The sequence below is a fragment of the Struthio camelus genome, chromosome 9, assembly GCF_040807025.1.
Source record: "Struthio camelus isolate bStrCam1 chromosome 9, bStrCam1.hap1, whole genome shotgun sequence".
NCBI lineage: Eukaryota > Metazoa > Chordata > Aves > Struthioniformes > Struthionidae > Struthio > Struthio camelus.
This window is the reverse complement of record NC_090950.1, coordinates 27,877,536-28,020,203: the sequence shown is the minus strand read 5'-3', so window position 1 is coordinate 28,020,203 and position 142,668 is coordinate 27,877,536. Positions and strand designations below refer to the sequence as shown.

The 142,668-nt window shown below is 40.8% G+C and overlaps 6 protein-coding genes and 1 long non-coding RNA gene across 21 annotated transcripts in view; 5 read left to right on the top strand and 2 right to left on the bottom strand.

The window, feature by feature from the left end:
- The window catches only part of LOC138068184 (uncharacterized), a 3,669-nt gene extending 675 nt beyond the window's left edge, over positions 1–2,994 (top strand). The window contains exon 3 of the long non-coding RNA XR_011142853.1: positions 2,604–2,994. This is a non-coding gene — a long non-coding RNA (uncharacterized lncRNA). The remainder of the gene's footprint in view (positions 1–2,603) is intronic.
- A 5,446-nt stretch (positions 2,995–8,440) lies between these two features.
- Positions 8,441–17,477, top strand: GPR160 (G protein-coupled receptor 160). Of its 5 annotated transcripts, XR_011142852.1 has the most exons (5): positions 8,965–9,195; positions 9,556–9,662; positions 11,488–11,572; positions 12,346–14,828; positions 14,936–17,477. XR_011142852.1 is itself a non-coding variant. In XM_068954502.1 (3 exons), the coding sequence occupies exon 3, from the start codon at positions 11,542–11,544 to the stop codon at positions 12,559–12,561; it is 1,020 nt and encodes a 339-aa protein (XP_068810603.1). In that variant the 5' UTR covers positions 8,441–8,470; positions 9,556–9,662; positions 11,488–11,541; the 3' UTR covers positions 12,562–13,127. The 5 variants fall into 5 exon arrangements, 3 of the variants coding, with proteins under 3 accessions (XP_068810603.1, XP_068810601.1, XP_068810602.1); XR_011142851.1 differs by lacking the exon at positions 14,936–17,477 and having other exon boundaries at positions 8,962–9,195; positions 12,346–13,127; XM_068954502.1 differs by lacking the exons at positions 8,965–9,195; positions 14,936–17,477 and adding an exon at positions 8,441–8,470 and having other exon boundaries at positions 11,488–13,127.
- Positions 17,478–22,010: 4,533 nt separating this feature from the next.
- PHC3 (polyhomeotic homolog 3) lies at positions 22,011–57,231 on the bottom strand. Of its 9 annotated transcripts, XR_011142848.1 has the most exons (16): positions 57,149–57,231; positions 53,688–53,835; positions 52,841–52,999; positions 51,353–51,430; positions 49,617–49,775; positions 47,172–47,270; positions 42,402–42,642; positions 40,097–40,977; positions 37,372–37,522; positions 35,537–35,790; positions 34,504–34,660; positions 28,877–28,991; positions 27,339–27,489; positions 27,016–27,247; positions 26,754–26,854; positions 22,487–22,617 (listed from the first exon to the last, which is right to left on the bottom strand). XR_011142848.1 is itself a non-coding variant. In XM_068954475.1 (15 exons), the coding sequence occupies exons 2-15, from the start codon at positions 53,811–53,813 to the stop codon at positions 22,463–22,465; spliced, it is 2,958 nt and encodes a 985-aa protein (XP_068810576.1). In that variant the 5' UTR covers positions 53,814–53,835; positions 57,149–57,231; the 3' UTR covers positions 22,011–22,462. The 9 variants fall into 9 exon arrangements, 6 of the variants coding, with proteins under 6 accessions (XP_068810576.1, XP_068810577.1, XP_068810578.1 ...); XR_011142850.1 differs by lacking the exon at positions 26,754–26,854 and having other exon boundaries at positions 22,011–22,617; positions 27,016–27,270; positions 49,617–49,742; XR_011142849.1 differs by lacking the exon at positions 52,841–52,999 and having other exon boundaries at positions 22,011–22,617; positions 49,617–49,742.
- Positions 57,232–58,004: 773 nt separating this feature from the next.
- Positions 58,005–92,274, top strand: PRKCI (protein kinase C iota). Of its 2 annotated transcripts, XM_068954474.1 has the most exons (19): positions 58,005–58,126; positions 59,928–60,022; positions 69,283–69,404; positions 73,708–73,797; positions 75,238–75,288; positions 76,552–76,637; positions 77,780–77,920; positions 78,794–78,848; positions 79,474–79,532; positions 79,973–80,149; positions 81,132–81,229; positions 82,307–82,393; positions 83,022–83,157; positions 84,794–84,881; positions 86,069–86,194; positions 86,297–86,376; positions 88,061–88,150; positions 88,444–88,559; positions 89,667–92,274. In XM_068954474.1, the coding sequence occupies exons 3-19, from the start codon at positions 69,290–69,292 to the stop codon at positions 89,752–89,754; spliced, it is 1,683 nt and encodes a 560-aa protein (XP_068810575.1). In that variant the 5' UTR covers positions 58,005–58,126; positions 59,928–60,022; positions 69,283–69,289; the 3' UTR covers positions 89,755–92,274. The 2 variants fall into 2 exon arrangements, with proteins under 2 accessions (XP_068810575.1, XP_068810574.1); XM_068954473.1 differs by lacking the exons at positions 58,005–58,126; positions 59,928–60,022 and adding an exon at positions 60,212–60,618.
- A 6,509-nt stretch (positions 92,275–98,783) lies between these two features.
- SKIL (SKI like proto-oncogene) lies at positions 98,784–118,710 on the top strand. 2 transcript variants are annotated; one of them, XM_068954246.1, is made up of 7 exons: positions 98,784–98,963; positions 99,765–101,724; positions 106,403–106,500; positions 107,649–107,884; positions 108,112–108,353; positions 109,438–109,662; positions 113,564–118,710. In XM_068954246.1, the coding sequence occupies exons 2-7, from the start codon at positions 100,618–100,620 to the stop codon at positions 113,723–113,725; spliced, it is 2,070 nt and encodes a 689-aa protein (XP_068810347.1). In that variant the 5' UTR covers positions 98,784–98,963; positions 99,765–100,617; the 3' UTR covers positions 113,726–118,710. The 2 variants fall into 2 exon arrangements, with proteins under 2 accessions (XP_068810347.1, XP_068810348.1); XM_068954247.1 differs by lacking the exon at positions 98,784–98,963 and adding an exon at positions 99,220–99,272.
- A 3,613-nt stretch (positions 118,711–122,323) lies between these two features.
- Positions 122,324–133,831, top strand: CLDN11 (claudin 11). Its single transcript, XM_068954055.1, has 3 exons — positions 122,324–123,152; positions 125,862–126,026; positions 132,681–133,831. Exons 1-3 carry the CDS (start codon positions 122,927–122,929, stop codon positions 132,911–132,913), a joined length of 624 nt encoding a protein of 207 aa, XP_068810156.1. The 5' UTR covers positions 122,324–122,926; the 3' UTR covers positions 132,914–133,831.
- Positions 133,832–141,181: 7,350 nt separating this feature from the next.
- The window catches only part of SLC7A14 (solute carrier family 7 member 14), a 23,604-nt gene continuing 22,117 nt past the window's right edge, over positions 141,182–142,668 (bottom strand). The window contains exon 7 of the mRNA XM_009673795.2: positions 141,182–142,440. Within this exon, the coding sequence (XP_009672090.2) occupies positions 142,118–142,440 (323 nt within the window). The 3' untranslated portion in view covers positions 141,182–142,117. The remainder of the gene's footprint in view (positions 142,441–142,668) is intronic.

The window sequence follows — 142,668 nt, the reverse complement described above, 5'->3', positions numbered from 1 at the left end:
TTGTGGGAAGGGAAGGTTGTATAAATTGCTGCTTGGCTGACATTTCACCTAAGTACTTCCTATTTGATACCTTTTAAAAGCGGACTTAGAAATGCTTGAATCACACATGTTTGAACAAAAGTCCCTATTATACTATTTTTATCAGAAAGTTTTTATCATCAACCACTTTCCAGTATACAAAGCGTCTATGGTTACAGTGCAACTTTTTAGCAGTTTTAATATAACATCTACTATTTAGCATCAAGAATTATTAATATCATGAATTATTGTTAGGGTTACCTTTACTTTTAAATTAGGCATTCTGCTGCTAGTAACTGCAGTTTATTCTGTGTAAGACTCCGTGCCTACTTGCCCGCACGGCTATTTGATAGATCTGTTTGTTAGCTTACAGAAGAGAAAAAGATATCAAGTCTGTTATGAACCTTTACAGTGGTGATATACTGCTATTCCAAACAAGATAGATTGATTCCTAACTCACTCCAGATAGTTCCTCAAGCCACCTAGATATTTTGTCTAATAAGAAGGGTTGGCTGACTTGACTCTTAACCTCTCCGTTACAATCCCTCTCTATGAAATGTGAATAATATTTTAGACCTCTATCTGCTTTGCCAGTGTGCTGTAAGGGCATATAAGCTGGTGTTAATAAATGACCTACCTATAAGACCCAGAATACTGACTCCTAACTAACGTTTAGGAGTTACATGTGGTTAACTGTTGATCTTATTACCTATCCTGATCAAGTAATTCAAAAGGAGTTAGAGGACAGTGGTATGAAATGGTCCAAGGCTCTGTTGTACATTAAGACTGCACTGTAGCTTTCTTATTTAGAGCATAAGGAGAAGGACAAAACAACCCTACCAGTGTAAACGAACTCAGACCTAGCAGCTGCTGAATGTTTTCAATAGACTTCCTGGTATTGGCTGGTACAATTTCATTAGAGCTTCTTATTTTATTTAATAAAACATTGGATGATTTTATTTGTAATACAGCAACAGGTGCAGGAAAACAAAAGGCACATTTCCTGATTGTGTCCACAAAGAGTCCATTACTTTGCTGGCAGACACAGTAGGCATTCGTTTTGCCATGCGTGGGAGGGGGTGGGGTGGGGGTGAAAATAATGACCCCTCAGAAAAATAACTGTTTTATAATAAAAGACTTTTGAGAGAAGATTTTACAGTTAATAATAGCAGTATGCAAATAGATTCAATGTGAGTTCAAGTAAGAGGGAGGTAACAGTACTTAGTAGATACTGATCATGCGTTAGATACAGATCAAGGTATTCTGGACGTGTAACCATCATTAACCTTCACCATGTAAAACAGAGATATTGAATACAAAAAAGCCTAACCTTGTGATCTTGAAAGTACTTAGCTGCCTAAGTCCAGTAAAAGACATAGGTGCTTACAAGATATTGTTGCAGTTTACCTGAACCAGTTAGTAAATGAAATACAAAGAGAGTCTTATGAAACAACTTCACCTCCCAAGAAAACAGCCTTAACAGTGATTGCACATTTTCTTTTCCTGGTACATGAATCTAGAACCAATAGCTAAGAAAGGTTTTTCGTTGGGAATCAGATGTGTTTTTACATTCTGAAAATTGAGGGTAAAACTGCTTAGGTTTTCCCCTTTTTTATCTTCATTTTAAAAGAAAGTGCCACCATGGAATTTGTTTAAAATTACAGTCTACTAGTGGGCAATAACATACTAAAATCTTACAGAAGGCTGCTTACAAACAACAAAACAGAGCTAGTAACACACTTGTATATCACACCTTGCACTCCCTGTTGGCTTCAGTTTTAACATTTTCAGTTTCTCATGACTGTGATCAACATGACCTGCAAACCATGAACTGGGTTTTATAAATTACTGGTTTAGGTAACACAGTGGCCAGAGCCTTGTACTTCATCTCTTCCTTCTAATTCCCTGAAAAATTCTTTGGGTCAAAGGCAAGCAGAAAAAGACTGCAGCGTCCTCATAAGCACTGGGAAAGGTTACATGACATCCTGTATTGTAGAAACATGCTGCAATTACACAATCAAGGAAATACTACTTCTGAAAAAATGCATCAAGGCTGGTATCAACAATCTAAAATGACTATGGAAGTGTTTAAGGTTTCTTCTCAAGAAGAACTTCCCAAGAACAAACCTGTTACTTTTAAAACAAATACCTCAAATGATTAAAATAGAGATCCCAAGGCCGTTAAAATTGATCCTCTGTAGAAACTAAATTCACATCTGTGTTTCGACACAGTTCAGTTCCAGCCCATGAATTTAATCTTCGGGGAGATCTGTTACAGGCTGAATCACAACAATGTTATTTGTAGATAAATTAAAAGCAAAATCAAACAACCTCTCAACCACATCAGGTACCATAAGCCTATGTGGGACAAGACGTCTTCTGACTGAGACGCGAAAGCACCATATTTTTAAATGCAAGTTTCTCACTAGAACCTTCTTTGTTCGGCCAACGTAGGAAGTGGAACATTAACTGTTTCGCCTGAAAAAGGAAGAAAGGTAGGGTATGTAAACTTACCTCTTTGATCTGTTTTGCCCAATGACAGGTTTTCTTCTTTTTTTATTTTATTTTTTTAATTCAATATGCAGGAAGACAGGAACATGACATGTTCACATCAGAAGAAATTTGAATAGGGGCAACCTCTGAGTAAGAGTAATGATACAGAAAGCATCATGCATGCTGATAAAATCAAGAAAGAAGATTTCCTCTCATCTCTTTGAATGACAAGCAAAGCAGTTTGTTACTTTAGATCTACCTTCCCCACTGACTTCTTCTGAGATACAAAAAAAAAGGTGAGGAAAAAGGAACATACGCTGTCTGTGCTTTTAAAAGATTCCTGTAAAGTAACAGAAAGCATCTTGCAAATGGGACACTAGTCAAGTATTTTCCTCTTTAAAAAATAAGCTATCCCTTGACATGTATTCCTGAAATATTTTATTAAAGTTTTTTTAACAGAAACAATACTGGCCTCCTGAGATAGGTCAGCCTTTCAGGAACAGCAACAACACAACCGCTTGCTCATCAGGCCACTGTAAAATTCAAATTGCTAATCCTGTGCTGACAAGGCATAAAATCTAGTACAGCATTAAGTGTTTTCTGCTAGGCAACACGCAGCTAAAGGCATATCCAGGAAAAAGAAAAGAATACAGGAAACGCTACACTGGATTGGCACTCATCTCCACTTACAAATAAATTCCACAGACAACACTCTGCACTTAACAGGGGTCTTGCGCCCACTCTGTTCACCACAGTTATGTCTGTTCACTATTTGATAGATGTGTTAGCTTACTCATACAGAACAGAGAGAGAGAGAGATCAAGTATATGTTAAGGACCTTCAGAGAAAGAGGACCTCGCTGCTCAGGATACTGAGTTTTATAATAATTCTTCCAGGACTTCACTCCACACAGTCCAGCTTTTCCCATACGTGACAGCAAAAGGAGTAAGCATTCATTTGATCTCCCTATATCTTGCTCCCACATGGCTTGAGGTGTCCAAGATGTCAATATGAGAGGTCCTGAACTACACAAAGGCGAGGTATAAATATATTCCTTCTGCTCACTTGAATGAAGGGGCTGATGGCAACTAGCCTCTGAAACACAACCAAATCCCACACAGGGAGAACCAGGGAAAAGTAAAGATTCAGAGCTGACTATTAGGAAGCGCACCTTGAACTCCTTCATATTATAGTATAGAAGTTGTACTCATTATCTACACCTACTCCACGTCTCAAGGGAACCTCCTCACTCTAACTCAGGCAGTGCTGAGGATAAAATGGAAGCCACATGCAGAGATTCTCCTATTCCCCGTTAGTTTTTCTAATTTCAGAAGCCTCAACGAAGTGGGTGGCTGCGGTATGGAGCTCCATCACAGAAGGGATTAGAGAGCCCAGAAAAAGAGCGCTATGTTCCGAGAAGGACACTAAATTCATTCAGTCACATTGCCTCAGCTTCTTTCAGAAACTGATCAAGTTAGATTTAAAACCAGAAGCTTTTTCTTTCTTGTTCCTTTCCCCGTTGTCATTGAAAGGCTATCCTAAAATCCTACACTCAGATAAGATTCACAGCAGAACCCAAACTATGAGCAACCAGCAGCAGGAAGCACCTATGGAAATTTCTTGCAACTAACACAGCATCTAGAACCACAACATGATCATCTGAAAAATGCACAAACAGCTTTTGCAGAAGGTTTGCTATATCATTTCAAGGACCCTCCTCCTGGAGGAGGCAGCTTCACTTCTTGTTTTCACACACAGCTTCTGTGTACACTTCTGAAATCTTTCCAGCTGCATATAAGTGCAGCCTCCTTAACCAAGCAGGATGGACTCAACCCATTATTTACAGAGCAACTACAGTATGTGCCAAGTACCTGTAAGCTTTGCTGTGAAGTTGCAAACTGAACAGATGTTAAAGAGCATGACCTTATGCAATAAGTGCAATCAGCTCCTAAAACAATAGAAGCTGCCAGTGCTAAGCAATACCTCTGATCTTGAGGATATCTCATCTTACATTATCTTTTGTTGGAAAAACAGGGAGATAAGATGTTGTACTTAGGAGAATGATCACTTGAGAGTAATCAGGGGGCAATAAGCAAGCTTTCAAACAAATACCACAGTGGGTCCTGCAAGAGGGAACAGGAAACAAAGCAGTAGTCCTGACATTACCTCAGGGATTTGGGGCTCTATAAGATTGTCCCAGAGTACAGAGCGTGCGAAAGCGTTTTCAATCCCTTCTTCCTCTATTTGAAATGACACAAGAGAATTTGAGTGCAAGAGTCTACGTAACCTGGGCAGCATCGTGCTCATGTTGGCCTCGCTGAGGAGCCTGCTCAGAAGCCCACAGGGACCCCTTGAGCATGGAGCTGATGCACTGTGCTGGGGTACTCTGGAGATCATCGTTCCAGTGAGATTTTTATCAGCTGAAGAAATGTTTAAGCAGTCCCTTGCCCTTCCTGGTTGCTCATTTCGACCGTCTAGGTATCTCCCCACATATGCCAGTATAGTGGTTTCTGCAGTCAGTCATGATCAGAAACACATACAATATCAGAAAGATATCATCCAAACATTTTAATAGCTAACACCAGGACAACCACTGTGTCTGATATACTTTGGATTACAACTAAGACGAAGAAAACTAACTAGTATTAGGAGCAGTATCCTTCAGATAGCTGTGAATGGGTCCACAATGTGGACTGGGGGCTTGGGCGGTAAAATACTTAACCCAGGTGTAAACATTTGCTTATTATATTGCAATAAGAGTCCAACCAAATCCTATTTATAGAAGTAAATATTGCCAATGAGTATGCTGCTTGAGAACACTTTAATCTTACTTTTTTTCAGATTGTAATATTGATCATCTTGTTTTTCCACAAAAAAAACTTCTGATGACCTTTTTCTGAAGCTATTTAATCCTTGAGTTGAAATGGAAAAAAAAAAAAAAAAAGGGAAGCTCTAGCTGCATCTGAATTTACTTCAAGAGAGTACCAGAGAGTTAATTGATTTCATAAAAGGGGTTACTAGCCATTCAATACAACACAGAGATCAAACATCCGATTTTGAATTTAGCATGCAAGAAAGACCAAAAAAAGTTTCCTTCCCAATGGGAACAATATGGCTGCCCTATGCTCACAGACTGAAGTTTAGACACAATAAAAGGTGTGGGTTAAATTGAGTGAAGTACATCAAACCCAAAAAGCTCACCAAACCTTAGCTCTCCTAAGGGTGATTAGGTTCCAGAAATTAGCTGTTCTTTGCCTAAATTTCCCAAGTGACCCAATCTACAGGAAGCATCTAAGAGTTGTCATTTATTCCTGCTAAATTTTGAGAAAGGCAGGATGTTAGACACAATCTTTTCCAAAATCATATGCTGACTTACTCTAGCATCTTCTGCTAGAGTAATATTAAACTAGTTTGGATTAGCATGCTAGGATGCCCAAATTCTCTGTGGGGGCAGAGGAGTGGCAACACTCGCTCTACAAACCGTTCTGAGCGAAAGGCAAGTGCTGCAACAGCTTTCTCATAGGTTTCCAAGCCTCTCATTAGATTTAGCCATGAATTCCCAAAAACAAAGGAAAAAATAACGATATCATAGTGATACAGATATATTACATACATATAGCCAACAGGAAACCACAGCCAACAGGAAACCACAGACAATTAACTTGAGAACCACAGACCGGGACCCTCAGCAACTCGTGCCAGCAGTAGGGTGCGTTCTTATCCTACACACGTCAGTAAATGAGAATTAAAACAACAAATGGAAAACGAAGTTCGTAGTTTAATCTGGAAGAGGAGAAAAACTCCTCTGTTATTGCGGAATTTTTAATTCTATTAAGTAGATGGATACAGGCTGTCCAAGCTAAAAAGCCAATGCATTTAAAAGGCTTAAAATTATACTTCCGGGAATATCTACTTCAATTCATCATTATTTTAAAACAAATTACATGTATTTTCTAACCTTCTTCCTAAACTTTTCTTAATTGCTAAGGATCACATTTCAGAACACAGTTCAGTTGACATGCAGCGCAGGATTCTGTACAAAGATTAAGATACCTATATTTAGATGCCTCCATGCCCATTCCAGCTAAAGAAGACCTACACCATACAGCCAGTGGGACATGCAGATTCATCTGAGCCCAAAGCAGATACCTCTATTGTGCAGAAAAAAAATAGCTCTTTAGGCTTTAGTATGTTCTCCATTTTAGGTTTCACTAGATCTCCATTGACTATGAAGGTAGCCCAGCGCGAATTCACACGGAGACATCTACATTTAGATTTCTCAGGCTACGAGAGGAGTCCTGTCCATAGCCACCCATTTAAACTGCAGGACTTGAATGAGTGTCTGAGTCTCAGTTCGGAATAGAAATTACTTTAACATGAGATATGATACTGAAAACAAAAATGAACCAATTGTTTGATCCAAACACATAACTTTCAGAAAACAAGAATCTAAAGTGGTAATCTGAACCAGAAAGATCTAAAGAGAAATTAAACAGGAAAGGAGAGGAACAACAATTACGTGAATTTCTTGGCAAAATTTGCTCTACAGGGTACTGGAAAAACCAGTAAGTCTCTCTTTTTTATGCTTCATGTTCCCAAGAGAACTGTGACTGAGTCTTTCCAATTGAGACCTTACCAGTAACTCATAAAATTATTGCAGGTTAAAATGATTGGGATTTTGGGCCTCAGGTTTTGTGATTTATCTTTCTTTAATATTGCTGATACCAAAACTTTACCCTTTGGAGCAGGAGTATTGTTCAAACAGATTGCCTGTGAAGTGGGAGAACATATACAATTTAGGAAACAGCACTGAAAACTGCATCATGCAGAAAGCACTGCAGTAGAAAAGGATGAGTAAGGTTTGAGGGTAATAAATGGGAATTTAAAGTTTAATGTAGAAAATGTGGGTCTCACTCTTTACCTGATTGTCTAGTGTCCCTCTCAGTGTCTGTACAGTAAAGAATAGGTTAGCACAGCAACCTAAATGCAAAATGAATTGAATATATTTCTGAAAAAAGAAGGAAAGAGAGAGGCTAAATAAGGTGCTCCCTTTCTGCTATGTGAAGATCCAAGATCGGCTTCCACAGGAAAAAACTGAAAGTTATTTGGAAGGAATCAAGTTATACTGAGTATCTATCAAAATGTCCGATCTACTCAGAGGGTATCAGGGTGGCTTAAAATTCTGAAGCCAAATTGCGACGATGACACATTTTCCCCCTCCCCCATTCATATATGGATCTCAAAGGAAGAGAGAGTTGAGAGAGAGCCATTTGTAAAAAATCATTTTGCCAAGATGTTCACAGTAAAATATTCCTTAGCATTTACAGTTCAGTCCTTTAACTCTTGTCATTACCTGTATGGAGCTGCCAGTTCAACATGAAGTTCCCTGTGGAAGAGAATAAATACACACTATTGAGGGGTAACATTTATGTTGTATTTCAAAACCAAAGCTGTTCTATAAAACCATTAAGTTATGTTAAAAAAAAAAAAAAAAAGAACTGCGTTGCAAATACCACCATTGACTGAATTCTCCAACGTTTACTTTTATTTCATGGTTTAACCAATGACTGAAGCGGGGCTATGCTGGGGAAAAGTCGATTTGTCGAGTACACGGAGGCATACCGCATGCAGCGTGAGGAGGGTAAGGCAAACGCGGGAGCCCGCAGAGGGGCAACACGATGCCATCCACGAACCCCCACGCGCAGACAGGGCACGGCGGGCTGGGCCAGCAGAGCCACTGCAAGGCAGCGCACATAGCAAACGCCCGTCTTTCTAGCAAACGCAAAGATTTCTTCAAGCGGTGAGACCAGCAAAGGCACAGTAATTTGTTTTTCCAGAGCTGGGCACCGGTAGCGACGCCGTCAGCAGGGAGGAGGGCAGCGGCTCCCCCGCCTCATGGCGCTGAAGGTCTCGGGGGGGGGGGGGGGAACGACACGGGTGCACGCTGGCTCGGCGACGGGTGAGTAAACACCTATCGGGCGAACACAGGGCTTCATAAATTAAGTATTTTGGGGAGTCCCTTCCAGGCGGCACAGCCGCTGTCATCGCCCGAGCGAACACAACGCCTGACAGGGCACCTGCGCTGCCAAGGGGCCCGCGCGCGGCACGAGCCGGCGCTCAGCGCCCGAGGCGTCTCCGCACGCAGCGACCCGCTGCGCGCCACCACCGCGACGGCGCTTCGCGGGGGTTTTCCGCTGCTGTTGTTCGTTTAGATTTCACGCTTCCAGCGTTTAAAACATAAAACGTTTACCCGCGAAGTGCGCAACTAGCTCAGCAGCAACGCCGCCGCGTGAAGCCGCTGAACCGCCTCCCCCGCGGCCGTTACTGCCTCCGTTTAAACCCGCCGAGGTGGGGGGGGAGGGGCGGCGGCCGTTAGTGCGAGGCGCGGCCGAGGGAGGCGAGGCGCCGCCACCGCCTCGTCAGAGCGGCCGGACCGGCTCTGCGCGAGGCTGAGGCTCGGCCCGGCCCCGCCCCGGGCTGCCTGCTCGTCCGCCCGCCCGGAGGGCGACTGCTCGCCCAGGGCGGCCCGCTCTGCCCGGGCCATGGGAAGGGGCGGAGATGGCCGCCGGCTGAGGTGTCCGCGGCGGCGAGCTGCTGCGCGGAGCGCCCGCCCTGTCCCCTCCCCTCGCCTCCTCTCCCCGCGCACCGCGCCCGAGGAGGCGAGCGGCGGCGCGGCCGCAGCAGGTGGGTCCGGGCTTCCCCTTAGCCGGTGTCGGTGTCGGCGGCGGGGGGGGGGGGGGGGCGGCTCTGAGGGCCCGGAGACCGCCCGCGGGGGCGGCCACGGCCACGCGTGGAGCCGCCGCGCCGCACCTGCGCGGGAGCTGCCGCTCGCCGGCGTCGAGGAGAAGCGCAGCCAGCGCTTTCCGCCCAGCCCGGGCGCGGGCCTAGTCTAGTTGTGCGGTTCCGCTTTTCTTTTTTCCTTTTTCTTATCACCCCCCCCCCCCCCCCCGGCGGCGCTGGACGCAGGGAGTTTCCCCCGAAAACTGCGGGAAAGCAACGCGTTTTCTTACTCTCTGGCCGTCTAAACCGAGTTTTACCTTACAGTGAACGTCTTGGGCCCTTCTGAAAGGGGGGACTTGGAGTTGCTGAGGCCCCTTGAGTGCCAGCACGATGGTTTGAAGCGGTGGCAACGCGCACGCCCGGGAAAACAGGTGAGAGTCGGTGCTGTGTCTAGAGAAGGAGTAACCTCCCGGGCTAATGGCGTTAACGCCTGCGCTGCCTCTCCACAGCAGATGAAAGATTAACCTGTGCACAGATTATCTTGCATTACGATATTATGAATGGATTAAAACTGGCACTCGTATAGTGGGACGTGTACTGCCTGACTGCAGGTTTCCTCCAGTCTGAAGTGCAGCATCCAGTATAGGAAGACCAGATCCACGTGGCAGGTGAAAGATGGCTATTTTAAGTTGTACTGTGAGATGTGTTCAGAGTTTTCGAGGACGAAACGTACTCGTGCAGGTGACTACTGAAACTGCAAATCCAGGTGGGCTTGTAACAGTTCAGCGGTAGGTAGTGGGCGCACACCACATTACAGAAAATGCTGCCAAGTATTCTTAACTATTCTGTTCTCCTTCCTACTTTTCAGAAGACACCTATCTCAAAAATGTTCATTAACTCAGACAAGCTGGTAATAAAAAGTCAAATTAAAGACAAATGAGTCATATTTAACAGATCCTAAGAAGCTGCTACTTCTTATAGCTGCCTTAAGTTTTTTTCACTGCTGCTGTTGAGAATACTGACGCTATTTCTCACTTTTCAGTTCTTCAGATGTTAACTCTCAGAGGTCTAGTTACGTCGTTGGTTTTTAAGAGTTTCCTTTGTTTTTTAAGGGTTTCCTGCTCTCTTACTGAGACTGTTAAAAGCTAAATTAAAAAAAAAAAACTACCTAGAAAAGGCCTCAAGCGATTCTCTGCAGTAGGCTTGAGCACACAGATGATAGATGCCATTTCAGACTAAGATTGCTGCTAGGTCTTAAATTTTTCTCAAACCCACTTTTTTTCCCAAGTAAAAGACAGAAGTAGTAAATACCTCATTCGCAGAAAAGGGTAGCAGTAGGAACATGAAAATGTAGGCAAAATAGCAGTTACCAGTTTTGTAGACCTGTGCAGAGTTAAAAATGAAAGTGGAAAAATGTTTAATGCTTTGCATTCATCCATGCCTCTAAACAGAGGCAGTATAATAGATGCTAGTGTCGCCATCCTATTTCTTTAGGAAAAAGCATGGATAGCTTTTCCTAGTACATCATGCTGACATACACAAACCTATCTTATGTTCACTTTGCTTAGGAATTAACTCTTTATAATAACTCTTTTCCATGTGTTACTATAAAGTCCAAAGGGAAGAACAGCTATTCTGAGGTGTCTTCTTTTGTAATATTTAAATTACTAAAAGGAGAACAAAAAACTTAGTCAACTAATGAAGCTTGTTTACTCTGAACTCTCTGAGTGGCAGGATTTTAGCAACTGAAAAGGGTGAGTTGGGATGATGTTTTTTTTTTCTGCTTTTGGGTTATTTCTGCAGTTTCAATTCCAAGATTCTATGACCTTAATAAAATCTAAGGCGTACTGTGTCCGTCTTGTACAATTTCTGTCTGCTCTCCGGTTACGCGTTTCCTCAAAATACATAGGAACAACTTATTTGAAACGTCCTCCGCTCTGCCCAACTTGACTGAAAGATCCCTGTGCTCCCTAAAGGAAAGGGACGCGGTCAGCGTTTCCTAAACCTTGTTTCCTTAGGAAAGTAGCTAGAATAATTTAAGTTTGGTTGACTTTTAAACGCTCAAGATGATGTAATTTCAAGAACGTGAACAAAATTTAGTAACTTCTTGTCAATTTAATGGTGTTTTAGTGAAGCTTTTCACTCTTAATTTAAGAGCCTGGAAAATTCAGATGTAAAGATAGTTGCCGCGATGAAGAATAACTTATAACTGATAGAAGTACCCCAGAAATAAACTCTTTAAATTTTCTTTTTCAGATATGAAGCACTGTGCCCTGTAGTCTTTATTTTGCTGGTTCTCACCACTGGAGGATGGCTGCCGTACCCTGTGAAAATTGTTCTGGTTGGTACCACTATACACAAGTCAACCAACCTCTTGAAATCAGCTGCATGTTGCTCCTTATTATGCTTGGAAAAGTGTTCCTTGATCTCTTCATATTGCAGGTTAAACAGAAAAATGTGAAAGTTAGTTTTATGGGATACTTTTGTGTTTCACTAGCGCTTCTTGATTTCACACTGCTGATGAGCATAGCTTTCATTTTGTATTTTGAGGACTTTGCACTTTGGGGTGTAAGATTTACCGAATACCACATCTGTCTGTTCACTCAGGTAATTTCTCTTACGTATGGTATTTTGCATTACCCAGTGTATCTTGTGGCTGTTCTGGATTATTATGTGACTATAGCCCGAACCTCTCTCTTTCCTAAAAGAGGTCAAAGATTATTTTATGTATTTGTTGTGGTTTTTATATGGATTTCAGGGTTTTCTTGTATTCTGAAAGTTCCTGCTATCTCTGAAGAACTAGAACGTCAGAAACGCTTTTCTCCTTATCAGTGTCCTTTCTATGTCAGTGTGCAGAGCTACTCAGTCTCATTTGCCATGCTGCTTCTCATAGGCATGGCTCTTGTGGCTTGCTGGAAGGAAGTTTTAATGATGCTACTGTCTGTCAGGATAGTTTCCTTTGCCAGTCAGCCTGTTCTGATGTTCTCATATGCATCTGAAAACAACGGCACTTGCTGTAGGCGGCAGCTTCTGACCAGACTTCTCATCTGTTTTCTTGGCACTTGGGCACCTTTTGTTCTTCTTCAAATTATCATTTTGTCTCTTGGTGCTCAGATTCCAGCCTACATGGAGATGAATGTCCCCTGGCTATACTTCATCAACAGCTTCCTTATTGCAGTAGCATACTGGTTTCGATGTCATGATGTTGAATTGACAGAGGAGATATGGTCTACAGATCCATTTGTCAGCTGGAAATTCTGCTTTACGCCATTTAACAATGAAAATACAGAGCCAGCTGAAAAGCCAGGCACAGTAATTGTAATCTGTTAACGAGCTGCTGACTGAAAAGACTGCAAATAAGTGCTGTACAACAGAAGTGTGTTTAGTGCTCTGACATTCCATGTCCTTCTGGATAGTACAAAGAAACGCTCCTGAGCTACAATCTCTGGAAAGAAGTCTAACATTCACCAATATTGTAATGAATATCCCACCATAATGCAGGACACTGCACATTTCCTCACTAGTTCTTGCACTGGAGGTGCTTGCTGCACACTACAGAATTAAAGTCTGGATTTAAGACCCTGCTCTTAAAAAACAAGTTTTCAGCTGAATTTTGTTTCTTACTGGTCTCTGACGCTTGCTTTAAACAGAGTAATCTCAGGTTTTATAGTATACAATGCAATAAAGTTTTCTAGACTGGAGACCTTATCAGTTATGTTTACGTGTTACCTACTGTCAAAGGCTCAAGCAAGTTCTGTGGCTTGCACTTTCTTGTTAAAGTGTGACTTTTCTCAGTTTCATTTAAATTAAGTTTTCTTGTCTGTTTTAAGGGGGATACCTTGTTTTAGTTAAGGTAAAGCTACAACTCCTGCAAAAATAAATGCAAACTTTGTTTACGTATTATCAAAAATATTTTAAGATGTGAAGGTGTTGAGACTAAAGGAAAGATGATGTTTCATTATATCTTTGCTACTGCTACTCTATATAATATATATGTGTGGGTATTAAAGATTAAGCACATTACTGCCAAATTGAAACTCTTACTGTTCTCAGACAGTAGTAATGCTAACACTGGAAAAAAATACAGATGTGCATGTGTTTAATGCATGAACAGTGCAACTGAATTCCCTATCCTAGGCAGATGTAAGTGAGCTTAGAAGGCTAATACCAAAGATTAAAGAGGAGGTTAAACTAGACTTATTTTAGGACCGAAAGTACTTCAGACAAACGTAACCCCCTTAATTTCAAAAGGAGCCTAATTCAATAGGGGAAAAATATTTAGATTTTCAAGTTCTTGCAGTTTTATAAAGCCATTGATTTAATTTATGGAAGACAAATAAATGATACACAACCAAAATAGACAAATGGAAGTAGCATTTATTTCTGAAGCACTGAACTCACAATACAATGTCATATTGAAATATAAACTATTAGGTAAGTGATGCTGGAGGTTGGTTAATCATTCACTCGGACCCACAGGGAACAATGGTATCACACAAGAATACTCAGTAAGAAAAATATGCAGATAACAAAAGGTGCAATTACAAGCAAGTTTAAGCAGCATAGTATAAGGTGCTTCGTTTCAGCATTTGTAGCATCAGTTCATCCATTAACAGACAGTTAGTTTAAAGAAATCTCACTTCTACAGATCATAACAAATGAGAATCTAAAATTCATTCACATGCTAGTTGGTAATAGCAAAGTGCTTTTTTTAAAAAAAATGATTCACAAAGTGAAGATATTTTACATAGTTCACTGTGTGCTCTTCAGCTGTAAAATTTAAGTTATTTTGGGTTACCATTTACATTATTACATGTCAATTATAGACACAGATCTAATTGCAGAATTTAATGCTACGTATGCTAAAATCTCTTATAAAATATTCCAGTATATCACTCCATGATAAGAATACACAATCACATATTTATATCTTATATATTAATTTTTTATTTCTGCAAAATATCAAATTCCAATTATCATTCTGATTTATTACTTCACCCCACATAGTGCTTCTTTCATCCACAGTGTGTCATAAATTTCTTTGAGGTTTCAGTAACAATGTTTTGGCGATGTAACCAAAAGGAGATGAGCCTTTTTAAAGCAGTAGAAAAGGGTGCGGGGAAAACCTACTAAAAAGGCAATCAAAATGACAGTAAATTATCAATAACTGAATTTTAAAACTAGTGCAATAAGAGGAGGCAATATTTAACAACATAGTTTGAAATGTTTGGCACCACAAATTATTTCATCCTGTATGCTGAATAATGTATTTTGAGAAACAATTCTACATCCATGTAAAAAGTAGGAAAACATGTACAATGTTGACCTTGAAAAACAACCATGAAGCTGTCAACCCCTGCTCTCAGTTTCTGATTGCTGCGGTTTAGTGCTTGAGATGCTATAGAGTAAGCCCCATCTAAACATGCTTCTGGACACAGCATTTCTTCAGGTTTTATATAAACTGGATACCCACTGAAATGAGACTGACAAAATATTTACAAAACCTAATTCCATTTAAAAACCAGCAAACATCTCAAATATATTAATGCACCAGGCATTGGAGAAGATCCTGAAGTAATTAACCCCTAAAGAGGCAGGTGAAAATACCTCATTTCAAATTTACTTAACAACAGATGAAGGTGAAGTTATTCTCAAGAATATAGATTTCAGATGTTTGTTTCATGTGGTTAGTCTCATCTTTCAGATTCATTGATGTATACAGAATGGAATTTTAAGAAGTTGAGTAAGACTGCCGATATATTTACTAATGTGATTCAGATTCTTAAACCATAATTAAGTTTACACATTCCCATTTATCCTGAGGTGGCAGAATTCCCCTAGTTGCTGCAGTCCTTCTAAAGCCATTTTAAATTTTGAGATCATATTTTTTTATGTGGAAGCCACAACATGCAAGCAAAGCAAGTATTAAGTATACTGTTGTTCCATCACATCGCTGTATTATATCACATCCTTTCTCCCATACTCTTTGGGAAAAGATGTCAAAAATCAACTGTTGGGCTGCTGTTACACCCACCGAGTAGATAATAGTGGCACTGTGGGTCTTCATTTAGCATCCAACTGTGGAGTCTTAGCCTGGGGACTATTTTAAAATATATAAGTACTAAGTTTCTTTTTAAGTCCATTTTTATCCTTGACCTTTTATCTAGGGAGGTACCTGATCCAGTCGTGAAGTGTGATCTGTATCCATTTATCCTCCTAGCGGACAAAGTCTTTTCCTCTCTTTGTACGTTATTTTCTTTTATCTGGTGGTTCTGGGAAAGTCGTAACACTGACTTTTAGTCTGGCGATACAACCATACACGATTACTTTGTAGAACAGGATTACAGTTTCACTGCTGGACTTAAAAGAGGAGAGAAACTATGTTATGAAGGTGGTAATATCTGAAATCATTAAGAACTAGAGACAACCACTGCTCCATCATCTCCTCTATACATTGCTGCTTGTGCTGTGCAATTAACAGCCTTAAGCCTTTCAAATATTTTACAGTCTTTTAGCCACTGTTACCAGGAACATCAAATAATCCCATGAGAATTAAAGTGTTAACCCTTAATGATAAACTTCTGTACTCTTCTCATATCAGAATACCCTAAAAAAATCAAGTCGATTTTAATGAGCTTTCAACTATATGCTATACGCTTTCAAGCTATATGCTTTCAACTCTAAATGAAAGTGTTTGGCACTCATTAATAAAACCCTTCACTCTCCTTATACTACCCTTCATCTTTCCTGATCTGTATCAGTTCACTAAGGTTGTATCACAAAGAATACTTAAAAGGGAAGACGCTCTCTAGAACCTTTCATTATTCTTTCAAACATCTACTTTACAAAAAGCTGGCAGAGAACGTCAGCATCCTGGCTGCCAACACACTGACCAAGTAGCAGAGGCCAACACAAGTCTTCACCTGGGTTGAGCCGATTTCACCCATAAAACAGATATGCCTCATGAGTCAGTTACGTTTGTGCTTCTAGCCTAATCCCGTTGTCAGTAAGGATACCCTGATGTAGTACGCGTGAAGAATGCTATAATCCTTTCAACAACCCTATGTAACAATACAGTGCTTTTTCTGCACAATTAAAATACTCCTTAAATGTTATGCATTGCACTTGATCCTTATTCTCTGAATGTATAGTTGTGCTCAAATTACAGTTCCTTCCAGATGGAAAAATCTCTTCGGATCATCTTCTTTTAGATCCTCACAGTACAATCACTCTGGGTAATTTAGCGGGAAGCTACATATGTGCTGGAAGTTTGTTTAAGATTTTTAACTTGAAACCTGTTCATAACACTGATTGCCAGCATTGTGCTTTGGAAAAGCTGGATCAGCAGCTACAGAAGTTAGGCTAGAAGCTTACTACACATCTTCAGTTATAAGCATATTTTATAGTCTCCTCTTTGAATTTTGTTTTTTTCCTTCCACTTAGCCATATGAGATCAGGAAATCATACGTACAACTTCCAAGTGAATGAGGACATGTGTAAAAGTTACCATGTAGGTTACACACTTGCAGACAGCTTAGGATAAGGGCCTTGAATAAACGTGAAATTTCTAACCGTGAGACTCAGGACACAAGCATTATACAAATTGCTCTAGCCAACACAGGAGACACTCACAGTGCAAAAAGCACATTTAGAAATCTATATGGAGAAGAAAATGACACATTGTAGAGCTCCGCCTAAATTATCAAGATGGTAAAAATGAACCAGCCTGACTTACATGGATTAGGGTACATCTTCACTACACAGTTACCGTAGGTGACTGGCATGTCAATACTTCAATCTAATTAACTGAGCATGGTTGTAAGTATTCCCACAGCGAAGGTTTCTCCACACCGCATGCGTCCTAACTGCTTTTGTAACCAATAAACGTACCAGACTCCTACTGCAGGATACAGACCATCCATCCAGTTGTTAGACTATGTTAGGGACAGCTTTCCGATAAAGACATGGACATAGCATCTAGACAACAGGCACTTATTTGTATCATCATTTCTTTTTAATAGTACTATTTTCAAAGCAATCCAGTGGATATAGCTATATAGGACCTTTGGAGTCTAACTGAATTCCCATGAATAAAGCCAAATTCATTTAAAATGAACTTAATTTAAGCTTAGCTTAAATAAATTAAGCATTAAATGATTCCACACTTCTTTTGCATACTCTGTCTTCACAATATTTCTTGTCCGACACTACAGCTCATTGTTCAAAAGTGACTTAAAAATTAATTCACTGTGACCAATTAATAACACCTTACACTGAAATTACGCATTTATAGCTCCGTTTGCTCCATGCATCCCTATTCCATTCAGCATTCAACAGAAGCAGAATATTTAAAACAAAATATGTTAAACTGTTAGTTTCTTTCCATCTCTAATAGAGTACTTTTGGTGTAAAGTTAAGTATCCTAACAAGACTCTGTCACGGAGTTATCTGCAGCCTAGATCAGTGAGAAAAAGCCTGGCCAGTGGGTGACAACTATCCTTCAAAATACATGCTAACAGCAAATCTCTAAGTAATACTGGTAGGATAAACCTGCAAGCTTTTGCATGCATGCCTCATTTAAAGTATAAACAGCCCCAGCACAGCCAGGAGAACTACTCATGTTTTAAATTATGTAAGTGTCTAATTAGTTGCAAGACTATGACTCACAGCACAAGCCGTCAGTGAATTCTTTGATTGCCTAGAGTTATTCAATTGGTCAATGTACAGAAAATTTCTTAGGCTACTGAGCTGTAAGTTTCTGTATCAATACTGTGGTACTCAAATGACAGCAAGTGTCTGAAATAGGCAGCAGTTTTAACCAGTATGTCAGGCAGTGACACTCTGTACCTAACAGTCTCATTAACTTCAGTTCAAACCATAGTTAAGGAAGAGTTTTATAGCTGAACATTTTCTTATAGCTAACATGAAGATGAAAAAGAAGTGATCCAAAAGCTATTATAAACCTGCTCAAATACTTATTGCAATCCTATTTCTTTTCTCTCACTGCCTTATCTGCATTTAGGATGGACTGATCTGTTCTATCCAAAAGACAAGACTCCCACTGGTTTGTTCATTTGTCCAAAAAAGCAGTCACAGAGAAAAACTGTTCTTATAGGAAAGAAATGGGGAAATGCACGCTTGCAGGATATAAGCCTTCTATTTGAGATAGCTTATTAACACAAACTTAACAAAGGTTTCACCCTCCATCAAGAAATACAGTTCTAAAAAAAATGAATGGATCGGTGGAGAAAGACTGGATGCACAATATAGTCTGTTTAAAAGTCCTTCAAACACTCTGGTGACCCAAGGCAACTGACAAGGTGGTTATTATTTTACTCTATATATAAGCAAGGTGATCTAAAGTCTTATGAAAGTGAGGCAATAGGGGATGGCTGGGAGAAGTTGGCAGTCCATTGTCAAGGCTCCTTTTCAAACAAGCAGCAGCCCAGAGCTCCCAGAGAGCTCTAGTCAACTGAGGTGGCCTCGTTCCCTCGCAGGACTATTCCGTTTATTCCTGCTCCGAAGCAGAGTTGCTGAGTGATATGAGCCAGACGAAGTAGGGGAATTTGCATACATATTTTAAGCATTCAGGGGCATTTCTTTAAAACACAGAACAGAAAAACTGGGAAGCTGAGACAGGTATAGTAGTTATAACTGTACTGGAAGAAATCCTGACAGTCACATTCAGCCCAGTGCCCTGGGTGAGGGAGTCGCCCTGAGCTAACGCCGAATTTACTTTAGTAAGATAAGATGGAGATCAGTGAAGGTAGAGGGATTTTTTTTCTTTTTTCTTTTTTTTAAAAAAAAAAAAAGAGAAAGGGAAAGAAAAAGCCACCCAACATGTATCCTTTTTGAGCTAAGATCCCATGGTGTCCTGCGTTCCTTCCTGGAGGAGCTGAAAACTGTGACATGTAGCACAAAGCAGCAGCATTCTGAAGACAGAATTAAAAACCCTGGGAAATGCAGCTAATGAAAGGAATTTGCAATAGACCCATCTAGTGGGAGTGTTAACAAATACAATTAAAATCAGCAATACTTCCTCTTTTGGGGGACAATCTAGTTTAATTTGTGGGGAAAGCCATGGAAAATTCCTGTATAAGCCTGGGAAAATCTCACTGATTTGAACAGAAACAGAAGTGATTTGTACACAAAATGGTTCTCGAGGAATTTTACTCCAAGTATTGTATTGCTTTTTGAGTAAATTCAAAAGATCCTGAATTAGACCTTATTTGCATTTGAAAGTTTTCCAGCCTACTTCTATGTACATGTGTGGTATTTTTTAAATTGACTTTATTGACACAGTTATACTAGCAAAAACACTGGTACGTGTGCATTTCTATCTATCTAGATTAGTACAGCTGTGCCCGAGTTCCTACTTCACACCAAAATAGCTGAGGCAGAAGAACTTTCAATACGCGTAAGGCCCACATTCTTAGTTGCTATACGCATGAACATTTAAAGCATAACTCGCTATTTGTGGCTCTCCAAAAACCACAGAAAATGTAGTGTACCGGAAGGAACCAGAACAGACATGTGCATTAATCAAGCCTACTCTGAGCTCCTGGCATCTATCAGTAATTAGTCTGACTTTCATATATAAACACTAGCTGTAGAAGTGCTCCTGAAAGCTGTCTAATATACCAAGATTAAAACAGTCATGAAATTATCATGCATGTAACACCGCTGTGATTAACTGCAGGTCTGGATAAGACTCACAACATAAGTCCACATTTTCAAACATGCCTTAAGCCATTATCAATTCACATTTACATATACCTACTTTTTACATTGTCAAAGTCAAAGAACAATATGATCAGAAAACAGATTAAAAATTAGCCAGTGATATTTTTGTATAAAAATAATAAAACTTTAAGACAAAAGCCAAAGGATAAATATCCAAGATATCTTTAGTCTTCTATTAGCTCATCAAAACAGAATGTATCCTCTAGAACATGTTACATATATGCTACACAGTGTATCTTACAGAAATGCTACAAATGAGAACATACTGTCTCCATTATTTGAATATCTTTCAAATGAACCCTGCCAAACAGTGAACCTTCAATTAAGTCTGTTTGACAACACTAACTGAATGAAGATAGAAAAAAAAAAATTAGAAAGTGCTCCTCAACTTCCCTCCAAAATAAAGCCAGACATCAACTGATTCTTCTCAAGCCTTTGGTGCCATTTGGTTTAGGGCTCTCATCATATATTATCAAGTAACAGCAATGGGTAGTCCTAACTTGCAGCTTCAGTGGTTGATAACGATATTAGTAACACCCTCTATTAATAAGCTCAAGCAATTGCAATTAAAAGCGGTGATTCTATTGTTGATCTCTGGAAGATATCGGTAGGAAGTCTGTTAATAGAAACAAATTGATAGTCTATTAAAGGAAAATGAAGCACAGATTCTTCTGCAATCTCAGCTTACTCTTTAAGGACATCACTTATCAATCTACCTGTGACAAACCTTCCTTTCAGCCAGTGTATGTGCATTGATCTAGGCCAGCAGTTCTCAAACTTTAGATAGACTCTTCTTTTCAGGAATAATTTAGGGATCCCCCTGCATACCTCCATATACAACCATCTCTTATGCACTCATTTGCATAAAACACTTTTATTTGCAGACTCACATACACGTATTTAAATTAAATATACATAGCAACTCACATACACACATCGACACACATACACTTCTTTCCCTATAGGAGAGCTTGGGAATTCAGGGCTGTACCTATAGGGAGCAGAGCTGCAAAAGGAAGGGAACAGAAGGTAAAGAATATATTCACACACATCCGTACACAGGTGATGGAGAAGCAAAGGCTGGGAAGGTGCTGCTGCCTCAGAGCCCAAGACACTTCTGAGGGTGTCAGTAACTTGGGGGACAAGTACTTTTTCTGCACAAAATGAGAGAGAGGGAAGACAAACAGAGACACTGTCTACCTCTACCCCAAAGAAGAAAGTGAAGAAGTACCCGGCTCTGCACTGTTCAAGTGAAAAGCTCCTGCCAGAGGCACAGAAGCAAGGCTCCTGGAGATTTCTTGCAGGGTTACCTGGCTGTGGCACTCCTCTACCCACATAAGCTCCAGGCTCCCTCCCTCCCTCCCTCCACAGTACTAGCTTCTCTTTTGCTGAGCTTTGATGTGACCTCACTGAGCTCCTCATCAGTCTCCTTCCTCTGACTACTGCAACCCCAGCTCACATTAGCCAGCGGACAAGAGGTGCACTACAGTGAAAGATGGTTTGGAAAAGAAAACGGCATGAAAAAGGAGGTCTGGAAGAGAAAAACACTGAGCCATGCTAACGCTCAGTGCTTTCACTGTCTCTCCAGTTCTTCGAGCATACTTTTCTCAACATGAGCTAGTCCTGGCTGCAGTTTTCAGCCCCTCACACCTGGGAACCTGAACCCCAAGTGTTCTCTCACCTTCTCAGGACCCACTCTGAACCCCCATTTGAGAACTGCTGGTCTAGTTTAACTAGCAGCACGCGAAACTAGAAACCTAACAACTTAATGCCCTCTTAGTGCATAGCAGCATACAAAGAGTGAAGTAACATATGTGCTTCAGTCACCTCTGGCAAGAGTGTCATGCCATTGCATTTCAGTAGCCTGACAGCCAGGATTTTGATGAGACTCCTGAACAGAGGTCTACAGTATTCCCAGACTTAAAGAAAATACTACAGTGGCAGAGATGAGGGTAAGCCTACACAAGAAAAAAAGGCTGCCAACCTATCCCTTCAAACAATTTGCTCAAGACTAAAAGAAACTCAGAGAGCACAACTAAATGCATAGCATTTTACTGTTACCAGTGCTTCCACAGGGTCTGTGGACACTTTTGCTATTTCAGTCCAAGAACTGCTGTATGTGTGGAAAAACTGTCTTCCAAAATACAGCAACAGAATTTAAACGGTGTTTAGATTAATGGTGTTAACTTGTACGATAAGTACACGTTGGGAAATTTTAACTTATCACAGCATATTTCACTCCATGTTTTTCCATGAACTCCCACTTTAACTCAAAGTGTTACTCAAGCTTTACCATGAACCTATTAATTGTGGGAAACTATGGAGAACTGCATGGCATAACCAGAGGAATATTTGCAAGTTCTTATGTGGGGAAAACCCCATATTTGTAACAAAACATCACAGTAATACTCATGCCACGGTGAAGATGTTGGCATATTCCTGTTGGTTCTGTCGCAGAAAAACTGATGTTTAAGCCTTCATGTTCCCCCTAGGATTCTTTCAATGAATTGATACGCGCACAGATTTTCAACGCAGGTCCAAGCTTAATATTCATTGCACTCATAAGGTGATCCTCCTTCAACAAGAGGAGAGCTTGTCCATCAATTTCTTGTGCTCTAAATTCATCTGCAATATCTTCACAACCTGCAAGGGAACAGAAAGAAGAACTGTAAGTTAGAAACATGCAGCGTTGCACAATTCCCTATAATATAGGCAAGAGTTCAATGATATGATGGGAACTTCCGAGATAATCTGAAAGTCAACTTCGCTACGGCCTCTAACAACGCTGTAACTGTAGGAGAACTACTCATTGGAAATTTCAAGGCCTCGTGTAAACAACTTTCTCATTTCATTAAAAGGAACAATTGCCACGACCTCAAAATTGGAAGACTGCCAAAATACCACAGAAATAGCAATCAAGTAAAAGCATCATTCACCTGGGTTCTTTCCAGTAATAAAAAATTGTGCACGTTCTATTCCTAGGTACAATTCAAAAAGAAAATTGACTTACCCACAACTTCCAGAAGGTGTTCATTCCATCCATATATTACCAATATTGGGTCAGATACACAGAATTTTGATTTTGGGGGTTTAGCAGAACTGTCTTACTAAGGCTGTATCAGTTATCTGAGTGAATATTCCACATACAGCAACAGCTCACTTGACAAGTGCAATTTTAGACTGATCGGATTTTTTTTTTTAAATGAGAAATTTTGCTGAACACTAATATTCTTGAAAATAACATGGCCTCAGATCACTGAGGCTTACGATTTAAGAAAGGGAGAAACTACATATGGGTCAGACTGTCCCGAGTTACTGAAGGCCCTTTCCACTGAAGAACACTGAGGGAAGCAAAAGGTCTCCCAAGAGATGTCCTCTTAACCAGAAACAGTCAGTTATGTCTAGCTGTATGGCAGCTCTGTTATATGGACAGATGTCTTCTAACACGTGAATGAGAGCACTCGTTATCAGTTGTTTATATGAAGCTTCTTTAGCTTCATAGCCACGTGTTTCCTTTTTTTGATAGATCTGTGTTCTCAACCCACTGCTCTCTCCTCCTGTCTCAGAGCCTCTCAGGCACATTTTCATTTGTGCTCCACTTTCCATTCCTGCTTTTAATTATTCCTCATTTAGGCTTATTTTTTTGACTTCGTATTTTTGTCTTTTCCCTCTTCTAAACAGTACAATATTACAAAGCTATTAAACCACTATGAAGAACTCTCTTCCCACCTAGGCTGAAATCAATTGACTAATTCAATGTCCTCTTGAAAGCTCAGATTTAAATCTAAAAACAATTTAATTCTAAAAACAACAGATACCATTTAATTTCCTGATGAATTTAGAAACGTGTAAAAGACAAAGAGAAAGGAAATGTGGAAGGAATATTGACATCTAAATCTTAACTCATTTCGGATTATTACTATGTAGTGACAGCAGCATTCAAGATTAGAAAAGGTTAGCGTTTCACAAGGAATAAATCACAACTTTTTCTTAATTGTCTGTTAAACAGACCTGGTGCAGCAATTAGATACTACTTTATTAAGGAGAGGAAAGGGCCAGATTAAAAGATAATGGAGTAATAATTTGAAAACTCTTGTGATATTTTACAGTACTTCTGGTTTTACGCTAAACCTCTGTAGTTTAGCCTATAGCTCAATAAGATAAACCCCAAAAGTAAAATAGTTACTGTGCAGCTGCTGACTAATTTTTAAATCAACAAGGACTATTTTGTACAGCATTTAGAACAATGCAACTTTAATACCTGACAAATGCCCAGCTCTTGGGCATTACTTACTCTAACAAGAAATTAGAGTGGTACCATTTAGGGGGGAAAAAAAGCAAGATTCATTTGTCACAAATCGCATTTATACGGCCACTAAAACATCACAGAAACATTAAACTGTGTCGGTGCTTGCATGTATTCTATAACATTTACTTTTAGTATTTCTAGTACAGCGATGCGTTAGCTTAGTCCAACTACAAAGTAAAACTCTATCAATATTAGGAGATTCTTCAGGAGTCTAGACTTATCACAGAACACTGGCAATGGCACTGCCAATTCTGGCTACAAAGTTAAGCTAGTGCCATGAATAACATGGAAAAAAAAAATCTTAGACAACTGGCTCCTGTAGAAATAACCAGCCTTAATACCACCATGAACATTCTTACGTAAGATAAAATAAGATAGATATAAAATAAGACAGATACAAATTCCACAAGTCAAGTACTAATTAAGTATTTCTGTGAAAGGTATCACTATACATCTGACTTGAGATCTGACCATAGCAATTGTCACATCACTGCATTTAAAAAAAGATCACACAGATAAAAGAGATTTTTTTTTACATTTAAAAACAAAAGCAGTCCTATTAAAATATAATACTGGTTGGGGGTGGTTTGGGTTTTTTTGGGGGAGGGGGGTTTAAAACAAGATTGGCTATACGAAGCATTCTGATGCAACTTTTGCTAAAAACAAAATAACAGCAAAAACCAAGTCTTTCAGAGTCATTTTGGAAAAAATCAAAGGATGGAAGCTGAATGTATTTCAAATCCCTCACCCGAGCACATTCGGGTATGCTGAAATGCTTTCGCAATTGGTTGTTGTGCAGTAACTTGGCAAACAAGGGGAATGCTGAAGAGCATTAATTTTGCAACTGGTGAAAGAAAGGAGGAACAGCTTTGTTTTTCCTGGTCTTTGCGGACTGCATCAAACAGATATTACAAAACAGCATAGCAAAAAATAAATCATCTTCCTTATTTCTTGTATTATCAACTTCGACAGCATATGAAAAAATATTTTTCAAGCGTGGCTTGAGGCTATATTGAACATAAGAAACCCCCTAATTATCCTAAAATATGAACATAGCTATGTAACAGTATAAATTCTAGCATGGTGTGGATACCTTGTAAATATTGATTTTTTGGTAGTATCTGAGAAACTAGGCCTTAATGTGGAATGGAATGAGTAATTGTAATACATTTTCGCTGAACACAGGAAAATATAAAGTTTGCTTAGATTCAGAGATTAACTTGTTTATAGATAAACAATAAATAATAAATATGAAAAACAGATCCAGCAGCTGGTGAAATAGTCTACTAGTAATAGTTGCTAAACCGAAACCACATTTTAAGAATAATATTCTTATTTTCATAAGACAATGAATTCATGGCAAATGAATCGGCAAGAAATAAGCTTTAAAAAGACATATGTCTATTTGTGTTTCTATGGTACTTCAAGTTTTCTAGGATAGGAACTATTTGTTATTCGTTCACAGAATCTAGGATCTGGGAGTTACTGAGTTAACTGGAGCTTCAAATCTACAAAAGTAATAAATCGAAACAGCAGCGATCTAATCATATTTGAGTAATACAGTTAAGATACAGAAACTTGAAAGAGCAGATCTTAAACCTAAGGAACTTTGTTCAACAGACATCACTGAAGATTTCCAGAAGTCAATAAGGTAGCTTAATTGCAATTTATAAACCATTAGAAGAAAGGTACTTCAGGGATGACTTTTGTTGGTTTAAGGCTTCCCTAACTCAATTCCTTGTCTGAGCTACTCTATAAAAGATTAATTGGCACAAACAGGCATATGACTTGGCAATGAAGATATATTCTTACAGGATTTTGCTTAATGGGATATATAGAAAAATGGTTTATGACTGCTATAAATTCCAGAGAAAGTAGACTATTAGGAACAAACTTAACCTGTGAGTCACATGTGAGTGATATGGGTAAGCAACAAAAATTCTGGTATGACTGCTATTATGGAGACCTGCCTTGCTACCTGTAGAGATTACAGCATCTGATCAGACAGAATGGCATCCTTGGGAAATGGGAGGAAAGTGAAATTTTAAAGCTTATGAAAGTTAGGAAATGAGAGACAAATAAATGTCAAATAACCTGAAGATTATATAAAGATAACTATGAACACCGAGCTAAAGAAAAGTTATATAAATAAGGAGAAGCAAGAGATTTTTTTGAGAACAGATTGAGATATTGCATTTCCTGGGTCTTCATGAGTATTCAGAGGCTACATGCAGAAGCTTTCTGTATTTCAGGTAACGTGCAAAGTTACGCAAAACAAGGTTTAGCTTTGTAGAAGAAACTGGCATATTCTTTTTAAGTGTCAGTTATATCATAAAAGGTCCTTCAAATTTTTCAACTGTATAAAGGGAAAGAACTCCTTTCTTGCTTTTTCTACTGAATGAGAAGCAAGTAAGGAGGGAAGAGAATAAAAGCGTAAAAGGGAGGAAGCGTGTCTGATCTCTCTACTGACCTCTTGAGAGAAATCAGACTGAAGGGAAGAACACCTTTAGTCTCCATCAGCTGGGGTGCAACAGCAGAAGTGGGACTAGTTCTATCGACATGGGATTTGTGCTGAAGGAACAAGCAAGAGGAAACAAATCACATTCCAGTCTCTGCCACCAACTAATGAGTACACTAGCACGCTTACCGCACCACCTCTTCATCGCACTGATGATAAAAAGTAAGGAGCTTTACTGTTGCAAAAGCAGAACAAACTCTTTCGCATTACATACCGGGCAAAGAACGTATAAAGGCCCAAACTTCATCCACAGTCCACACTGACGGGTCGGTTTGCACCACTGGTAACAAGTCAATGCTCTCTGGCATCTTCCTAATTCTTAGTTCCCTAAGTTCACGTTCTCTCTCTCTTTCACTTTGCCTTCGCAGACGGGTGGTCATGGCAGCTGGAACAGCATCTTCGTGAGAAGCCATATCTTCTTCTGCAGATGGATAAGTAATTGGAAGCTGGAAAATGTAGTACAAATACACTACAGTATTATATTTTATTTGTAATTCCCCAAACAATGCCATAGTTCTAAGCAAATATTCCACAGACCTGTCTAAGAAAGTGATCTCGTGACGCCCCATCAGGGCCACTCGGTCGACGCCCGCGTCGCCCAAGGCTTTGGCTATCAGATTTCCGATTCCAGCGACTGGTTTTGTCTGATGTAAACAGCCCAAATTTCTTAGTGCAACTAAGGCTGTGCCTAAGGAAGAAAGATATATTCAATAATGCATTCATACTTTTTTGGACAAATTCAATCAACTTAGCAATCAAATAACATTGTTGTCTACAGAATCGTTGCCTAACCAAAGACAACAGGTGCAACAGAAGTACAAGAGAGAAAGGTATCGCCAAGGTCATTTATTCCAACCCTTTGCCTTGATGCAAGATCAAGTACATTCAGATCATCCCTGGAAGATATCTGTCTTTCCTGTTCTTAAAAATGTCCCATGACTGAAACAGCATTGCATTTTATCACATATTATTCCAATCCTGCTTCTCTAAAGTGTCCTCTAAAAGCCTAAAGTCCTATTATATCTTTTGCTTCCGTTCTCCTCTGCCTGGCTGATACCCAGTCAAAAGAGGATGGAGGTGAAAGAGCTGATTTCCCTCTTAAGATTATTTCACTAGCAGTGTCTCAACAAGTACTAAATAAAAAAAACATACGCTCCTACCACTTAAAATGTGAGTGTCTCAGGCTGAGGACCAAAAGAGGAGCAGACATGACAGAGAGGTGGTTTCAAGGCACACTGATGCAAAGAACAACCAAGAAGTAATTACAAAGGGGAAACTATTCCCTATACGAGATCATTTCTAAAACATCTGGCATTAAATATCAGCTTTCCACAACAGTTATAATGATGCAAGATCTATATGTTGATTTTGATTCGTTCCTTTTTTAACCAAACAAACCGAATCAAACCAAAACAAAATGAAAAGCATACTAAACCCAAAAAGAAACCAGAAATCATTTTTCTCTGTCAACCATATAGGAGCAAACGGTTTCTTTTTTTATTTTCAGGAAAGAAGCAGCTTTAGAAAACACTAAATTATGTATGCTTACATTTATATTTTACTCTATGCAAATAATGATTTGTTATACTACATATTATATATTAATTCAGTGCTTTTTTCAGCATAGCACAAAACTGTAGGAAAGTCCATCTAACGCAGTATTTTTTTTCTGACAATGCCTAGCAGCAGGGGGATGAGAATATGAATAAGACAGATAAAGTGAATTGTGGCCCAGGGACATCCGAGCCAAAGATGGTTTCCAAACACTTAGTGACTCTCTGTGGATTTCTCTCCTATGATCCCAGCCTCCTCATGAGCCTCCCCATGGGGGCACCATCAGCCCCCCTCAGTAAAGAGCTCCACAACTCAACTGCAGTTCCTAGGAAGAACTAATTTCTTTTGTTTGTCTTCCTGAAATATATCATCTTCCACAATAGTCCCTATACCTATCGATTCTGGAAATTTAGGCAGAAGGCAATCTCATTGTTTACTCTTTACTTATTTTTCAATACTAGATACTATTTGGGTGCTAGTCCATTAACCAGGCAGTGATAAACAACAGTAAGGCAGAGTACCTTTTGGCACAGGACGTGGAGCAGAATCGTTTTGACCGTAGAAATTTATCAGAATATCCCATTTTTCCACAAAATTCACACTTCAGAAGATCATTTTCAATTTCATCTAGTCCCTCTAAAGAAAGGAGCGAGACATAAAGAAGTTTAGTCTTAGCAACAAATAAAATGACGTTCAAATTCCTCATCGCTTACGGAGGCAGGCAGAAGATTTTCAAATATCAAACACATTTAATGAAAAGACTTGAGTAAAAAGAAAATTATGCCAAAACCAAGCAAGTCATAGGTTTCACTTTTATATATAAAAGACTTTGAGCAGACTGAACCTTCAATTAAATTATTCAACCAGTTTAACCAACTTTTTTGTTAAATTTCCAATCATCCATGAGCAAGCATGCCCTCACAGTAAATAGCTTCTTAAATCTGTAATGGTGTGACGTATTAAGCTAGCAAAGTACTTTCTTTGAATAAGCCACAGCTACAACCAAAAGGAGGACTTCTGGAAGCAAATAAGACATTGAATCTTATCTACGGATAAGAGAATTGGAGGCCAACATTTCAAATAAGTATTTTTCTAAAGCATGTAAATCCTACTCAGTGAGGTTCTTTGAAATATATGGTTGCAGTAAAATTTACTGCGTTAAATTTTCCCTTTTCACATTTACTTGAAGCAGATACAAATCTGGTCAAATCCTTGCCAGGCTCATTTGATTACCTTGGCATTCTGACAGGTGCTTGCACTAAGCACAATTCTTGTCTCAAAATACAATTCATATATTATTCTAAAAATCTTACTGTATACATTTCATCAGCGGAATTACCTGTATGCGATTCTGTAGTGCTAGTTACAAAGGCTGTGATTAAAGTCCCTCAGGTTTAAGTCTTTTTCAGCACAATGTTTTGATCAGGCCATGTAACATATTTTCCAAATTTCACATACACAAAAGGCATCACAACAGTTCTGCAACTGGTATTACAGTAAACATACTACCAACCTTCTCCTTCTCCCCCTTCTCTTAAGGATGCAAATCCCCCTCCTTCCCTTTCCCCAATTTTTATTTTTTTCTTATAATCAAATGTGCCTATGAAGTTATCAAATCTGCATCTTGCTGGGATCAGAAAGGATGTGGATTTCTAAGTTAAGTATTTATCCCAAGTATTTTTCTCTCCTTTGTAATAAAAGCAGATCTAGCAGTGGTACCTTCACCAGTTTCACTTGCAGGAAATAGCCTATTCATTCAGGATAGAAACAAAGTAGTTTGCGATCGCCCTATATTAAGTTTGCATAGGCACAGAATCACAGAATCGTTTAGGTTGGAAGGGACCTCTGGAGATCATCTAGTCCAACCTCCCTGCTCAAGCAGGGTCACCTAGAGCATATTGCCCAGGGTCACCTAGAGCATATTGCACCTTAAACTCCAACTGAAAAATGGTAGGAAAGCAAGGCAACCACAACAACAAGGACTTGCACTAAAGAGAAAAGATCATGCTCTTCCATGCAGAGCCGCTGCAAAAACACTTTCCTTGACCTATCTGATATTCCAAAAGTGGTACTGGATCCAATAAAAGCATACAATTTTTGACATCTGTCACAAGTGGATCCAGAGGAACAATTACAACATTTATCAACTCTTCTAGCGAGTTCTTGGTATCAACTAATACTACTTTGCTCTTATACCTCTTTGAAATTAGATTCAGGTTATACAAAGCAGTTTGGTGCACCAGATTTAATACCTTCAAGCAACTAAGCTTTCACTGAGAAAGGAGCATCTTTTCTTGCTCTATTTCTTATGTGTTCCAAGAAATATTTTCAGACTAAACATTGCTGAGTCACAAACAATTGTGAAAGTACTTAAGAAAGTATTGATCTTAAAGTTGATTAAAGTTGACTTTAAAAGCTTATAAACAGAGTCTGGTTTAACTCATTCCTCCCTCACACATGCAAGAAAGGAACGGATTAGAGCATCTGAACAGTTTATAGTCTACTGTTACAGATTGTTTTTACAACATTTGTGAGACGAGGAGGTATTTTTCCCACTCCCTGTGAAGAAGCCCTTAAACTCCTGCTGACAGGCAAACACTAATGAAAGAAACAGTGGAAAAGCTCAGAAGAGTGCACTACAAGGTAACAAGATGAGCATACATGTCACATGCTGAATGTCTACACCTTCTCCAGGAAGCATATGGCGTAGGCAGAACACGGCTTGCATGTAGTTCAGAAGAATATCACCATCTTTGCAAAACAACTTAACTTCTGGCATGGAAAAATTATCCCTAGGAACCATCTGTGAAATACATAATCTGGAGTGAAATTGGCACAAACTGAAATGTAACATTTTTGTCTTCATTCACGTAAGTAAAAAGAACCTTGTGCCACATTTGTTTAAAAATTCAGAGGACTAAACAAACATACATTTCTCCCATGTTTCTAGTTTTCCACTACTTTGCCTCTTGCTACTCATCTTCTACATTCATATTTTTGCAACTGATTATATGAAATTAAAAGTTGCAAACTAGCTTTTTGTCTTAACCTCCGTTAAGCTCTGATGCTAGCTAATGCAAATACACGTATCAAAGTTTAATCTGAAAGAGTATGACTAAGAAATTGTAAAATTCAGTTTCAGTAATATTTACCCATGAAACTGCTCATGAACACCAACTTTGTTGTACTGTTAAGGTGACAAATAAAACAGCAGTAATGCAAAACGAATAAAGCTGAAAACGCAGGAAAGGTTATTTGAATAGCATCTCCGATGTATCAGGATCCAAAATTATAACCAAAGTCAATTAATCCTCAGGCAGCATCAGACTGAAAATTACCCCGTGGCAAGCCTCCAACTTCTTTACTTGTTATCACACATGAAAAAAAACTGGGAATGGGAATCATATCAATTTTTGTCAATTTTGGAACTGAAGCCAAGCAAATACTAGAGATGTATCCTTCAAAGAAATCCCTCTTCTTATAATATCAAACAAATACTCATCCGGTATTCCAACTAGATCACACTACATGGAAAAAAGGGACAACATAAACAGTGAAGCAAAAATTGATGCTAAAGCCTTTTCTTTTGCGCTAGGTGTTTCTACCTTATACATGGAATGTGTATCCTGTTTTACAGTAAGGAAAACTCCTTCATTGACTGCAGTAGCTGCAAACTGTGTACATGAATCAAACACCAGCTGTCAGGAGCAATAACTGCAAACAAAAATGTGAATGTTTGAATAATTCTGCAAAACAACAGACGAGCTGTTTGAGATCTACTGAGCAACAACAGTGCACTGTTAATGCTGAATGGATCTTAGGGAATGCTACTGAAAAGAAAACTGAACTCAGATCTACTGAAACAAGCCAAATAAAGCCAAAATAACTATTCCATCAGAGCTGCGTATATTCTAAAAGATATACCAGAAGGCAAAAAAATTATTTCTTTTCAAATACGCTGGAAAACCAAAATACACCAACAAAAACTCAGAAGGCTGTGCTATTGATTAAGAAATCAAAAGTGCAGTTTACTATCCAGTCCATGACCGAAGAGATTCATAAGTGTTACTTCATATGTGTAGGAAAGCAGTATAAGGTAGTATAAAAGCAGTATAAAGTAGCATAAAAATGGATTTTTTTTTTTTTTTTAACTAAAAAATGCTCTCATGTCATTGGACTTCCCTCTAGAAGAACTAGTTAAATGGAAACAATCAGTGAGAAACTATACACCATTTCAAGCTACAGAGAATCTGTATAACAGCAGCAGCAATTTTTAATTAACCAAAAAAGAAGTCTAGAGAACTTCTGGTCATACTGCAGCTCTCCACCATTAATATGCCAGATGCTCTGTCAGCAGAAAAGCTAGGGTCCTGCCTTATGAAACTGTCTGCCATGCCTCCGTGAAGGGTTGTGAAGAACACGGTATGGGCCCCCGTTTTGGATTTTTTAAAGAGTAACACAGCATTCTACTGAAGAATAATTTTAAAATTGAACTCAGTAAAAACCCTGCTTCTTCATTTTTCTTTTTAAATATGTAGACAACTTAATTATAACATAATTAAAGTAAAGTCATAGTTGCAAAGCAAAGCATTTTTCAAATATCATACGTTGCCTAAACTGAGGTTACTACTGAAAAATGCAGAAGGGCTCTGGACTGTACTGAGACATATTAGTAAATGCAACCACACAATCAGTCATAATCTAGAAAATCCTGTTTTGTGTTTTATTTTCAGATACTTATTTCTGACTTCTTTGCACAGATGCTACCCTAACATACAGCAGAACTGCAACCCATCGATATTTCCTTTCAGTGATGTATTTCCAAGCTAAGCCAGCTATTACTAAAATCAGTACTACAAGTAATAACGTATCGTTCATTTAAGCATCAAGATATGCCTCACCTGAACTGTAAAGTAAATCAGCCTTAAGCAAAAATCCAACAGCATTTACTTAACTTCACTATCAACACATAACTCTTCTTGAGCTCAGAATGCTTTGGAAAACAAGGTTTTTATCCACTGTCTGTAATCCTTGACTTGTAAGCAGTAAAAGTAGTAAGCCATTACTACTATAATAACGTATCAAAATTTAGTAATCTAAAAGACTGAATTTTGAGCTAATTTTCTCACTAAGACACACAATGAAACAACCAATTTTCCTATTGCGCTTCAACGCCGTTTACCAAGACAGAAACCAGAGTAACTAACAAATTGTCGTTGGTGTGGCTATATCTTGAAAGTCCTTATGGGAAAAGATCAGAAAAGGAATATTATGGACTATTTTAACTAAGTGACAATTGATACTGGTTACAGTGGGAAGACAAACTAACAGTATGTAAATAACTGAAGCACAGTCTAGCGTGCTTCTTACTGCTCAGGACACTGTCCCAAGTATGGACCCTTTTCCAGCCACTGCCCCAACACAGTCCTGCAGCTTCATTTTGTATACCAGAGTCAGGGTTACTGCCGCTCCTGCTGTATTTGCCCTTTGTTATCCTGCTCACTACAGTTTTGATATGAAAGAGGGAAAGGAATTATTGCAAATGAGATAGAAAGTAAGAGTTATGGAAAGAACTTTAAGACAAATTTAAACAGATCACCAAAAACAGCTGCTGTCTGACCTTTCAAGCTACGGAGCAGAAAAATCCAGAGGCAGCACAGAAGTTCTGGACTTTAAAATCTTGGCTGAATTTATGCAAAGAGTTAAAGAATAATCTGTTTTTTTTCTGGGTGAGGTCAAGTTTAATTTCCATCTGATAGTATTCATGAGGGTACCTACATTCGAGCTTCAACAATGATAGTGGCATATAACACATCCAAAATACTTGATTGCCTGGTTCTAACAAATCCATGATTATGACTACGTCAGATACTGCATGAGGAACTCTACTGAAGAGATTTTTAGCTAATGAGCTGTGCTAAAGAGCATTTTATTCTGAGGAAAAAAAAAGTGCATAGTTTCTTGATATTTGTGTGCATCTATAGCAGTTGTTGTTATGATGTGTAGCTAGCTATAAGCATTTGAAAATAATTTCCATTAGAGAGAGTAGAAAGAACTGGAGAAAGATTCCACTTATACAGACAGGATGAGATTCTGCAATATATACAGAACTGAAGGGAAGAATGGATATTTAAACAGAACTACAAACCTTCTGCAATCATATCCTCTATCTCTGTGTCCGATGAGTTGTCTGCATGTTTTGTATTCTGCAAGTCTGATTCCACACACATAACACTCATGATTTGACCCTCCACTAGCAATCTTTTTTCTGCAGGCTGTTCTACCAGCAAAGATGAACGACTTACCTATTACAGTAAAAGCAAAGCAACAATGATTAACTGAACAGTTAATAACAGAAAACAGTACTTACTATTCATCAGCGGTAACTGAGCCCAACATCGCAATTCCCATTCTTTATCAACAAACCATTATTATATAGTGCCAAAGGTGTATATGTGTTTTCTCCAACAAATACAAGGACATGTTCTTACTTTGACAAGCTTGATCAAAATTACATTTAACGCAGGAAGAAACCACATTAAATATAGAGAAATGAAGAAATAGGAAAATGAGAGCTATTTTAAATTAGTAAGGCAGAAAATCCCACCCTTTAAAAAAAGAGGCTCATAGGTTTTCAGTTGGCCATTTGTGGATTTTAAATTTTCAGCAGTGTAATTCTTACCAGATACAGTCCTAATCACGCCACTCTCGGCAAGAGGCTTGCCAGTGCGTTACATACGATATTTTAACATGAAAGCGGTACTATATACTAAGACTCATGTCAGAGGTTTAAATTAAGGTATTACTAAGGTATCTAGGAGACAGACAAACACAAAACAACGCTATCTCAAATGTTAGACTAAAATCATTTCTTTGTAGATAACAGACGCATTCGACTGTGTCGCTGTTTTCATTTAGTACACTGTCATCCAGTGATACAGGCAAGCCAAACAGTAGCATGAATTCCAACTGTATATACATAAGACAATGCAAACAAGACACAGGCATACCGCAGTACTTCAAGAAACAGGCTACCAATCAGGGGAAAAAAGTTCAACCACAAGGTCTGAAAAATTATTCAAGGTTTAAAGACCTAAATAGCTAGTAGCCACAAATAACATCATCTTTAAAAATTATTAGTAAAAAAAAAAAAAAAAAAACATAGCAACTTTTAAACTTACAGGGAATGGCTCCAACCCCTCCTGAATCACAAAGCCCTCAATAACATGGGTCAGTATCTGTGGTTTAACAATAGCCTGTGGAGGTTTATTTTCTAGGCTAGGAATGCTATTGGGCATTGATGTGCTGTTGCTCCTTGTCGTCGCTGCTGGAAGCAAAAGAGGCGGTGGTGGAATAGAGGAATGTGAAGGATCAGATGGAGATTTAATTACTGAGGCACCGACTGACGATGTCCCTGAAGGCAGTCCCGCATGTTCTGAAAGAAATAACAAAATGTTACATTTTTATCACTTTTTTCCAATCATTCTTTCAGTATTCTAGAAAGAATAGATGATAAACACCTCCAGCTCTGCATCCGTGATCCTCCTAAGATTTTTCCTCTATTGTTTATAGACTTTACCTTCAAAACAAGGTGATGTGCCTTGATTGACTATTCTGCAGACAAATAGTTCTCAAGTTTACATCATTTCCCTTTACTCAGCACCTAACTGCAACCACAGTTGACCACCACACCAAATGTAAAAACAAAACAAAACCAAACCCACTTCTACAGCCAACATTTCTAAAGAGAAGTTTTTCTTTCTTCAGGGACACTTTGCAGCCTCAATAACCTGTAAGGTCACAAATACATGAGGCATCAAGCCACTAAGCACCCAGCTGCTGGTAGAGAAACCCAGCTACAGGAGCCCAAATTTAGAAAGGTCGTTCCTCCAAGTATTCTGAGAGACATTGCACACATCTATGGCAGCGTATGTGCATATATATGAACTTTTAAAATCCATATATGCATGTATATGCATATAGGGAATCATGTACAAAGTTTTGTGTGTGTACATATATAAATATATACATGTATATGTTGTATATATATAAATATATATGTACACACACAAGACTTTCTGCTTAAATCCAGATTTTTCTAAAAAATACTTTGGAAATACAGGCAGTATCATATATCTGCAAAAGAACCTACTACACCACATACTGCTCCTTTGGTAAGGAAAGAGTATGTGTACTTGATTTTGGAAAGTGCTGGCTTTTACCTCCAGTAAACATACTGTTCGATTCAGACATTTGTTACCACGGTTTTTTGACGAAAAATGAGTATTTTGTCCTCTATCTCATTTATTCCAGGAACTGATCAGCACAGAACAACACACTGAATGTCTGTAACTGATAATGTGGTCTACTGTCTTATTGGCTTCAACAAAAATTGAGTATATTCAGTACATCAGGGCAAGTTTCTACTTTTTGCAGCACAAAAATTGATACTGGCAAGTTTTTTTTTTTTGCTGGTGGTGGTGTTTTTGTTTTTGTTTTTTTTTTTAAACAATCCACTGAAGAAAAAAATCAAAAAATTGTACTTTTTTTTTTTTTGCATCAGAACAGCTCCTTTTTGTGGTATATCAAAAAATGATGCCAAAGAGAATCATACAATGCAGCAGACCATCCTGACAGCGTTTTCCAATCCTGCAAACAAATCTTCACGAAAGATCAACCTGCATATTTTGCCCACAGCATACAGGCTAGACTTAAAATGCAAATGGAGATTGATACCACTATTAAAATTTTAGTATTTTAGAAGTATATGCTTCAGAGCCCAGATAAAGGATTTCTACGATACATGCCATACCAACACGTATGTAAGTTATGCTTTTAAAACTGAATTGTTCATTCTATCATATTGATTTCCAATACTTCACACGGCTGCTTTTACTTAAAAATGATTCTACTAAACTATAAAAATAGATGAAAGTCAAATTTTTACTTTAGCGTATCAATGGCTACTAGAAGGTTTTAAGTAGAAAAGCTATCTTAGTTTTACGTTTGTTCTCACCTGACAAGGGCTCTTCCGAAGTAAGCGCCTCTCCATTCCCCAAGGTTATGGCTGGTGGCGACAGTGTCGGTGGCGTAGGTGTTCTAACCATGTGGACACATTCAGACTCTTCAGGCATCTCTTCTTCACAAACATTCTCCACTTGGTAAATCTGCATCCAACAAACTAGCGCTTTAGAGAGATTTCCATTCTATCTTAATACCTTGAAAGAGTTGCATAAATATATATTTTTTAACAAATTATCAGTTGAAGTGTTAAAATATACGAATCTCATAATAAAATACAAGTTACCAAACTGCATACAAATCAATGGGCTCTGAGGACATCATGATTATTATGAGAACAAAACTGAAGTATTTTGTTACAAATAGCAGAATTCTAAAACATAGGCATAATTCTCCTATTGAACAGTCCAGAGAAATCAACTGACTTTTTCCATGCCTTATCTTTATAGTTCACTGTATTTTTATTTACACATACACGCACACGCTTACTTATTGTCCTTTAAAGACTTCAGCGAAACGCAAGCTTTATAACATAATGGCAATTTCAATAAAACTGACTAAAGAATTTAGATAAATTTCAGCTGAAATGCTGAACACCATATTATCAGTTCATAAACTCTGCCAGCTGTTAACCATACAGACTAAAATTTAAAATGAAGTATATATCACAAGCTGATACTGTTGCAGAGAAAACTTCATGCTCTCCAACCTTGGTACAGAACTATCGCAACGGGTCTGGAAGTCCCGTTAGGAAGTCATCCTAATAGAAGAGGTACAGTATTTATCTTTTCCATTAAAATCCACCCAAAGTTGACAAAGCTACAAGTTCCTGAAAGTTGCTTAATATACATTTGCCAGTCAACCAGACAAATCCTTGAAAAATTCATCCTGAAGAGAATGGCAGTTTCACAAGATTATTCCTTATAATTGCTAGGGACATAGTGGCATCAGAGAAAGAAAACAAGAGAAACTGTACTCAAAAAAAAGGCTATCCTTATTGTTGCTCTAGTTTCACAAAGAAGAGAAGGAAAAAAAGAGGGACTGTCTGCATTACAGATGGGATAATGCTATAGAAGACTGGATATGAATGTATTCATATCAGAATACAAAAGTATTTTGAGAGTTTGGATCTGCATAAGTCTCAGTTAATACAACTTTTTGCTTCTAATTAAGGTAAATAATTTACCATTAAATATCCAAGAATAAAGGTTCACATGAAGCTCGTACATCTCCAAATTAGTACGTCAGAACTGGAAGCAGGAAACACATCAGTTTGGAGTCCTAGTATCACTTAATCCTTGACTAATATAGAAGTCTCCATATTGTTTTCTATCTTATACAGAAGTATAATTGAGTATTTCAGGAGAGTATGCCAAAATTATCAGACATTAGCGAAGAGGTTATAAGGTATTTTCCTCAAGCTACAAAAGTAAATTGATGCGATTTACTGACAGCCAGTTTAGCAGATTAGGATGTAAAATATCACCTTGTCAAAAGCACACCCGGCTTCTATTCTTTTGCCTAACTTCTGCATGAAATATCAGACGGTTGGGATTATCATGACCTTCTAAATACCACTTAAAAATAATCAGCGCACAACCTTCCCTTCTTCTGTTGATATCCTGAAGAAAACCTACAAGAGCTGTTAATTCTTCTGCTCACATTAATCTCATTAGCATGCTACCACTAAAACTTAGTAATATCACTTTAATTGTTAGTAGTAACTGCAGATCATTTTATTTCACTGCTTTTCACTGACATTTCACTGCAGATCGTTTTAGCTCACAGGAGAGTGAGTGAAGCTAAAATCTTCAGTTAAGAACTGCAGAGTTCCTTGAGAACTAGTTCATTGAACTAAAAGAAAGAGCAGAGATTAGAAACATCAAAACAGAATTAAAAGTTCCCCTATTCTGTTAAGGCAAAGAGCTGTGGCAGGACAAAAATTACCCAGAACTCAGGTATCTTAAGAATCTGCTTTATTGCTTTACACCTAGTATATAGATGACTCCTACTCAAAATTTTGGTTGCCTATATTTGCATTAACATTAAGAAGTAAACAAAAATTCATAGTCCATATGGTGTACTTCTCAAAAGTAATTTTGACATATACTTGCTTTTTTTAAATTTAGGTATGTTCCAATTTCATTAAGTAGTAAGTTTTTAGGAGAGAAGAGTTGCATTTTTGTGATTCTTGGCTGATATTCCGGAGTGATGATCCAGAATGATTGAGAGAAAAATTTTTTTTTGTCCTTAAAACTCACTTTAGTAATCACTAGGATTTCTTCTGATCCTTTGTCTAGCACCTGGCTTAGCTCCCTCTCAAGTCAACGGGCCAGATTTACAGCCTTTTAGAGAACCTGAGGATAAAGAATGAAGGTTTCTAGTATTTCACTGGCCTAAAGTTTGTTGACGCAGCACTTAACTACTCCATGTCCCCATAACAAATTAATTTTTACAATGGTAAAAAAAATTCTGCAAAGACAGCAAGAAGATTAATTTCAAAAAACTGGAATCCCAAAGCACAACTTCTACACATCTAACTGTGTTCACCTCTCTCTGTCACAGTTTAATGTCAGCTTTCCCAACTAAGAAGGTTTTAGAGAACAGGTATTTTCATAGATTTGGTTGACTCTGGTATTGTCTATGGCCAGAGATAAAAAGAGAGGATTTTTCATTCTCAATTTCACATTAAAATCAGAAGAAAGTTTCTGAGCACTTACCACTGGAGTTTCAATTGGTACCGATGGCTGCACTTGAAGATTTACTGCAACAGTCTGTGGTGGTGGAAGAGTCTGAAACGGCAGCTGGACCAAAGCTTCTGCAGCAGGAAGTTCTTCCTCAGAAACCAGAGTGTTTTGAACCAAAACTTGGCCCTGGGATAGAATTTCAGGCTGCACTTGTAAGGACTGCACAGACTGCAATGGCAGCTGTTGAATCTGGGTTGAAGATGCTGACAGCTGAGGAGGAGCTGCAAGTGGGATAGGTGCAGACTGCAAGGCTGAATACGGCTGGTGTGGTGTGGAGGGCACTATCTGTTGGCCTGGGGAAACTAAGCTGGGCTGATCTACTGGTCCTATATGTACAGCTGGGGAAGATGAAAGTGGAAGATGCGATGGAAGATTGAGAGGCTGTGCAATTGGTCGAACTGGACTGCTAGTACTTTGCTGAGGAGCAGTCTGCTCTGGCTGAAGAGCCGTTGGCACAAGGGAGTTTGCCTGTGACTGAATAAGTGCTTGAGGATGAATAATTATTGTGGGTGACTGACTAGGGGAATGGGGAGGTGGAGGAGATACCACTACTGACTGCTGAGCTGACTGGGATGGAGTAGGAGATAGTGTTAGAGGCGGAGGATGGATGTGAATAGGTGAGCAATGCTGAGACTGGACACTGCTGGGAACTGGAGGAAGACCATGGCTTGTGAGGGGTAGACAGTGCTGTGATGGAGGGGGGTCCTGACCAGCAGAAGTCTGAAGTGAGATTGGCTGGACTTGCTGCTGCTGTTGCAATATCAGCTGATGATGGGAAATCTTTGAAGGTGGAGAATGAAGCGGGATCTGCTGATGTTTTACTAAAGAATGAGGTTGAATTGGAGAATATGAAGCTGTGAGGGAAAAGAAAAACGAAACCGACAATTAGTATTTACTTAACTTCGGAAAATGCTAAAAATATTAAAAGAAAGAAGTTTTTATTTTGGTTAAATAAGCCAGACCAGAAAAAACTTTGTCAACCCTAGTGACATATGGGTAGAAATACCTTCTTTGACAGGATACAGTGCACAGAAACAATTTGTTAAGGAATATATCAATTTCCAAAGCAAACTGCACCAATGAATAAATAAACAAAACTACGCTTTTTACATATACATACTTTTTATATAGGTGTAAGTATAATTATCTACATCTATCTTGTTGGTGTTAGTTCTAAGATTACTGCTGATCGAGCCTTATCTTTTATTCAAGAATTCCACTCAACACTTGCTTTGAAACAGAGTGAGGTGGAAATAACTGCTAAGTTAAAATTTAGGCAATATGATTTTAAGAGACTCTAAAAAAAAAATTCCGTAACACTTCAGTATGAATCAAAACCTTACCAAGTGTTTACCTGCACTTGAACACAAACTGAAAGTTATGCGCCCAAAAACAGTGCAACTTCCAGAGATATCGCATCATCTCTGAGTGAACCACTGACTTGCAAGTAGTTCCTCGTGGAACTTGGGTGCATGGAAACACATGTGTATGAGCACACACACACATTTTCCTCCACATGCAAGCCTTTTCTTGCTTTGTCTTTTCCACTTGAGAAACAAGTCATTCATGTCTCTTTATTGATTCTGTTAGGAAAGATGGATCTTCTTTATAGAAGCAAGTTCTAACAACATTAGGGTTCAACAACTCAAGCATGTCTGCCTCTCAAGGCTGACAGCTTCTCTAAAAGCTGGCAATAAGCCAAGCTGGATCCTCTGAATTCTCAGATCAATTGTCGAGAAAACACTTACTCTTTGAATACAAGGAAGCTAAAATGTTACATAAATGTGTATGCAACTGCATGCTTATCTTGATTTACTTTCCACTTGTCAGACTCATTTGTTAAGATGCATCTTTAATTAAATTATAAAACATCAGATTCTGGGGCACAGTAACCTATGGATTTATAAGAGTATTTGGTGTGAAAGTTGTTCTGACAAGACAGAGCTCTTGAATGCTCATGCTGCAGCAATGAGTTAAAAAAAAGAATAATTATTCTAGAAAGTCAGGACATATCTCTTTTTCCAGTTCTACTCTGGCACCCTTTCATTCCGTACTTCTCCTGTTTCCTTCACCACTCGCCTCTACTCCAAAGTGGCATAAGTAGTTCAAGCGTATATTACTTATAGTACCACAAATATAGAAAATAATCCACTGATTATAGAAGACCCCCAAAGTCAGTTGACTTTGGAGGCATTCCATCACTGTGAACCATAAAAGACAAAACACTTTTAAAAAAAAAAAAAACACAACTTTTTTTATAGCTTCGTTTTCATCCTACCTGGTGTTATTAACTGATGTATACTTGGTGTCCGTGTGACTGGTGTGCTCCGACACTCTGGAGTTGGGCTCTCGCCTTTTCTATTGCTTTCTGAGGAATCTGGCTGGCTGCCCTTGGTACTGGTTACAGGTTTATTAGGGCACAGAGACAGTGACTGAGTTTGACTGCTGCTCTTTGGTGGGCCATTCTGTGAACCTGACAATACACCCAACTTCTGACTGCGCAAGGTCAAGTTCTGAACCTGGGAAACGAACCAAATGTAATACATATAGATGTCTAAGAAGCATCCAAGCTAAAACAGCAAATAATTAACATTATACAACACTTCTCATCCCATGTTATCAAAATAACTGAGAAGTTAAACAATTTGCTTATCATCAAGTTATCTTGTAAGTCACAAAATCTGGAGAAGAATAGTGATCTTAAATCACTTCAGTGATAAAGGAAATATAGTCTCTTCCTGAACTTTTTAAAAGAAAGAAATGGAAATTGTTCATTACACTAACACGAATTAAAATGTATCTTTTTTTCTTTTTTTACTATTACTGTGCCCTTACAGTGAACAACAAAGCATCTTGAGTAAATACAATTTTATATTTTATACAGATGCTGTAGGAGTGCAGTAGGCTGTAAGTATGTCTGCTGAGATTATTAACTTAAACCAGAGCCTTGGGTAGACACTGGGACCGGAATATGCTGTATGCTATCCACGTCTTACAGTCGAGAGTCCTTCATTTCCACAGCAATATTAATTTGCCTCTTCATTATGATACCTCCAATGTCACATAAAACAAAAAGTAGGCCTTCTGAAATGCAAATCAGTCAGTGATTATTTTTACTAATGCCCATTATACCATAGCCAGATTTTGTATAGCACAGCCCTAACTTTCCAATCCTACATGCTGAGCCAGAATGTCAATTCAAGGAAAAAGACTGCCTTTTTTGCACTAACTTACATCATCCTTTACATGAAAAAGAGGACTAATCATGACCACCATCCACTGTTTTCACTACATAATCCCTGTCTCATTCAGCAAACAGTTAGTACTCGTATAACGAACAGCTAGCTGACCTTTTATTTTTCATTGCTCCCTGTGTTACAGGACACATTCAAACCCTGTTCTGAAGACAATAGTATTTTTTTCCTTATTGGCTCGCATGCACCATTTATTGCAATCCTATGTTGGCGAACACATATCAGACTTCAGCACACCTTATCAGTTAAGGTAACCAATCCAAGATGTCCAGGACACACATAGGAGAAAGACACAAAAAGAAGAAATACATGGAAACAGAAGCGAAGAAGAAAAAGCAGAAGAAAAGTGTCAGTTTTGGACATGGTAGGTGTTCTCCTGAGATACTGCTAACCACTTATGAACTTGAGTTTCTTTGCGATGTTTCTCTACGGAAAAGATACTAGGAAATCACTATGCTTTTCCTTCACAAACATCCTAGCTAAATGTAATATATATAGATATAACAAATACACATTTTTTAAATAACCGGGATTGCCTATTTGCTCAGATTTGCTTACATGGTCAATAAAGACGTTTCTCTTTCTCCAAGCCCAGCCAATTGAAACCACAAGGACGTATTTAACATAGGATAAAAAAACATATAGCGGACCAATGTTAACACTTTCCCAGTGCATCACTGACTGGGTGAAACTGGATCTTTGCAGTGTCATTGCTGCTATAGAACCTGCTAGACAACGGAGGTTAACAGCATCTGGCAGTAGGGCTATACAGAACACAGAGAGGAAGCAACACCTTGAGTTTGGTGGGGCCACCACAGCAGTTCAACTCTCACAACAATGCTCTACAGTCTGGGGTAAGGTTCTACCATCCCTCTGCAAAAATGTCTCAGGAAGCTGATCGGTTGTAGAGTCAGGCAGACTTGTGCAAAGTGGACCTCTACACATCTTTAAGGCCTTCATATTGCCAAAAAGGAAGCAAAGACTCAGACCACATTTCCTAATACTAAAAATAACCGTTGTTCTTTGGTTGTTCAATTTGCACAGAGAGAGTTCTCAGAAAAGCTTGAAAGCGCCGTCAAACAAACACAGGCACCAAGCAAGTTAAAAAGCCGAAGCTCCTGTGGATCTGCCAACAAGACATCACAGATGACGAATGGCTACCCTGAAGCTATTACACAGGATTAACCATCTTTACAGAAGACTACTAGAAGAGAAGATGAACCAGCTTCCAAGAAAGCATCACTTTTCTCTGGTGAGATGGCAATCAAAACGCCTGCAGACTAAGAGAAAAGTCCAAACAAATGTTTGGGCAAATAAAACAACAGGGATGAGAACACCGGTGTTCCTGTAAGTAAGGGGCTAACTGCTTATGCTAATCAAGATGCTTCAAATTTAACACTGCCACTCCTGAAGATCACAAAAGTCCAAAAGAATCACCCTATTCCAATCTGCGTGTTTTTGAAGGCCGCACTCCAACACATCAAGGATATCATATCTGACCTGCCAGACCCAATCATGAAAAATCTGCATAGTGCCACAGGCATACTAACGAGAGACTCTAACTTTGTTTCAGCAGTTAAGAAGAGTCTATTCAACATGGGAAGCCCTAAGTTAACTGAAATTTTGGAAGCAACGGGACAAAGGCTTTACCACGCCCTTTTATCAGGATTCAGTGATTAAAAAAAAGTCCAGCTCTCACAATCTACCCTATACTACACTGAAAGCAGGACCCCTGTTAGACTCAAATTCTCACAGCATGCAGTTTGCTTCACTGAATATTCAAGCAAAAGGGAAAGAGAAGGAAAAGAAAATCCTATATGTGCTGAGAAAGTAAGTGAAAACATACAGGAGAAACTGTAAAGCCGTGTTTAAATCAAACTGAAAGCAAAGGTCCAGAAAAGGCAAAAAAAAAAAAAAAGACTCAAACACCTTCCAGAAAGGTGCACTAATTCAACTCACTGGCAGAAGATCTCACTTTGACTGCATAAAGGTTGACACAAGAGGACTGGAAGGTGACTAGTTTGATGCCAATTTTCAAAAACGTTTCAGGGAGATCCATAGAACTACAAATGAGTAAATCTCATATCTCCAATAAGATCTAGTAGATCATTAGAACTATAATAAAGAACCAAGTTAGTAAGCACACAAAGACGCCATAACGGGAAATGGGCAATATGACTTTTGTAAAGGAAAGTCAGTGCCTCACAAATCTATTGGAATCCTCTGAAGAGATCAACAAACACAAGGACAGAGCTGATCCACTTGCTGTAGTCTGGATTTCCTAAAGATTTCCAAACAAGGTCCATCACCAAATGTTTTTAAAGAAACTGTTGTGAGACAGAAGGGAAGGTCTTGCCTAAGAAAATAACTTTGCCAGGAATAAACATTCATTTTCACAGTGGAAGACAGTCACTAATGGGTTCTCTAGTGATTAGCATTGCATCATACATTTTTCCAGATCACGTATGAATATGTTAACCAGTGAAGCGATGATACTAATTCTGCTGATAATGTGAAATTATTCAAACTAATATATATGAGGGCTAATTATGAAGAGCTGAAGTGATGTATCTGGGATCCCACATTTACATATAAAAATGATCACTTCTGAGCTGACTGGAATTATAATAAAGGTTAACCTTCTCATTTTTACTTAGTAGCTGCAGGGACATGGGTCTCAGTTAAAGACAGTGAATGCTGGCTTAGAAAACACAGATTCTGTGCCTACATCTGTCACAAAAAACACAGTGTGACAGCAGACAAGACATTTGAACTAAAGTTTTTCATGGGTGATCATTAATTGCCTGTTCCTCACTTTCTGAAGGTCTGACTTGAAACTCCAAGGACTGATATTCAGACGCGTGAGCAGTCCCAGCTGCAGCTGAAACAGTGACAGCTGTGCTTTCATCATACTGTCATCTGTTCATGTTACCTGAAAGTGGCATATGCGCAACGGCAATTTACTGCACGTAGTAAAATACAAACACTATTTTTCCAGCCATTTCATTCATTCCAGTGAACGTGGAATAGCATCTCCAGTAACATCTGAAATGAATCTGAAATTCAACCCATCTCATATGGTATTATAGCCAACCCTGACCCAGCATGGAAATCATGGGTTTCCATAAGCATCAAAATCCATTGTGCCTGAATCACTTAGACATGCAAAGACGGTGAAGTTAGATTTTGGTTTCATCAACACCCTGATACTACTGAAGACTTTGATACTTTTCAGTTCTCTATGTAGTCTCACCTACAGGACAAGCAACAGTGATGAACAGTAACAGAGAAATATGAATTACATATAGGATTAGTCTATGCTGTAAAGTTAAAACACAATGAACATAGTAAAATTATCTGAAGAAATTATCTGACGATTTCCAGACTGAAAATAATCTAAGTACAAAAATTAAACTTGTGAGCTCTCCAGGAATGCATTCCTGCACAATAAATCAAGGCATATACAGGAGCACCTCGAACATAGCTATTTCTAGATGAGCTACGGAAAGCTCGCTCTTTTCTTGCAACAAAGTAATTACCATCGTAAAACACAAAACTTACCTCATTCTGACTTCACAGAAATCAATTATTTATCAACGCGTATTATTTGTGTGTCATGTGTAATTATATATCAATGTGTACAATGATGGTAAACAGAAGATTCTGAAGATGTAGAGAAACAGCACCCATTTCTTACTTTTATAAGCAGGTAAAACTTAAGCCCAACATTTCCTTACGTCTCAGTTTTGGCCCACCGTACTGGACACACATTTAACAAACTTTCACAAGCTCACCTGAGTAGCTGCAGACTGACAGGAAGATGAGGAAGATGATGAGACAACAGGAATATCAGATTGTACAGCAGCCACAGTGGTAGCAGGAGTGAAAATAAGCTGTTAAGAAAGAAAATAAAGTCAGATAACAGACTGAAACTTTGAAACATGTGAAAGAAATTAAACTACATGAATTGCATGTAGTGATATACAGCTTCTAATATTTACTTTTTTTGCTTTTAGATAAATTTATTCAAAAAGCAGTTTATTGCAGTAGCTTCGGTTAATAAATAACACAAGACAATAATTAAGATATTTGTTCGATGTTTTCAGAAAAATATCTTTCACATGCATCACCTGCCATACAAGTACTGTAAAAAAAAGGCTTTCACTCCCATACCAATGGGAGTGAAATGGGCGAAATAAAGGCAAAAGTCAAAAGATCAGTCCAATATCTACAATAATAAAGAAAGAAAATCTAGAAAATCTCTTCAATCTGTTAAAACGTTATTTAATAAGCAGAGTTGATATAACAACTTTCTTTTTCTGCTACGCTAATTAATTTTCATTCAAAGAACCTCCAATTAGTAATTTTAAAATATCAACATCCCAATTGTCATCAATTTCTTTACAGGCAATATAGCAAAGACAAGCTTTATGGAAAGTTTTGAAGAGAGACCCTCAATGAGTTTTCCGGATTTCTGAAGAGATCTCAACTGCAAGCAGCAGCTTGGGAGAAAGTATGAAGGTATTTATCTGAAGGGAGGTCAAGCTTGTGATGAAGGCTGGCGCTATGAGCTAACTGGAGATGAGAGTTGACCTTTCTACACAAAATGGAAGGCCTTGACAATGAATACAAATATGAGTTTTGATATGCTAGCTAGAAACAGTGGAAGATTGAAAGAGGTATGATACGCTCCATCACTGAGGCTAGCAAAATGATCTTGTAGTACTGTTCTAAATGGAAACGGGTAGAGCAAAGCTTCTCTCTCAAAGCTGGGGGCCAGGGGAAGACAGTTATTGACATAAGCAAGGAATTTGACATTGAGAGTCTGGAGGAAAATTTAGTGTAAATGAATAGGAAAACTGTATCAAAAAACCCCATGTCCTTGAGAAAAAGTGTTAGTAACAGAAAAGCAATCCCCCCTAGCAGTACTTCAGCTACTAAGGTGTTCATTCATACAAAAGGCAGTGCCATGGAATACATACATAACCTTCTGCTGTTAAATAATACTGGGTGTATTCAACACCTAGGTTTACTTGCAAACTGAAGACTCAAGAAAGCTTTTTCTCAGTAAATTAATAAACAGCTTTTCATAGTATAACATGCGATAATATGTGCCTTAAATCCTTATCTTGAAGTTATACTACTTTTTCAGTAAACGTGTAGGAAATCAAACAGACAAAGATGTTCAACAGAGCCCAATACCATTACTGCACAAGTCTATGCAAAAATCTCAGAGAGAGAATAAAGGATCACTTCTCCTAAACATACTTCATAAATGCCATTCCTGCAAGAACACATGCCTGCACCTAGGGTCTCTGACCTCTGACTCCAAATCTCAGTGTAGCGTAACAGTGATTTTTCCCGTGTTATATAATTGAGCGTGAAAATTTAGAAAGCCCTGGTCATAAACTCATGCAAGCAATAAAAAATATCTTTGGCTTTGACCACGTACTGATCACTACCTGGGCATTTATGTACAACCTCAGTAATTTCCATGAAATTCCACATGTTGTAAGAATCAACTGATACAAAGCTTACTGCAGAAAAGGTCATCTATTTGAACCATGGAAAGTGTTAAAGTTAAAAAACAAACAAACAAACAAACAAAACACTAAACAGATTTTTCAGAACCAGCCCATTAGGAAAGAAACTCCTCTTCTAAAAATGGAAGTGCCACATTGACAGGAAATTGCAAGAATCTAATGACTTTCATATTACTCCAAAGAGAACGAAAGCTATAAATCCAACTCAAACTCTAGAGACGAGAATCCAACAAAGAACAATCTTAGTTAAGTATAAGAAAACGCTAATCAAAAGTCTGAACTCTGAATGTTAGCAGTGCATTAGGAAAATCTACCCAGAATATAGACAGACTCAAGCATGCCCTTTTTATAGCCAGGAAGAAAAGACAGATACTCTCTTCTTATATTTTTCCCATGCTTTATCAGTTTAATAATTGTAGTACGACCACGCCTTTAAAAACCAAAGACAACCAACCAGCCAACGAAAAAACACTCAAACTTCAGAGAACTAAGTTACGGCAGTCCTTTTGGTCCTTTGAGGTCCACACTGTTCCAAAACATATTTATTCACAAAACTAGAAACCAAATTGTCAATGCTACCTGGAACTAAAGAAAATAGATATGAATCATTCACAGAAACAAAATAAAAAATGACACAGTAAAGTTTTGGAAAACAAACGAGAAAAAGAGTCTAAAGATTTTAAGGCCAAAACTTACCATTTGAGCTCGGAGATACATTTGAGCCTGGCTTGCACTCAGGGTTGGAGAGGTGCTGCCCAGCAACATAGTCTGTTGGGTAATACTGCTGCTGGTGGTGTTGGAGGTCTGTGAACGGCTTATTATCTGTGCAGGTGTAGGAGAGGTGGAGAGGTTAATCTAAGGAAACAAAAATATTGCTTTTGTCATGGATATTCATTCACCCTAGGGTCTAAAGCCAGAAAGCCTTTGACAAAATCAGCAGGGGCAGATGAAGCCTCTGAACTGTAAAGATATCAAAAATATTTTGATCCAAACATCATAAAACCAGATTCTGGCAAGATTGTACACTCTCATTCTCAAACTGCAAGGAACATTTAGCAGTACATAATAAGTAGTTATGAGTATAAACAGTCATATTACGAAATCTGAAAAACATACTTCATATAAATACAGACTTACAGAATACGCAGCACAAACTTGTAATATTTGAAGAAAAAAGATTTGACTTTTAATACCGATGCTTCTTTAAACTTCTGTATTATCTGACTGGACTGGTAACATCTCCCAAGATGCTCATTATGCAACTTGCTTAATACTTGTCAAGATCAGGACATTTCATTTGTGCCTTCATATCTAAGTTTTGGTTACGCATTCTATGTATGCACATTTAAAAATTACTGAAGACTAAACTTTTCTACAGTTTCGCATTAAATGCTCCTCAACAATTTCTCTTTAGCATCTTCTCAAACAAAAGCTGGTTTTTTTTCTAAGAGGTCTAACAGAGTTAAGTGCCCAGCTCTTTTTCATCACTTTACTCAAAGATTTCCTTGGAAGCCCCAACCCAATTATGCTGATAGTTTAAGATCAAACCTCTTTAAAGACTTTCTCTCCTAAATTTAATGAATGAATGATTTTACTTCTAAGAACTGAAAGCCAAAGTAATGCTACGAAAGCTTAAAAAATACAAAGTTAAATTACTGAAGCTATGCACTGAAGTCATGAACAGCCTGAGGGCATGACTGATAAGCACGATGCCGGTAGGACAAACAAGGGCCTACTCGAGACAGCTGTGGAACTGTAAGTAGGAGATTGTGCAAATTACATGTATGAAGATGCCATTTAAAGAAATATTGCATGAGCTGAACACATGGAGCTGCTAATAAATGAAGCCTGAGTTCATTCTTTGAATATGAATAAAGTATGTGCAAGTGCATACAAGATGCATGATAAAAGATGATAATCAATAAAAGAATGAATACAAGATATATGAAATTAGTTAAGCGTGAGTGAGTGAGTGATGACTTGGATTCTTTAGATTTGGTGCTACTTAATCACCAGGACACAGCGTTATCATTTCTATCTACCACAGTGTGCTGATCAAAGAAACTAACGAGAAAAATCCAGTAAGAAATCATGCTAGAGATTAAAGGTTAGGGAGTGATTCCTGAAGTGGCCTGATAAAGTCACTGGTGCTCAGCGAGCGAGCACCAGAGCACCAACAGTGGGCTGGGACCAGGAAAGCCTTGAACACCAGCCAGCAACAATACTGGCTGGCAGCACAGATTGGGAGTGGCAGACACTGGAAGCGAAGCCAACACTTACTGTAGTGTCATTGTACTTCTATTTAATATTTCTGTAATAGGAATTTTAATCACACAAATTTAAATATTAAAATATTTTTTGTTTTTTTCAAGTAAGTATACAATAACCAGCAGGGGTTGGGAACGGGTGCAGGGCTTTGTTCAGTTACGTACCGAGGTCTGCGACATGCTTGACTGCTGAGTGACACTCCCAGTGGGGGAAGTACATTGCCTCCCACCTGACAGGCTTGCCTAAATAGCAAGAATACGTGTCAAACACTGAAATCAAAAAGTATTTAAGTGATGTTCATATTATTGCATAAACCATCAGAAACCCCTCTCTACTGTTGCCCTTTCTCTGAGTTAATTTTATTTAGCCGAATTAGTTTTCAACAAAGTGCGCTCCACCCTATCGACTGCAGGCCGCTAAATGCCTTCAATTCCTACCAACTCGCAGGCATTCAGACACTTGCAGGTTAAGACCTGAACAAAAACTACCAGAAGGGATATCTACCAAACTGTTAATGATGCAGCTAACTGATCAGCTCACCACCTATGGCGCTGAGGACTTATAATGGGACATCATTAAAAACTGTCATCATTCAAATTCACATCATTTTTATTGTGACTATAATCTTCTAAAAATAAAGCAATCTTTACAAATGCTGCAAGGAACACCTTCATGCTTTCTAGAGTAATTTATGTATGCATATCTGGTATCTGATATAAGCCAGCATCTTACTCCAGCAATTCAGATTAATAGAGTGACACTGATTTAGATTTATCTATTAACAGACTGCATATCAAACTCTTCTCCCAACCTGATTTTCTTTGCTCCATCTCAGTGACTGCATAGATATGCACACACAAACGCTTCATAAAAAAAATGATAAATCAATATATCACCATGATCTAATAGAAAGTGTACAGAAGTAGAAGCCAGGAGCGTACAAGAATCAGTCCTAGTTCTGACAACAAAGAGATATATCCCTGAAGTTTTTAAACTCTGTTTTAGCATCTCTGCTTGTAAAATTCTAACACCCAACTATCTCTGCAGGACCATATTCGCAATACAAGGTCAACTGAGGTCAAGGGAAATCTTTTCCACTGATTGAGTTTTCACAACGGGTCTACTCCAGCGCTCATTAATGTTAAAAGCTTTACTTCAGAAATAAAGCACAGCACTGACATTTACTTCCTACATTTCCATATTCAGAGTTTAAACTGAAGTTTGCCATTACTTAAAATGCAGCCAGTTGTGTGGCAAGACACACTGAAAATAATGACCATCTGGTATCGTACTTGATTTCACTGAGGTACATTTCTATTTATTGCTTTCTTATCAACTTTTTGTAAAAATTATGGGATGAAGATTGAAGTAGTCTATTTTTAGCATTATTTATTATATCGCTTGATGATTTATATGATGCATTATAATGTATGCAATAAAGCATGGAATGGACGCCTGCCGGAACATCCGTTACACTGGACAAAATCCTCCAAGTAGTTTGGTACTGTTACAGTTTAAAAGAATAAAGTCATTAAAATACAACAGTGAATTATTGTGAGGTATTACGCTCGGGCACTTAAGCCGTTATTACGTTTGGTAATGCTCTAGAATGAAGTAGCAAACCATTATTTTTCAGCAATCTTCACTCTCACCTGTGGTACAGTTGCCAGACTCTGAAATTGGGTACTGCTTAAGTGCTGCTGCTGCAAAGCAGCAGTCTGCAGCATTAGATGCTGCTGTTGGGCTGCATACATCTGCTGAAGGTACTGAGCAGCTGAGCTAGGAGGACGATGCAAGGCCTGCTGAATAACCTGTGATGAATCAGTAGGTAATTACAATTACAAAGTACACACCTTGCTGATATGACACTGAAGTTTACCTTTACAAGGAAATAAAACTAAACAAATCCTTTGCACACCAATTACATAATACTGAACTTCCTCCATCGCCACTGTTCTCAACGAAGTTACAGAATATATTCCACATAAATAATATATTCAGGTTTACAAGGAAAGCCCGGCAGTCCATTATACAGCATCATTCATAACACTACATCCAAGACTCTTAGGTTCTTGTCAACAAGTCCTAGAAGATGGCCTGCTTTTTCAAAGATCAGGATAGCATGTGTGAGAATCAGTTATCAAACCTAGGAGAGCGGACCGTACAAAACCCCAACAGAACTAATTTAAAGAACAGCAAAGGGGAATGGATCCAATGAAGCAAAGAGTTACACAGAGGAAAATACCTCCGGATCCCTGTAGCCTATCTTTGTCAAGGGAATGGCTGTATCATATGTTACTCTGTAAAGTTTTATTAACAGCGCTATTCTTAAATGCTCTAATATCTTTGGGTAAACAATATTTTCTGAGAACTAGTAAGTCAGACATTGAGAAACAGGACAGCATTTAAGAACGGAACGGTAATCTTGAGTATTGTGCAGTGCCTGTGTTTGAACGCATTGTACAGAAGGATAGGAAGGAACATCTCATAGCCCAGTACCTGAACAGCATGCCGATCAGAGCCACTGTAGACAGATATCTGTGGTAGCTGTGTCCGAGAAGTGGAGGTGGTGGTGATAGTAGTTGTAGATGCAGAACATGTTGTTGTGTGCGGTTCATTCTCCATAGCGGTGCGGTGTTCGTCCAGCCTGGCAGAATTGAAATACAAATAGTTCACAAACAGAAGAACGGTACCTACTGACTCTAAAGAAAAACAATCTAAGCTTTGCTGAGATAGAATCATGGATAACGTGTCCAAATTCATAATATTTTGCTATTACCAGAAGGAACGTGTGGGCAGATGCAGTTTTAAACTTGTTATGATCTTAAGATACATCAAAAGTAGCAGTAGGTGACCAGTTTAGGACTACGTGCAAGACTTCAACACCCCTGAGCTACCCAGGAGTAACGCCACATTCCCCTTCCCCACAGCATAGCACAGATGCCACCGGCTGGCTGCCCATTCCATATTTTCAGCAAAATATTTTCTTGGAAGAAACAACTGGTGGCCTCCTTTATTCAGAAAGGGATCAAAAGGCTGTAGGGAAAAATGCTTTCACTTTTTACAGTGGTACCTCCCTAAATACGGTAACAGTCAAGGAAGAAACTATCTGTTTAAGCATCTCTGACGATTCTTCCCCAACCTAACCATTTCTACTGCAGAATACAAACTCTCTCCCTAGACGCCTTCTTTAAAACTGAAATGAGTCCAATATATAGATTTATGAGGGGTGACTAGTTTCTTTTTCACTTTTGGTTTTATGACTAACAGTAAAGGGCATAGTTGCTGTTTACTGCTTTTTAAAAGAGATAAAAGGGGGGAGGAGGAAGACGCATTTCCTTCCTACAAAGGAGGACTCAGAAAATAATCGTTTAGAGAGCTGCCATGTACTGAGGGAAAAAAACAGCGTTGCCAAGTTCTTAACAAGCGCCCATTGGATTCTGCAACAAACAGGAACGTAATTAGGAATTTCAGCTCACACAGCTGAAGGCAGAATACAACACTGCCAGATGGCTACCTCCACCTCTCAAAATGTGACTACTACACAAGTAGGGAACTTATAAAATAATATCCACTCCCTAGTAAAATTGTCCATACTCACTTGCACTGTACACACATGGCACAACAGCTCCTGCTGACTTGGGATAGCTAAACCTTAATAGATACTTGGTCACCTAGGACCTCATGCCTATCGCTATACTGTATAACACGTATCTGTATCACGTGCACTGCTGCACATCCCTTGCCATGAAAAACGTCATGGCAATAAAATAAAAAAAATAAAAAGCACAAATCCTTACTATTTGAACTGAAGAAAAATATGGCTTTGTTGCTAAAAAGCCAGATCCATTGTGTGTTATAGATGCCATCTATCTACAGCAAAGCACAAGTGAACATATAAGGACTAAGCACTTTACTTCAATAGCAATAAAAACAGCACCACTTCAGAAAGCACTTTACATTAATTTCACATAATACTAATGAAACATATCCTGAAAAAAAGTCTCCTTTAGAGGCCATTAAGCATACATCAAAATATTTACACCTAAAACTTGTCTAGCTAGTTTTAGCAATGTTATGCAACCAACTCAATTACTCTAAAAAAAACAACACTAAGTGTTTTATTTCCATAGCTCTTACATACATATTTAAGATCTACTATCAGCAAGGTGTGCAATGCATTCCACTCTACCAGCTATTCCACCAAAGTTCACTACTGCCCCATGCTCGCAGTCAATCCTTTAGCTTAAGGTGTCTCATCATATTTTCAAAAATAATTTTATTATTGTCCAAGTTATTCATGCAATGGCTATATGAAGAAAATCAAACAGGAGCGAGCCCCTGAACTCTCGTTCAGCACAGCCTGGCACTGAGCTGCAGCTCCAGTCCTCCTCTATTAGCACGTTTGACCCAGTATCAGTTAGAGGTGATACTTGATCCTTGCTTGGCCACCCTGAGGTCCAGCTGCAGTGTTCAGCACCAACGTGCATAAACACCAGGCCCTCTGTAGGCTGAAGTGACACTTGTTTGAAACCTCTCTTCACTGTAAGGGAGCAGGGATTGGTTTAAGGATAATGGGAAATAAATAAAACGTGCCTTTTTTAGCAAGAAAACCAAGAATCCATTAATAACTTGGCAGATAAATCTCTGTCAAAAGTGTTAAAAAAATACAGAGTTAAAGTCAGACTGCTTTTATAGCATTACTTTCATCTGCCTCACAGCCCTGTATATGCAGAGACCACTTCTAAATATAAAGAAATCATGCCTAGCTCTTGCTGAGACATAAGCAAGATTCTGAAATTGTGCAAGGACGCTACAAAATTAAAGAGCCAAAGCGCCTAACCCGTAGCAAAGTTAAATTTGAAAAATGCATGAGTAGGCTTGTGTGATGACACCGCCTGTGAGCGGCTCACTTTAACTCAAAAGGTCCCCTCCAACGCTCGAGTAACTTTTAGAAAATGCAGCAACTAACTCTAACTTTAAACGACCACTACGCTTTCAAAAGTGACATTGAAAAACAAAACAGAACAAAAAAACTACTCTGAAAAGAAGTATTTATTTAAAGGAGTGACAGTATGGGACACTGCATAGTTTACAGCACGCGTAACGCAAACAGTGAGAAGTTTTGTTTTGTTTATATATCGAGACGTAAATAATAGTTCTGGGTCGAAGCACATATCCAGAGAAAGGTCAAAAAATTATCCCACACCAATAGCCTTAAGCTGCAATGACAGCATATACTCATGCCACTAGCCATTTTTGTATTTTGGAAAGCTTGATTTTTAGTAAGTGAGGTAGCAAAGAGGAACACTGTTGCTCTTCAGCAACCAAGACACACGAAAACAGAGTCCTTCATTTTTCACGTACATATCCACTCAACTCATCGCCGCTCCTTACAATTGCAAGAGAACATGATTTAAAAAAAAAAAAAAAAAAAGACTTTTTTCTCCCAAACTAAATCCCAGGTGGGTTTTTCGTGCACGAGGAAGACAGAGCACCAACCCCCCCCCCCCCGCCCCTTTTCCTCCCCGCCAGGTCCATACGTGCTAACACCGCCCAAGGCTCGCTTTAGCTTTTCTTTTGGGGTAGAAAAGGGGAACCAAAGCCGCGCTCCGCGCCAGCCCCAGCCCCGGCCGCGCCACACGACGCGGCCGCTCGGCGAAGCGGCGTCGAGGCGCCACCCGGCCGCAGCCGGCGGCTCCGGGCCGGGCCGGGCCGGCCCTCGGGCACGGGCGATGCCGCGGGCCGGGCCGGGCCGCTCCGAGGGCCGCGCAGCGCCGCTCCCCGCCGGGCCGCGCTGCCCCGGGCGGGGAGGCGGAGAGGCGGCCGGTTCCCCGCGCGGGGCCGGCTGAGGTCGGGGCGCTGTCAGGGCGCGGGTCCCCGCCTACGCGCCCCGCCCCGCCCCGCCGCGGCCTTGGCCGCGCTTCCCCCTCCTCCGCGCGTCCCGCCGGGAGACTCGCCTCGGACGGGCCGCTCACTCCGCTTCCGCCATCTTCTCACCTCCCTCACGGGGAGGCGCTGCGCAGGCGCGCTGGGCGCCGCCGCCGCCGCCGCCGCCGGGCACGTGACCCGCGCGCCGCCATGTTGCCGGCGGGCGACGTTTTCGGGCCGTGGTAGGGACCCGCTTTGCGGCCGTGTCGTCGCGCCCCTCTCGGTAGCTTCTGTGCTGGAGAGGGAAGGCGGAGGCAGGGAGCAGCGGCCCGGCTGGGGCAGAAGGGCCCGGCCTCCCTCCCTGCCCGCGGTGGCTGTGGCGATGGGCGTCGCAGCCTCTCCGCGCAGCGGGCAGGAGCGTTTTAGCTTCGCTGTGGCAGAGCTGAGCTAGGTACGGCCGGGGGCTGGCACCAGTAGGTTTTGCTCGTTTGAGTCCCCAGCTGTACTAGAAAAAGGAAGGAGGGTACGCGCATCGCTCTGAGAGCGCTTTCGGCAGGTTGCGGTTCGGAGAGTGGTTGCCCTCAGTGCTTTTCCATGCCGATGGCTCTGGGGCTTCAGCTGCTTTTCAGCAGTCGCACCACGTTGGTGGTGAACTTCTGACTTGTCTGAGGAACACAAAACGAAGGGTCTTTTAGCCCTCTAGCTTTCAGTCCCTTCCTATGAAACACTGGCTCAGAGCCTTTCCCTGCTGTAGGGATTTTTTTTTCCCCCCAAGACCATCTCTCCCTCTAAAGTGACCATGATTGATAAGAGCTGAATTACATCATTAACTCCCATCTGTAGACAGTAGTTGCTGCCTGTTATCTAGCATAGATGAGGCAAAGCCCAGCCTCCTTACAGATAAGTAGTCACCTCACCAGGTAATGCCTAATTCGAATCTCACAGGGGACATCTTGACAAACTCATTCAGCACCTCTCCCTCTCCTCTTCATGAAATGTCTTGCTGTGATGAAGAAACGCCTTCCAGATCGTAGAAGTACATAAGGAACGTTACACACAGCCTTCGGGTATACCAGTGTTTACAATGTTGCTTTTGTTCCCTTTATGCTCTCTTAGATCTGTGTGACAAGACATGGCACACTGTCTATGTAATGGAAAAGTCTTCATAGTTCAAAGTGGACTCTGCCCCCTCTTCCATGGCCCTTTTTGGAGAGAGAAGTGAGATTCTGCCAAAATCAGCTGACTGTACTTAGATCATCAAGGTTGAGAGGTGGTGAGCAATAACGGTCTACCTTTAGGGATAAAGACTATGGCTGATGGGGACAAAGATTCTCTCTAAAGTTGGTTCTGGAAAAAGATTTTGTATACCGTCCTCTGGGTTTTAAAATAAAAGCAACATTTCAGCTCCCCAGTTAACAGAGGGAGAATTCTCTATTGTAGCGTTTGGAAAATGCTCAACATAGTTATAACCCACCAGATATTTTCTAGCAGGATTGGCAGACACTGGCTAAGGAACCACAGCTAGGTCCGGTTTTTTATTTTGGGTTTTTTTTTTTTACTAGCTTTGAGGACGCTGCCAAATCCTTGAGTGTCATCTGCTGGTGGACTGAAATGCTTCAGTGCCAGAAGCTTCTACAAACAGGAATCTTCTCCTCATGCTATCTAGTTATTTTATTCTTTGACAAAATTGGTAGGAATGCCAGTAGGCTATTCTTTAACTCCCGGGCCCACCACAATAGAAGACTGCGCCATCGCTCATTTCTGATTCATTAGTAATCTTGGCAGAAATTGTTTCATCCGTGGGTACTGACACAGAACCAAGGGTGTGAACAAAGATGAGAATTAGTTAAAAACTTGATGAAAAACTGAACAATAATAGGATCAAATAGCTGAATAGAGCTCAGCAATATGTTTTTCTGCAACTAAATTGCTGTTTCCTCAGCACAGTTTTGACCAACTGGGAGTTGGACACAAAAGAAAAAAAAATTGCCAGATGTTTAGCTGCCAGTTGGGATAAGTACGTACTTGGCAAAGAAAAAGGACCTCAGCAAGCATCTCACAAAACGCAAACACTTTCCCAAGCATCATAGACAAGCTCAGACTGTCAGAGGGTGAAGCAGTCAGACTGGCTACAGGTAAACTGCCAGTGATGAGTAGTGATACTGATCCCTGGTCAGATGAGGAGGTCTGGTTTCTGTAAAGACACCACAAGATGATCCAGTACAAGAAAACTGGAATTATCATAGGTTGAAAAAGAGAGTTGTAGGGAAAATGAAGACTCATGCAGGAATAGTCCACAGATGCTGCAAGAAAAATGATGAAACGTTGGAAGTGCTGAGCAAGGGGTTCATGAGTTCAGATACGGCAGGGTATTTCCAGTTGTAAGAAAAGGATGTAAGACTTGGAGCAAATGACCTTCTGAGGAAAAAAACAAATGCTACGGGCAGGTTAGGTGTCATGAAAAAGTTTCTGTACTGTGTACTTAAGGAAGATAGCCAATATGGCCTGAGTTACTTTACCACCAAGATGAGAAACTGTGACGCAGGCTGATCAGAAGGTGCGTATCTTACATAGGAGCCTGTAAGTGAACCTGGAAAAGCTAAACTTCATGCTGCTCTGAAACAAAACAGCCAGGCACGATGCTGTTCGGAGCATGGAGGCAGCAGTGGAAAAAAATAAGTGTTTTTACTACAACAGAACAAAACAGAGGTTAGTTCTAGATTACGCTCAGTATTAAGCTCCCGACGTTTTAGGAGCGCCAGGGTAGTACCGCAGGTATTTCTGACTCTCTTAAGCCTTGAAAGAGGGAGAAGCCCTATCGGTAAGGAAGTGAAATTACAAGTTTTCTTCCTCTTCCTCCTTTTACAGGCGGAGCCGCGGCTGTGGTCAAGCTGTGCCAAACGTGGAGCAAGCCGCTGTCAAAGTCATACGAGAAGAAACGGCCCAAAGCCCGGCAGCCCCCGGTAAGCCGCACCCCGCCGCCGTGTTTGCCGCTGGCCGGCGCCCGGCGCGCAGGCGCAGACGCGGCGGCGGCGGCGGGGGCCGGCAGTCCCGGCAGCCCCTGCGGCGGCACGCCCAGGCCGTACCAAGCGGCCGGGGAGACGCTGCTGCCGTCCCTCCCCCCTCCGCCCCGCCCCGCCCCAGCGCAGGGCGCAGGCGAGTGGCCCCCGCGGCTCTCCGTACCCCGCCCCGCCTTCTCGCCGCCGCCGCGTGGGCCGCCCCGCGGGGCGGGGACGAGCCCACGGAGCACGAGCATGAGGGGGGCGGGCAGCGCCCGGCTCTCCCGCCGCGGGCGATCGGCCTGAGCCGCGGCTCCGCTGCCGGCTTCTCCTCCCTGCCCCCGCCCGCGAGGCCCCGCAGAGCGGAGCGGGGCCGGGGCGCGGCGGAGAGCCGCGGAGTCGCCCGGCCGCCGCCCGCCCGCCTGCCGCCGCGGGGGGATGCCGACGCAGCGGGACGGCGGCGGCAACGGCACCATGTCCCACTCGGGTCCCGCCGGCGGAGGGGGCGGCCTCGGCGGCGACAGCGCCCACCAGGTCCGCGTGAAAGCCTACTACAAGGGGTGAGTGGCGGCCGCGCCCGCGGGCAGCTTTCCGCCGCGGCTCCCGGCTCGGCCCGGCGGCGCCGCGCTGCCCTTTCCCTCCGCGGCGCCGCGGCGGCGGCGGCGGCGGCGGGGGGGGGGGGGGGGGCGCGGCCCCGCTCGCTGCTTGGCTCGAAGTTTAAAGGAAACTCTTTATCTCGGGGCTAAGCGGAGCGATAGCGCTGGTATGCATGGTTTTGGCTGCACGGCATAGGCTCCTCTGCGGTCCCAGGGAGCAGCGGCTTGAGAACATTCGTGCTTTTCCCGCAGTTACCGCAATAAAGCGTACACGTCCTCATCTCTCGGAATAGTTTACCGGGTTGAGGTTTCTGTCCATGGTGGTGATGAAAATGTGATATTTTAATTATTGCGTTTTCGCTGCGTTTACCGATAATGTTAAAATGTCGAATCCTAGATGCCCGGTTCTTGGAGAGGAAAAGGGGGATAAAAAAAGAAACAGGAAAGCTTGCTGCCAAACAGCTGCATTAAAATGGCTTTCAAGTGATGTTCTGAACTAAGCTGAAACTGGCAGGGCTTGTGCTCAGTGGAGCCTCTCCTCAAGGTGTCAGATTTCACCGAGCTGCCTGTGGGATGAGGCATTCAGGGGAGAGGTGATGAACTGAACCCATATGGACTGAGCGGCCTCAAGATATCAGTCTTCCTGCGATACCACTAAACATAAATAAGGATGTGTCCAGATAACTACTTCTTCCCTATGCTTCTTCTCACCTTGGCTTCCCATGCGTTCTGATTCCACCTTATCGTTTGCCTGCTGTTAGTTATAAGAGCATAGTACTCGATAACGTTTTCCTGAGAGTAAAAAATCATACTTAGAAAATATGCTTAGGGTCAAGATCCAAAGGAAGAGGGTAGTACTTGGCTGAGAACCTAGGTCATTGATTTTCAGGCTGCGCTTCACAGGGGCTGATTGACTTCTGAGGGAGTTGGTGGATGGTAACTAAGACGCATCCACTGTCAATCGTGCTTCCACTGTAACCAGTGCTAGGGGTCTGCACAATGGAAATCTGAACCCTGTCAGTGGTTCTCCAACAGCAGTATATCACGCCGGAGAAAGTATTCTGCTCGGAATTGACAAACTCATGTTAAAAATAACGGTTACAGGACCTAAATGTAAAAGTTGGTCAGCCAGGTTTGACAGTGGATCTTTGGGCCAAGAAGTTCGGAGGCAAGTGATCTAAACAAAAAATGTAGGTTGCATTTTTTTGGATAGAGATTGGATTCGAGACGCATTCACTGATAATTGGAAGGAAGCTGCTATTGAAGTAAAGGAAAAATGTCATTACATCTGTAGTATTTACTATTTAGTAACGTGAATATCTGATGTCTCTAACCGTATAATTTTAATGAGAGGTGTAAGGACCACACTGAGCATTTAGTATTTGTAAATACATTAATTTCTGACCTATTTCTGTTCTAGGGCTTTTCTTGACAAAGGTCTATAAAAGTGCCGTAGTGATTGGCACAATCTGTGACTTGAAAATACCTGTGAAATGTTTTCAGAGTAATAAAATGGGAAATTCTCAGCTGTTTTACTGTCATTGCAATCCACCATCCTAAAGAAGTGGAGATGCCTCTGGCTATTAACTGGCACAACTGTTCATTTGATTAGACACTAATGAACTAAAGTGGGAACTGTTCTGGGTTAAAACTATTTTTCTTCTGCTGGGTCAGTTTTAATCTTGATCGTTTCCCTGTGCAATCACACGAATGCTTGCTGTAGCACAGGGAGGCTATGGTGCGGGAGTAGAGAGAAAGCAGTTCAGGGCTGTGGGAGTAAGGAATAAAACCGCTACACTGGACAGCAGTGCTAGCTCATGGCATTTTAAATATTTGGTAATAATTTCACAGACACTGAAATGTTTCTTTTGAATCTCGTTCACTGACTTCTTATCTATTAACGTAATTGTCAGTTCACATGTAATAATGAAACTGAGTCACGCAGGGAGTTGGTTAACTATTGTTAATACAAACAAACAAGCTGGAATGCCTTAGTCATAATTTCTTTCAAGATCTAAACAAATTAATCTCTCTACTTTCCTGAAACAAAAGGTCTTATGCCCACTTCTCAGACTAGCACTGTCAAGAAATGGATATCAGAGCAAAACATTTTACCTGCACTTAGTCTGAGATCACTTGGGAACAAAGGACCTAAATCCTGATATAAAGGCAGCATTTTCCCTTTTATCTGTTAAACTATCTCGAGATTAGAGTTGGACAGAGGATTTTACAGGGAATGGTATTAATCAGAAAAGGTTACTCTCTCTTTTAATTTGTTTCAACAGTAGCATTTAAACGGGATGTAAAAGTTGTGGAAGTCTCACTGCAAAGGTCTTTTCAGCCCCTGGAAGGAATTTCTGGTCCAAACAAAACAAAACAAACAAACAACAACGAAACAGCAACTGGGAAGCATAGATCCATTCTTGAAACAGTTTGTAACCTGACAGTCAGGCTACTCACCTGGTTCTCAAGACATGACTCTTACTAACTCAGACCAAAGAGCTGGCTCTGAATCCCTGTAACATAGGTTAGTCTGGCTAGGAGCCTAATTGCTTTTCTCAGCTGCAGTTAAGACTTTCATGAAGAACTCTTTGAACGGTCTTTGTTTCCTTCTAGTGTTCAATAGAAATTCTTTATCTTAAATTCATGAAGCATGTGAAACCAGGAAAGAAAATTTTCCTAAAATGAAGAAAGATCATGGGAATAAGGGTATGGCAATTCCCAGAGACCTGGGAGTTAGGGCATAAGCTGAATTTACCTGGCATTTCCTTCTCTCAGGTAAGTTGCACTTACCTTCCTAATAGGACTAGTTGTTTAAAATGCTGCAAGTAACCTCTTTGAAGGAATTATCATATTCTGTGCGATATATGTAATAGAGGTTGCTGAGTGAGCACTTAGGAATTTGCTCTCTTACACCAAATGTTTACATATACTTCAGATTTTTGTTGATACAGTAACCAAGTTTAGCAGTTTCAAATACTGTACTTGAACAGCTCCTGTAGTTACAAGCATTTCAGTGTTCTAATTTTTGTTCAAAGTTTACTTTCTGGCTCTTCTAATTTGTTTGTCTGTTTGCAGATAATTTTGGTCAGTTCTGTACAAGAAAGCTATTCTGTCAATATTACGTAAGAAGAGGATGGCAGTGCAGTGGTTGAGAGCAGCTATAGGAATAAGTAGAGCACTGCTTGTGCACTATGAATTCTGTAGAATTAATGCTGCTGATAAATCTTGAAGAACCTTCTTTTCTGTCATGGTTAAAAGTGCTAGCTTGCTTCCTTTCAGTGACTGACATAGGTTTTAAACCTATCTGAACTACGTAGGCTGTAATTCAGGATAGACTTTTAGTATAGCTAAAGGCATAGGTTACCAATGCTTTGCCCACCTACAGTTTGATTTATTTTAGATGAAAAATACCACTGGCAGAAATCTCCTGATACATGTTAAATTTGCTTTTCTAAAATTTTAATACATTTAAGTGAGCAGGGAAAGGAGGGGGAAGAACAGTTCAATGTTAATGATAAAATCAAAACACACCTCCATAGGTGCTTCCAAGGAGTTAATTTCTTAATCATGCATGCGCTCTTTCAGCCTTTCTTTATATTATTTTTTGTGTTGCGTGCTCGGTGTAGTGCAGTCAATGTAGCAAAAAGTAACTCTTCAGCCCACTATCTTTCCTTGTTTGTTGGGTATAGCATTGCACAAAGGAGAGAAGGAGAGTGCTCAGCTTTTTTTTTTTTTTTTTAAGGGGAGGAGTTAAGTCCATAAATACATTTTCACCCCTTTTTGCATTGAAACACTGGTTTCATTTTGCAGGTGAATATTTTCTGATGATACAGTTTTTCAGATAATCAAATTGTGCAGGAACAGGCAGTATGCAGACCTCAAACTTCTACTGCGGAAAGAGATACTTTAAATCTTACACAATGGTAGTGTCTGGACCTTACGGAAGACATGGATACTGAAACGGCAGAATTCTCTAGGAGTTTTGTATGGCTTCTTTTCACTGAGCTATAATTAGACCTTCCCTATAGCCTGAACAACTGACCTGGAAGTGTGGTAAATGTGATGTGAAGTTTTTCTTGTTATTTGTTTGGTTTTGTTTGTTTCGAGGGGAAAAAATCTAAAGCAATAGTTTCTATTCTTGTAGTGGATTCTTCTCCAACAGAAATTTGAGCTTAGAAGTGAAAAATGAGATCGACGCATTGAGTTGCATTTAACTGTTGGCTTTGTTTTGTTTTGTTTTGTGTCTTTGTTAAAGGATGCTTAGGAATATTGGATGTTCTGTAAAAGAAAAGGTTGGGGAAAGCTCTTTGATCTCAGAGGATAGGTGGGGAAGATAGCAATGAGGTTCATGGTCTTGTACAAATATTTAGAATCTGTTCTCTAGCAGTCTCGTTTATGTTTATTACTTGCATTTTCTCAGTCTTGCTGCGACTTATCTTTTACTCATTCTTATGTTTGCAGTACATTGATTCAGGCAGGCCTTTTATTATTACTATGAATAAAATGATCCTTTAGTATTTATGGAAGATATAAATGTCAACATTTTATTTGAAAGGAATTCAGGAAAAAGGACCGTCTCTTGTTTATTTGCATGTTTCCTGCTTTGTAGGTTCCCTGATTAAGACATATTATAATGGTACTAAAAAAGAGTACTGCTTCTACAATAAGAATCAGTTAACCTATCCAGATGTGATGGTGCAAATGGTCTGCTTTAATCAGAGATACTTTCTGATTCCTTTTATGTGTCATCAGGAGATAAGGATGTGTTCTGGAATAGCTTTAAAACAAACTTAGGATTATTAAAAGCAGTGCGTCAGCTTGTCCTCATCTAGAGGAAAGGCCAAGACATTCTTTTCCTCATCTTACTGAAATAAAGCATTTTATATATATATATTTTTTTTAATGCAAAGCAGCAGGCCATGTTACACACTAACTTAACTTTACATACTTACCACACTTTAATTGAACATACTACTTTGTTTTTAACATGCTGAATCTCTTCTAACTAGAGTTTAACTTTGTATCTGGACTTGAGTTAATACAGCTTTTTGCCAATGAAGAAATGTCATTGCAGCATTAGGTGAAAGAAGTGTGGAAAATACCATATAATGCAAAGGTGTGATAACAGAGCTACTCTGGAAGTGAGACCTCTCTCAGTAGAAAATGTCAGTGTCATCAGTATAATTAAAATTGCAAAATAAGCTTGTAAAAAGACCTGTAATCTTTCAATTTCTACCTTATGTAGAGCTGGCTTCACAACTCCAGGGAAAAATGTGCTAGATATTACTCGTAGAACCTTGCTCGTACTTAGGTACTTTTTTTTTTTTTTAAATATCACTGTTGGCTAAGGTTCTGTAAAATGTAGAGAAATTAGTATTTGCTATAACACATGCTAAGATCTCCTTCAAAATGTATTTTCATAGCTATCTGATGCACATCCTAGTGAAGGTATTACAGTAGTAACTTAATGACTTGCTTAAATTGTAAAAGAATTAAACTACTTTTCTTTGAAGGGCAGCTGTTTTGTCAATTGAAGGTAACAAACAGAAAGGTTTTTTATTCAGTTCGTATCAGCTTTTACTTTGTACAGATAACAGAATTTTTGTCTCTAGGCTGTTCAGTACATCTTAATTTTGTGGATATGTCATTCTTTCTGTTCACTGCAGGGCAAATACAAATTTCTGTTCTAAGCTGACTTCTTATCAAACCTAACAAACTTAAACTCATTCCTTTTCCTACTTATTTAATCTTCAGTTTTTGCTAGAGCATGAATGACTACTGTCTCTCACTCAGGATTATGATCTGTTATCTAACTCTTCTTGCTTGTATGACAAGAGGAAGGCTTTTTAGTCATATAATCACTGCTTCCTTTAACATACTCTTTCTCATTATTTCCTAGGTTAATTGCAAAATAAACTATGAATGTTGAAAAATATAACTCTTTTTAGCGCTGTTCAGAATTTAACTTTTTGTTTAAAATGAAAAAGTTCAAAGTGAATATATCTGCAGTAAAATGTGAATAGATTAAGGGATGGTAAACTTTAGCACAGAATCAGTGAAGTTGCTTTATCTCCTTCCAAAAATGTAAGTTCCTGAAAAACAGGAAATACAGGTTAAGACTTTGCCTCATAATACAATCTTATGTTTTCTTTGGGTGATGCCTGCATATCAGTAAGGCGCTGTTGAATCTGCCTCCAGTTGCTTAGGCAAATACTGGCTTCAGGTTCGCAGTTCATGCGTTTTGGGAGAGGCTGCAAAGAAAAACTTCATGTCGGAGAGAATGTAGTTGTTCTCGTGGGAGGGATACAGTAGCGTGGTTCAAATGAAGCCCCGTTTGCGCAGAAGTGCTGCACTGCTGTGTCGCTTGCTTGGTAGCAGCTTCCCCCTTCTGCACCCAACTGGGACCCTTCTGTGCTTGTGAGGAGGAGAGAGGGATAGGTAAGAGGATCCCTGGGACCACCTGCTGTAGCCTGCCAAAGCACTTTTTACTTGTATGAAAGTTGAAGGCAGAACACAAACAGCAGTTGCTTTTCCATTTTCGTTTATGCTTCTGTATGCCAAATTTCTCTTATTTTGCTGGCAGTATTCTGAAGCCTCGGATGTTCCTTGCACTTAGGAGATTCTTCTTTTTTTGAAGTACCGGCACTTCAATAACTGCTCCAGAACATGGTCCTAAATGGAAGTGGAGCAGAGCTGCCACCTTGCTCTTTCAACTCTCATTCAATCCTGACGTGAATTCTCTCAGCAGGAGGACTCCTTACTTTTTCCTTTCTTCCTCCTGTTCTGTTTTTATAGCTTTGTGTTAAGAGTGTCCAAATACTAGGGCCCAAATACTGTTTCACCTTTAGTGCGGAAGGAAGTGGAGCAATTCCAAATAATGTAGCAACTTTTGGAATGCTTTATTCATCATTAGCGGAGAAGTATGATTTCACTATCCTAACAATTTAATGGAATCTTTCTTGTAACTAAATCAAAAATCCAAAAACAGGCGAACTGTTCTTTTAGAGTGCTTAGAAATTGCTAGTTTATTTTATTTACGCTGCTAAACTTAAAGGAACCTCTACAATATTTAGACAAACACATTTCCACACAGTTTCTCTGCCGCTCATGGAAGTAATTCATGCTCACTGACCACAATATGTTATGTTAAATCGCACAATATTTGATACAAGTCTGCCCGTATATCAGGCGGTTATAAAGACATTTAGCTTACTGCTCGTGAAGACTTCCCTCTGGTAGACATGTTTATGTAAATTTTGACCAGATCTATATTTAATCTGTTGCGTCAATATATATTTTTTCACCAAGTAGTGTTAGCACTGTGGCCTGTGCATCAACAAAGATGAATCCCAACTGGCTGAGATTGTTTTGGGAAGATTAGTCTCATTGCTGAAACTCTGGGCTTATACAAAAGGTTTGAAGAGTAGTGTAAACGGCCCTGTTTTTCCTCCACCGTCCTCTGAACTGTATCTTTGACTTCCTCTGGTCGAAGGACTGCAACCTTAGGTCACAGGCTTAACCTGCTTTCCTTTAAGGCCCAGCAAAAATCAAGACAGTGGGTCAGCATATTATGTTAATGTATTTAAAGCAGTAGGTAAGTAACTCTTAATTCTGACAGAGATACTGCTTTACTGTTACGCAGAGTTGGTAAACCTTAATTCTGAATGTATGCTTCTCTGTCTGCCTTCCCAGGCATTGTGGTGCAGCATCATGGCTCTCTCTGTAAAGGCACTTTCAGCGTTTGGAATTTTTCTTCCTAATCTGCTAGGAAACCTATTTTATACTTTTCGTTAATACTTCATACTATCCACACAATTATGGTGTTAGTGGGAGAATATTTAACGTTTTAATACCTAATAAGAAAATAACTGTTAAAGAGTAAGCAAAGCTGGCAGTATATTAATAACATTCTTCAAAAATTTTGTGACGTTTCCTTTCTTCAGTTTCCACTGGTATAATGTCTCTCCTTTCTGTGCGTAGTTCAAATCTGCTGCAACTCACTTCAAAGTTATTTGGGCATTTAAATTTTAATTTTTCAAAAGCAGCTGACTGGTAGAACAAACGTTAAATAATTGGCTCTAAAAACCCCTTAGAGCCTGACTTCATTGTAGAAAGGAAAGGTGCTAATGGTTCATTAATATTTCTTTAATATCTTTAAAAGACACATTTTATTTCTCTAGAACTAATATGCTTCAGTATGGCAGTCCAGAGATGAAAATATAAAGATGTAATTTGCATAATCAGGGTTTTTAGAGGGCTATGACAAAAGGTGGGTTTTATGTAAGTGGTATGTGGAAGGTGTTGGGTGTTAACAGGCAGAAACTGAACCACGGGAAGTTCCACCTAAACCTGAGAAAAAACTTCTTCACTGTGAGGGTGACAGAGCATTGGAACAGGTTGCCCAGAGAGGTAGTGGAGTCTCCTTCCCTGGAGATATTCAAAACCCGTCTGGATGTGATCCTGGGCAATGTGCTCTAGAGGACCCTGCTTGAGCAGGGAGGTTGGACTAGACGATCTCCAGAGGTCCCTTCCAACCTAAACGTTTCTGTGATTCTGTGTTAGAGGTCAGGATTAAATGCTATATATTACAGTACAGTTTCTCAAATTTATTTTTCTCTTGCTCAGGGACATCATGATAACGTATTTTGAACCTTCCATCTCATTTGAGGGACTGTGCAGTGAAGTTCGAGACATGTGCTCCTTTGACAACGAACAGCTTTTTACCATGAAATGGATTGATGAAGAAGGTAAACTGATACTTGATGCCTGGCCTTCTGACAGATATTTGGTGAATACCTTGCTCAGCTTTCTAGCTCTCCTTTCTTTCATCTCTTCCTCCCCTCCTTCCTCCACCTTCATTAGATAAGCTGTATGGTTTTTAAAAATAATGAGTCTGAGTTGAAAAGCCATTGGTCATCCAATGCCCTTGTAAATATGCCTTAATAAAAAGAGAGTTATTTCAAACAACTTAGGATGGAGCTTTCTGTATTTTTTCTTTTTTTTTTTTTTTTTACCAAATAAATAAAAGCCAAGGGACTATCAAAACATATACTCAATGTTAGGATTTATATAGGAAAGGGTTAGAAAGCATTCCTTTATGCTGCGGAAGAAATCCATGCTTCACCTGTGTCTTGAATATCCTGCATATTCTTGGTCCTTCTTATACTTAAAAGGATGCAGTAGACCTAGAAGAGGTTTAGAGAAGCGCCACAAGGATGAGTGAAGGTATGGAACAACTTTGATGAAAGTTGTTCTAGGAAAGCTAGATCCTTTCAAGCTGGAAGGGAGCACTGAAAAATCATGAGTTAAATGTTTATCCATGGGAGGAAGAAGATCCTGAAAGAAAATGATTATTTGCTCTCTTTCTTCCAATACAAGAATTGGGGAGCATCAAATGAAACCAGCAGGAGAAGATTTCAGAATAAAAGGAGTCGGTTCTTGACTCATTTGGGTAAGCTCTGGAGTGCCTTGCTACAGGATATTGTAAATGCCAGAAGCTTACATTATTGAAGAAGAAGTGAACCCCATTGATGGCAAAGAAATTCACTGAAATTTGCGTAAAAACATAGAAACCGTTCCAACGCCAAAAATTCTCAAGTTGCAAGTACTTGGTAGCTGAGAGTACTGGGAAGCCTCCTTCCTATATGCTTGCTATGTTCTGCCTCCCCCTGACACCCATCCCTACTTATGCATCCGTTCCTGGCTGGTGTTCCTACTTTTTTCCTCTCCAGCGGGGATAGGTCAGATCACCCCTAGCTAAACTGATTGCTGCTACTGGCAACAGGTTACTGGAATATAGATAGAACTTTGGTCTGAGTCAGTGTAGAAACTACTGTGCAGTGCAATGAGTAGGAAAGTTAATTTTTGTTATAACTGAAGCAAGTCTTAAATCTTTGAAAAAGAGTTAAAACTAACCTTGAATGATACAAATTATGGTATTTGTCCTAAATATAAATACTATTTAATATATAGTTGAGTTGTACGTATAAACAAAAACTTTTAAATTTTGGGTGGTTATATCAGCTGTTCTGTCAGCAACCTAATGTTTAACACATAGCTATTAAAACTTTTCCTAAATATTAAAAGGCAAATCACTTGTCCGAATGAAAAGGATTGAAATATCTGTGGTAGATTTTCATTCAACTGTAGTACGACCTCAGACATGAACTCTTTTGTGGCCTTTGGCACTTTAGTTCTCCAATTTCCCTAATATGTACTCTGGTGTCTCTTCTGAGCTGTAGGTGTACTTCAGTAAATCTTAGAAAAGGTTATCTGTAGTTCTTGATTTTTCTTTGTGGAATTGATGTCTGCAGGTAAGTTTTGAGCAGACAAGACTGAATTATGAAATAGCTGTTGAGGTATTTTAGTGAGCTAAGTACTTGATGCAATACAGAAAAGGCCATAATGTGCAGTGATTTGTCTGCAGTGATTAGTATTTTTATGCAGTGATTAGCATAAATGGTGCTTATAAAACTGTTTCCTCCCCTTCCCACAGGTTTCCCATTCAAAACCGTGCCAGTTTATTCAGAGTTTAAAGCTAAGCATGGACCAGTGTTGATTCTTGGAAGTGCTATATGGGCAGATGTGTTGAAGATCCTGTAGTCTTGAGAATTTTCCCCTTGCTCTGTCCCATTCCCAAGTTATTTACACAAGGGAAATGCAGTGACGTAAAATGGACAGCAGTTATGACTGAACATATCCTTCTGTGCAGTGGCACTATTTGAACTGAAAGTTTACTTCATTGTAAACTAGCTGTTTTGTTTTATCTTGAAGAGGATAATGGGCTTTCCACTCACACAGTCTGAGAAGTCACTTGTAGTAAGAAGCACAGCTCTCTTTAAAGAACCATGTTTGCAGAAAAATTTGTGCAAATTGAACGGTTCACTTGAAGTGGCGGTTCGTCTCAATTTCTGCTTCTAAATTAGAGACAGGTAGAAACCAAGGAGATACTGCAGTTAGATTGAAATATTTTCATATAGTGACGTGGGATTCAATTTTCCCAAGCAGCCGATATTTGCTTTGATTATTTACGTCCAATTTAATTTCAGTGGAGAAAAAGTTAATCTGTTTATAAGTATATTAAAAATCACACTGTCTGTACTATGTGCAACTCTTGGTGTCTACAGTGTTTGGTTTCTTGTCAATACCTCCACGTCTTCTCCTCTTCCCTCTCCCCCAGTCTTCAGTGCCTTCAGTTAATATTCTTTCTAGAAGCTCATGATTTGCTTCCTTCTAGAATGCCTCTGTCACAGCCTCTTCATTAGAACTTAAGTTCACTTTTTATAGGAGTATGAGGAAATGTGTGTACTGTGGTGTGACAGTTGTTACACTGTTGTTTGTATTTGTTGGAGTGTAAGACAAGATATGGTATTTAGGCCGTCTTTTCATTACTTACTAATTTGCTCAGATGCGTGCATAAACTATTTAATTGGATTTACACAGTCACTGGGCTTTTTATTTGTCCTATTTTAAATTTCTTAGCCTTTGCAAGATACCGAGCATGGTGCAGAACTATTTCTGTTTCATGGAGGTGGTGGTACACAAATGCAGACTTCATTCCATTGTGAGTGTAATTGCTTCAGAAAGTGGTCAGACTCAGCTGAAAAAATAGCGTGAACTTGATTTATTTTTTAGACAATATCTATATTGTTTTATCTCTATACAGCCAGTTGATCTTGCCTCGGTCTCATGAAATGTACTGTAGGATGGACATTAACCTTGTGTTTGTGTTCACTCAATAGTATTCTTACTTGGTGTTCAAAAGTTAACACTCCTATGACGTTTTATCTGAGCTTTCTTTAGGTAGCTGCAAAGCTCTCAATATCCTTTTTAGAGGAATACTTGTAGCTTATGTGTTTTATATACCAGGCCACCAGTTATAACTTATTGGGTGTAATTTTTTGTAAAGCATTGCTGAACTGCATCGCACTGAAGAAAACTTTTTGTTGCCTGGCTGCTCTTTTGAGTCTTTATAGCAGTTTTCAAACACTGAGAGATTGAGAAGATCAGGTAAAGTATTGGATGAAGTTTTTAGATGAATCTTGAGAAACGGGTGAAGTTTAGGCTGTTGGTGTGTCTAAAGGAGTATATCTGAACCAAGGCTAGAATTTTAAGGTTTGTCTTACTCCTGGTCCTGAATGCAGCAAATCTCTAGCTTGATCACCTTCACTCCCCCACCCACTCCTGTCCCCAGGCTTTCCACTTATCTGTAGGTCAGAATTGCCCTAGCTTGACTAAGCATTGTTTAGTGAATTTTAAGTTATCTGTGTGACTGTCTTTTTTTTTTTTTTAAGACAGAAATGAAGTAGCTACAAAGAGATTTCCTAAACTGTTACTTCTGAAACGTAGATTTGTTACAGTAATTCAATGCAGTCTTGTCAGTGAAACTTTAAAACATGTACCAGATGATTATGTTGTAATCTGTTCTAGCTCAAATGGTCAAAAAAGGCTGCAATTGTTTAAAAACATCTTTTTTTTTTTTTTCTTTTCCCTGTCTTCATGTTCTTTCTGTAAGGCATTTTGCTTTAGGTAGTCCTATGAGTATGAAAGTAGTAGTTAATAACAAAAATAATTTTTGCTTAGGTTGCATGATTTTTGCAGTGTCTTTATTGAGGTTTATTAGAGGAAAGACTAGAGGTTTAACTGCTTTTTTAACCTCGAGGTTAAATTCCTGGCAGTGTTGGAGGCACTGTGAAAATAGAATGAATTCAGTTCTAAGTAACATGCTAAATAAAAGGAAATACTGAATTTGTTCTCAAGATGTCATGCATCTTATGTACAGAAATAATGTGTAATCATGCTTGTAGCAAAACAAACCAATGATATTTTGTGATTATGATCTGCTTGCCTCTTGGGAATATCTTAGATTATTTCCCTTTGAAAGCATTTGATATGACTGTATTTTCAGATGTGCTTTCAGGGAAAAAAAAAGAAGTACTATCAGATGAGAATATTGTTTTGTTTTGATACAATGTTACACTGAACAACTGTGAGGGAACAATATTGAATGGCACAGAACTTCCTAGACTGAGTTTTATATTCTCTTTTCAGGAGATCCGTGTACGGTTTCCTCCCAGCTGGAGCTAGAAGAAGCCTTTCGGTTGTATGAACTAAACAAGGATTCAGAGCTTCTAATTCACGGTATGGTGAAGCTTAATGTGTTACTTCTGATGTTTGTACCCACCAAGAAGTGGATATTTTAAACCCCCTGTTATCTATATCTTTTGCTGTACTCCAGCCTCCTTAATCAAAGCCTGTTAGGGCATTCTGTCAAGAGGATGTTGAAGGCCACACGCCAAACTACTTTTAGCTGGCAGTACTTAGTCAAATGCCCTTTATGCAATTAAGGGAGGAAAAACTTACTCTGCTGTCAGTTTATCAATAGAAAAATAAAAATGAAAGAGAGTTCCCGTTTACTGAGGTGCTTTCTTGCACTTGCTGGCGATGAATGGTAGAATATATATTTTTGCCATGTCCTAGCACTTTATTCTTGCTAAAAGCTTTAGACAGCATCTATATTAGGAAAAGGAATTCGTGAACTCCATTTATGGTTAGCCAGAACTTTTGAGTTTTCTAGAATGAAGTACTTTATGGCAGTTTTGAACCTAATTAATCATGTTCCTATTTAATGTGAAATTGTTCAATTTTTATCTTTTAGGGTTCTTTATTTACCTATTGTGGCAGCTCCTGCAGTAAATTTCTCTTACTGTTTGGAACTTTGTGCAAGTAAGAGATAGACTTCAGTTTAATAGAGATTGCAGCAGAGAAGTAGTGGATCATTGTAAAGATAGTGTTAATGTGTGTTACACTGCAATATCTTAACGTGGTCCTGCTCTAAAAGGATGTGATAAATCCACAGCTGCTCATCAGCTCAGCTGGAAGGAAGAGAACGCTTTTCAGCTTCCCAATCCAGTTAGAATTTAACTCTTTTCCTGTGTTATTTAGGCTTGGATATCTGACGGTGTCATGATTATTGCTTTCATTTTTCTCTCCAAAGTCTTCTAAGAAGTGGAAGAGAAAGAGCATTTTATCTGTTTCAATATATATTATTTCAATATGCTTTTCGATTTGCCCCATCCTCCCCGCTTTTTTTTTTTTTGTTTGATAGGCTTCTGGTTAAGCCAGCACCAGAGCTAGCTCCCCCTGTAGTCTACAAAAGTGGTTTTACTTCTCTCTGAGCATTACTGAGGCTAAATAAAACTTAATAACGGGCGAATGTAGACAAGATCGTATTTACCAGTTAGCACACTGTAATATAATGGATTTATCATCAAGGTTTCCAAAGAATGAGTTTAACAATTGGTCACATGATAAACCAGCGTCATTACTTGTTGCTGGTGACCTTCTGTAGGAAATTACTGCAGAACAGAGTATACGAAGTTGTATGTTTGATGGATCACTGCTATAACCAGCGTAGGGATTTTGTGGCAGCTTTTCAGCTCGCTTGCTGTTGCACAGTTTTGTTAAAATGCGGTCTCTGTTGTCTTCGTAAATGGTCTTTCAGGAGTGTTATGTTTAATCCAAAGACTTATTTTCTGTCTGAAGTAAAGATTAATCTGAAGTTAATGTTCTTTCTTTCAGTATTTCCTTGTGTACCAGAACGGCCTGGCATGCCTTGTCCAGGAGAAGATAGTAAGTAGATGTTTAGTTGAGAAGTACAGAAAATCAGGAATTTCCTATTCTAGAACATTCTGATATTCTGTGCTTTTGCTTCCCGTGGTGGATAAGTATGTCTTTATGAAAACGAGTAATTCAAATGTCCACAACTGATATATTGAAAAGGAGTAAGCAGTCTTGCTAAACTTAAACGTTGTTGTTTGTCATTTCTGAGTTGTTGTTAATAAAGCGTTTGAGTCGTTGTTAATAAAGCGTTTCACGTTCCTGTTAACTGTGCATGCCTCTGCTTTCCTTGCTTTTGTCTCTTCTGTTATGACAATTTTTGTATTCTATTCCTGTCTCTTTGGTGGTTGCCAATTTACTGGCTAACTAATGTGAGCAAAGGCTTATAACCAATGATAAGGAAGTGTCATGTCGTTGTTGAGACATCTCAGTTAATTTATTTTAAACTGATATTCAGGTACTATCAGGAGTATTCTACTAAAACTTCTAGGTCGCGTTAGATAATGTACTAATCATTCAAGAGGTAGTTTTCTCTCTGTTACGGTGTAGGCTTCTATGCTCTTTATACTCATTGTATAAAAGAGCATTTTGTGCGTGTGTGTGTGTACACACACACCTCTGTCAGCTTGATATCTGGAGTCTCTGACAAAAGTAAATGTGCATGCTTAAAAGTTAACTTTGACATGTTTGTTTATGTATATTGGCAGTATGGCTGATGCTGCTTTTTTGGAAAAAGAAAGTTGTAGGCTAAATCTGGAACAGATTTGCAATTTAAGGTATAGTTTTGTACCTTCTAGTTTTCAATTTTGGCTCCTGATATGCCTCTAACGGGGAGGAAGAAATTGTGGCAGCTGTGTTTCTAAAACATTGGAGGATTCTTGCAAGCAATCTTATAAGTCAGGGCACGCTCCTCAAATTTACCTTCTTTCCTTCCTTCCTTGTCCTCCCATCTCCTCTGCAAGTTTAGATAAGGTAGTTGCACGTTTTGCATGCCAGTGCTTGTATTGTTTGGACAATTTTCCTTTTCTCAAAACTTTTTCTTTTAACTTTGGAAAAACAGAATGAAGTTACAGTTGATCAGGAAATTTTATTTCAAATTTCCCCCAAAATTTAAAAAATGAAAAAGGTACTTGGAACCTTACTCTGTGTTTCGTCAAGCTTGCAGGAGTGAAAACTTACTCTGCAAATCACATTATATAGGAGCGTCCATGGGAAGGATGTCATAGTTCTGTATTTACACTTTTAATGGATATAACTGTATGTTTTTCCTCTTAGAATCCATTTATCGCCGAGGCGCCCGCCGGTGGCGAAAGCTGTATTGTGCAAATGGTCACACTTTCCAGGCCAAACGATTTAACAGGGTGAGAGTCTTGGGTACTTTACCGTATACTCTGAAACTATGATATAAACTATATAAATGCTCCTTTGTACCCTTAAAATCTTCCTGGAGGGCAAACTTCAACACTGGCATTAGATGACTGTGAGCTTGAAATGCGTTTGCAGTTCTTAAGTTCTGTGAGTGAAAAGGTCTGAGAAGTACTTAAGACACACAGACTTTTCTTTCAAACTGACATGTTTCTGTAAACAATCTGCTTATGTTGGCATGTAATCAGTTGAAAATAACAGACCACTTATAATGACTTCAAGAAGCAGTGGTCAAACCTAATGGAATAAGGAGAGGGAAGGCTCTCTGCTACTTTAAAACAAAATGAAACAAAATCTGAATAGCTCAGGTTCATTGTCAGCTTCTATAATCTTTCATTCTCTTTTAAGCTCATTAAATGTATTTTGCGCTAAATAATGCTTGAGGTTGTGCGTACCGGACCTCGTCTTGAGCATCCTCCATATCAAACTTCTACTCTTCTACTTAGACAATGCTCTGTGAAGCACTTATTGACCTCTTCCTGGTCAAAGGCTGTCCAGGCGCTATCATTTAATCACTTTTCACTCTTGCTTTTATAGGCAACCTGTTTTCATGGTTCTTAAGTTATTTTGTGAATGTTCCTCACTGAGTGGTGATCTCCTCGTTTCCTGTTATCTGAAGCTTTTGCGCTCCTGCTTTTCTCCCAAAAAAATCTAAGGACTCATCGACGTGGAGAGATGCTGAGACATGTTGCCAAGTAGTGTGGACATGCAGTAGCCTGCTGATTCAGCTGCACTGCTTTTGAATTGGAGCTGGCCAGTGTCTGGCAGGGTTGGTGTGCAGCAGAAGAGGCTGACTGTGCTTGCATCTGTCCATGTGGTTGTGCCTTTTGTGTACAGCAGTTGCTGCTTAATTTTTGAGCTCTTTTGAGCTGTAATTTTTGAGCTCTTCTGTATTGTGTCTGCTTATCTTTCTTAAACCATGCAGTCTCTGAGGTGGAGACTTTTTTGGTGTAGTAGCAAATTCAGTAGGGATCTTCTCATTTTCTATCCTGTGTCGTTCAGTAACGAAAACGTGGTAGAAAAGTTTTTGTTGTTTAGTTTTACTATTTTAATCAATTTTGTTGGTTTGTCGTTCTAGCGAGCTCATTGTGCCATCTGCACTGACAGAATATGGGGTCTGGGTCGCCAGGGATATAAATGCATCAATTGTAAACTCCTTGTCCACAAGAAGTGTCACAAGCTTGTCAGTATTGAATGTGGCCGCCATGCACTACAACCGGTAAGTAAAATTTATCTGAAAAGTTGTCTTTAAAAAAAAAAAAGATTTTATCCTAGTGGTCTTCAAACTATCTGCAAGTAATGATAGTACAGGAAACTTAAAGGCTTATTGTTCTGCGTGGCTGCTCTGACGCTTTGCAAGAAGGTTTGGGAGTCACTATGCAGAAAGACGAATTTAGTGGCAAGGTGGGAGTATAATTCTTGCATCTGATTTTTTTTCTAACTGTTTCAAAAACAAACATAACAGAGTGAAGAACATTGGAAATATCAATTATGTAGTATATATGCTATTTTATTATCTTCAAAGGAAAGTACAAGTAACATCTCATAACATTTATTGGGTTATTAGACTATTGCCCATCTTACAGAAAAGGAAGATGAGGCACAGTAGTTGTGGGTTTTCTCCCATGAGATTCAGTCATCCTTAGTCCTCAGAAACATCAAATGAATTAACATTATTCTGAATTAACTTCTGAATTAACATTATTAAACAGCAGACAGCTGGAAGTCTGTATTTTGTGAATTCGTTTGACTACTATATGTATTACTAAACTACTTAACAGACTGATACCGTTTGAGCTTTTCTTATCTGCTGTACTTCTTTTCTCTGTTGTACTAAGCTGTCATTTCAACAGCTTCTGGAAGCTTGTCTAAACTTCTGGAAAATTGATAGGAAAAGGAGGGCAGTTGTTCCTTTTATTGTATATGGATTAGAACAGCATCCATATTGGCTGATCAAGGTAAAAATTAGCTGGACTATATTCCTCTGAAATAATTTACTTTTCTAACATAAATTTGTTTTTCACGCTTGGACAGTCTGTTGTAAATGGTAACTAATCTGATTTTTAGAAATCATTGCTATGCATAATTTCAGGAACCAATAATGCCTATGGATCCATCATCAGTGCATCCAGATAATGTAGAATCAGGTAAGATCAGTAATTTTTTTCTGTAACTTATTTTAAGAAGTTGAAACATGAATTTTGTGTTTTAAAATGAAACAGAGTAACTTTAAGGCAGTTACTTAGAAAACCCTTATTTACTTTTGTTCAGAGAACAAGAAAAATAAATCTGCTCCTTAACAGTAAGGGCGATGTAAGCATAAAAATCCATCCATCGTCTATACCTTCCGGTCCAAGAAACTAGACTGAAAGTTAAGAATTTTGGTTCCAAGTTGCACTTTTTCTGTCAGTTAGCTGTGTGTTTTAAATGTCGTGGTCAAACAAACAAGCCCTTGATAGATTTGCTGTGGAAAAAAAAAAATAGCAGAGTCTGTACTGATCATTATTCAAACAATTTCATTCCTGCAGGGTTAGGATTAATACGAATAGATCTCAAAATGTAGTTCTAAGGTTTTATATTAGCCTTAACTCATTATTAATGCAGTATTGCAAAAGATGATGGTGATAAAACAAAACGCTACCAGTTTTTTATTCACAGTAGATGCATTTAAATTGTGCCTCTCTTTGATTCAGCTCTTGCATGTGGAAATTTTAGGGCAATAGAAAATACTGTTACCTCCTGTAGGTCTAATGACTTTTCTTGCACCTCTAGTGATTCCATATAATCCCTCAAGTCATGAGAGCTTGGACCATGTTGGTGAAGAAAAAGAGGTAAAATATCTTAATGCTAACTGTGGTCAGAGATCAAGTCTATATCTATGCTAATTTTCAGATCTTAAAAACTTTAAATTGTCCAAAACGGAAAGCTAGTACATAAAGCGCATTTGAGTCACTAACTCAGATATATGCACAAATGTCTTGCAGACTCTTTTATTTGGAATCTTAAGTTGAGACATGCTTTTGGTTCAGAAAATGCTCTGAATTTTTCTCTTCTGCCTCCTCCCTTTCCCCTCACATTCCTTTTCAGGACAGTGCAGTTTTAAGAAAACAAGTGCTAATTTAATCCCTTGTTTATATTAATTTTGCTGCTCTACTTGAAATGCTAACTTTCCTTTTTAAAAAAAAAAAAAAACAAACAACAAACACCATCCCACACAGTTATTAAAATGGGTAAGCCTGCTCACTAATTTCAAAGTTATCTTTATCCACAGGCAATGAGCATTAGAGAAAGCGGCAAAGCTTCTTCCAGTTTGGGTCTTCAGGATTTCGATCTCCTCCGAGTTATAGGAAGAGGAAGTTATGCTAAAGTACTGCTTGTTCGATTGAAGAAGACTGAACGCATTTATGCAATGAAAGTGGTGAAAAAAGAACTTGTCAACGATGATGAGGTAGGCAAGGTTTTTATAAGTAAATCGGGCAGCGCTTTCGAAGAGTTTCTGTACATGCCGCAAGTGAGGAGCCAGACCTCTGAGTCTGCAACAGTGATGGAGAAGTATGCATTGTACGTTCACTTTCTTTCAAATCCTGTACCGTAAAAATACCATAGAAAGCTCACAAGGCATACTGTCAGTGCAGGCCGCAAAAGAGTGGTAGCTCAGAGTAGCGCTCCTTTGCCAGTGGTTTCTGTCATGAGCCTTATTGCCTCATCCTCTCTGTCACTCTTTCCTTTTGTAGTCAGCACTATCTGCAGGAGTGTTCATGCAGAATTCAGGTTAGTAAGCCTGGCTTACCTCGTTATTTTGGGGCATTATTCCATATTTCTCCTGTTATTTTGGCCTGCTGAATTAGAAAAATATAGATGTGGCCTCTTTTTCGTATGTTCAGGTTTGGCTTTTTGTCACAGAGAGGAAGCTCATGATGTTATTGCTCTTTAAACTGGACCTTCATTTTAACAATTTATTTGTAGCTTACACAGTGTTAACACATTGCAATTCCTGACAAGTTTCCACTACTACTTGAAAGCTAAACATAAGTTTCCCTTGTGTTTCTTTAGGCCATTCTGTCTGGAACAAAGCTGTCTAAGAGCTTTCACATCCTTTTCTAGTTCTGCCATGGATTCTTTATTCTTTTGGCATTTCTTGATGTTACTTTGCATTTATCTGCACCAATTTGTCACTTATTATAGATGAAATATTTTTCATTCCCAAGAATAGTTATGCAATGAGGCTAGAAGTTCAGGACGTTAGTCTTACAGAGAGAGAGAGAGAATGCTAGCTTGTCTCTTATTTGGCATTAGAAAGCCAACGTTGAATTTATTGTAAATAAAAATGAGAAAGGGAAAATACTTGAATATATTTCTGCTAACTGTCGTTAATACTTGACCTAAGTACAACACACCGTTTCTGAATATAGCTTTTCTTAAATAAATAGGATATTGATTGGGTTCAGACAGAGAAACACGTCTTTGAACAGGCTTCAAATCATCCTTTTCTTGTTGGACTACACTCTTGCTTCCAGACAGAAAGCAGGTAAAGGTCAGAAGATAATAAGAAAATGCTCTTTTATTTAAAAAAAAAAATTTGATACTATTAGCCACCTCAAAGACCTATTTAAAGCATTTAAGCACTGGCTGGGTATTAGAAGTCAATGTACTGTAAATCACTATAGCACTTTATGAACAAAAGGCCATGTTGATAATATAAACTTTTCAGATTAGAGAAATAGAAGAGAGTGTGAAGCACTGGTAGTTGGGAAGGATTCTGTAAAGAAGGAGAGATGCAGCTAGCAAAAGAAAAGAGGCTTGAGAATGAGGTAGAAGACAGAACCTAGAATGGGAGAAAAAAGCATTAAGAAGGGAGAATTAGAAGCATAAAAAAGGAGGAATCTGATCTCAAACTTGCATGGATTCCCTGCAGATGAGGGGGAGTACAGCAAGGATCAGAAAACAGTACCTGAATTTTAAAATGGAAAACAGTGTAATAGAGATGAAAGTAATGCTTTGTTTCATTTTTTTATGTAGGAGAAGAGATTGTTATAGATGAATAAATTACTATTCTACACAGTAATAGTTCTCAGTATAAATAAAATATAGTTATCCTGTATTTAAACAGTTACCCTTGCTGCTTAAAAGGTGGCAAGCTAGTGGTAGGAACTGAGGAGAGAGGGCATTTGTTCATGGCTAATACTATTAATATCTTACAAAGGAGACTAAGGGGATCATGAAGAAGGAAAAATGGGTGAGGGAGAGGTTATTGTGTTTTGTTTTCTAGTGTATGCATGCAAAAAGTGATGTGAATGTATTTATATATTCGCGTGTGTTATAATGACAAGCAGTAGCTATAATGGATTAGAAACTTGGGAAGAGTGACTTGCGTTTCTTTAGCAGTAAAGGAATTATCTAGACATACTGTGTGTACTTGATTCTTAACTTTGGGTATTTATTGAAAGGAAGGGGAAATGGTAAAGCCAGCTATATTACCAGAGAGATGGAAAGAGGCAGTTGACGTTGTTTAATAATAGACCTGTAACATGTCAAACCTCAGGCTGATAAGGAAGTCTTTCAGCTGTGTATACAATCATTTGTAACAAGCTTTTGTGTGTTTCAGGCTGTTCTTTGTTATAGAGTATGTAAATGGCGGAGATCTAATGTTTCACATGCAGAGGCAGAGAAAACTGCCAGAGGAACATGCCAGGTATGTTTAATTTCAATTTCTTGCATCAAAACATTTGTTTTCTGACAAGGTACAGTAATGCAGAGATTATGGTAATGAGCTAGCAAATCCTGTCCCGATGTTAAGGATATAAGAAATGTGAAACTACATCCTCATTTTGATGATGCAAGCTACAATGCTTTTGTTTCAAGAAAGAATGTTAATAGGAAGCACTTAAGGATTGTTTGTATTAGCACTACCTCTAGATGACTTGAGCCTGATGCAGAATTTTTTTTTTTTTTAGAAAAGTGCTTAATGGTATTTTTTTTTTAAACTGTCTAATAACAGAAACTTGTTTCTTTTACAACAACCAGTACCAGCTGTCTAGGCAAATGCTGAGTTCTTGGTGCATATGCTTCATCTCAGATGGTGAGATGAAAAGGATGATTTCAGTAGACAGTAAGGTTAATTAAAAGAATAATGATTTTTGAAATGACTATGACACTTCTGCATTATTATGGGCAGATTATCCATTTTCCTGGTGAAGAGTTATGATAGAACACATGGAGTCCTATTTAGAGGACTGTCACAGTACCAAGACTTTATTGTTGTGGTTTGGTTTTGTGAATGACTGGGGAACTTGGGTAATTAATATCTCTTTCCACTCTAGGTTTTATTCTGCTGAAATCAGCCTAGCACTGAACTATTTGCATGAGCGAGGGATAATCTACAGAGATTTAAAACTGGATAATGTGCTACTAGATTCCGAAGGGCATATTAAACTCACAGATTATGGCATGTGCAAGGTAAGCTGTGGTTCCTTGCTAACCGGTAAAATCGGCAAATAAGAAATCGTCGTAAATTATAGGATGCCGAGATGTAAAAATGTGAAATTTCAAGGTGTCTGCTATTACACAGTCCAGATAGGTTGTATACTCATTTCAGTTCTACAAATGAAGGGAAGAGAAGAAAAATGAAAGGGAAACACTAAACTGCTGAGACTATGTATAAATACTGCTTGTGGTTTGGCAAAACTGCTGTGTTACCACAACTTGACCAAAAAGGGTAGGCTGAAATAGTCAAGAGAGGCTTGGTTTAAAAAAACAGCAAGAAATTGAAATATGTCAGTCCCTCTTGAGACTTTAGCTGTGACCTACTTCTGTGTAATCTCGGGGAGCAACTAGCATGTTCTAGCCTGGAATTTAGAATGGTTTTGCTATGTGCTTGCCCTGGCAGAAAGAGGAGGCAAATTAAAGTTATAAAGTGAAGAGGAGAACGAGGAGTACTTGCATAACTGTGACTTTTTCTTTTCCTCTCTGTTGGTATAATGTTTAGTGTTTCCAGATGAGAACTATTTTGCTACTATCCACTAAGTGTGATGAGGAACTATGATGCTTAGATGAAGGGCTCTAAAAGTGCAAAGGCCTGTTAAGTAGTCTCTCTTAGTCATATTGACTTTTATTGTAATTATAAAGTTGTAAGTCCTGTGACTAACTGCTATTCTGGGGGAGTGCAACTGTGAACTCCTGAAAAATTAGACAGAAGGACTTGCATGCATTTGCACCCCTTTTTTTAGCTTTTTTTTTTTTTTTTGCGGGGGGGGGGGGGGGGGGGAAGGATGGAGCTGCTAGAAAACAGAAATATATTGTTTGTAGCCCGTGAATCGATTGCAACTGTTTTGTACCGCGTATCAATACTAGTGGTGCTGTTCTGTTTACAACAAAACTAAAAAGTCGACTTACTAAATTGCAAGCTACTAAATTTCTATTAGTTTTGATTTTGCTATTCTCTGTTGGTTGCAAGCTGGTAAACATTGCAAACTATCAGTAAAGATTTGAGAGAAGAATCTGGAGTCTGCTTCACACGATAGAAGACAAGGAATGGATTTTAGGATTGAATTTATTGACTGAGCTCCCACTTCTTCCCTTCCTGGGATTAATTGTTGACCTGTGTTGATATTAGTCAAGAAGAAATTAAGAAATTGGTTTGCTAGTTTCTCAAGCAAACCTGAGTGGATTTTTAGATTTGGAAAGCTCCCACCAATGCTTTGTAATGCTCCCACCAATGCAAGTAATCAAGTTTTTCATCTAAAGACCACTTTGCATGCAGTGGAATAGAATTACCTGCAGCCCATTGTGATGGGTATTTTTTATAAATGTGGTTTAATGATTTAAATTCATTAAGGGAATGAACAACTTCTTCTCATCTGAGAGACTTGCATGCAAATTTGGACAGGGATAATGTAAGATGCTCTTATCTTCTAAGCGTGTATTTATTGTGAAACAAGTAGTGCTTTATATTCAGTTACATACAGACTTATGCATAATTTTGCTGAAACAAAAGCAGGACACTTAAATTAATACGAAGAGTAGTGCTTAGCAGAGGAGGAGAGTAGAATCTTTGGCCAACTGTAAGACATTTTCTCTCCATCTCTTTTTAAAGGAAGGGCTGAGGCCTGGAGACACAACCAGCACGTTCTGTGGGACTCCAAACTATATTGCTCCTGAAATTCTACGGGGAGAAGATTATGGTAATTTGAATTTTTCACTACTACTGTACGACCTCCAGCCTGTCTCATAAATTCTTACTCAAATAGCCCAATAGTAGGAACTATAATTCTCCATTAGACTCATAATCCATCTAACTCAACATCATGTCTGAAAGGCTAAATAAACGCTTCAAAGGCAGGGCGGGAAACGTTTCACTAAGCAAATGAGATACTCTATCTGTCATATTTTAACTTATTTTTATCAATCTTATAGAAAAGCATGAGGCTTCCAAAAGTTATTACTCATTATAATTATTTGAGACGATCGTAATGAAATACTTGTTATCTTAAATTGTGTTCACTTTTGTACTTTAATATTTGGCAGCGCTGATAGTAAAAATATAATATTGAAAATAGATTAGATAATGGTCATTCCTGCACAAATTTCAGTGTTAACAGCAAAACTGTCTGTGCAGTTCCTTGTTCAAGAAGTCCACCAGATTCCTGAAGCTAGAAAGGCAGCAGAGGATGGAAGCCAAAAGATTTACTGTGTCCCTTTCCTCTACTTATTCTTTCCTCCTAAGTTGTGTAAAGTGACTCTTTGATCGAATTTTTTCCCCTTAATTTTTTTAACAAGTGCCACAATTTGTTCCTTTAAAGAAAAATACACTTCTTATTTTTAGTTCGCCACTTTATTTTACTTGAATGCCTGACTGACTTAACATCTTCCTTCCTTATCACAAATTTACCAGGCCAAGCAGACTACATCACTAGCTACCGGAATTTTTTTCTTCGGTAGTGAATAGCAGGATAGATATGCATAGCTGTATAAATGACTGTCTTGCTGCTTAATATCAAGAATTACGTACTTCACTGTTGTCCTCTACCCCTGCCCTAAGAAATGCACTGTTGTTATTGATGAGGCTTAAATATTTTATCCAAGCCCTGTTAGGGTTGTAACACCAACCTTTTAACTTTCGCGTTCCTTTTTCTTTGTGCAATGTACCTTCACATCCTTCTTATAATGAACCAAGTAAAATCTGTTCTAATTGTTACCCCTACTTCATTCAGTAGTCCTTAGAAATCTAGATAATCGGAAGGACTGGCAATACTTAAATTTTTGAATGAATTTTTTATTCTTGAAACATATCTTGCTTTAGTTAGCCCTAAAAGTGTTTGTATTTTTGCTCTAAAATACCTTCAGCAGTGTTTTGTCTTTTGATTTTTAGGCTTCAGTGTAGACTGGTGGGCACTGGGTGTACTTATGTTCGAAATGATGGCAGGCAGGTCACCGTTTGATATTGTTGGAAGTTCTGACAATCCTGATCAGAACACCGAAGACTATCTTTTTCAAGGTAAGCAGCAGTGAGTGATCATACTGATTTAGTGCTTTGTTTCTACTTATTGTCATCCAACTTTAACCATGCAAAGTCTGATATGAAGCTTGTTTTTTGCAGTAATTTTGGAAAAACAGATCCGAATTCCCCGATCCCTTTCTGTTAAAGCAGCAGGTGTTCTAAAGAGTTTCCTCAATAAGGTAAGGGCTAATGTGGACTGTTTAAAACTTCTCAAGAGCAGGGTTTTTTTTTTTTTTTAAGCCTGTTGTTTAATTGATGTGTAGCAAACATACTTTGTCTGCTGTACCCAGAAGCTGCATAGAAAAGGTGTGAGCCTGAAACAGAATGTTGTTGATGGGGGGCAGGAGAAGGGCTTATTCTAGATATGTATCTTAAAACCTGCAACCCGTAGATTTACAGTCTGGGATAGGGGTTAAATTTGAAATTAAAAGGCTTAGAAATGCTCCAAATAGTTCCATTAACCTGGGGAACTGGACAAACTGTTCAGGACAAACTTAGCAACTTACTCCGACAAATTCTGATGACTTCATTGAGCAAAATGCAGAGGCAAAAATCGCCCATTATATACTCACTGTTTACTGGTAGCTACATAGCCTGACAGTCAAAAGTTGCATATGTGGTGGTGGTCTAGCCTGAGCACGTGCTGGCCTTTGTTCTGGGAGTGTCTTACATGAGCTAGGAGAAAGAGGTGCAGGAAAAAGTAGATTTGATAAAATTATTCTAGTAGATTTGTTAAAATTATTCTAAGTACTAAAACCGTTCTAAGAGCATTGCTTCTGTTACAACTCCTTGGTTGTGAGTGGGTACGTATATGCATATACGTGGAGATGGGTTTTTTTTCCTGGCAGCCTTGCATTGAGGCAGAGTAATCTAGATGTTTACAAACAAGTGTGGCTTGCTTTTGGGGCGAAAGTTTCCATTTCTCTCCCATCCACCCCATTTCTCTCAGTAGAGCATTGAGAGCATTGCGGTCTCTCTGAATGTGCTGGCATAAAGAATTTAGTACGACAACTGAACAGAGTGCACGCATCTCAACTACTTCAAAGTGTTGAAATGAAGCTGTGGTATTAAATGGCTAGGAAAAACATGGGTTCATTTGCTGCAGATTGTTTTAAAAAAGCCTCCACTGAATAACGAATTTGGACATTAGCAATGTTTCTGAGCTACGAAAGTTCTTGCAGAAGTATTTGTGAAATCTAAATGGAATCATTTTAAACAACAGATTTGCTATGTAATTTTTTTTATTTTTACTTTTTTTTTTCCCAGGGTGTTAGTATTGTTTGTAAATTACTATTTAGTAGCAAGACGTTTATGTGACATCTTAAACAACTAAGCAAGCTCTGTCTGACTTTATATAAGGGACTTGTCATTGTTGTCCTCTTGAAGTTGATTAGTTTTTTTTCTCTCCTCCTCTGCTGAGAACTGTCGTGTTGCAGCCTCTTGGTGAAAAGAAGTCTTGCTTAAAATAATCTATCTTTAAATTGTATGTATCAGTAACCTGCAGTTACTGCTCAGATGTGATTGCTGGGATAGTCAGTCTGCTTGGTGGGGAGGGGGGGGAATCAAATTCATTTGTAATCTAAGCAGGATTCCTCTGCCATATACAGTGTGTTTAAGCAATTCTGAAAAAAATGAAGATGGGATGATTGTTTATATACAATTCAATTCTAGACTTCCATATCTTCCTATCTGTTTCGAGATATAAATTGGAACAGAACAGTTTCCAAGATAAATAATCACAACTTGGTTACAAGGCACACTGAAAAACTATTATGCTCTATTTCTCATGGAATTCGAAACACTTGTATTTTATTATTGTGTAGGCCTTGGCATCCATTTAGTTATATTTTCTTCGTTGCACAGGATCCAAAGGAACGTTTAGGCTGCCATCCTCAGACAGGATTTGCAGATATTCAGGGACATCCATTTTTTCGCAATGTTGATTGGGATTTGGTAAGTGAATGCCTACTGGTTTGATTTATTTTCTTCGTATACAGTGACAGTTTGACAACTTGTTGTAAGTCGAAGGATGACAGAAAAATTTCAGAAACCCTAAGTCTTTAACTGCTGTATCATAGTGATAATACAAAATCTTTAAACCCATTTACATGCAGTAAGTACAATAGATAATAGAATTATAAAAAGAAATTGCACGAAAGAAATTGCATGGTTACTTCCTGCCTTGTTTGAAAATAGTCAATAGATTGTAACCCAGTCTTGGTGCCACTAAGTGCCTTTGTTTTTAGATGGAGCAAAAGCAAGTGGTTCCTCCGTTTAAACCAAATATATCTGGAGAATTTGGTCTGGATAACTTTGATTCCCAGTTCACCAATGAACCCGTGCAGCTCACCCCAGATGATGAGTAAGTCATGCTGAATTGAAGCAAATACTGTTTTAATAAGTCCGTGAAGAAGCTACAAGACTTCATCTGAATTGGTCTAGTTATATTGCATGGTGTATATTTAAAGCAGTAAATAACATTTTCTCATGTTAGTCTGGAAACTTCCGTTGCGTGATCTCAAGATAGACTTAGTATAGACGGCTTGAGTGTTGTACTGTAGCATGATATAAAAATCAGCTAACAGGAAGTTGCTGTAAGGAATTTGAGGAAGGATGAATAAGTGCTATTTTACAAGTTTTATTGGTATCATCTGCAAGAAACAGATGTGTGAAAGAAAAGACCTGTTTTGCCACCTGGTTTTCTTCTGCGCTACTTTCTAGAAGTATCATGGCTTAGATAATGTTGAGTTCGAATTGAGTTTCTCTTGGGTGTTCTGTACAAGAAACACTTTTCTGTATGCTTTTTTCGACTTGTTCTGGTATTTTAATTAATAGTAGTCAAGTTGAGGTTATCCTGATGGAAAAGCCTTGGTAGGACGCATGATGTTGCATGTGATTCTGGCAGTGGAGTTGTGGCCCTTACTCTTGAGGGGTGACTTGGGATGGGTGGGGAAGGGGCCCTCTAGTCTGACTAAGCCACTGTTGTGTATCTTTTAGGAATTTTTCTAGGTTCTGCATAACGTATGAGTAATGCAGAAACACAAGCAATGAATATTAAATGTTCCTTATGAGATCTGATCTCCTCCTTCATCCCTTTGTAAATGCATAATATCTCAGCAGAGGTTAAAGAAATTGCTGATACAAGAGGGGTATCCTATTGTTTTAAACTCTTACAAAAATGAAGTTTTGCAAACACAAACTTTTAGAGCGCTTTGCGGGGAAAACACAGGCATAGGAGCAACCAAATCATTGCTCCTGAGTGGTTTTGTGTTTTGTTACCTTTATAGGGACTGAAAAAAAAAACAGCAGTACTTGTAAGGAAACAGAGGGACAAACAGGCGTGAAAGAGAGAAGTGGAAAGTTCTCATTTGCAATCAACTGTAGACATCTCAATTTTAAGACAAACTATCAGTTGATATTGCTACTTTTTAATATTGCTGAACTAATGACTGTTTTTTAATCTTAATAGTGATATTGTGAAGAAGATTGACCAGTCTGAATTTGAAGGCTTTGAATATATAAATCCTCTTCTGATGTCAGCTGAGGAATGTGTCTGAGTTCTCCATTTCTGGACTGTGCCAATTGTTACCGTTTGTTTCTGCATGGAAAAACATATCTTCATTTGATGCACTTGCATAAAATGAACAACTCGACATCTTACTCTTGCCACTTAGTGTGGGTTACTCGCTATTTTCTTTTTGTATTAATTGTCATCTCCAACAGTTGTTATGTTGAACCTTGGGCTGCCAGAAGATGAAAAGTGTAAATCTCCCAACAGTCTTGCCAAACTTGAATTTTAATATAGAAGTTGGTTTGTGGGATTCCTGACCGAACAAGGGGATCTGGCTGTGTAATTTGCCAATACGGCATTCTGTTAAAGGAAGACTTTGTTACTGCTTTAAGAATACGAACTGCATTAGGGGACATAAATATCGTTAAAGGGCTTCCATTTTTGCAGCAAGACAAATAAGACCTAATGACTTCTGTAATGCTAAATCTCTCCTCTCTGAACATCTGATTTCTGTGTTCTCCTTAGACTTAGAAGTTATAGCTAAGTTATTGCCCTTTAGATTTAAATGACAGTAAGGAGAACAGCTTTTTAAACTCCATAGGTCAAGAATAGCTGGGTTTGTAGTGTATATTGATTCTATCCGAAAAGGAGATTATTAACTAAATGTTAAAATCAATAGGTCTTGGTACTAAATTATACACCATGAATTGTACATGGCTTTTGACATATGAACAGTGAGTGCCTTTCTGAGCCTGTCCCTTTCAGCGAGGGTTGTACGTGGTATGAAGTGTCAGTTTAAATAAATGGAATTCAGTTAATACTTTTGACCATGAAAATCTGTAGAGTGTAATTTAGCAGAAATTGGCAGCTAATATTGAAGAATGTAGGACCTCATGCTATTATTTATTGCTTTTACATTCTCTGTCTTACTGTAGGGGTATGTTACAGCTATGGTCTAGATAAGGGCATTGTTTCCTGTTATTATCTTATGGCCATACTGCTGGAACTGCATTCCACTTTGCCAGTGGGAAAAGGACATCTGGAAAAAATAGGTGCTGTCCACAACGACTCCCTTAACTTTTCCCTTTATACATAATAATTTGTAATCACAATCGAACCTTAAATAATCGGTAGTAGACTCAAAATTAGTAATGGAGCAATTGGAAAAAATAGAACAATTCAAAACAGGAGATATGGGTGGAGTGATTCTTACATTTCATATTAGTAAACAGTGTAATATACAGCACAGCTAATTCTTATTTTTAATGTTTGAGGAATATTTTTGAATGTCTTAGGCTGGAGAAATGCCAAATGTACCACTTTTTTGCGGGGAGGGGAAGGGATTAAAATACATGGAAGAAAATAATTTGCATTACATAAGGAAAAGTTGTAAGGTAAGCTACATGTTAGTGGATTTAATTATCTGTAAACACAAGTTAGCAAACTTTAGATAAAGCTTTTAATAAGATTTCTGCTTGGTCAATGTATTTCCTTAAAAAATACTTGTGTGGTGAAACTAAATTTATAGCACATACATTCCATTGTAATTTTGTCTTTGTTGCTTGTTAGCTCCAAGGGGAGAGATTGCATGAGTACACAGTAGTGACATAGCATGGTATTTGGTTCATACCTTGTAACATGAGTAGGAAATTCTTCTAAAGTACTGGGCTGAATTTTCAAGACTGGGAAGTGATTGGAGGTGCCTCAATTCTGGGAAAGCTTTGATCCTCCACACTGTTGAAAATCAGATTCCTGTGAATACCTCAAACGGTGTATTTTCCAATATTAAAATATCAGAGTAAAACCTACTTTTAAAGAGCAGCTAACAACTTTAACACTTTTAGTTCCTGTGAAATTAACTGCTCACATGCAGTTTTAAAATTGTGGTTAATGCTGAAGTGCTTAGCCTATGACTACTACGCCCACGTGACTAGTTTAGGCGTCAGAATTTAACTGATATTAAACTTTGAAGTTACTTTAAAAAAATCCCTCTCTACAGTGACTTAATTTCATATGGGGTATTAAGTAAAATGGGTTTATAGAGGGAAGTGCATTTCTGCTGTTCATCACAGAAGTGTAGTACTGTTTTTCGTGCTTAAGGCAAAAATTATTTTTTTGTATAGATAATGTTTCAGAAAATATACTTTTTCTATTTATGTTTCTAACCGTTAAGAATATCACTGAGTTAACAGTGATAGGCGTCTTAAATGACCGTAAGTCCATTTTTAAGCTGTTTTCCTTTTCTCCAAAGTGCCAGGATATTAACAGGTATGTTTCATTGGTTGAACATAGAGCAACTGTCAAATATTCAGGAGGGAAACTGGGTGTAAACAATCAAGTGCAGTAGGTTTTATCTTCGCAGAAAGCGTCTGCATCAGAAGCCTGATGTGTTCATGTGGAGTAACCTCCTTTTTGTATACGAACTTGGTTTTTATGGGTGCTCTGCTAATTAATATTGTTGCTATTATTTTCCTGTTTCACACGGAACGTGGTCTTGGACGTTGTTGTGTAATCATTCCCTTTATTTGTGCACACTTTTTACTTTAAATAAAACATTTATATTAGGCCTCTGTGTATTAACCTCAGAAAAATGCTGTGAAACACTGGGATTTGCTTGGGATCGTTGGATGACCCTTAACTATCCAACTCCCACAGAAGGAGTGTTGTTCTAGTCTTACCAGTGGGTTGGTTGATTTGTTTGTTTTTTTTCCTAGAAGAGAGAGCCCAGCTTGACCGTTGCAACCGAAGCAAGGCAGCCCCATGCCTGGGGTACCCAGATATGTCTTAGAATGCAGGCTCCCCTCTAATAGGCTTAGGCAGCCTCACTTAATCTTTCTCTATGGAGAAAAAGCATCATGATAGGTTTTGTATTGATTTAGCTTTCCTTCCAACACCAGTGATGAAAGAAAGCTAACTTAGTGAGGCTTTCAGTAAGCTGTGTAGATGCAAAAGGCTTCAAGTAAAATACACAATGCAATTCTAGCTTGTTTGACCAAAGACCTCTTTTAGCTGGAGCTTCTAAGATGTCATCTCAGCTGTGAGAGCTGGGGCTTTGGAGTTTACAGCAACATTGCATCTGTTATGCTTATTTCTGCATGATTTCTCCCTTTGTTTCTCTAATTCCTCCCCGACGTTCCCTCAGATTTATGGCACAGAGGGCAAGGGCACTTACCAATGCTGTTACACATATGGTGTTTTAGTGTAGCTGTATTTTAGTATTTGTACATTTATATTTTAAAAGAGATTTCCCTTTGCAAGCTGGCTTGTTATTGGAAGTATGTATCAGCATTCCTAGATAAATGCTACAGATGGTTGCATGTCTTAAATACCTAACCTCCCAACACGCACACTTCTTGTTCCTGTTCGGTTGGGTGGCCAACTGCTGTCTGTTCAGTCTGAGCAGTTGTTTATATTAAGACACTATTTTAAAAAAAAAAAAAAAAAAAGCTTGTATAAACTGTATGTACATGGTAACTTAATTACTAATCTTGCATTCTCACTTCATGATGGACTTCATAATTACGCAGTTTAGGCAAGACAGGTATGTGAAACTGCCTATAGATTAATGATGTTTTCCTGAGAAGGCAGAGTGAGGGATTGGAGCCCCTTTTTTCAGAAGAGGATGTTACCACATCTTGTATTTTCTTGACAAGAGCTCAAATGATTAAGTTTTTTTAAGACTTTTTTTCTGATTATGATTTAAAATAAAGGGATCCAAACTGCACACTTGAGATGCATGCTTTTTGTCACTATGCATTTAATCACCAAAGATAAAAGGCTGAGAAGGCATTTATCTTCTGGATCTGTGTGGCTTTTGTGGGAGGTGGGCTTTTTTAGATGTAAATAGAACCAGAAATCTGTTGTGTCTGTATTTGGCTTTTAAGCTTGAAGAAAGTGTCTCGGCTTGTGTCCCTTTTAAAGTCGTGTCTACACAACAAACTTCTGGCGAAACAGCTGAATTTTGACCACAATTTTAGATGTAGAAACTAAATCATAGATTCAATTCTTTATTAGATGTAGTGTTTTGTACGTACCTGTTTCCATAACTCTTCCATAACTTGTCCCGTAAGACACTGAACGTGCAAAAATCCATCAATTTTTCTTTTACAATAAGGTCTGTAATAGGGTATCTGTAATACATCATATCTGCATTACTTAATCTGTCGTAGTACGTTTCACAAATATATTAAGATTGGTCTTCAGTATTATACCGTTGTCACTAAAATGACTTTTATCTGTGTAAAATGTACATGCTCCTGTCTTCTGAGAAGAAAACATAATTTTTGTGTTTTGGACAGTGTTAAATTTTACTCTTTAATAACTTCAGAGATGGCATGTATGGAAAGGAACATTAAAACAAATGCTTAACTTTCTCTTCCTACAGAAAATCCCATTTGCTCATAAATGTGCAGCTTGAGTCTTATTCATAAAAGTGTGACAAAATTCTTTACACATTTAGCAGTTTGACAACAAGTTAGTATCTGTGTTAACCGGCTTAACTGAAAGATCATTTTATTTTAAGTCTTAATATGTTATTTGGCACTTCATTTTATATGCGGTAGTTTAAAGGATTTTTTTTTTTTTTAATCTGCCCTTAGAAATGCAGATTAGTTTGTCTCACTTGCTTCTCTTCCTAGTGTGGAAGAGGCATCACCACCAGAGACTGTCAAAGGTGGCCTGCAAGGAATTAAAAGCAGTTAGTGTCAGGGAAGAACAGCTCTTTTTTAACACTTTTCTTTGCTTTATGATATTTTGGAGGCATGTATTTTTCAATGCGTCCTGCTTACTATTATTTTAGAAATATATGGAATGATACATTTTCTGGGGAACGTCTTGGTTTATTTTATTTACTATTATGGCTCTCTCTTTTGATTTTAACTGGAAATGAAACTTTTGTGGTCACTTCTTAGTTGTCAAGTAAAAATAGGATGTTTTTATCTTTTAAAATAACTCTCTCTGGGAGCTGACCTAGAAGAGTAAAGACAAATTCTGTGTGGGTTGCACTGGTTTTAAAGCTAAGGTGTTTAAACAAAGCAGCTGAAAGTGCTAAATGTGAGTTACATTTTAAGACAACCTTAAATGTTAATTTAATAAGATTCCAAAAAACTTGAGCACCTCTTGAAAATCCAGAGAGGTTAGTAATAAAAGTAAAATCCCTCCCAGGCTCTGTTAGTGCGATTTCTTCAGTGCTAAAAAGATCTGTAGGTAAGATTTTAGTTTAGTTACGTCGTACCTCTGGTACCAAAGTGCTTTTCATAGTCGACAGTCAAGGCTCTAGGTAGAGTTCACGGTTTAGTAGACTATCTTCTACCTACGAACGTTGTCTTATGCTGCCTGATGATGTAGCGCTGTAACAACACTTCTGTTTCACCACAGTAGTTACCAAAATTTGCAGCTTGAAATGAAAAATGTGCAGAATTTTTAAACCCAAATTAAACAATGACACCTAATTCCTAAGCTTACGTGCCCTCAGCAGGTGTAATATCCACCTACAAATGTTGTCTTGCTTATGTCCTCCGATCATTGCAGGTACGATGCTATGAATCTTCCATGCTCTTGAGTTATATACAATTGAAATATGACACAGTGCATTTCAATGGTTGGCTATTTGGAGAGAAATTTTTGATCAAATCCTAGACTCTTACAGGGTAGAAAAGAGATAGGAATGTCCAGAATGTTTAGATAATAGAATCACTGGTCAGTGTTTTTCAAGATCAGCCCCCCAAACTGGTAGATTCAGAAGCCTTTTTAATTCTACTAAAATGTTGTGGCTATTAAGCCCCGTATCTACTTAATAAGTAAGTACAGAGTATTAGTACTCTTCCGGAATGGGTGTACTTTTCCATAAAATTATTTGCTGTCCTAGCCTCAGACATTTTACTGTGGAAGAATAAAGAATAAAGGCAATTGAGATCAAACATAAATGCACTCTTGCATTTTCTCCATCACTTTCCCTCCGTCTCAGTAATACACACCCTTCTTGCCCTGTAAAAAAGCAGTTCTCGTTTTCATGTAAGGGTAGCAATTGTACTCCTGCAGCTGCTCTGCATCTTGCACTGTTTGCTTAACTATAAATGGAGAAAAATACCAGTCTTCATAAAATCCTTCCACAGAATCATTACATGAAAAAATCCTCCTCTTTTTAAAACTTTTTTCTTTCTAAGGCTGCAAAAGCTTGTGTTTGACATAGCAGCCAAAAGGTGAGACAAGACTTGCAGAGTCCTACGTAATTCTGTTTTGCTGCAGGCTAGAGAAGAGCATTAGAGAAGTACCAGGGTACTGCAAATTACTGCACAATGTTATAACCATGTTTAAATGAATTCTAACACTTCCCTACTTTGAAAAGTAAAAAAGACTAGATATAAAACTGCATATTGAGGTGGCATGATGTGTGTTTATTAACCACAGGGTGTTGCTGGATTAGATCAAACTCACTCAGGTGCAAAGATGAACCAAGAATAGGTTTATGGTCCTGGATCCGTGAAACTTACTTAAAATTAAGTACACGAATCCTATTTGCAGTGAATCTCAAGTGGTTGGACAGTACAGAGGCATCAGTCTCGGTTATCTTTCGGCCCATAAAACTCAGTCATGCATGAGCCTCTGCTCATGCTCTTATATGTACAGATTTCAGCTGAGATTCCGCTGCTATAGAGGAGTTACAGAGATGAAGTCTGGCAAAAAGAGCTAGAAAATAGTAGGGTAAATTAAAGTAAGGAAAAATGTACTCCCCATAATGGTAGTAGTTAATATGTTAAATGCTCCCTGAGGAATGGCTGAGTCGATCTTTAGTGGCTTATAATAAAAGCAGAGAAACACAAGGAGGATGGAAAAGGGCAAAAAGCGGAGTACTGAAGGGACAAACAATGAGTTTCTCCAATACTTGTGTTCTTCCCAAAGTTTAAATCTTGGTTCCAATTTTTGGAAAGCTTTCATCTTTACTTTGGCCTATATGGAGTGGCAGGAATTTATGCCTTCCTTTTCCTTCTCTGCTCTCTCTGTAGTCTATGAAAAGACAAGTTACGTTTTTCTATAGGCATCGAAGTGTCTGTGAAGTGTGTCTATTTCAAAGAGCTGAGAAAGTGCTCTTAATTTCAAGTAATTGGGACGTTCACATGCTTCAACATGCTTCAGGCTTCTTTGTGGTACCTCTTCATTGGTAGGAAAGCCTTACTTCTGCCTGAGGGTGCCACAATAACAGCAACAGTAAAACAACGATCCTTGTGATGACACCTTCTGCCGAATGTAAAAATTGAGGTCGTGCTCTATTTCGGATTTTTGATTCTTTCATCTCTACCTGAATTCTTTAATAATAGAAAGGTCAAGTGGTTTTCTCTAGGCTTTAGCAAATAACTATAACCATTATCGTCTTTGTGATCACAGAGTTATTGTTAAAAGCCCAGACGCAGCTGTTTATACAGTTATTCTAAACCCTCTTCTGCTGTTTAAACTGTCAGCAATTTATTATTTTTGCAATATAAAGCACCACGCGTCCTAATGACTGCATTAGCTGCTGTGCAAACATATGGGAAGATGGTTTCTGCCTACAGATGTGTGACCACTGAAGAGTAACATCAAGGGCAAAGCTTGGAAATAAAATAACACCTCCGATCACGGGGCTGACAAGAGAAAAGTCACAAATTGCTTATGCGCAAACACATTAAGCGCTATGTAATTTAGAGAGGTTGTTTTTTTTTTTAGAAATCTAAAAAAAATTATATGTTGCCAATTGTCATTAGAAGAAAACGTTGTGGGTAGCACAAGTGACCTGGTATTTTAAGAGTTGAAAGGTGATTCGAGAAGCAGCTTTACAGGGGTGAACCATGCCTGCACGGAGGACCTCTAACCAAAGTCAAGAGTTGAAGTGTATCAAGCTAAATATGCTCTTCAGCAAGAAGAGGGGTTTTGTTTGCTGTTAGCCTTCAGCTTGAACCCGAACGCGGCCGGGCAGCGCTGGGCCGGTCCCGCTCCTCGTCCTGTTAAACACCTTGCAGCAGCGGCTGTGCAGTTGTGCCATTTTAATGTTTTTTTTTCTTTTTTTTTTACGTTCCCTTTGCATCAAAATAAGGATTAAAGGCAACGGCAAACTGGATTTTGCCCTTCAGCTGAAGCGGCAAAATGTCTTTACAAGGAACATGTAACAACAGCTGTGTACGGCAGAAACCCGTCCCCCGTACGCGAGCTGTACAGAGATTAAGCGGGCTCTGGAAAGCAGCTTCTTCCCCTGCCAGCGACAGGACCGAAGTGGGAGACGCTCCATACGTCAACCCCTCTTGGCCGTGACCGCACAGCTTCCGGCTGACTGGGGCTCCAAAACCATCTTTTGACCCGCTCCCCCACGTTTCAGCCGTTCTTCTGAAGGCCCCGGTGCCTCGTGAGGAGCCCGCGGCGCTGCGGGCAGCCCCGGCGGGCACCATCGCGTTTCCCTGCTGCCCTGTCCGCCCTCCTGTTCCGCAGAGGTGGGATTTTTTTTTTTTTTTAAGGCGCCTCGCGTTTTCCCCGCCGTTTGCGCCCTCGTTTTTTCCCCTGTCCCCGCCGCCCGCCCTGACATGGCGCCGCCGCCCGCGCACCCGGGGCGAGCCCCGGCCCCGCCGCCACCAGCCCCGGGGAGCCGTCAGGAAACGGCCGAGACGGGGCAGCCGCGGCGGGGCGAGCCGAGCCGCCGGGCGGGCAGCGCCGCTCCTCCTCCTCCTCCTCCTCCTCCTCCTCCTCCTCCTCCTCCCGCTTTGCGCGGCGACAGGGCGTGTGAGGGCAGCCCGCGGCGCCGCGCCAACCGCCCGAGCCGGCGGCGGCGCCGGGCTGGGAGGCCTCGGCAGGGCGGGGAGGGCTTCCCCTGGCGCGGCTCTCCGAGGGCTGGAGGAAGGTTTCCCCTCCCTCCCCGGCGCGGCGCGGCGCGGCGCGGGCTGTGTGAGGGCGGCGGCGGCGGCTCCGCGCGGGCGGGGGGAGGGGCCGCCCGGGGTTGTCTGAGGGAGCGGCTGGCGCGCGCGTGAGGCGGGGGGGGGAGGGGGAGGGGCGCCCGCTCCCGCCGCGGCCCCAGACAGTGGGCGGGGCTGCGGCGGCGGCGGCGGCGGCTGAGGCCGGCGGGGGGCGGGGGCGGGGGCGGCGCGCGCCGCCGGCGGGTTCGTGCCCGCGCGCCGCCGCCGCCGTCTCCGCCGTCTCCGCCGCCGTCTCCGTCTCCGCAGTGAGGTCACGGGTGGGCGGCGCGAACGCGGCTCCTGTTCCGCTCGTGGGGCGCCGGGGCCCCCGCGGTGCCGGGTGAGGAGCCGGGGAGTCACCGGGGGGGAGGGGGCTCGGCCCGGCGGCGGGGGCCGGGGCCGAGTCGGCGGGGGAGGGGCGCGCCGTGCCTGAGGGGAGGCGGCGTCTGTGGGGGCGCCGCGCGGGGGAAGCCGCTCCTCCCGCGGGGGTGGGGGGGGTAAATTTAGCGCCGGAGGGGGCGGCGGGCGCGGAGAGGGCGGCGGCGGGAGGAGCCGCAGCTGGCGGAGCGGAGCGGGCAGCCGCGGGGCGCTGAGGCCGGCGGCGAGGGGAGAGCCGGGCGCGGGGCCGGCCGGCGCCGGGGAAGCGCCGGTGAGTCACGGAGCGGCGGGCGCGGCGGCCCGGGCCCTTCCGGGAAGGGGGGGGAGGCGGCGGCGGCGGCGGCGGCGGCGGCGGCGGCGGCAGGGGGGGCCCCGGCCCCCGGCCCCGGCGGGAGGGGGCTCGTAGCCCGCCCGCGTTGGCGTTTCTCCCCCGAGTGTTCCCCCCCCCCCCCACACACACCCTGTGAAAGAGAAACCTCGTCCTCCCTCTCCTCTTCTCCGCTTCGCCGCGCTCCCGCCTGTGGGATTTGCCGCACGTTACACGCAGCGCTGTGCGGGCGCTGGGCTGGTGCCGCTGCCAGCTTCGCCCATCTGCCAGGGGCTTATGATGGGGCTTCTGGTTTTTAAACGAAAGCTCTCTGTGCGTTGATGTTTTGTAATTAATTAGGAAGCGTGTCCCTTGTTTGATATGTTGAGCTCGTATTTGAAGACTCTAGTCTCGGGAATTAATGGTTATTAATGACCTCTCTCTCTCTTTTCACAGGTTATCAGGAGAGGTTGACAGAGCTGTGTATTAGCACAAGATGTGCATTTAGCTGATGGCCCGGATCTTATTTGTATTGCTAATAACTCGGGGTGGGAAAAGCCAGGCACACACCGGGGACGTCTGTGCTAAAGGTGACTCTCTAGGGACGTTTAGTTTTTGCCAGCAATCTGGATCAGCCTTTAATTTGGGGATTTATTGGTGAACTGCCATAGTAACTCTAGTGGTGGTGGTGGCGGTGGAATCGTAAACTTGGCTGCCCAATAAATAAAGGCCTTAAGCTTGTGTTTGATCCCTGACAACTGAAGGAGAAGCGGCGAATAAAATTTTCACACAACCAAACTTTATTTGGATCAGTTACACTGAGTTCGACGCTCTTCAGACTGAGACTTGTGGGCATTTTTCTGTTTTGGTATTTAAACAAGAGGCTTGTTTGAAAAGCCAGTATGCTTTTTAAAGGGGAAAAAAGTGACCGAGGATGGATGCTCTTGCATCAACTCATCATTTTTTACTGAAAGACTATACGAAACTACTGTGCAAACTACTGAGTAGGCTACAAAGAAAATCGTTGTATATGCATATTGCAATGTGTTTTGTATAAAAGAAAATTGGACAAATACTTTTAAACCTAAAAGAAAATGTTGTTTACCCTCTCCATTCTTAATTCTGTGGTATTACATGCAAAAGGGGCTACAGTTTTTTGCTCCTGGAGGCTGAAGGATTAACTTACTGAAAGGAGTGCAAAGCTTGGCGTGTGTGAAGTAGTCAAGATCATTTAAAATTGATTTTTGTATTAGCAAGCAGGAAAATGCACACTCTAGATTTGCTTGCTTAAAAGTTCTAGCGTTTAGCAATGGAAAGCCCGCAAACAAACTTCCATCTCGGTCTAGGTTCAGACCAAAAAAGGAGTGGGGTCCACGAGGATGAGAGTCCTCCAATAAAAAAAGTAATGACAGAAATGCATGTAAATAGCAAAGTACGAGTTGTAATAAATAGACTGCCAACAATAAAGAAGGAAAACTTGGATGACTATGATGAAACTCCTGTGGAGGCTGATGGGGAAAACGCCAAGCCAAACAGTGCTTCAATATCTGAGCCTTTGAATTTAAATCCAGGTTTGAAACACACGCTGGCACAGTTCCACTTAAGCAGCCAGAGTTCACTGGGAGGGCCAGCAGCTTTTTCAGCTCGTTATTCCCAGGAAAGTATGTCACCCACTGTCTTCTTGCCTCTTCCATCACCGCAAATACTTTCTGGTCCACTGCTCATTCCTCCAGACAGCTCTACAGAACTCACTCAGACTATATTGGAGGGGGAATCTATTTCTTGTTTTAAAGTTGGAGGAGAAAAGAGACTTTGCCTGCCGCAAGTTTTGAATTCAGTTCTCCGAGACTTTTCATTGCAACAGATTAATACAGTGTGTGACGAGCTGTATATATATTGCTCAAGGTGCACGTCCGACCAGCTTCACATTCTGAAGGTTTTGGGAATTCTTCCATTTAATGCTCCATCCTGTGGGCTAATTACGCTGACTGACGCTCAGAGACTATGCAATGCTTTATTACGTCCTCGCACTTTTCCTCAAAATGGCAGCTTTCTCCCTGCGAAGAGCACATTGGCCCAGTTGAAAGAGTCTGGCAGTGCCTTTGAAGTAGAGCATGAGTGCTTGGGCAAATGCCAGGGTTTGTTTGCACCTCAGTTCTACCTGCAGCCGGATGATCCCTGTATCCAGTGTTTGGAGTGCTATGGAATGTTTTCGCCCCAGACGTTTGTGATGCATTCACATAGATCCCCTGATAAAAGGACCTGTCACTGGGGCTTTGAATCAGCCAAATGGCATTGCTACCTTCATATTAACCAAAAATACTTAGGAACATCGGAGGAGAGGGAACTGAAGCATCTCTTGGAGGAAATGAAGGAGAAATTTAGTGAGAAAAATCAGAAAAGAACTCGGTCCAAAGTAAGTTCACTTACTCTTGTAAATTTCCTTCCGATAACAAGTAAATATTTAGCTTAGAAGTGTGTTATTTGTCTTTGTAAATGTGAATGTTTGTCAAATCAAGTATCGGTTAAATTTATGAGAGTTCTCCACCATGGCGAATAGACTTCTCAGGTTCAAAGGTACAGTAATTTCTTTCCCCGTTGAGCTATAAGTAATTTCATTCAAGCTGGTTTGGTTTTGTTGGTTCTTTTTCTTTTTTTAAATATGCAATCTCTGGAAAATTTAGAGCTATTGTGGACATTTTCTTTCTTCTGTTTGACCTTTGAGTATGTTGTTTTAAACCACGTGTGTTGCAGCAGCTGAGCAAAGCAGAAAGGAACTTGAAAATCAAGTATTGTAAATTAATTCTTCAATTGTTATTTTAACTCCAGCACATACACGAGTGGTGTATGGCTACCTAGCTTGCTCAACACCCAGGAACATCTCATGACTTTGCATGTAGGGTAATGGTGCATTGGTAAGTTGCTATTTAAAAGCCAAGGCTGCTTGTTCGGTAATAGCTTTTTGTTGAACAGGTTGTATAGAGAAATATGCCAAAAAAGGGGGTTTTAAATCACTCCAAGTAATGAGCTGTAGGCCAGTTTCTTGACAATTGTTAATAATGGACATTGTGTTTTTTCCTAAAATACTGCTGCAAGTCTGCACAGTACTTCAAAAATACAGAGCTTATCTTTACCACAGGGAGCTACTAATTTAAATAAAAAGACACGCACCAGGTAAATATTGAACGTTACCGGGGAAATAATTTTATTTTGCTCAAGGAAGAAGATTTTAAGGGGAGATTCAGGGAGCATCCCCATTTTTAGATGAAAATCGGGAAACATTGGGGTCCTGACATCACTGATATTTCCGTGCATGGAATATACAGTTTTATTGGGTATAATCTAAACTTAGAGGTTTTGAAATAGTTCCTCCCCTACCGCTATGTTTAATTGTATTGTATTTGGCATTTATAGGTCTGCTTGCTGACTACTCTTTTGCTTATATATCCATTTTGCCTGTTGGATATTTTGTCATGGGTTTCAAAGTCAGCAGCAGCAAAAGCAATCCAGATAGGTGAGCGTATAAAGTTGGCGCCTTTCAGAACAAACTTCTCCAAAGTTAGTATTGCAGAAAGGCTTACAGAAACAGATAGTTTTACAGTTAAGCTAGTCTGCAGTAAGGGATTTTAGCAGATCAGCTTTGACAAAAGTCTGCAATTTGTCATGCTTTCACATGCCGAATTAGTTGGACATGCAGCAAAGTTCATAGCAAGGAGACTTCACTTTCATCTGATAGACTATCATGATAGTTTTTATTCTTGTAATGCCAATATAGGTAATAAACAATAGCATAGTGGCTACAAGGGGGGAAATAGTCTTCCCTCTTGACCCCCATGAGACCTTTCATGTTGTAGACATTGAAGAGATACTGATTATCTTTTCACTTGGTTTTTGATGTGTATACAGGAAGTTCAAAAACATGAAAGATATCGTGGTCGGAAATCTGCTACTGTGAAACCGAAAGCAGTATTCTGGGAATGCATGTGGAAGATTATTTCCCCTGTTGCATCCCCTATGCTATTGTTTGAACAGATAATGTTATTGAACAGGTCCGTATGAAAGGGAGAAACACTTTATGGTGTCTTCCATTACAGACCCACGTAGTTCTTATAAAGAAGCGCATGAAATTAGAACGATAGATAAACTCCATGAAAATTTGAACAAACAAAAAAGTGGGTTTTTTTTAATTCTTTTTTTAGGGGTGGGGCAGGGAGTGTCTCATAGGTATTCACCTGGAAAGTACAAAAGATTAGAAGAATTTAATAGGGCAGTGTTTGGAACAATGCCTCTGTTCCCTTGTACTGGAGAAGCTTGTGCTGTTCAGTAGTCTTGTCTTTTCCTGGCTTCTGTGGTATGAGAGGTATAAGATACAACGTATAGACATTTTCTTATACTTTTCTTATACTCTTAAGCAAATGCATTTATAGGATATTCTACTTGCTGTTCTACCACCTTCTTACCTTCTTTGTTGAGAAGCAGTAAATCCTCTGAAGTTTTGAGACATCTTTGAGGTTATCTTGAAGGGTCCAAGAAGAACGGTTGTCCTTGGCCAACTCTCTATCCCTCCCTCTCTTTTAGAGAGAAAAATAAGAGATGGAAATAATTGCTTGTCTGTAAAATAAGACCTAAAGCGAAAACAAGACTCTCCAATGTAGTAATAATAAATTATTTGTGAAATCGCCTTTCTCCTTAGCTCTAGGTTTACTCACCTCACAGTATAAGTATGCTTTTGCTCTCAGTGTTTTAAGAGTAAACAGCCTAGGCCCTCACCTACTATACTTATAAAGTTAATTCCTCTATCTTCTTCGTGATAATAAAAAAGCTGTAAGTAGTATGTATGGTTGTCACTGAGTTTCTCATCTTCGCTTGAGTTCTGGGCTCTGCAGTGTGCTACCCACCTTCTCATTGAAACAACTCTTGTTAAATCTCTGATGTTCTCTGTGGTGTCAGATCCTCTTTCTCTTTGACTTTGCGACAGTTTCTGATAATCACTCTGTACTACACTGTCTTGCTTCTTATACTAATTCTTTTGAGTTGGTTGTTATGCATGGGGAAATGCTCCCAATGGGTAGAGTTAACATCTCTTCTGAATATTTCTGTAAATCCTATCTGTACTGAAAAACTACTGGCTTTAACGATTAGGACTACCTATCCATTTATATGGAACTGTCTTTGCACTGAACTACGTAACAGTTTTTTCTTTCATTCACATGGCAAATCTGGTAAGAAATCTACAAAGTAAGCTTTCCCGGAATAGGAAGGGTCTCTTGAGTTACTAGTGTGCGTAATAACTGGACCAGAGATTTTCTTTTTAATCCCTGACTCAAGCTTTGAACATAGTCATAGTACAAATTTGTGTTAGATGTCTACTCAGTTTTAGATGGATTTTTTTAAATTAAGTTTCTGGATTTTTTTTCTTAAAGAATAGCTTGTATAACTAACCGGAGGAAAGATAAGACATCTTTTTTTTTTTTTTTTTTTCCTTGTAGGCTTTTCGGTCAGGTTAAGTAGAAGTAGTTCAACTGTAAATTTACCAGATTGACGATATTGCATCTATATAATTAGTTAAGAACATCTAAACTAAGCAGATGCTTCAGTAACGATATATACCTGTATATTTAGAAATAAAAGCTTTTTCTCTATTTTATTAATCTGGATGATGAAGGAGGAATCACGTGTTAGAAAAAGACTTCATTTAAGATTACCTTTCATTTTCTTTCCTAAGTCAAATTTTAAAATTCTTTTGCAAGAGACACACTAATGGAGTAGACACAGAAGCCAGTTTCCATTTGAAATAGGTGAGAATGTAAAAGTCTAAACTAAAAACTGGAAAATATGAATCACCTGATACATAATTTCATATATAAATATGAAAACATGTTAAAACATCAGTCCTAAAACATGAAAAAGATGTGATTCAGAAGTAGTGTAAGTTGAAATTGGGCTACCGTATAGTAGCTGTAGCATAACTAGAATAATGTATGTACAGTATTTAAATTATTAGAATGATCTCAATAAGCAGAAAGAAGTTAAAAGTGAGTTTCAGAGTGAGGCCATTTTTCTAGAGATTATTCACTCTAATGCTAATTTTTATTATCTAAACATTCAATTATGATTTTATTACCAAAGAGTGATTTCACAGGGTGCATGACAAGCTGTCGCATTTGGAGAGTAGCAGACTTCATTCTGCTCCTCCCCCCTTTTTTTAAGTAAGCAACTTTCCCTTCCCCAAAAAACCCGCTTACATTAATATTTCTAGAGTTTTCAGTTTGTGTAGACATCCTCCCAATTCCCAAGGCTATTTTAATACAGTGAAATTAAAAATTGATTTCTTAGCTGTGAGTGTCGTTTGTATGTATGATGAGATGCCTTTCCCATAAAATAGTATCTTTGGAGTGGAGCAGTAAGAAACTTTGATTAAAGAGTATTTCAAAAAAAAAAAAAAAAGAATTATTGAGACAAAAGGAACAAGAATTCCTGTTCAGATATGAAATAGACAGAAGTCTTTTAAGATACTGTATTCTTATACATGAAAAGTAATTCTGTGTTGTTAGTGCAAAGGAAATAGAGTAATCATGTTACTGCAAGCAGCTTGTATGCTTCTGTAGTAAAACTTCTTGACATCTAAAGAAATTTCTGTGCACTGTAACAAGAGTATTTTATTGATAGGTTTTGTTTGTAATAAAGTATCTGGCAAGCGCATTATAGAGGTGGATACTTTATTGCAAAAGATCAAGGCTCCTACAACCTTTTGGGAATCCTAGTTTCTGCTTTCTGTTTCTCCAAGTATTTGTAGCATGCCTCTGGCAGAGTTTGGAAACTCAGTAGAATTTTATATGGATTTGTAAAGATTTTCCTTTTTGTTTCCTTGCTGCTTTACCCTTATTTGCAAGTTGGAGATTAAAGAAACTCCCGTTGCTTGCATCACGCTGTATGTCTGCCAAAGAATCTCCATTTTCCAGTACCCGAATTTGTCTGTGCTGCCCACCTTTGAGAATATGTATTAATGGTGTAAAGGTCATTCATTGAGCAGGATTTATTAAGATGTAAATAAAGTGTAGCAGTCTTCCTATTAGTGTTATTTTTTTCTTTAGATGGATTCACAGCAGAGCCTAGAACTGTCGCAGTGGTATCCAGTTATAAAGCAAGAAGCAGAAACTGCTATTCAGCCACCCTCCTTTGTCCATCCCAGGTAACCGAATTTCCTATGCAGAAATATGAGCATTGTATGTACAAGTTAAATACTTCATACCTGTCTAAAGATGATTTCAACTTAAAAACGTGCTTGCAACCTAAAATGTTAGGAAAGCTCTAAGAGATTGCACAAGAATAATTAAATCCTTACATTTTGTGTACATTTTAGTGTAAATATTAATGAATTGTTTATGATGATTTTTGATACTGCATTCTGTGATGTATGAATTTTTTTCAAGAGGAAATAAAATTGAAATGTAATTACAGTTTCCCTTTTCAGAGTAGAAATGGCAGAGACTACTTTCTAATCCTTCCTATTATAATTTCATGCATGTGACAAGCTGCACAGTGCCTATTTACCATGAGTGCAACTTACTTTCCTTTCAATATAGACTTGTAAAAGCTGTTTGAAGACTTTATTCCACATTAGAACAATGACTACAGCTAAATTGCCAGATGATTAATTTCCAAATTAATTTCCTTAACCAAACGCATTTCCTTAATGTACTACACACCTTGTCATCTGCATTAGCCAGGGAAAGTGTTTCTTGACTTCGTGCTGTGCATCTCCGTGTGGTTATGCATTTACTATATCTGGGTGGGATCAGACTCTTGAATAGCAGGATGCATCAAAGCAACGCACATGCGTTATACTAATTCCCATGCAAGCACATAAATAGTGGAGCTGCAATGATGGTCCCTCAGTTTGCTATTTCTGTCAGTGCTTTCCTTCAGAAGCAAGAGAGAGGAAAGTATTGAAGACAGCAACGTTGGCCCCAGCACTGTCTTGTGATACTCGTTATCTTGGCAATGACCTTAAGAGATTTGGATCCAGTCGCATTTTAATTTCATTCTTTGCATTTAAATGAAGACTTTGTATGAATTTTTCCTATGGTTTTTGTTTAATCAGTCATGTTAGAAAACTCCTTGTTTGGAATCCTCCAAACCATATCTAGATAATCTATTCAGTAAAGATTAAGTGGGTCATTATGATTTCTTTTGCATAGGAAAAACTTAGAAAGGAAGTACTTATTTTTCCTTGAAAATCGTACTGTTTGAAATCATGCTCAATTGAACTTACTCTTTATCGTTCATCATTGATATACCTTAGCTGTCATTCTTAATTTTACTGTTCTACTGTTTCAGTTACTACCTTTACATGTGTGATAAAGTGGTTGCCCCAAATGTATCTCTTGCATCACAATATAAAGAAGTTGCAAAAACGGCAGTCAGACCAGAAGTAATTAAATCCTCGCTTGGACAGTCAGAGAAGCAACCCAGTAGTGGAAAGCACAAAAAAGCTGCTTCCTATCCAGAGCTTTCTCTTGAAGAACAGGAAAAAATTGACTTGAAAACTGGTGTGGAACAGCATAAACGTTTAGGTGAGTAGATAAATTATAAGTGAAAATTATGTTGAAATCTTTTCAATTTTTATACTACGTAATAAATTTTGGAAAGCTCAGTGTCAAGTTAGTGTTTTGTGGTAATTTCCACGTCACTTCAATCTTCCAAAAATTCTTTTGGCCTTTCTATAATCTTCAGTTTGCTTTGCGTTTTTCCACTCTGAAAGATTAACTTTCTGTGATTATTGTACTGTCTTTTTCTGTAGATCCATCTGTATCAACTAATTCTGCAAGAGGTGGCAAATCTGAACGTATTTCTTCCAAGATTACTAGAGACTCTAGCCGTGTTGAAGTACGTAATCGTGTACGAGCCTTGTCCCCAACTCTCATGAAAGACATCAGTTGTGAAGACGACAAGGGAAGGATCATGGAAGAAGTAATGAAAACCTACATTAAACAGCAAGAAAAACTAAATACCATTTTGCAGAGGAAACAACAACTTCAAATGGTACAGTGGCAAACTGAATGCATTTCATTTTTGTCATCAGACAAGTGTTAGCTTGTTGGTTCTACAATCATTATCACAGATTACTTTCATTTGAAAACACCAAAGCACCTAGATATTGTGTGCCCAACTTGAATCCAGACACTGAATCTTTAATATCCCTTATGTTTGTTAGATTAGAGCCCACTAATAATTGGTATATTTTCAGTTTGTAACTGCTGTGTGCAAGTAGCTCTTCTTTTATTTTATCCAAATGAAAACTACTTCTTTCACTTCAAAATTTTTCCGAGCATTTAAATATTTTTGTAAATATAGTTTGTTAAATCCTCTAAAATTTCTCAGTTTTCAAGATTTTAAAGGTGCTGACATGAGCACTCCAGGAATGATCTCGTCACTGCCCGCTATGAAAAGAATGCCACCTTCCTATTTCTGTTTGATGACCTCCTGCTTTTAGGAGGATTTTAATCTTTTTAGTCATGGATGGCATTAGAAACGGGTGTTCATTTGTGATTTTTGGCTCGTGTCTGTGTTAAATTAGCTAAATACTATCTTTATTTCTTGCATTCATTAACAGACATAAAATACTTTTTTTCATTTTAACATGAAGTTGAGAATCAATGAGCTTTGATAGCATCTCTGGACTGCTACTTTAAATTGTTCTGTTCTTGGAGGCAAAACTTGTAGATAAGTTTTAAAAAAATTGGCAGACATTTTTAAAAGGATCAAAATGCTGGAGGAAAAAGAATTGCAACACAAATGAGGCCTTTTTTTCTCGCTTTTATTCTGTTTTCTGATAATGTACTTATTTCATCTCCAGAATCTGTTTTAATAAATCAGGGCTGCTGCTTTCTGTGTTTCACTTCTGGCACTTGTGACTTGGTTTCTGGAAATTCTGTTTTTGAAAGTATAATTTCTTTATATTGAATTGAATGTTTGCAACACAATATCAGGCTACCACTGATACACTGATGAATGTTCTCTTTTTGGCCTCGTTATTTCCAGATACCCATTGAAATTACATAGTCGGTTTTTGACTTTTCTGGTCTTAGAACCAAGGTGAGTGAGATTGTGATCTCTTTCTTGACAGGAAGTAGAGATGTTGAACAACTCTAGAGCGATGAAGGAACTTACTGAAGAGCAGCAGAATTTACAGAAAGAGCTTGAATGTTTGCAGACTGAGCATGCTCAAAGAATGGAAGAATTTTATTTTGAGCAAAGAGACTTGGAGAAGAAACTGGACCAAGTGATGAAGCAAAAGTGTACCTGTGACTCCAATTTAGAAAAAGACAAAGAAGCTGAATATGCGGCACAGGTGAGAAGTGAAACTTTGTTTCGTGTTGAACCGTATTTAGTTTATCATCAGACTGTGGAGCTATTGCTAAGTATATTTTAAGAGTTTCAGCAACTGAACCTTTATTGGAGTGTTCTCTGCCACCTTAAAGTTTCATATTCTCCATGTGTTCTTGTTTGATATCCTATAGACTAATACCAAAATAGGTCACCGTGATAGCATATTTATTTCCTTCTCCCTTGATTGAAACTGATGCAGAATGCAACTTACAGAAACACTTCACCTGTCAAATGTTACAGGAGTCTCTTTTCAGTTATCTGAATGATATTACTAATGAAATATTAATCGTAGTTTGTTACATTCTCCCTATTTAAAACAAATTATGTGTTTAACAGTCTTGCCCATATTCAACATTCTCATTTTAATTGTAGAAATTAGCTATGCATCTTTTTTTTCTTTTTTTTCATTTCATGTAAAAAACTAAAAAGCCCTCAGCCACTTTTTTACCAGGTTAATAGCATACCTGGCAGCTCCTTATAGTCCTTGGTGTTAGAATCTTGTGTAATATCTGATGAGACCTCTCCTGTGTTCCAATGAAGCATTTGGTCAAGTCCTCTTGGAAAAGAAGAGGAATGGTCTCCCGTTCCTGCCTCTTGGGTTCATATGTTAAAATCTGTGGAGATACTTTGTTCTTTCACTGAGAATTTTTAACATATACCATTATTTCTTTATGTTGGTGGTTATTCATGCCATCCGAATAGGAAGAATCCAGTAAACACCAAAGACAGTCTTGAGAGGGCCCTTTTTAAAATCAGTTGTAGTTATGATTAAATGCATATTAAAAGGCCTTGTACTGTGTCACAGAGAACTAGTCTTCCTAGTTTTTTAAAATAAAATCTGAAACTTAAGCTCAGTAAAGCTTTATGGTCATTTGCTCATAGTTTTCTATATTTCCTTTTCTTACCGTCTCAGAATAAGAAACAGGGAGTACTGGAGAGACATTTTTTTTTTTTTTTTTTGAGTAGGTCAGAGACTAGCATCATAAATCCTTCCTGTGATTTAATTCCATGACATCCTACTCAATAGAGTCCTAGCCTATGCTGCCAGAAATAATCCTCTCTGACTAAGGTCTGATTTACTAAACAGCTGGTACAAGCCCTATCACCGCAAGTAACAACGTGTTCTAATTTATGAAGATAATTATGTACAGCATGTTTTATATGGCTTGTAGTTTACCTTTTTTAGAGGGTAAGAACCATAGACTATTCCCTAAAGAGGTGATTTGTTTGGTTTTTTTTTTGTTTTTGTTTTGAAGTTAGACTTACAAAACTAAATACATTCCTTTCATGAAAACTTACTCTGTTGTGGTTCAGCTATTCAGAACATATTATTTGAACTTGTTTCTCCATTTGTCGCGTCTTACAATGGATTTTGGACCTTTGGTTCCAGGCAGTTGTCAAAAGTACCCTAGTTAAACAGAAGTCCTGGCAACAATAACCTCCCCGTGCTATGTATACAGCATTTTAAAAAGCCTTATTCTGCTGTCTTCTTGGAGCAATTGCCCAGTCTGCTTTCTCTCTGAGGGTTGTGGCCAGGGAGAAACCCTCTTTGTACATTAAGCACAATTAATACTGGTAATATGGAATTTGGAACTTGGTTAAATGTCTGTTCTTCTTTCTAGACCTGCCAGAAGATGTCCTGAGTGTCTTTCCCCCTTCTTCACTTCTTTATTAAATCGTCTAGTTAATTGCTGCTTTTCCCTGACAATCATAATAGGGCAGTATAACCAGTACTGGAACCTTTCCTAATGGCTGGAAACCAAAGAACAACCAGAGACAGGTTTATGTAGTATGTATCATGCAGGCAGTGGGCATTATCAAGTTGCACCAGTTTACATTACCAAAGTAGTGGAGACAAAAGACTCATATTAGTAGCTTATTACTGTCGAAGAACTGCTTAAATATTTCTGATTATACAAGTGAAGATGAAGGTGCATTGAATGTGGTGTTTCTCTAAAATCAGGAGAGCAGTTCCTTTGCCCGGTACATTTTATAGCACTCAGCCAGCACCAGTGTTCCTATACATGCCTGCTTGTTTCATTTTCATGCTTGGTTTTCCTCTTTTTCAGTGAAATCTGTGCTTTGTGATTATTTAGACGAGATAGATACTCCTCCTCATATAGACAGGTGGATTTTTTTAGATCCAGAGAGGCCTTTATGTAAGAAACAATCCTTTCAATCAATAGTAGGGAGGATAGCTGGTTTCCAGTTCCTTCCCCACTGCTGGTCATATACATATAAGCAAATCAACAGTAACTTTCCCGCAGCTGAAAAGTTCATCAGATTTTTTCCAGGTCTCACTCTGACCAAGTTCTGATAGGAAAAACCTGAAATTCAAAATAATTTCTTAAGTGCGTACAGTATTTATATACATATAGACATACATATCTTGATGATAAGTTTTTTTCTTAATAGTTCCATTTTGTAAAATGCTTTGGCAGAAATTACTAATATTCCATATGATTAACTTTGTAGAGGTTGATTTTCCAGTGTGTGGTTCCTCAGTACGGTTTGAAAGTCCATTTTCTTAAGCTGTAATAAATTAGATACCACAAATTGAATGCATCACAATTTAGACAAACACTCATCTCTCAAATGTCATTAAAACTTTGTTAATCTCTTGCAAAAGTATTTACTTTACCCTATGTAATTCGTTAAATATGGAACATCCTTTTTTAAAAGATTGTTCTTTAAAAAATAACTGCATCATTTGTAATGGCAGTCTTCAGAAGATGAAAAAATGAATGTTCATCGTGTATTTTATGAATTTTTTTTACATTAACAAAATCTTCCTTGAGCTATAGTATCTTAATCAAGTCATATATGTCATTGCCATAAAATAGCAAAAATATATAGAAAGACTTAATATTCAAGGATCGTCGGTGAATTTAGTGAGTTAGTTGTATGGTACCCAATTTTGTATACATACATACCTACATACATACATATATATATATATATAACCGAAGTTATAAGGTTTCAATATTCTACAGTGTGCCAAACAAGATAATTGAAAATTTTAACCCGAAGAGTATTGCTTTTACTATAATCAATATACCAAGAGTTAACTATAATCAATATACCAGGAGTTATTTGGTGTTGTAACAGAAATATTCTTTTCAGTAATGTCTGGTGTCATTTAGTCTGCTTAAAATTTTCTGCCACTCTAGCAAATTTGGAGTACAGTAAATCTCAGTGAGGTTTACTGCACTCCAAAGATGAAAAATTTATTTAATTTCCTGTGTTTAAACACAAAATATTTCAGAAAAAAAGCCTGGGTGGTCTCACATTCATATGTATAAATGTGCAACGGGTTATATTTAAGATTTTCTGAATCTCTGTTCTCTTAATTCTCTTTCCTTTATGCTAAAGGGCATGAGAAAACGATGCTGATGGCTTACTTTGTTCTAGAAATGCATTAAGGCTTTGAAATAAAATAATATTTTGTCAGTCAAGAGAAATGAACTTGAGAAATGAAAACATGGTTTATTCTGTGATTTATAAAACGTCTGATGCAGACACCATCACAATCTTCTTAACACGTTGATATGGTTGAGTGTGACTGTTCATATAACTGGAATTAATATATATATGCAATTAAGACTCTTCCAGGTTTTATTATGGCTTGATGTTTATGCAACTTTGCATTTTTGTGTCATTTACTAGTCTGGTAGTAGATAACTGCAAAACTCTTGAGTGTGGAAAATTAGCTGATCAACTGATCTGTTTTTGTCTGATGTGTAGTGTAGTTACCAGTTGCTTCTTGAAATGAATAGCTGACCTTTACAAATATGTTTGCTAAAATTAAATCCCTCTCTCTCTCTCTCTCTCTCTCTCTCTCTCTTTCTGAATTGTTTGTGCAGCTAGCAGAATTGAGGCAGAGGTTGGATCATGCAGAGGCAGATAGACAAGAGCTTCAGGATGAACTGAGACAAGAACGAGAGGCAAGAGAAAAGTTAGAGATGATGATAAAGGAATTGAAGCTACAGATCTTGAAATCATCAAAAAATGGGAAAGGAAAATAGAAATTGGAAGAGGGAAACGTGACTCTGTCCTTCTAACAGGGCGTTTTGTTTTTTGATGAATTGTGAGCAGTTTATCTGTGTGATAAGAAGAGTGGTCTTTACAGATTTCTACTTCCCAGACAAGTCCAGAGGAAGATATGTATATAGATAGAGAGATAGAAGCATAGGTATAAAATTTTAGATTTTCCTAACCAATGAAAATCTGCATTTATTTCTACTGATGTTTTTCTCAAACTATGAAAAATATGAAACTTTTTTTGATTTAGAATGATCAATTTCTGTCTATTTCTAATGCAATCTTGAGGACTCTGTACCTTTTAAAAAACAGCATTGTATGTTAAAATATATGTGGTGGTCTTTATTTTGCTATCAATTGCACATCCAGTTAAAAAAGTACATTAAAATTTTTTTGGAATTCTCCAAGATCAAAAAGAGTGTGGATTTCGGAGAGAATTATATGTTCTCACTCTCCCAGAAAAGCAAAGGTAGCTTTTCATTTGCAGGATAATGCTCAAAATCGCCAGAATGATGAAGAAAGATAATTTACCAGCTCAGTTTTTTTCCCCATAATTTCATTGTGTGAATTATCAAGCTGATCTTTTTCATTATTTGCTATTTCACAACTCAGCATCAGTCTAAAGAGTTTTAGAACCAGCATTTAGTTACCATGCTGGAAGAAGAAAACTTTTTTGTGAAGAACAGCAATTAAAATGGGATCTTCAAAAATTCACCTATTTTATTTTGTTTTCTTCTATATAGCAGATATGAAGGAAACGTTAATAAAAGGCGCAAAGGTAGGGGTTTTCTTCCTAGAGAGTGAGAAAACTTGACTAACAGTGTTTTTCAAATATTAATGCTCTCAAAAAAATTATAAAAAAATACAAATTAGTTTCTTTAATATCCCATGCCTCCACACTTCCAGCTTCTTGCCAACTTCTGGATTTTTCATCCATTGCATAGAGCAGGCCTTAACTGACATTGTGGTAATTATTTAGGCGATTCTAATTCTGAGATATGGCACTTTGAAAATCATTTTGATAGTTTCTGTATTTGAATGGCATGGTAATATTACCATGAATTAAGAAATACAGCATGTTTGTTAAGCTATAAAATTTGAAAACGTGTAATTGTACAGAATTTCTGTTTTGTATATATATATACATTTACTTGAGTACTTCCGAAGTCTGGCTCCCGATGGGTTAAATGCATGACTACAAAGTTGGATGAAGAAACACATTTTTGCACTTCTCTCCAAAAAGTTTGGTATAGCTGACAGATGTTAGCTGATTATGTCAATGCTTAGAAATATTTTAATAGTCTTAATATTTCACTACGTAATTTTAACCTGTACTCTAGCTTCGTGTGTTCTTTAAGGTGCTTATGATTGTTATTATCTTAAAAATTCAATTAATTTTGGATGAAACCACTAGTAAAAGCTTAGAATCAATTTTTTTTCTGAACTAGTAAAACTGAAGGCTTCGCATTCTTTTTCTTCTCTCTTTCAGTGGTATGATAGAACTGTGTATACAAAGAAAGATAAAATTGCACAGACCTTAAATTGAATGAGAAGTGGGATGGTAAATTAAAAATAAATGTCATGGAGTCATAGAATGATTCTTTTATAGCTCTGCATAATTTTGCTTATGGACTGTGTCATATTTACACTGAGGATTATATTAGGTTAGACAAAAAATATGAAACAATATTTTTGGATAAAGCATTGCTTAAAAAAAAAAAAAAAGCCTGTTTTCACAGCCTAGTGATGGTTTGGAAGGAAAGGTGCTGAGTATAAATGATTCCTGTTGTGTATCCACCACTTGCTTTAAAAACACAGTGAATGTTTTATTATCATAATAACCAAAAAACATGGCTATGGGGAGAGTAGACAGGAATCTGGGTAGAAGCATGGTTAATAGGAACTGGAGCTTGAAGTAGTCTAATTTGATTGACAGAGCTGAACTTGGATTAGCTAGATTGGCAAATAAGAAAACACTGCTCTGGGAAAAAACACCGTTTCATCCGGGTATCATCAGAGGATCAAAACGTATCCTTTCTAGTTACTTTTCAGTACCTGTTTTGAACCAAACTTGTTCAATTGTCGATGTAGATAAAGCCAAACAGACTCATTTAATATAGCTGAAGTAACTGGTTTACCGCAGTATTTTATATATTAGCAGTTGAATGTGTAGAATCCTCATGGGATTATTTTATTAGAATACTGTATATTCAGTTTTCATTCAGATTCTGTCAAGGTTATGTGATTTCAGCCAAAATTTCCCGTTTTGCCGCTGGTTGATCTTCACCAGGGCTAACTGCAGTGGCATACTAGCGTAGCCAGGGTTTCTGTGCCTTAGCCAGCACTTCAACCGTCTGCCGACCCTCTGTTCAACTGGCTTATGCAGTAGACCGTTAAAATGCTGGTGGCCGTAGTATGTACTTACATTTTCACTGTTAAAAGAACTCCAGCAGCTATAGCAAGGTTTAGTAATTCCAGCTGTAGATAAGGCCTCCTAATGCTTTTAAAACATTTGGCTGAAAAAGCTAATTGAGCATTTATTAAAATGACTTAAAAAGGAGCTTTGTAAATATTCCATTCAATTATTCTGAACTTAGAATGCATTTTAAATTATTGTAATCCTCTTAAATTCTTAAATGTTACTTTGAGATTCTTTACATAACAAATAATTTTCATATGGGTAGACTTAATTTTATACCAATTTTAAGTAATAATGTATACATAAATGTGCCATAGATTTTGTGTGTCCACAGTCATTGAAAGATAGTTTATTAGTAAATTGTAAATAATACTGTATAAGTTCTAGAACAAATAGTTACGTTGACCTTTTTTCACTACCTAATACCTGTTATATTGAATGGTTTATTTTACGACCTAATATCGAAACTTGGAATGCACGCTTAAGGACCCCCACTTAAGGGCACACTTTAATGAAATGAATTCTGTCAATAGGAACTTGCCTTTAGTCATAGAATGCTCATTTTGTGTGTTAATATTTGTTTTGCATTCAGTTTTTGCTTGCTGATCTTGCCAGGAAGTCTGTTGCCCAGACCGTTGTGACATTAATCTTTTAGGAAAAAATCCTACAATTGTCCATAATCTTAAAAGTTGCGAAAGCTGCATCTGAACACCTAGACTAGAATCAAAGTTGCCTAATGCACTTTTTGAAACAAAGGAATTGGGATTCAAGGTGAATATCTAGTTTGCTCCTATACTTTTTAAAGGAGAACGTTCACGTGCGTTGTGTACTCTAATCAGCAAGAAAATGTAAGAACTTAAGACAGAGTAAATTTTTTGTTACATTGGCAGTCTGAAAGCACCCTTGTTCGCAGTGTAACCAGGAATCCCTAGACGAAAGCGATCTAAATCTGCAAACTTAACTAAATCTGTGTTTTAGTTTTTGTAAAGCATATTGTTTGGCTTGAGTATTTAGGGACATGTAGTTGTGTTTCACATTCTTAAACTAATTTTATTCTATATTTAATATATTAATAGCTTAGGTGTAAAATCATTTGTATATAGTAAAGGCATAATGCAATTGGTGAAGTAGGAAAAGTTGAGTGGGAGCATAAAGCTCTTGGTGGCCTGAAAAAATATGCCTTGGCCCATATTTTAGAAGTCGCAGCTGTTTATTCATATGCTCTTGATTTGTATTGGGGGAGGGGATAGCTATAATGTGTTACAAAATTTTTGGAAAACTTTCCTAGAATTAGTTGTGAAGTTGGCCTTGAAATGCTGTCATGGTCAGCTTCCTAAAATGCCCTTGTTTGTAGAATATGTATTTTGGCTTGTCGGTAAAGATAACAACTTTGTATTTTTTCTGCACTTAATTCATGTAATTTATCCACACCGCAGAGTTTTCTGTAGTATGGTAAAATCAACAAAAGACGTAACTACACCTACCTGTTAATCTGGGCTTGCAACGTTTCAGTATTTTTGTGTAAGATGTCAACAGTAAGCAACAGAAAGCTGCAGATTTCCATATGTGGTTTTTTTTTCTCTCTCTCTTTGCGTGTGTAGTTTGAGAAGTAGTCAGCAGTGTTTTTATTACAGGAAACTTGTAGACCTTTTTATTTGCTGCATATCTCTATATCAAAAAGACATCCATTTTTTTAGCTTTTGTGAAAGTAAACAGTTATTGCTTACAAATTGCCTGATGATTTCATACTGTATCTCCATTATTTGGAAAATTGAGGTTTTTTTCAGAGTTAGCAGTTCAGTTGGAAAATGCTTGAAAAATACGAGTCTGAAGCACTTCATCAAGCACAGCAAACAAATGGTTTTGAAAATTAATTTGCTACTTGAAAATTGATTCAATGTAACAAAATTGAAATTTTTTTTTCATCGAATATAGATACCTCACTTAAAGGAAAGCACAGTTTTACTGTATTTAAAATAATTCTAGGAAATAATAAAAAGAGTTGGTCTAAAATATTTTGTTGCAGTTATGTTGCCCTCTGCATTTGATGAAACCTGTTTTTGTGTTTTCACACTCAGTCTTGAAGGTATTTATTGATGTTGACATGCCAGTATAATTAATCTTAATTACAGAAAATAGCTGCAAACACAAAGAGTCTGTCTTAGCTCAAGGCAACAGGTTGAACAACGATGCTGAAACTGTAGTAAAAGCCTGAGAAAATGATCAGTGCGTTCAGCAATTTTTAATACTTTGCCAATGATGTACAGTTTTATTGCTAGAGTTGCTGTGGTTGCATTACATGACACACAAAACTGTCCTCTACCTCACGTGAGATTAACAGATATTTTGTATGATTTTAGTAAACAAGATGCATCTATCTGGTCACTTAGTTTACAAATTTTGAATTATATTTATTGAAACATGACATACTGTGCTCTTAGCTTATACCTCAATTGTATTTTGTGCTGTTATCCATTTTCATGCCCTGTAAATACCCTGTATAGATTGTGGATTCAAAACAAATAAAGATCTGTAAAGTCAAAAAACTTATCTTCATAATATTTTTGTACCTTGACTTATAAACTTGACATTTTGGAAGGTGTTTAACAATGCTACTTTTCCAAGGAGGACAGGGTCTTCCTTGCTTTGATTACAGTAAGTTAAAACCTGATTACGCTGAAATTTGCTAACAGAACTCCCGTTGCCTTAAGCAGGTTTTAGCAAGCTATGTAAGATCACTAGCCCTCCCTGAGAATGAGATCATTCGCTAAAGCTCTGTGAAAATATCGACACTGACATTTCTATATATTTTGACATAAAGTTGGTGTTTGCATTTATACATGTAAGCTTAAGTCCTTGTTTGCTGAGCATGTTCTGTGGTGCACAGCTTTTGTTGACCACTCCAGCAATATTTCAGGTGTTCACACCTCTCTGTAATGGATTAGTAATTAATAAGATTAAAAGTACGTATTCTAGAAAATGCTGAGGTTTATAAAGAATTTAAGATAAAAAGGAGGTTTATACTTATTTTCCTGAAAAAAAAATTGTATTCATTGCTAATTGAAAATCTGCCCTGCAGTAACTTTCAGGAGTTTCTAATTTTTGTAAATCACACGATTATAAGCAATTTTTTCCTTTACCGTCTGGAAGCTTAAGTAGCAGAAAATTAAGAATTGGAAAGATTGGGAGGAGGCAACAAGAAAAGAGGGAGCTGTTCCTGTTAACCATATGGGAACGGTTCTTCCATTTAAGTTGAATATCCTCCGGTTTTAACAGTAGGCCATATTCTACTGGCCGTTTTAAGACGTTTGCAGAGTCTGGTTTAAAAAAAAAAAAAACTTTTACGAATAATAAAATTGTGGAGATTTTCTAGGTGATTTTATTCATACCGAGGTTTTCTGACAGAGCAGAAAGCATGTTGTCCTTGTTTTAAGGTGCTGCTCTTGTACACGGGAAATCCTCATTATGTTTCAGAGTTTCGCAGACCTTCAACGTTACTGTGTACAGTTAACTTAGCCTTATTCTGTAGATAGGGAAATGATGCAGCCCCACACAGAATGCAGATGAAATCAGTAATGTTTTCATGAGCTCAGCTTTTGGTGTGGAAGAAAATGAGCAACTAGCTACGCAACTTAAAGGATTAACCCTTCAGTGCATCATGTTTATTTCTGCATCTCCTCCTATATTTGTATTCTACTGTATTTCCAAATAAGGGAGAAGCTAGCATACTGAAAAACCACATGAAGAAAAAGTTTCGGTGAGTCACTTACATGAAAAAACCATAGGGTGTTGATAGCTTGCCTAAGTAGGTATGGCTAACTGCAACTAATGTCCTTTGTCAGAGAAAACACTAGATGCTGGTAAGGGAAAAATGCTTAAATAACAAAATGAAAAGATTACAATGCTTTTAAGATGTTCACCCTGTTGCTGAAGTAAATGCATGGGTAGCAATTGCTTTTAAAATGGCAAATTTTAAGAATATTACCCTAAATAATCCTTCGGTTTATTTAGCGTATAGCTTTGAGGTCATCGTTGTTTCTTATTTTATTGACCTTAGCATAAACAGCCTTTGTGGTTAAGGACTTGGTCTCACAACTGTAAGAGATGATTGAATTAGCACCATAGAAGTGTTTGCCAGATCTGAATTGGAAGATACTGCCCTCAAACGGGGTGAATAACTGTCAGTTTGTGCAGCTCTCGAGAGTATGTGCCTCGCCACAGGAAGCAGCTCAGTTGGCGCGTGGAGGCTTGTTAAACTGCAGTAGCTGAATTACATTAGGGTGGGTCCACGGCCTAAGAATTCATATCCTGGGACATAATACACAAAAAAATTTTTTTTTTCTTTTCATGCATCAGGACACGTCTGCATTGTCCCCATGTAAGATGCTTTTAATCTCAGCCGTGTGATGAAATGGAATATCAAAATGTTGCAAACATTTCCCTTCTGTTATTCTGAAGAAAAATGAAATACTTTAAGTACATCAGAAATATATGTATCAGCATGTTTTAGAGCATATGCATGTTTGCAAGCTGCAGCAGACTGTACGGTTACAGTATCATTAGATGATAGAGGTTGGAACTGATCATCCCAAAGTATCCTGCATCTGGTCCTGACTGAAAACCAGTATTAAGCTATGAGCATTTATACTTGCCACAAACAGATCAGATGTCTGTTTAATTTACGTAGTGTTATAAAGCTGGATGGAGAAAACGCTAGACTGAAAAAATGTAAACTGAGTCAACGAAGGGGAGAGGCAGGAAGGTGTTAATTCGTCGGATTGTCTCATTTCAAATTCGGGAGCTGATGCCTGGCCTGTTGAAGGCAATTGCATGCTCCAAGGAGTGCAACAATACCAGTTGCACTCAAGAGGTGACAAGTTTGTCTCCTGAATAATAAGCAAGTAAGCATACTCTGGGGAGAAAGATTCAATCCATCTAGGACTCGCAGACAAAGCCAAAAAGGGAGTTGGCTGTAAGTAACAGCACGCTCCACCAGAAAGGGGCAGCAGAGCAGAATAAGCTGTGCAGAAAGGTGCAACCACTGGCAGGGGAAGCACCACCAAAGTCCGGGGAAAGGCAGCTAGCTGGCAGCGCGGCTGCGCGAAACTGCAATGGACTGGGGATAGAGCAAACCCCGAGGAGTATAATCGACCATATAAAATAAACATGAACACAGCTCTTAAATTTGTATGTATTATAACAAACTCATATGTGTTTTTACTACTTCTTAAAGGTAATTATCGACTCTGTAGTACTATTTATGTAGTAACTGCAGTGTTTAGAGGAAGCTTTGACAAAATGAAATTGTGTCCATGTGCCCTTGAATTTTGAAGCTAAAGAGCACGTGTCAAATGAAGCTTAGAATGGGCTTGTTACTCATGTTTTATCCGTAGTCTGTTTGCTAGGGAATAGGAGAAAAACCCTTTTCGGTGAAGAGGAGCATGTATTTTATTCATGATATCTTATGACTGCAGTGTAGCTTCCAGTATTTCTTTTTCATTAACAGCTGTAGGAATAGAGCAAGTTTATCGTTCTCTAATTTTCTTCCTGTCAGATTTTTCCTTTTTTTAATGCAATGCTAAAAGTACTCCACTAGTGGTCTCTCTAGGCATGTTTTATTTGCCGGGCTCCAAACCTTTGCAAAATGTAAGTGCTGGTGGAGGCACCCGTGCGTGCGTGTTTTATTAGGAATGTGCTGGCATCCAACAATGTAATATGTTTGTAAAATCAAAGTAAAATTAGGAAAATATCCCCTCTGCCTAGATATTCCTCCTGATTCAGAGCAGTGTGTGAAGCTTTTCTCCTCGTGACATTTTGAAGTGTACTGTTCCTTGTTTTATGGAACAGACTCGACTTTGCAAACCTAATGAGTGTGAGTCAAAAGCCGCTTATCCTAAATGTTAGGACTCAAAAGTGGAAATGAGATGCTGTTGAAAAATTTATTGCGACATTCTGGGTGTTATTAGTACTTCTGAAAACTCAGGCACAAGTAGAGACAATGTTGTGATGTGCCTTTTATGTTTTTGCAGATACTGAAAACACCAGAAAAGAAAGGAAGCGAGCCTGATTTTGGCTGCTTCCTGCAGGACTGCTGCTGGCTTTGACGAGCTGATCGACTCCATCTCTCGCGCAGCTCTGCCTGTGTTTCTTGCCCTGTGTTTCCATCAGAAAATGCCGGTGTGATCATTCGTGCTCGGCTCGGCAACACTGCTCTAATTTGCATTTCTTTATTCTGAAGTTTCAGTAGTCGGACTGTGCGCATTTAAGTGCAGTAGTCTGTTTTGCGTTTTAAGGCATCAGTTCAGCTGCAGAAAGAGAGATCGGTTCTGTTAACGAAAAGGCACCGAGTTCCTGCTTAGAGGGGGCTACGTGCCCGGGAGCGTTTACCGTTCCCAAGTCCCTTTCCCCTCCTTCTCCAGGCTGGGACGGCAGGGGATGTAATTCCCCACCTCCTCCCCTCCGCATCCTCCTTCCCCTCCGGTGGGGGAGAAGTTGGGGCTCCCTGTTCGCTCCTCCCCGCCGTAGCGGGGCCGGCGGCGGCTCTAACCCCTCCCCGGGAGCGAGCTGGGCAGCGGCAGCTCCCTGCCAGCGGCAGTGCTCAGGGACCTCTTCGCGCCAAACTCCGGTCCCTCCTGCTCCCGGCGCTCCCGGCCCCGGCGGCCGGGCTGCAGCAGCGAGCTCGCCCCCAGCTCCGCACCCTGCTTGACTGAAACTTTCTGTGTGCTTTCCTTTCCAGCTGCCCGCCTTGCTAGGCTAAGGGAGCGACATGGTGGCCACCTGCTTGCACCTGGCTGGATTTGTCTGCAGCTTTATTGGGTGGATCGGGGTGGTTGTCGCAACTGCCACCAACGACTGGGTAGTGACTTGCGGCTACACCATTACCACCTGCAGGAAGATGGACGAGCTGGGATCCAAAGGGCTCTGGGCGGACTGTGTCATGGCGACGGGCCTCTATCACTGCAAGCCCCTCGTGGACATCCTCATATTGCCAGGTGCGTACTCCCCGTCCGCCCTTCCCCGCAGCGGCGCGGCGCGAAAGGCTGCGCCGCGCGGGGCAGCTCCTGCTGCTGGGCGAGCCGCGGCAGAGCCCCCTCCGCTTCCTCCCCGCCGCAGCCGGCCCGTTGGATATGCCACAGAATCTCAATGATAGCTCTCAGCGTGACTTTCAGTAAATCGGGCCGGGTTTCAATTACATCTAGGCATAGCATCTTATGCTATTAAAGCCCACTTAATGCTATCAATCCTTGCTCTCAATAAACTCTTGCGATTCCCTCCGCATCTCTCATCTAGACTGTATTGCGAGACATCACAGTGTGTTAAGGTACGATACAGTATCCTGAAGTATACAGACGTCCCACTTAGTTTTGCCTTGAGAGGATGACGAGCTGTTACAGATATTGAAGATCAATCCCCTAAAATGATTTGGAGAATAACGAATCTTTCAGGATCTATTGTTAATGATGCTATCACTTGTAATCTTTGGGAAGACTGTCATTAGTCTTGATGTTCTTGTGCTTCCCGCTTGTGTTAACGCAAGGTAAAACTTTTACATAGCAAACAGATATAACTATGTTTAATCTCTCTTGACGTTTTCTAATTATGTGGTAATTTTCAACTAGTTTTACACTAAAGCAAAAATTTAGCAAGGTGTTCGAACCGTCAATGCTAGTATAACTCTTGAGCTAACCAAGCCTGCCAGCCAAAGTCCTTGTGTGATCTTGTCCCTGTGCGTTAGCGATTTCATCTCTTTCAGTCTCTGTTAGCTTTATAGCAGTTGTTCGTTGTGCTACGTTTTCAGCTGCATCTCACGTAGCAGTTCAGAGACGCCTCTTCCAGTCCTGCCTGGGTAGATACAAACCTTCCTCTACGCTGTTGGGAGGAGAATGTCGCGGAGGCTGGAAAGACTACTTCTGAACTCCTCTCTGATACAGCCCCTGTAGTAGTCTGTGTTACATGGCGTCTAACAACATTGCATCTGTCCAGCTTGCTTCTGCTCTCCCTTTGCGCGCGTACTTCTTAGCAGATTTACCTTCCTTATTGCTGCTGCTGTTCAATACGATCCGGTAGTGAAGAGAGAGAAAAGACTCGCCCTGAAGAAACATTCTTTAATGAAATTTAATTAATAGCTAATTACAACTTTTAGCAACAGAAAACAGTGTTTCTCTTCAGGAGAAACAGATCAGAAAACAAGATGCTTCTGCTTTTAACTTCTTGATGTCCATCGCTGTCCCCGACAGAAATGCACCTTAGTGTGTCTGGTAGCTGAAGTGTGCCCAGCGTCTGTCACTGACTGAGTCAAGTCCTTACGACTGACGTGTTTTTGTGCTAGTTTAACCGGGATCGGTTACGCAGAAACCACACTGGGCTTTGGCACCTGATTTGTTACAGGGTCTGTTTTTCTGCCCCGGACTCATGAGAGAACTTGTTTTTTGTTTAGCTTTCTTTGAAAAATGAAGCAAATATTCAATATACACAGTCCAGGACGAGTAAAATCCTGACTCCCGGTCCCTTTAGCTGTATGTCAGCGGTTCTTGCTTGAGACTCCTGTTTGCTAGTATTCCTTGAGTCCTCATGAAACTCCATGTCTGCATGTGGCAGCTTCATTTTGTCAATAGAAAGGGAAGGAGAGCCAGGGCGCTGGCCCTGCTGAGACTGTCCCGAGAGCCGGGGAGGCTCACCAGGCGCTGGAGCAAATCTTACACTGATTTTTTTTTCCCTTGTGCATGCAGGTAATGACCTATCTTATAAATACAAACATAAATACAAATGCAAATATAAATAATTTAATACATTGTTATACATAGCCCTTCACAGAGTAATATAAATAGCTGGGCCCTGACCGGCACGCTCACGGTCCCAGGCCCCTGTTGTCCCTCGCCGCCTCGTGTCAGGCGGCTGTTGCATGGGAGGCAGGAAGGACAGGGTTGACGACCCTCATGAAATGCCCGGGGGTCCAGAGATGTCTGTGGGGATCCAGAAGAATAACCTGGCCCTCGGTTAGGAGAGCTCAGACAACTCTGAGAAGCGCAGTCGTTTCTTCTCCCTAACTCCGATCCAGCGGTCAGCTCGAGTCACGGGGCTCTCGCCTGGGACCCCGCGCTCCGGCTGAACTCCCGATGTGCAGTGTGGGTACGGGACTCCGATCGCCGAGTGTCCCGCTTTCTCCCAAGTCAACTGTCCTCACCTTCTCAGTGCAGCTGGTGACGGCGTGTCTTACAGGCCTGCGCGTTTCGGGAACAAATCTTAAACTATTCGGCACTCCTCCGACGGGTACTGCAGACCTTTTCTGGTCAGAGCAAGCCATTTCTTTAAGACTTTAAATTCTTGTTGTTTACTCAAGACTGTTTCTGGAAAGAATTAGGAAAACTCCTTCCCAGATGTTTCCCTTTCTGTTCCTTCCTCTATTCCCCAGCTCCACGATTTCTCAGTGCCTTGCTGGGAAGAGTTTGTCTTTTCCAGGCAGCGCGACCTATTTTGTGGAAAAATTTGAACTTGCATGTCCTGTGTTCATGCACTAACCAGTGTAATGCAGTCCCTCTGCCTTACGCCAGGTGAATACTTAGTTATTTGCACAAAGGACTGAACCCCCTCTCCCATATTCCAGGCAAGTGTTGGGAGCTGGTCAGGCAGCAGCCTGTGTCCAAAGGTCGTCTTCTCTCGTGCCGAATAATCAGAATCGTCTTTCCTTGCCTTGCCCACAGGGTACGTCCAAGCGTGTCGAGCACTGATGATCGCCGCCTCCGTTCTGGGTCTTCCGGCTATTTTCTTGCTGATAACGGTCTTGCCCTGTATCCGGATGGGCCATGAGCCTGGAGCTGCCAAGTACCGCCGTTCCCAGCTGGGAGGGATCCTCATCATTCTCCTGGGTAAGGCGCCCGTCTGCCCCGCAGGCGTGCGGAGCGGGAGGTCTTCCTCCACTTCAGCACAGCGCGGTGCAAGTCGGTTGAGCATGTTCACCTGAAAACATGTTCGTCTGGGCTTGGCTGTGCCTGAAGTACTACAGTATTGCTGCAGTCTGCGGGGCGAACAGAAGGCGTAAACACAAGGAGGAGGACAAAGAGAGGAGGCAGGGAGGAGAGAGGAGGGCTGTGAGGCCCTACTGTGCATTGTCTTACGGAGTCCCCTGGCACAGAGCCTCACGCGAGGCCACCGCCTGTGTCTGCGGGAGGGTGATAGCAGCGACACGCAGACAGCTGCCTGCAGGCGCTGGGTTTTGCTGGTTTGCTGTGGAAGCGTTACTATTTTTGGAAGAGGGTCTAGACTCCCAAGCTGCTTGCAGGGAAAGAACAGCCTCCGAATTTTCCCTGCGCATTGCAGATGCACCCAAGTCAAAGCAAGCTGAGACATAGGCGGAGGGAAGCGCATGACTGCGAGTGTGCTGGTCCTGCAGGGACAGCAGGGGAGGAAGAAAGGAGGTGACATAGACCGGGGGAGAAGGATGACGTGTCCCCTGTGCCTCCCGAGCCCACCCCTCTCTGCCCCACCAGCCTTGCCCTTGGCCTCCAAGTTCCCCTGGGAATTTCTTCCCGTTCTTGGTGCCTGCAGAGGAGATTGTTTTGAGCAGCTTGGACTGTGGAGCTCATTGTCCCAAGTGCAGCACCTGCATGTTCTTGAAGCCTCGTCATCTCAACAACAGGCTGCGGTGCCTTGTTTTCACCCGTTTGTTTGGCAGAGGAGGAGGGGTGAGGGAAAGTGGCCCCTTTGTGCGGCTCTGCCGGCTGCTGGCAGCCAGCGCTGACATCATGCTCGTCTTCTTCTTTCTTCTTCTTCTCCTTCTTTTTTTTTCAAGTGGGCGCTGGATGTAGCTGCCACAACAGAGGTAGTCAGTGCTCTGCCTTGGAGAGCTGCTGTCTTTATGCAGTCGGCTGGGGAAGAGCTCGTGAGAGGCAGACGGGAGAGAAGGAGGGGGCTGAGCGCAGGGCAGCAGGTCCGAGCTGTGCCTGCTCGCAGCGGGTGTCCTCTGTCCGCTCCTTGCTTCGAGAGCTTCCTTGGCGAGAAGCAGTCAGAACGAGTCAGTACCTTAACCCTCACCCCAGTCTAAGGGGAAGTGCAGTCAGACCGAGACCCACGGGACCTTTCAATGCCTTTGGGCTTTAAAGGGACATTGCCACAGCTGGAAATCCTAAAATCAGGATTTTAGGATTTCCAGGCCTTTTCCAGGGCCTGCTTCTGGACAGCTTTCCAGAAAATCCTTATTACGAATGGCGAGCTGTTGGAATGTGGGCGCTCGTCCCTGCCCCAAACGTATTTGGGCTTGGCAAAGCAAGCAAAATAGCGCTATATTTCCTGTGAGTGAAATTTTGGGAAGCAGTGACTGAGGCGGCTGGCCCCTGGACACCCTCTGCCGGGGACCTGGGGTGGTCCCCGCAGAGCTGCCCTTCGAGGCAAACAAACCTGGGTTCTCCGTTGCAGTCCAAGAGCGCCGAGCTGTTGGTGAGCCCCGCCGGGTGCAGCCGCCCACGCGGAGCCGAGAGGATTGCCCGTAGATCTGCTTTTCCTGTGAGACGGTCCGAGAGGACCCGATCCCAGCTGACGAAAGCTAATGGGGCAACAGGATTATAGGATCAGCGCAGGAGACAAATCAATTGTGGTGACCATATTGCATGAGGCTGTGATAGAACAAGCTGAAACCCCAGACCCTTGCGGTGCGGTACCAGCTGTTTTGGGGCCTAGTGTGCCGCTCCCTTACGCTGGTCTTGCTGCGGTGTAACACCACCGAAGAGGACAAGCGTAAGAGGTTAAATGAAAAAAGTTTTAGTGCTCCATGAGCCAGAGGAGAAAAAGAGAAACGCTTCTTGTCAAATTACAAATGAAGAATAAATGTGTCCCTTTTGCTCTGAAGTTCTAAAAAAAAAAAAAAAAAAACCACATTTCTTTTTACAAAACCTAAACTTTTCCAGGCTGATTATCAAGACAGTCCCCTTGGAAGAAGAATGATGTACAGGGCCTGGGACTTTGACATTATTTAAGCTGATTAATGATCTGCTATTTGAAAAATGAGGTGCTACTATTCCAGAGCATTTAATAAGTCCGAATCAGATCTCAAAAGACATAATACTGACTTCAAAGTCATGATATTCTGGAAGTAGTATGTCCTAGACTGCTCTTATTTACCTTCCGACCACTCAATTCTCATTCGTGGTTTTCAGCATTTTCTCCTCAACCACAAGGGCTCCAGCCGTATCCTCTAAATGGAGGCCAACTCCCAGAGGTCCGGTTAAAAAACAAAACAAAAAAAACCCCAAAACAAATAAAAACACAGCCCTCCCCAAAAAACAAAACCGAAAACACATACCGCCACACCAGATATACTGAGAATGGAGATCTGATCATGAGAGCTGATCCCGTGACAAATGTTACTCGTCCAGGAAAGGGATGGCAGTTTATCATTGACACTGTTAAAAAGAAAAGCAGGAGCTGAAAACACAATGTGGAACCAAAAAAAAAAAAAAATTGAAAACTTGCCAGGAAAAAGATGGGCTCAAATATTCCATTGGTTTTAATACCCACTGATAATAGCAAGCTACAAAGAGCGTGACATATGTGTGCACACCCTCCTATCCCGCCTGCTGGTGTATTTATGTCTTTGCTTCATCCTATCTGCCCAAGCAAATTGATTTATTGCTGAAAGCAACTGTCAGCAGTGGTTCCCTCTGAACTAGTACGAAAACATTTTAAATGGTAGTGTTGATGGAAAAAACCCTGGTCCATCCTGTGTTGTTGATGCTAATTCAGGGGACCCCTTGCTGGTTACTAAGCGGTCATTTTCCTAGTGGAGGGGAGGGACGTGGGACGCTGAAAAACACAGATGAAAAATATATCAGATGTCAGGAATTACTACTGCAAAACGACCATGTTATGAATGAAAGTCTGTAAAAGGCTCTTTTGGACACCGCTTTCCTCTCAGAAGAGTTGACTCTTGAGAGCCAAAGTCTGAATGTGGGTTTTTGTAAGGACTGGGTCTTTTGAGAAGTTGTGAATATTAAAAGACCTATGTAAACAGCACTGTTTCCCCTAATAGGAATAAATCACTTCACACCATGACACTCAAACCGCGGCTTGAACTTCGAAACGTGGTGCGCTCTTAGGTGGGCGGGTGGCTTGGGGTGGCCGATCCTCCGCTTTGTGCAGGAGGGGAGCTGGCACACGCTGGGGAAGCACGTCTCCAGGCTGTCACGCGCACACGGACTTTGCTGTGCTGCGCACAAGGAAAAACGACTTTGCACTTTTGGGGCCTGGACCATGAACTTGAACATTGTCAGTGGATACAGTAGAGTTCTGCCAGGCTATTTTGCTGAAGTGGCTGTTACGAGATTTACTCATACAGCCGTTGATATCAAAATGGAAAGATTGCCTTTAACACAGAACCCCCCACGCCCCCCATATATCTGTTGTTTCATTCTGCAAGAACAGATGCTTTGAAAGAGAAATCCGCATGACTTTCAGCTGGCAACTCAGAATAATTAAATTTATCTGTGAAAGGAAAGTATACTTTCTTCAGCAGATAACTTCTCTTAGCTTACTGCTAAGGAATTTGGCAGGGACTCACTGTCCCTTGAGTTAGATTAATCCTGCTCCACCTTCCCCACCTCCCCAAGCACCTTCTGTACTTCCTGTTTAGGCATGCTTCCCCCTAATTAAATTATGCCTGTAACGTCGAACATTAAGAGTTTCAGTTCAATGGACCGAGCTAGTGTAGGTCCATAACGAAAAAGGACGTAAAAATGTTGGGAGCCTGAGAAGTGGCCCTGTGACTTTACAGAGATGTGGTGGGCCCAAGGATAAAGAGCGGGGCGTTACCGGGACGAGCTTGGCAGGCAGAAGCAGCCTCTTTTGCTAGACCGCCTACCCTAGCTGCAAAAAGCGGGCAAGCTTGCCAGTGTGTGTTCACCCCCAAACATGCCCATTTTTCCAACTAACCTAGTTGGTCTAATAAAATATATTCCTTCTATTTGCAGACCTTGCCTTACTTTTGTGCTAGGCTATGTTGACTGCAACAGCGCTACCATCATCTGTACTCAGTCTTAGCTAGGCAGAGGCAAAGGGTCTCTTAGCATTAGCATGAAAGAGAAGTAGTCGTAATTTATACACAAACAGCTCTTCCTTGTGTGGAGCCCGCTGTGGAACGCGCTGAAGCTTGCCCTAAAACGTCCTTTGCAATCCCATCGGGTTGCTTGGCAAAACAACTTTTCTTCAGTCGCAATCTGCGTCCACCGCCTGAAAGAAATATTGCAATTACAGACTGTCCTTTTCACATCTTCCTTGGAGGATTTACCGCCAACTTTAATCTATGCAAAGCAATGAAAACCCGGTGCTGTTTCAGGGCGTTCCTCCTTCTGAGCCCTGGGGTCACTGGTAACTGAGGGCAGCTGGTGGCATCCAAACATGGAGAGGTCACGCTAACCCATGGAAGGTCCTTGGCTTGTGTAGCACAGTTTTCTGAGACTGTCAGCATTAAAATAAGGTGGTTTTACATGTAGTTTAGCCGCGTGCACGAGAGATGCTATTGTATTCGTGCCCTTGAGAGCTTCTCTTCGGTCCTGTGTTGTGGGGGAGAGTCTGAAAAGATAAGGCTCTTACAGTCTATGGACATATAGATGTATTTATATGTATATGTATTTACTGCTGACAGAAAAAAGAAAAGATGATTGTGTCTTTTCGGACAACAAAGAACCTCTTTTTCTGCAGCATTAGAATGCTTTTCAGATTCTCAGCTGGTACGTTTTTGTTTTAAAGCATTAGAGGCTCATGGCTTGTTTGCAAGACTCGAATCCATGCGCAGGATAAATGCTATTCGCCGCTCCCTGCCTTCTCCAAAAGATTCCTTCCAAAGCCGCAGGGTCTTTGCTTTGAGGAGGCCCCAAATTATTACTGGCTTTATTAGCATCCTTCAAATGTTCTTCTCTTTTCCATAAGAAAATATTTTCTCTCATAATAGCTGCAGCGATTGGGGATGGGTTTTCTGCTGTACTGGCCAGGAGCTCTAGTTTGTTCTCTGCTTTAACTAAACAATTTTATTTTTTCTCTCATCCACTTTTTTTCCTCTTGCAACCTTAACTTTTTGACACTGCCTCAAGATATCTTTTAACGCGGTTGGTGGAGATCTGTAACGCTGCCACAGTCTTGTTATTGTTTTGCTCTGATTCTCTGATAGCCACAAGGATGGAGTCCTGCACAGCTTGTCCCCGAGGGAAGTAAATATTGACAGATTAATTCCTCTCAAATGTACGAGCCATAAAGGAGTATTGTTTTAGGACCTGCTCCTGCGAGGTGATTAACACCGTCAACTCCTGCTGCCCTCGGTGCATGTTGGGACTTTGCAGGATGGAGGTAGGACCCTTAGCGAGGGGAGCTGGTGTGCAGCACGGAGAGCGCGAGGCGCGTGCTTTCCCCGGGCGCTGGGTAGCCACGAGCGTGCGCGGCACGCCTGCACGGTCAGGTTTGAGGCTGTCGCCGCTGATTTACACGGCCCCCGAACGGTGTGGGTCTGACTGCGCTTGAACCCTCTTGACTGTCCCGAGGAGATCTGCTCTGCAGGTCACCTGCTTCGCAGACCTCGCCGCGCCGCTGGCTGCTGCCTTCCTGCCCTTTTATGGAAAAGTCCTATGGAGTTTCCTCCAAAAAGTGGGGTCCCCAGTCATTTTTTGACTTGACAGTAGACCTTAGGTAGAATATTGTTCTCCTTTTGGAAAACAGTTTGTCCCCATCACTTGCTGTAGTGGAAATTTTCCGTAAGGTAGTGGAATGCGTTTTCCAGAGTCGTGTGACATTTCCCTCTCCATTGAAGGAAAAAAAAAAAAAAAAGCAGCCTGTACCGCTGGTTCGCTGCTGCTTCTCTACCCCTGCCCGTTCTCTGCTCGCGTTTCATGAAGCCTGCTCTGTCTTGCTAAGTGATGGCTTACTTCCTAAATGTTTGCATGACCGTTCAGCTGGGGCGACTGCAATGATGTGAACGGACACGGGCTGAGGAATAACGGCGATTTATACCGGTTGATTCTGGGCCCCGGGTTTAACTGCCTCGCCAGGGCGCGCGGCTTTCGTGGTCTTGCTTCTGCTTTAAGTTATTTCTCGTTCTGCAGCTCTCCAGAGCACTGATTTCAGGGACAGCTTTCCTTCTTCCTTCCTCTTAAAAATACTTCTGGGGGGAGGGAAAAAAAAAAAAAATCTGTTTCCCTTATAGCATATCCGATTGTAACAAGCAGCAGTCGTTTTTTCTTCTTGTTCGTTAGTGCCGAGGAGAGACTGCTGTTCTCTCTCTGTCTGCCTCCCCGGCGCAGAGCTCCCGGCGCAGCTTGCCTGCTCCCTCCGGCTCCGGGTCGCTGGGGTCGGGCGCTAAGGGCCCCTGCTCCCGCCGAGGCGCTGGGAGGGCACGGGGACGGGCTTCCCCTCCGCCCTCCCGAGCGAAAACAAGCCGCGGGAGACTAAACTTGAGCCTAAACTCAAGTGGCGCCCCGTGCGGCGGGGGCTTCGGCGCCGCAGTTACGCTCCCTTTCCCTGTCTCTCTCCCCCCCTCTCCCCAGCCATGTGCGGCGTGGTGGCCACCATCTGGTTCCCCGTGTGCGCCCACCGCGAGACCACGATCATGAGCTTCGGCTACTCGCTGTACACGGGCTGGATCGGCTCTGCCCTCTGCCTCTTCGGCGGCTGCGTCATCGTCTGCTGCTCGGGAGACGCCCAGACGTTTGGCGAGAACCGCTTCTACTACGCCTCGGGCTCCAGCTCGCCCACCCACGCCAAGAGCGCTCACGTGTAAGCGTCCTCGGGACTGCCCGCGGCTGCGGCCGGACGCTTTGGCTGGTGGGTTTGCTTGCAATGACACAGGCGGCGCGGTCAGGCTCCCCGGGGAGGATTTAGAAAAGCAGCACAAATGTGTCTTGATAGTTCGAAGCATTATTGTCCCCATCTGTTGCCCCCTTCTCTAGAAAGAAACCTCCGGCGAAACCCAACCTGTTTCTTCCCGTCTGATGCCGACGGCCTGCCCCAGCTCCTCGTAGTCAGGGCGGCTGGGCTGGCGGGGGCTGCCGGGTGGGACCCCAGGGTTTTGGCTTCCCAGCTCACCTGTCTGCAGGAGAGTTTGAAGCAGTAAAACAGAGCCGAGAGAGAGACGCTTTCCCACCGTTAAAAGGGCTCTGGCGGCTTCTCCGGTCCCGTAACTATTTGCTTTCCCATGTTCAAGGTCACTGCTTTGGCAAGGTTTGGGTGAGAGGGTAGGGAGGAAGACTGTACTCTCCAACCAGGCAAATGTTTCTCTTCTGGAAGAGTAGGGGATTTGTTTTCCTTTCTCTGTAAATACTTTTGTATCAATTTATTCATCTGAGTAACACCCACCCCCCAAATTCATCAGTATGAAGGAAGCAGACCCCAAAGGTCCTAATTAGAAGGTAAATAACAGTGCACTTGTATATATTTTTAAACGACTTGGGGGCTCTAATCCCCGCTCTCTGTTTTTTTTTCTTTGTACAGTTCAGTTACTAAAAACCTTATTTTTACATTTTTTAAAAACTTTCTTTCCTTTCTTTCCATTAATTTGTGTTCTATCTTGTATCATTAAAGTAGCACATTTTTAACAAGCAGTATAATGTACCTGTTAAAATACAATTCTGGTGAGTACTGATGATGCCTTTGTACTTTAAGTGAAATACTGTACAATAAATAACAGAATATGTGCAAACGGTGCCGCCTCCTTCTTCTTTTTTTTTTTTTTTATTTTTCCTTCCTGTGTGTTTCCACAGCTATCTTTTCCATGTCATGGATTTCCCAGTGGTTTGGAAGATTTTTTTTGTAGCAATTTGGAATGGGAGTTTCTGCTCTCCATGGGGGTCAAACAGGCCTTGTGTTCCCTGGAAATTTTTTAAACCTGAGTAATCTTCCTGTGCGGTGCTGACTGCTGCCTTGTGCGTTCGTGCTCTTGCTGTTCCCCAGAGCAGTTTGCACCAGCGCACTACCTCATGAATCCCTTCGCCTCTGGGAAACGTAGAAACCTCGTGCGGCAATGGAGATAAACCTGCACCCGGGCAGCAGTCTTTGGGCTTGCTGAAGTTTATGGGCCACGTTGCTGCGAGTATTTAAAGTATAATAAGAGTCTGACCTGGGGCCCATAAAGAGGTCATCACTCTGATCAGAACTGTGTAGGATCAAGATCTAACTCTGTCCTTACGAGAGGCTGTAGCAATTTAATTACGTTGATAGAAAATCCCATCTGTTCCCAGAGATGTTCACTCCATTCAAATAGTTTGTGTAAGCGAGGCTTCAGAAACAGCTGCTATTCGAGGGCGGAAAGGGGAGGAATCCAGGTGTTTTTCCGTGGAGAAGGAGAGAGGACTGAGCAAGCAGAAGAGAGGTCCAGCAGCACTGTTGTGGCTGACGGGGAAGAGTTTGAAGACCAGGTTGCTAGTCCAGCCACAGCGGATCGTGGTCTTTCGTCTTAGTCTACCTCAGGGCAGAGAACCCACACAGACCGGCCCGGTTACGGGGAAGGACGTCGCGGTGTCCACGCCTCGCCTCCTCCTGCGTGGAGCCAAGAGCAGAGCGCTGAACGGGAGCGAAGGAGGAGGACGGCCGCGCTCCACGACGACCCTTGGATCGCACGGACGAGAGAGGGGCCCCAGCCCTGGCGCTCGCGGACGCGCGGCTGCGGCAAGGGATGTTCCCGTCCCGAGCTGCCCGCGGGTCGCTCTCCAGGTCCACCACGGCCGTGCCGGCTGCTCCAAGCTGCCTTTAACACCGAGCAATCTTGAACGCGGCTCTGGCGTCGTATTGCAGGGGAGGACGGGCTCGGTCCTGCACAATGTGGGCTGTGACCGCCCGGCCGGTTGACAGCGCGCTTGTGCCCCTTAGGTCAGGCGGCGGGCACAGTCGGCCGTTGTACGGGCTGGGGGGAAGCCGTCAGTGCGGCCACTGGTGCGCGGGCGCCGCAGGAGGGTGGGCGACGCGCAGATGTGCCAGCGTGGCGCCGGCCGGCCCGGGGCTGCGGACTAACCCCACGGCTGGCTGCATCCCGGCAAACCTCCCAGCAAGAAACCCGGAGCAAACCGCCCCGGGAAAAGGCAGAAACGTCCGCCCGAGCTGCTGGAGTCAGCAAGAGGCGGCAAAGCGGCTCGGGGAGTGTTTGAGAGCTGGGGGGTGTTTTGGAGCAGGATGAGAACTGCAGGCGCTGGTTTGGGGCCGGCGCCGCGGGGAAGCGGCCGGCCCCGTGGCCGCCGGCCCCACCGGGCAGCGCTTTGGCTGCCCGCAGCCTCGCGCTTGCCGTCTGCTCTCTGCAGGCAGCGGTGGCTTCTTCCCCTGTGTCACTGTGAACGCCGTTCGGCTTGCTCCGCCTGCCCTTTACCCCAGGCGTTTAGCAGCGCGTTGTTAGGGCCTTCCGGGGGCGCACGGGGCAGGGCTGGTCGGCCAGACCCCCGGTAGCCGGCTGCGGCGGAGCTGCCTCGAGGTGCCCCTCTCGGGCCGGCCAGCCCCTGAGGGCCAGCATGGATCTTCACCGACCGTACCTTGTCTTTCCTCCCGGCTTTGCAAGGCCACCGTGGTTCGTAGCAGGAGAACAAGTCCTTGAGTCCTATTGCAAATTGCAGTTAGTAAAGCGGGGGGTTTCAAACAAACAAACAAAAATATTTATTTTTAATGGTGGTTTGACTGCGGGTTTTGAATCCCCCAGCCTTGGCTTGACCCTTACTAGAGAGGGAGCAAAAGCCGGACACGGACTAGCCTGAGGGGTCCGGCTGGCCCAGCAGCAGGAGCTAGGAGTCTGCCTCCAGCTTCGCAGCCTGAAGAGCGCAGGGGTTTCTGAGCCGAGGCGCAGAGGTGCCCGTCTCAGGCTGCAGTAGGGCAGCTGAAGCCGGGCTCCCCGTCCCGCTCGCCCTCCCCGGCGGAGCTCCCCAGCAAATCCGGCTGGAAAGCCGAGGAACTTCAGCTTGGAGTCAGCTGCCAAAAGCCAGATATAAATATAAAGGGTACGGCGCTCTCCCGACCCCACCAAGAGTTTCTTGGCCAACTGACTTAATCCAAAAGCTGCTTTGCAGGGCACCTGGGCGAGTCGTCCTGCTGCGCCGGAGGGAAAGGGCGGCGTGCAGCTCCCCGGGCCGGGAGGTGCTGCTCTCCCCCCGCCGCCGCCGCCGCCGGCGCAGCTGCCCAGGGTCCGCTGTTACCGAGGCTCGAGCCCAAATCCGACCCGTGAAAGGCCCTGGGCGAGCTGCTCGGAGGAACAGCTACGGTCTATTCCAGGGACGAGAGAAAGGCAGCAAAGCCAAGCAAAACCAGGGCGGCTGCGGCGAAAATGTAAATCCACAACCTGCAGCGTGCGGTGGGAGGAGAAAGCGGCCGAGCGGCCGACAGGATATCAGTGCTGGCAGGGACGCTCTGGAGAAAGCACAGCGAACGTTCAGCTTGCTAGTTTTTCAAGGACCAAAGCTCAAAATACCTGTTGTTCCCCCTTCCAAAACTCCCCGCTCCCCCAGGGGCTTCTCCAGATCCTAGACCCCCCCCCCGGGCTGGGTTGGCAGGGGCCCCGCGGGTCGGCGCCGGCGCCGCTCCGTTTCTGAGACAACGCGGCGCGGACTGACTCGGCCCAGGGCGCCCTGATGGACCGAGGCCGGCGGCCGGGGCCGGGAAGGCGCCTCGGGGCCCCTCGCGCCGTCACCGGCCAGGACGGGCGGCCGCGGGAGCCCCCCGGGCCGGGACCGCGGCCGCTGCAGCCAGTCGAGGCCAAGCGGGCGCTGGCCGGCCGGGGCTGCGAACCGTAATAGTCAACCTGCGCTCGTTTTCTTTTTTTCTTTTTTTTTTATTGTGTAAATTGATAACCATTTTTTTTTTTTGTTCACAACAGTGCAAGTCAATACCAAAATCAGCCCGTTTAAAGGGATCGTCTACAAAGGAAGTTTTGAAGCACTTAAGGCAAGGTTTGTTCGTCTCTCACTTCGGTTTAGCATTGAAAAAATATCAGACCTTCAGGGACTGATCGGCTTAACAAAATTTAAATGGGAAATTCCTTTTTCTTTCTTTTTCTTTTGGGTTAGTCTTTCATTTAAAAGATTTACATTACTACGGAAATTGATACTTAGACACATTTGTCTCTGGCTTCCTTTAAAAATCCATGTTTTTTAAATGTAAAGGCACACAATAAAGCTTTATGCATTTATTAAAATATACACATTTTGGTAAATTTAGATTTTTTTTCTTAGTGTCTTGATAATATATATATTATAATTGTCAACAACACAATCATTTGAAAATAAAAATCACTCCATAACATATCTGCATATTTTTTTTCTTTCTTCATGACACACCACAAGATCCCATTGTACAGTGCACCAATGGGGTTTTGGAAACCACAAACAAAACAAAACAAAACAAAACAAAACAAACTTTTAAACAAATACACCAATTTCATACCAGAACTGCAGAGAATTGTTACACCAGAAAGTACCATCTGCAAAAAAGCAAGATATACATCAGAAAGAACAAACAAACAGAGAGAAGTAAAGGTCATTTACAAGCTGAATTTCTAACAGCCGGTGTCATCCAGAGCGCGATTTCCCTTCTGCGTGGAGGGCGCTGGAGTGCTGGGTCTTGCAGCTGAGTGGTTGCAACCGAGTGAAATAAATTTGTGGAGGGACAAAGATCTTAAGCTGGTCAAAAAGATTTGAGGTATTTATGCTCCATCCATATAGCACACGGGGCCCTTTGGGGAGGTGGGCTTGGGGGCCAGGCTCTGTACATACAGCAAGGTTATGCGTGTGACACCCACTGAGGTTAGCCAAAAACAGATGATACTTCTCTGCCTACATTTTCTTAGCGTATCAAGTGCACCAATATCTCCTTTTAGGGGTCCCGGGGTGAAACACTGGATATTTGGGTCTTAGCGATGCCAGCGCTCGCACCTGCTGCCGGCTTCCCTGGCCCCGCGGTGTCTGAACTGGCCCCAAGGACAGAGCCCTCTGGAGGGGACCGACGCTTCGAGCGTTTTCACCTTTGCTGCTTTTGCCCAAGCCCACCGAAACCCCAAAGTTTACTCCAAGGGAAAGCCTAGGATCTCTAAAACAGAAGTGGGCCAGACCCAGATTTCAAACCCGATCTGACCGTCCTCCAAAGCTGAGGAGCTCCACCGGTGAGGCCTCCTGGGTGGTGCGACATGGTGTGGGCAGCTGCTTTCGGCAGTGGGGTGGGACCCACCGCAGCCCGTCGGAGGGACAGGCGAACCCACAGGGGTGCTCCGAGAGAGGCGGCAGGATAGCAACAGCCAAAGGGCCTGGCTCAAGGCATTGATGCGGTGCGAAGATGCCTACAGATGCCAAAGAGCAAGGAACCAGGTCCTCGTCAAACGCTATAGTATAATTAGAGCTGATGTGACAGCAGATGCTGGTAAGTACTCTGTAGCAAGAGATTAAGGCTGCGAAAGGACTAACGAGCTGTGATTCAACAGGGTACTTGGGCATGTGTTTGTGGGCAGGCAGATACCTAAATACCTTGCAGAAGCAGGACTAAGAGGACTACCTCGAACACAGCATAATACAACAGCTGGTAGGAAAATAGCATCAATCTTTCTCCCCGAAAGCGAAAAGCTGGACCTGCCAGGTGCCATCTCTCCTAGGTATTTCTAAGGCATCTATCATGAGAATAGCTAAGCGCAGGTGAGAGGTGACATTTGCTAGAGGTGCTCAGCCCAAGGAGAGGTCTCACGAGCTAATTAACTGGAGAGGTATACGCATTGCAAACGCTGCTTTTCAGTCTGAGGAGCCCACGATTTCTGCTTGGAGAAGCGTAATGGGGGTGGCTGCGAGGAGCGGATGCCACAGTGGAGCGTACGAGGTCCCTTCGCAAAGGCACATCCTAGCCTGCCCCGGGCCCTGTGCTGCGCTGCTGTCCTGCTGCTGGCAGGCCAGGAGGGGGTCTGGCAGGCCCCACGTGATGGCTGCACCTGGAGAGCCTGGCTGTGGGCCCAAAACCTGCATGGAGGCCAAATGTCCCATGGCTTGAACGGGACGGCTTGATCACGGCCAGCCTCTGCCCTTGTTGGTTTGGGAGAGATGGAGAGAGGATGGACCGGAAGGGTGCTCTCCGTACCCCGACCAGGCTGCACGACTCCATCTGCCCTCATCACTCCTCGACAGCCCAGGGCAGACTCTGCTTTGTGTCTGCAGGGCCTGAGCCTAGGCTCGTCCAGAGTACTGAAGTGTTACCAGTTCTCAGCACTGCTTACACGCAGCAGAAGTCTTGCTTCAGTCACCATTTCGTTGCGCTGCATGAGCAGTCTCCTGGTTAGATGGCCAAGTGGCGCAAGGGCGCGTGCTGTCGTCTTCCTTTTGCTAAGCCCCAGCTGTGGCCCCGGGAGGCCTGGGGCTAAGTCTTGGCCTGATCACGCTGGTGTAAATCCAACAGAAACCAGTGACACTGTGGAGTTATTCTGGGTTTACCCTGATGAGTTCTGGGGGAGGAGTTTTGCCCTGCAGCCTTCAGGAGCCAGGGAGGTGTCCTTGTCTGATATGGTGCTTCCTCGCTCCAGGTTGTTTTTTATTCAAAAAGATGTTCCTCCGCTGCAGTATTTTAAACCTACGCCTAGACATGTCTGTGATGGGCTCCAGAAATAGCCCCGCTGCGTGCTGGCTGCTGATCAATTATTCAGAGGTGCGGTGCGGTGGGAGCCATGGCTGATGTCTGGTAAGGGGAGACGCAGCGAGCTGGTTCTTCCCAGGCGCCGGTGCCACAGTGAATGCTGTTTGCGTCCTAATGTTCGGCGAGGACATTGGTGCTTTGTGGTGCTGTGACAGGCGGCAGCTGTGACAAGGGCTGAGCGACGTCCCAGCTGCCCCACCGGCGGAGGCGAACTGCTCGATGCCGTGGGACAGTTGCTCCAGCTCCGGCTGCTGAGGTGCCACAGGCTGGGCTGGTGGGAGCTCAGCTGGCCTGCAGGTCCTGACGTGGTCCTGCAGGAAAGGGCAGTGGGATGCATGTGGCGTGGGTCTCAAACCCTCACTGAAAGCAAGATCTGATGCTGCAGCTGAGACCTGGCCGCCTAAATCCCTCTGGGTACAAGGTCAGGCTGCCCCCTCTCCTCGGCACCGGTCTCTCGGCAAGGCCAGGTGACTCTGCTCTGCATGCTGGTTAGAGAGGACGTGTGGAGGGCACCTTGTCTGCTGCGGGGCAGCCGGGCTGTGCAGGGTGAGCTGCGTGGGTCCCCACCGGGGTAGCAAAGGCGAAATGTCACCCCAGCCGCTCGAGGGAGCCTCCGAGCCTGGGAAACCTCCTCCCCAGCCTGGGGAGGCTGCATTGGGGCCATTGCTGTGGTGATATTGTCCAAGGCTCAGTGGTCGGTGTGGGGGGATCTACACACCAATGTGGTCCAGGGCAGTCGACAAGGCACCTGAAATTAGGTGTCTAAGCTGCTAGTTGGAGGAAAGCCACCCGGAACTGGCCTGTTTTTAACTCCGGGATATTTCCTGCCAGCATTTAGCTAATGATCTCTCTTGAGGAGAAGGCAAAGTGCTGTTACTGGGTCTGATGTTATGGACATCCCGTAGGGCACTCGTGTGCACACTGAGTTCTGCTGGAGGGAGGAAGGCAGGATGGGTCTGTTGTCCAGTTGTACCAGAAGATTTAACTATCAATCAGAAACGTCCATTTCCTAACAATCCCTGCCCTACGACCCATGAACTCCATTTGGTCTCAGATTGAAATACAGAATTTTATAGAACGAGCAGCATTTCAGTATTTTTCATACTGCATCCACCAAGCCATGATCAGAAACAGAGAAAACAGTACAAAGCTGAGATAGGAGCAGGGATGGAGGTTTCAGCAGCCTAGTCCTCTACCGTCGCCACATGGATAGCCCAGCAATGCCAAGATGGGACCGACCTGCATGAACTCACTTTGTTACTATGTGGGGAGCAGCATCCAGAGAAGCATGGATGCTTCCCCTGAAGAACTAAAGCCAGGATGGCAGCTGAGATGCGGCCACCAGAATTACTGAATTATGAATTAGTCATTCAATACAAGATACAGAATAATGGAAACGGAGTCCAGCCTCAAAACTATGGTACTAAGAGAAATGGAGTCTGATGTTTATTGATCATTTACACAAGGAAGGTTAAGCCTAGAGAGGGTCAAAACCCTAATTATGACCAGAAATGGGCCCAGATTCCAAAGTTTAGATTTGGGATTTTCAGCTGCACTGGGCTGTCAAGTTTTGATTGAGGCTGTCTAAGAGGAGCAAGACATAGACTGGTTTTTAGCTCCAGTTTTTGGGACACGCAGATTCAAGGTCTTGGGGACGGAGACCTCTCAACAGTGTCGGTGTTTGCATGGAGTGCCTTTGTACTGGAACGGGCTACGGAAATGTTACATGATGGTGCCAAGATCCCTGGATCCAGCTCTAATCTACTCCTGAGATTCCCTTGAATACCTACATACCAATCTATTGTTCTACCTAAGCTATTTTTCCTAGGCGACTGGAGGAAAAAAATATATGTTCTAAGAAAGTGCCAAATACGTAACAGTGGCTTCCCACCGACACGGGCATAGGGTGAATTTCCCCTGTGGAAAGCACATCTTATCCCCTCACTAGCTTAGCTGTTCATGTGACTCCTTTCACCTATCACATGCCTTTCCAGTTTGGCACATCTCTCATTTAATTCACTTGTCGGTGCTGCCAGACCGAGGGTTTAGCAGACACCGGAGAATCTGCCAGTCACGCTGAGCACTGGCCCCCTTGGTAACGTTCACCAAAGCAGGATCTGACTGGTGGACTCTGAACAGGCCTCAGGTTTGTCTTGTTCAGGGTAAATAGCAATCTCAGAGTTTAGGATGAACCTTTGTCCCAAAGGACAGGAGGTGACTGGGAGTGGGTGGTGGCTGTGGGCCCTGACATTTTAGGGAGGATGGGATCGAACAGGGGAGCTGGAGAAGCCTTTCCATTGTCACTCAAGGGAAGGGTGTGAGGGGCAGCGTGGCGGCCCGGTTCCCGTCTCGGTTACTCTGGTGAGTAGTCTAACTCGTCATTAGCGATCAGGGCCTCTGAATTCTGTTTGTGTTTGCCTTTGCTTTTCGATTTGCTACTCGTCCGATGGCTTTCCTTTGCTCCTGCCATTTGCTGGTAAGAGAAGCCTTTGTCCTCAGAAGGGCCCCAGTCCTGGTAGTTCTCGCTCTCGTTGGCGTAGGAGAAGCCGTCATCCACAGAGAAGGGGTCGACGTCCACGTCATAGCGCTGGTACGTGCTCTGATGAAGTGCCTCTTCCCGGGCACTGATCTCCAGGGTGCTGTTCCACATGCCATAGCCAAAGTAAATGAGCAAGCCTGCAGGGTGGGAAAGAAGGAGAAGATCCGACTGTTAACTATTCCAAGGAAGAAAGGGGCTGGTGTTGAAAACGATGGCCCAACTCCATTAGACCCTCAACTGTTTTAAACAGGGCAATGGAGATGGCCACAGTGACATGCCTTCCTCCTGCTGGTGCTTGTCTTAGCTGTACGCCTCTCAGCCCCAGCTGGAGACGAATGAGAACGAGTGTGCAGCTAAAAATGTGT

Bases quoted from the DNA above. Each gene is read 5' to 3' on its own strand.
- GPR160 (XM_068954502.1), top strand. From the start codon at position 11,542: ATGGCTGCCGTACCCTGTGAAAATTGTTCTGGTTGGTACCACTATACA.
- PHC3 (XM_068954475.1), bottom strand. From the start codon at position 53,813: ATGGAGAATGAACCGCACACAACAACATGTTCTGCATCTACAACTACT. The intron at 49,776-51,352 runs GTACGTAACTGA...TTGTTTCCTTAG, and splicing joins CAAGCATGTCGCAGACCTCG to ATTAACCTCTCCACCTCTCC. The intron at 35,791-37,371 runs GTGAGAACAAAC...TATTTCTTTCAG, and splicing joins TTCGGAAGAGCCCTTGTCAG to AACATGCGGGACTGCCTTCA.
- PRKCI (XM_068954473.1), top strand. From the start codon at position 60,497: ATGCCGACGCAGCGGGACGGCGGCGGCAACGGCACCATGTCCCACTCG. The intron at 76,638-77,779 runs GTGAGAGTCTTG...TTGTCGTTCTAG, and splicing joins AGGCCAAACGATTTAACAGG to CGAGCTCATTGTGCCATCTG. The intron at 86,377-88,060 runs GTAAGGGCTAAT...TTCGTTGCACAG, and splicing joins TAAAGAGTTTCCTCAATAAG to GATCCAAAGGAACGTTTAGG.
- SKIL (XM_068954246.1), top strand. From the start codon at position 100,618: ATGGAAAGCCCGCAAACAAACTTCCATCTCGGTCTAGGTTCAGACCAA. The intron at 101,725-106,402 runs GTAAGTTCACTT...TTTTTTCTTTAG, and splicing joins AGAAAAGAACTCGGTCCAAA to ATGGATTCACAGCAGAGCCT. The intron at 108,354-109,437 runs GTACAGTGGCAA...CTTTCTTGACAG, and splicing joins GGAAACAACAACTTCAAATG to GAAGTAGAGATGTTGAACAA.
- CLDN11 (XM_068954055.1), top strand. From the start codon at position 122,927: ATGGTGGCCACCTGCTTGCACCTGGCTGGATTTGTCTGCAGCTTTATT. The intron at 123,153-125,861 runs GTGCGTACTCCC...CCTTGCCCACAG, and splicing joins GGACATCCTCATATTGCCAG to GGTACGTCCAAGCGTGTCGA. The intron at 126,027-132,680 runs GTAAGGCGCCCG...CCCTCTCCCCAG, and splicing joins GATCCTCATCATTCTCCTGG to CCATGTGCGGCGTGGTGGCC.